At 50.1% G+C, this 132,746-nt stretch overlaps 3 protein-coding genes across 3 annotated transcripts; all 3 read left to right on the top strand.

Annotated features, from left to right (window-relative positions):
- Positions 1-11,959: 11,959 nt before the first annotated feature.
- Positions 11,960-29,256, top strand: SLC35F6 (solute carrier family 35 member F6). The gene is made up of 6 exons (XM_024552550.3): positions 11,960-12,173; positions 20,677-20,749; positions 21,489-21,660; positions 21,932-22,144; positions 22,851-22,961; positions 24,079-29,256. Exons 1-6 carry the CDS (start codon positions 12,097-12,099, stop codon positions 24,546-24,548), a joined length of 1,116 nt encoding a protein of 371 aa, XP_024408318.2. The 5' UTR covers positions 11,960-12,096; the 3' UTR covers positions 24,549-29,256.
- Positions 29,257-30,925: 1,669 nt separating this feature from the next.
- On the top strand, positions 30,926-37,453 carry CENPA (centromere protein A). Its single transcript, XM_024552445.4, has 5 exons — positions 30,926-31,166; positions 34,936-35,039; positions 35,426-35,503; positions 35,809-35,958; positions 36,295-37,453. The coding sequence occupies exons 1-4, from the start codon at positions 31,073-31,075 to the stop codon at positions 35,941-35,943; spliced, it is 411 nt and encodes a 136-aa protein (XP_024408213.1). The 5' UTR covers positions 30,926-31,072; the 3' UTR covers positions 35,944-35,958; positions 36,295-37,453.
- Positions 37,454-43,485: 6,032 nt separating this feature from the next.
- On the top strand, positions 43,486-120,300 carry DPYSL5 (dihydropyrimidinase like 5). The gene is made up of 13 exons (XM_024552551.4): positions 43,486-43,612; positions 75,383-75,647; positions 98,390-98,548; positions 100,534-100,713; positions 101,339-101,407; positions 103,020-103,064; positions 104,751-104,826; positions 105,830-105,986; positions 110,115-110,256; positions 111,390-111,532; positions 112,911-113,118; positions 115,909-116,077; positions 117,896-120,300. The coding sequence occupies exons 2-13, from the start codon at positions 75,387-75,389 to the stop codon at positions 117,979-117,981; spliced, it is 1,695 nt and encodes a 564-aa protein (XP_024408319.1). The 5' UTR covers positions 43,486-43,612; positions 75,383-75,386; the 3' UTR covers positions 117,982-120,300.
- The last annotated feature ends 12,446 nt before the right edge of the window (positions 120,301-132,746 follow it).

The following is a 132,746-nucleotide window of genomic DNA, read 5'->3' as shown; positions in this document are numbered from 1 at the left end:
GGGGAAGGAGAGCAAGGAGGTGCCTGATGCCCCTCCTCCAGGGTCATCATTCACTCCGGAGAAGACTGTTCTCCCTGACGCAGTTACCCCGCCCGCCCCCTTCCCACTGAAGCCCATCTCTGCTTCAGAGAAAAGGTCATTTTGCCCAGAATCACTAAAAATTACACATTAACAGCCCTGCTGATTTCCAGCAGTTTCAAACGCTGGCTTTGGCCAAAACTTCTTTAAAAGGCCATCGTCCCTTCTTATTCCATAGAGTTTACATTTTATAATATTTAAACAGAACTGCTTTTAAGCAAAGATACGCAGTACTTTCCTCGCATGTCCCCATAAAAAGTAAAATCTGGGAACCATCGACATTGGATGACTAGGGAATGCCTTCTGAGCCCAGCAAGGCTTAGCTCTGTCTCCAAAATAGCTTGGAATTCTGCTGCCTCAAACCGGGGAACTTCTTCCTCCAAGAAGCCCTGGTGCCTCCCATCTGGACTCTGTGCCACAGGTATCAAGCCCCCTGGAGAAGGTGCTTTCTGAAGAGGAAACCCCTCTGTTCTTTGTGCACACGACAGCTACATTTTCCGAGTTCTTGTAGTGTGTGAAGGGCACAGACGGCTAAGAGAGCTACAGACGAGTTGATTCGCCAGGTCAACACTATAAGGCAGCTATGACTACCACACCCATTCCACAGATGGGACACAAGGGCTCAGAGAGGTCAGCACATCAGTTCACCATGACTCCACGGCCCATGCCTCTCAAGGCTCTCTGCTCAGCCAAGGCATCCCGGACTGACCGGGAGACTGAAACCTCACACCAGGCCTGGGCTCCCGCCAACCTCTTAAGCCGATCCACCTGCCATCCTGGTCAGGGACACCTGGCTGCATCCTTCACTGTTTGAGCCCAGAGAGCTTAGCCCATATCCTTTTTTTTTTTTTTTTGGTTATTCTTCTTCTTTGAATCACCCTACCATGCCCAAGATACTACAAATGCTACTGTGGGTTTGCTTTTTTTATGTTAAAATTTCCTCAGGCAACTCAAGTTTTTTTCATAAGTAGGATTTTTCATTTTTCACCATTAAAAGTCTGAATTTTTTATTTTTCTTAGAGATTTTATTTATTATTTTTAAAGAGAGGGGAAGGGAGGGAGAAAGAGAGGGAGAGAAACATCAATGTGTGGTTGCCTCTCACACGTCTCCTCCTGGGGACCTGGCCCACAACCCAGACTTGTACCAGGACTGGGAATCCAACCAGCAACCTTTTGATTCACAGGTTGGCACTCAATCCACTGAGCCACAGCAGCCAGGGCTAAAAGTCTGAATTTTAAACAGATTCCTGGATGCGGGGTGGGGCTCACATCCATCAGCCTGTTCTACTTTCGCACCTGTCTCATCCCCAATAGCATTTCCAGAACTTCTACCTTCGTGAAGCTCCATGAGTTTTCCTTCAAACTTGGGTTTCTTCAGACTTTGACCTTCCTAACAGAGATATCACGGAGCAGACGAAAGCTTGGTAAGGCTCTTCTATGTCTTTTCCAACGCTGTCTAGAATCAATTTATTGACCACTTCTTTCAAATCATTTATCTGCACCTCTCAGGTCGTGATTTCCATCATAGTCTTCCGGATTTGGCAGACCTGTTGCTGCCGAGCACAAGAAGTCTTCCGAATCTGATTGTTTCATTTTCCAGTAAAACCAACACAGAATAGACAAAGCAATCCCCATCAGTAGTTGTGACATCAACACAAGCTTCAGTCGCGGTCCGCCATTTTTTGAGCAGGAAGCACATTCTGTTTCAGGCAAGATCCATGCCATGGAAATTAGTCAGGCAGTTTTTGCCCTAAATATCCTCAGTAATTAGCTTGAATTTTCTAAGTGCAACTTCATGATTCTGCAGGTCAGCTAGACTGACTGCAAAAACACCACCTTTAAGACTGTCAGAGACAATTTTGGTTCCTTGAGTTCTCGTGGCTAGTGTTTTTCCAATGTTTCTTACGTTGAACATAGCTAGTGCTTTCACATCATACCGATCTTTCTTAGAAAATGAGCCAACCGCTTTCTTCTTGGCTCTCCTTTTTGCCACCTTTTGTAAGGCGCTTGTTCTTGCTGACTGCCTTGGGCTGCTCAAACCCGGTGCCTTGATTTTTGAAAGCTGAACGGGCCCCAGTCACAGCGCCTTGCCTTTAGCAGAAGGACAATACGCCATCTAGTGGCTGTGAAGTGAATCTCATATTGGCGGACCTGAGGAAGCGAGGCTGGGATCTGGAAGGCTGTTAGGTTGTCAGATGGTCCAGCTGAGGTTCAGAGAGGGAGAGTAACGGACCTAAAGGCACATAGCAAGTTAGTATCCAGTGTCCAGGACCATGATGCAGCTGGGGCAGCAAAACCGTGCTTCCCAAACTCCCCTGGTGTTCTGGGGAAGCTGCATGTCTGGAAGCAGCTCTCAATTCCAGTAATTGTGAGAGTAAAGGAAGGGCCCCTTTTGCAGGGTACGCCATCTCCCTGGCACTGCACCCTTTATTCTGTTTACCATTTTTGAATAGGCAAAGGTATGCATGGTATGAAGTCCAAAAGGTACAAAAAGAGTATGGGGTGGAAAGTAAGACTCTCACCCCAGCCTCCCCCACCCAGATGCAACGAGGGTCATCAGTTCTTACATGTCTGTCCAGAGACTGCATGTTCTAAACTGTTTTCTTATACAAACGGAAGCCTTTCCAACACAGGACACAAATTGTCTTGGAGGCCACCGTACATCAGCATGGAAAGAGCATCCTTTGGCCTTGACTGGTGTTGCTCAGTGGTTTGAGTGCTGGCCTGCGAACAAAGCGTCACCAGTTCGATTCCCAACCAGAGCACAAGTCTGGGATTCAGGCAAGGTCCCCAGTTGGGGGCATGACAGAGACAACTGATTGATGTATCTCTCACACATCTGGTTCTCTCTCCCTTCTTTCTCCCTCCCTTCTCCTATCTCTATAAACAAATAAAAATTTTTAAAAAGAGCATCCTCTGTAAAGCCACACGGTTTTCCTCATGTAGGGTATATGGAGGTCCTATCACTTATTTAACTCCTTTCCTTTTGATGGACATGTGATGCTGTAACAAACACACATGGGAAAACCTCTAGAATAGGAAGTGGAACTGCTGAGATTCTCAGTTATGATTCATTGTGGTGTCATACACCAGAAAACGCCGCATAATCAGCATGTAACTGCTTACAGCCTCATTACCTCGTGGAAAGCAAGTCTAGAGGCAGACAGCCCTGGGCCGTGACAGCCGCACACACGCTGGGGCAAGGGCTAGCGTCGATGCCGCTGCCGCCCTCCTCAGAGGTCGTGCTGTTGCAATTCCCACCACCGCTATGCAAGGTGTTTCCTCCAGCCTGGCCCACATCACATCACCCTATTTTGTTTAACATTTAACTATTGTGTAGGTGAAAACGGTATTCATTGTACTTTTAACGTTCCTTTTTCTTATAAGTAAAGTTAAATGAAGTGTTTTCTTTTCCATGGATTGTCTGGTTATAGTCGTTGTCCATTTTCCTTTTGTGTTTCTGGTCTTCTTTGTATTCAGTGCTTTAATACTTTTATTAAGATATAATTCACATATGATAAAATTTATACACATAAAGTGTACAGTTCAGTGGTTTTAGTGTATGCGCAGCCATCGCCGCAATTTCATTTTAGAATATCTGGTCTTCCCCACAAAAAGGAACACTGTACGCACGCCACCACGATTGAGCAAGCACCAATCTTCTCTCTCCATCGTTTAGCATATTCCGGGCAGCTCACATAAATGTCATCATATGCGGCGTGGTCCTTTGCGAGTGGCTTCTTTCATCTAGCATAGTGTTTTCATGTTTCATCTATGTTGTAACATGGATCAGTATTTCATTCCTTTCTGTTGTTGATTAACATTCCATTGTGTGAATACTCATGAATATTCATTTCATTTTGTTCATCCATTCAGCAGTTGATGGGCATGGCGGTCGTTCCCACTTTTTGACTATCATGAATAATGCTTCTGTAAATATTGTACGAGGTTTTAGGGGGACCTACATTTTCATTTCTCTTTGGTACTGACTCAGAGCGGAATTGCTGGGTCAGACGGTAAGTCCACAGTCAACCTTTTGAGGAACTGCCAAACTGTTTTCCAAAGTAGCTCCTCCATTTTACATGCCCCCCAGCAGTGCATGAGGGTTCCAATTCCTCCACAACCTCTTTAACACTTGTTATTTTTCACTTCTTTCAGTATAGCCGAGTGGTAGTTGTGACGTGATTTGCGCTTCCCTGATGGCACAGTGCAGCTGAGCATCTTTTCATGTGCCATTTGAATACCCCCTTTGGAGAAATGTCTGTCTGTCATACTGATTTTTAAGACCTCTTTATATGTCAAGGAAATTAGCCCTTTAACTACAACATGGGTTGCAAATATTTTTCACAGACTCTCATGTATCTCTGATTCTATGTCTTTTCCCTTTTGCAAGGTTTGGTATCATACTCGGGAAGACCTTGCCCACCGCAGAACTATTACTGTTTTTTAAAATGGCTTTCCATATTCTCTTCTATTTACAGTTTAATTTTTTTTCCAGTCAAGTCTTTTCTCAAACTGAATGATTTGGTGTGAAGTGAGAGGCAGAAATGCAAACTTCTTTCTTTCAGATAGCTGCCGTATTATCCCAATACTGTTTCAATAATCCCCACTCATTTGAAATGCTATGCTTTTATTTACTAAATTCCTACCTGTATTTGGGAGTAATTGTGAACTTGCTATCCTTTTCCACTTCCTTATCTATCTGTACCATAAAGATTGCATATTTAACTTTTTTATTCTGGAAAATTTCAAACGTGCAGAAAATTATAGAAAATAGTACAGTGAGCCTCCACATACCCAAAACTCAGCTTCAACAGCTATCATCTTTCTGCCTTTCTTGTCTCCTATTTTTGCTTTTGGTTTTTCCGTTTTGTTTTTTGGGGTTTTTTTTTTTCTTTCTTTTTCTAGAGTTGTCTTAGTCTGCTCAGGCTGCCATAACAAACTACTGGAGACTGGGTAGTTTAAAAACAGTTCTGGCCCTGGCTGGTATGGCTCAGCAGAACAAATACTGGCCTGTGAACCAGAAGGTTGCCAGTTTGATTCCCAGTCATGGCACATGCCTGGGTTGCGGGCCAGGTCCCCAGCTGAGCCGTGAAAGAGGCAACCAATCAATGTACCTCTTGCAAATCAATGTTTCTCTCCCTCTCTTTCTCCCTCCTTTCCCCTCTCTTTCAAAAAAACAAAACAAAACAAAACAAAAAAAACAGTTCTGGAGGCTGCTAAGTGCAAGGTCAAGGTGCTGGCCCATTTGTCTGCCGCAGAGAGCGCTTGCCTTGCACTGCAGGTGCTGTCTTCTCAGTCTACCCTGGCAGAGCCTTTCTTTGGTGTATGCACGTAAGGAAGAGATCACTCTCTCATCCTCTTGTTATCAGGCCGCTAATCCCATCACAAGGGCTCCACCCTCTAAACTAACATAAACCCAATTACCTTTCAAAGGCCCCACCTCCAAACACCATCACACAGGGGGTTAGGGCTTCAATAAATGAATTTTGAGGAGACATAAACATTCAGCCCATAACAAACATTTTAAAGCAAATCATTTCACCAGTAATCACTTCACTCTTCGATAGCTGAAGATTTGTTTGATGTAATCAAGAAACCTCTATCACAATGTGGTAGACAGAATAACGGCTCCCCTAAAGACATTCATGTCCTAATGCCCAAAATGTGTTACCGAAACTGGAAAAGCCGCATGTGTGCTGCCTGTCACCACCAGAGCCAACAAGCAGAGACAGGGGTTGCATCTTTAGTCTTTGTGGGCGCCTTATTCACATGGCCGGTGATCTGAGAAGGCGATGGGTTATGTACCCTAACAGACCGTCTTAAATTCCATTTTAAACGGGCCCCTTTTATAAGGAGAAGAAAAGTGTAGGTAAAGGGGTTTGGAATTCAGGGAAGAGTTAATTAGATAAAAGCTGCATCATTCTTTCATCTATGTCCTGGAAGGTGGTCTTTAATTTTGTGCTGGGCAGTGGGCATCTCACCCAGGAGCATGGTGGCTCAGGTCCCATCTTGACCGGCTTGCAGTCCTCCTGGGGCACAAAGGGGGAACTGCTTATGGTCTCCTGGAGTCTGGGTGGGTCTGACTCCAGTTCCTGGAACAATAGCTTTTTACAAGCATTGATTACTAAGCTTATTAGCTATTACCTAAACTAAAATTTTCTAACTCTTGTGTCCCCCATCATTGCCTTACGCGGCCTCTGCAAAGGGACTTTACAGGTGTGATTAAACTAAGGCTCTTGAGATGGGAGGTTATCGTGGGTTAGCCAGATGCAACCAATGTAATCACAAGGATTTTGTCTTTGGAGGCTACAGGAAACCCTGGCTGGTGTGGCTCAGTGGATTGAACACCAGGCTATAAAGCAAAGGGTCACCAGTTCGATTCCTGACTGGGTTGCAGACCAGGTTCCTGGAGGTAGGGGGCAGGTGAGGGACAACTACACATTGACGTTTCTGTCCCTCTTTCTCCCTGCCCTCCTCTCTCTCTAAAATTAAAAAGACTTTTTTTAAACACAGAGGCAGGAGGATCAGACTTAGAGAATATGCAACCAGAGAAACACAGGCCTGAGCGATGGGGGGCCAGCAGCTGGGGAACATAGGCAGCCTCTAGACGCTGGAAAAAGCCAGGAAACAGATTCCCCTGCAGGGGTGTCCAACCTTTTGGCATCTCTGGGCCACACTGGAAGAATAAGAGTTGTCTTGGGCCACCCATTAAATACATTGCGACACGTAATCACACACAAGAAAAATCTCATAATGTTTTAAGTAAATGTATGATTTTGTGTTGGGCCGCATTCACAGCCATCCCGGGCTACGTGCAGCCCGCGGGTGCAGGCGGGACACCCCAGCTGAGCCTCTAGAAGAAACACAGTCCTAATGTCAGGCTGGAGACTACATTTCAGACTTCTACCCTGCAGAACAGTTAAGATAATAAACTTGTGTCCTTTGTAAACCACTATGCTTGTGGTGTTTTGTTAGAGTGGCAACAGAAAACTAATACAACCAATACAATTAGCAAGAACTCCCTTTCCTGGGAGACCAAGTTCAATGTCTCCCAGATATTTCAAAAATATTTTATTTTTTCCAGTAGTTTGTTCACGGGTTGTATCATTTTTAATGTTATTAAGCATTTAGAGGTTCATCCAATATTTTATTACTATCCAGATTAAGCTAAATTAATACAACACCAAATATAAATAAATAAATAATAGCGTCCTCATGTCACTCACTATTGACCCTGGGCAAATCCCTTCCTTTCTGGGACAAGGCTTTCTCATCTGAGCAGCAAGAGAGTTGGATTGGATCATGTTTCCTCCAGCCAGGTCCGGGGTCCATGCCTGGGCTGCGTGGGAGCTGAGAAGACCCTGAAACTGCGCAAGAAGGCAGGGTTCTCACCCCTGCCTGCCTCAGCATCTCCAGTAGATGCCCGGTCCCTCATCTCCAATCAGAAGGGTGTTATACGTAGGGGCCTGAGGGTTCCCCAGTGTGAAACTCACCTCCAAGGGGAAAGGTGTCAATTTAGAGACTTCACAGAATCAGAGAAAGAAAATACCATGAGCTTACTAGACTCAGAGGAAGACGTTTGCCAGAGACGCACCGATTCGATGCCGCTGACATCACAGTCCACTTTCTCTGAGCCAGGACGCCAGGCTGGGTGTCAGGCCGGCGGGGCCCTCAGCCTGAGCAAATGAAATACAGGGTGCTCGATTAAATTTGAGTTTCAGATAAATAATAAATCGTTGTTTGGTATAAGTATATTCCCAAATGATATTGATATACTTGTATTAAAACAATTATTCCTTTTTATTTCTTATCTGAATCAAATTTAAGCGGGAGTCCCTTTTTTATCTGGATCTGACTTGATCCTACGCCCAGAGGACCAAGCCAAACACGGGCTTGGGATCCAGGAACCCACCCCAAGACTAATACATATTAAGAAAGAAAGACAAAGGGGAAAGTTTTAAGAATGACCTTATGAGGGCCTGAAGCTAGAAGGAGCAGGTGACTCCTAATCTAATCCTAGTCAGTCACCATAGAAACAAGCCATAAAATCCACCAGGAAGACCTGGTAAACAATATCACATTCCCTCCCCTGGTTGGGTCCTGTCAGGCCTGGTTTCATTGTCCCAACGTCTCCCCCAGGAGACAGCCAGGACCTACCCTGCCTCCCTCCCTCCCCCCTCGCCCCCCCCCCCCGCCCCCCAGGCCCTGGCTCCTCTTCCCAGCCACAGCCTCCGATGGCTGCCCGGCAGCACCCACAGTGGTGGGAGAGAGAGGCAACTGGATACCCAGTCCTGTGCCAAAGAAAAACCAGAACCAGACAGTAGTTAAAGCGGCAAAAACGATATTGCAGTAGGGGGAAAGAGACCTCAGTCTCTGCAGCGCTATCCAGAGCTCAGTCCCAAATGCGGTCCGTGCATGTATCATTTACGGCCAAATAGCATGGTGGGGAAATCACAAAAAGGAAACATCAGGTAAACATGGCTAAACTGACCCAACAGGATCCACGCTGAAGGCAGGCCGGGGCCATCAGACATCCCCGTGGGGACGGTGGAGGACGGGATAAGAAGGTGATCAGATGTGGAGGGTGAGGGGTCCCAGTTTAAGTGACTTTGCAGGGTTTTTGCTAAAACTGGACTTTATAAGCACACAGACGGGCCGAAGAGAAGGTTCATGAGCTTGACTGAAATTCTGCCAATCAGCGAATCTGTTGCCTGCCCATCACATCCTACCAGGGGAACAGGCTGCGCAGGAGGGAAATGGCCCAAGGACAAACACCAAGCACTTGTTCTAAACAAAACGGGTCTGACTGGACTGTCTCTGTCCTTCCCAGGATAAAATAACCCTCGACTAATCCAGGATGTGATTAAATTGATTGAGAAAATGTTCTGTCTTTCAGACGAGCCACAGGCCGGCAGTAAGCTTTGAATACAAATTCAGGGGTTTGCACGGATGTGTTTTATTTGACTCTGGAAATTAGAGGCTCTTTGGGGAGGAGCATACAGATTTGTTCAAACTGTCCCTGACTTTGGGAGAAAAGGCACTTACACAAGTCGTGAGGAGTGCCCTTTAACGCCCAGGCTGGGATCCTTCCTGAACCGATCCACTAGACCAGCCTTGGCCTCACAGCAACTGAACTAACTCTCCTGTGGGCACCCGCTAGCATTTCCACTTCTGTCCTCCTTCCCTGCGCTCTGTGAACAAGCTGTGAATATTACCCTTCCCATTTCACAAGCAGGAAAGTAGCGCTTTGAGTGAGGAAACCACAGTCACTTTGCTTGAAGTAACAGATCCCTTCCAGCCCAAGGCAGCCCTCTCTCTCTTCCATAGTCTCGACAACTTGCTCAGATGTCATTTCCATGAGTGAAGATTCGGTACTCTTGGGGGAACATGGAGAAATTTCCATCTCTGTCCACCACCCCACCCCTTATGCTCAGTAAGTTTCCTCCCTTTGCTGAAAATTTGCTCCCTTTCACGTAACTCCAACCTTCATGGTCTGCAGGCTCACTGCAGTCCTTAATCAGGACAGTCAGATCTGAGTGGTTAGGAAGCACCACCCGAAGAGGCTGGCCCACCTCTGACCTTCTACACTTGATCTTAGCCAAAAGGCCAGGAAGCAATCCATCTCTGACCTTCTAAAGAGACTCAGCAAGGTCTCGGGTTCGCATTGTGGGCATGTTATTTAATCCAGGAAATCACAGCTTCTAAAATTATGAGGCAAATTTGTATCCAACATATACATTAAGCTCTATCCCTGAATTTAATTAAATAATAACCCAAAGGATTTTGCAAAGCCTGAGTATGAACACACATTCTCTGCTGATCCTTCTCTACTGCTCTCAGAATTCCTGTATCCGGAGGCTGCGAGGCCTTAACCCCCTGCTCGCAGCTACTGAGGACCCTAATGTCAACCCTGATTTTCACCTATAAAGCCCAGTCTAGCCAGGCAGGCAGAGACCGGGAGTGTCACTGTAGGTCATTCCCCATGATGTCCACGTGGTGGTCTTTGCCCCACATGACCCCCTTCTCCACCTGCGCAACTCTGTTCCTCCGTCAAGCCCCTGCTTGAGTCTCCCCTGAACTCCAGTGCACAGGCGGTTGTGAGAACGGAGGCCACCATGGTCAAGCTCCCAGCACAAGCGGGCACAGATGGGGATGCGGGTTCCAACACGGCTCCAATTGTCACTGCCATGCCCTGGCCCCACCTCTCCTGAAGGATCCCATGCCTGTCCCAGCTCTTTCTGCCTCCTCCGCGTTGCTAGGTGATTACCCCTGTGCTCACCCCCTCCTCCATAAAATCCAAAACTCCTTGAGGGCTGTCTTTGGGGTCTCACATCTGGCTCTGGGCCTGGCACTTAATGGGCTACATGTATATTTCCAAACAAACCCTCCTGTCTCCTGGCTCCAGGGATAGCAGTTTGATGAATGGTCAGAACCTGGTAACAAATTAAAATTCATTTTATGATGTGGCTGTAGAGATAGACAAAGACTGTGCTACTAGTGACATCATGTCGGGCTGGTGACACCATCGATCATTAGTAATGTTTACTTCAAGATAGTGCCCTTGGCTTGGACATGGGGGAAGATGGTGCAGAGTCCCACAGAGCGTGTCACAGTGACCTATAGGAACTGCCTCCAGAAGCGATGGGGCTGTCCAGCCGGTGCGGACTGCACCAGCCCACCCAGTGCAACAGACGCTGTGCTTCATTCATCTCTACAGGCCCCAGAGTCTCAGTAATTATTTTTGGATAACTGAATTAATTCCTTTTAAATCACATGAAACTCCTGATATTGCTGAGAACAAGAAGCTCAGAAGAAACCCCCTTCTGAGTCTCCCATTTTCCCCACTGACTTGTGAGAACCGGCTCCAGAGAAGGAAAGTTCCCAGGTGGTCTGCGGGCCAGACACTCCCCAGGCCCACTCGCACCTCTGTGCCATTCCCTCCTCTGGGAACCCCCTTCCCCTGTCTATCAGGTGACCTCCTACACAAGGTCTCCCTGCAATAAAAGGGCCTCATCCATCCCTTGAGGGTTTTTCTGATTCAATATTGGTCATTTTCACAAGTTCAACCTTAGGGTAAGCAGGAAGAATTGGCAGACAGGCCCTATCTGTGCAACTTTAGTAACAAAATCTGCCGTGATGTGGAGGGAAATGTGCCCACTGGGTCTGAAGCAGCTCCTGGAAGGCCCTGGGCTCCAACCTGTGGTGTGACAGGCATGGGGTGCAGACCAGAAACCTGGAGATGAGGCCACAGTGCAGCCGGAGCCTGAAAACTGGGAGTAGGGTTGTAAAAGCCAGAGAGCTTCTGCAAACAGACCTAGGTCTTTCTGCCGCGATGGCCTCTGAGCAGCATCGGGGACTGACGAAGAAGCAGTGGACTGAAGAATCTGCGTGCCACTCCTCATCCCATCATTCACTAGCGTGATCATAAGCAAATCACTTGGCTGCTCTAAATTTCGTTTCCTTAGCTATAATATGGTCTCCCAGGGAGCAGGGACTAGCCTCCTACATGACTTTTCTGGAAGATGTGAGCAACCTCGCGGGCTGGGACCTCTAGGGACAATTCCCAGGCCTCCTGGGAGTTCCCGGGGTTCCATGTGGAGAGGAGATTCCCACGCTGGACATGAACACTTTGTACTTTGCCTGTGACATGATTCAGCTCAACCTCTCTAAACGGTTTACAAAACTCTCTAACATCCAAGATGCATCCTCATTGCATCGTCCCATCAGTTTCTTTTATAAAGGAGGAGGCCTGGCCAGTGGGAAACAGAGCGCCAGGCTCCAGCCCTGGAGAACGTGGGCACCTGGGCTGGGCGAGGTGCCCTACCCGGCGCCCTCCCGGGGCGGGGTGGGGGCGGAGCGAGCCGGCAGGGGGCGGGACCTGCGCGGGTCATGTGACGCCCGGCCCGGAAGCGCTAGCCCAGAGACCCCCGAGTGACCGGGTCAGGGGCAGTAGTTTCGAGTGATCGTGGAGGTCGCGGGGGTCCCTGCAGTGTCGCGCTCCCCTCCTCCGCCGCCATGGCCTGGACCAAGTACCAGCTGTTCCTGGCCGGGCTCATGCTCGTCACCGGCTCCATCAACACGCTCTCAGCAAAGTGAGTTCGTGCCCAGCGGGGAGAGGAGGGGGAGAGGAGGGGGCTCTGCCGGGCCTGCCGCAGCCCAAGCGGGCGCTGGCGACCCCCGCGCACCTTCACCGCCCTACGCCTCTGCTCTCCCCCTCCCAGCTTCACCCGCTCGTCCAGTTTCTCCCGTCGGTTCACTTGGTTTATGTACCATCCAAGGGGTGCGAGGCCTGTAGAACTGCGGAGCGGATTCATGCCCCCATCTGGAGGACCCGAGCCCCGGCTTTGACTCGCTGTGTGCCTGATCCTGACGAGTCACCCTATGCCTCCGCGCCTCAGTTTGCCCATCTTTAAACGGGAGACTTAGACCAGGGTTCCTCTCCAGACCCCTTCATTAGTGGCGTTGGAGGCCCTACCCTCCAGGAGCTGTGGGAGTGGTGGGTGAGGGTGGGAGGAGGCTCCCGGACTGGTGCGCGCAAGCTACAATAGGGAGGCCATGGAAGCCCAGCGATCAGTGAGCGTAGAGAGCTGCAGGGAGCGTAGAGAGCTGCGGCGGCAGAGAAGGGGCTGCCCTATCAGACCCTCACGGAGGAAGGGTTACAGCTGGAGTTTACATATGCGAGGGGGGGGTGTTGGCCGGCCGGGGACATCGAGGCAGGGAAACAGCAAGGCCAGATGACAGTAGATTGTAACTAGCACCAAATGGCCAAGCTGGATTTTATCCCATAATCAAAGAGGCTTTTGAAGGAGGGGAGTATAAGGGGACTAAATGGTAATGGGGAAAAAAAATACAATGCAATAAAGAATTACAATATACAATACAATAAAGATTAAATCAGAGAGAGAGAGAGGCTTTTGAGCAGGGGAGTGTCGTGCTAAGAGTGATATGATGAACCACCTGGTGGTCAAGGTGAAGAGGAGGTTGGTGCAGGGAAAACCACCCCAAGGCTGCTGCATGGTAGATGAGGGGAACTAGGAGGTGGGAAAGGAAGAAGCAGGTGGGAGAGACCAGGTGCAGAATGAAGCTGCAAGGCCTGACCCACAGGCTCAAGAGACAACGGTCTCTCCAGGATTTCTGTCTGAGAGAACAGAAGTGCCATTCACCCCGACAGGGAGGCAGGTGGGCCAGCGGTTCAGCCATGATGTATGAGGGCGCAGTGCTGGTGGAACAGGGAGAACGGTTCTTAGGAGGCTGGGGATTGAGGACCCAGGGCTGTCGTGAGGCTGAGGGACCAAAAGTAGCCTCTTCTCTGTAATGTGCACAGAGGGACCGGGGCCCAGGCGTCAGCCCCTTCCTCTGACAGCTGTTTGCCTCTTTCTCTGCCCCCACCTCAGAGCAGGGCCTTTCCTCCCTCTGCCCACCATCAGAGAGCCCCAGGACCCAGAGCCTGGCCTGTCTCTGAACCGATTCCAAGGCACACATGGAGAACAGTGGAGAGTGGCCTCCCAGTCAGACCTCGCTTCCGCCCAGGCCCTGCCAGGCTCCAGAGCAAAAGGGAGTCACCCTAGTCACTTTCTGGCCTCTGCTCCCTGGCTGGTCCTAACATATTCGTTTTTGAGTCTTTTGTTCCTAGCACACTCCATCAGGGGTGTGAAAAGGCCCAGAAGAGAGGTCAGGGAGAGAAGTATCCTATTCAACTCATCAGACACGTATAGGGGGCCTACAGCGTGTGAGGCCCTGTCTAGACTCAGGGAAGTGGACAAAAGTGACTAAAAAATGGTCCCTGCCTTTGAGATGCTTAGAACGTGAGGTGGAGGAGACAGATGTGTTCACACTTGGCAATGTCCTCCCTTCTGCAAAGGAAGTGGAGCTCTGGCGGGGCCCAACTTCGCTCCGTGTCAGCTGTCTGTGTCTGTCTTGTGCTGGTCTCCTGAGCCCTGCAGCCTCCTGAAGGTCACTCCTGTTGTGAGCCCTTAGCTGCACAGGAGCCTCACCCTGAGGGCCCCTGTCTCCAGTTAGGATCTGAACGAAGCAGAACAAGTCGCTGTCCATCCCTGTAGCATCAGCCAAGATCTCAGTCAAGTGCTTAGAGAGTGGCTGCCAGGGGCCCCGAGGAGAGTTGAGATTGCTAGTTAGTGCTGGGGTAAACTGTAATGACTCAGCTCCTTCCTTAAAAAGCTCCAAACCGGTCAGGTAGGAAGCTAGAGGATCCTCAGCCTCAGGGGGCCTTACCTTGAGAGGCAGGAAAGAGTCTCCCAGGTGGGGACCCAAGCTTTGATCTGTCCTGATAGCCTGATACAGGGCCTCTCGGGAGCCTCCCTACCTGAGATGGGCCCCAGAATAGGACTCTAAATTGTGTTCTAAGGCCAGACTGTGAGAAGGATGCTCTCGGAGAGAAAGAACTTGGGAAAGTGGCTGCGTACATCCTGATAGGAATTCAATATCAGTTTGAAACCACAGTCTGACCCGCAGTTTCTGGCGGGGACAAACAGACAAGAATGCAATCATAGCAAGTGCTAATGAGCTAATACACAGAGCGCTCCGTGTGCCAGGTCCTCCTCTGGCTGCCTGTCCTGTGTTAATTTAATGAATTCCAATAACGACCCTATGAGGTAGATGAACTCGTCGTCCTCGGATGAGGAAACCGGTGTGGAAAGCTGGACTTGCCCAAGTTTAACTCATCTAGAAGGAGTTTATATTTGAGCCTAAATAATCAGCTCTGTCACCCATGCTCTTAATGACCAGCATGGGATGGGGCTGGGGACTCATCTGCTCATTTCTCGAGGCATTTGGAGTTGTTAGAAACATGGAAATCACCCATTCTAACCCCCACAATTTATAGTTGAGTCTCGAGAGAAGTTTCTTTTTGTGACTCCGCTGGCTGGTATCACACAGAGCCTGGACCAGAAGCCAGGGCTCAGTGTTGTCGCCCAGTCCCGTTACTTCCCACTGCAGTACGCTGAGTCCCTCTCCCCTGGGCTTTTCTCTCACGTCTCCCCAGGCAAGGACGGACAGACAGGTGCCCACGGAAGGGGTGATCCTGTAAGTGGCACCTCCCTGCCCTTCTCTCAGAGTGCCCTCCCCCTGAGGATGGGCAGCGAGCCTCTGTCCCAGCCCAGGGCACCCTGCTTGCTTCCCCCTCTAGCCAGAGGCCATGCGAGATTCAGGTACAGAGTCTCTAGGAGCCTCTTGCGGTTCCTTGGCCTGGAAGGTGATCGTGTTTCCCTCCCCGGCTCCTTGGGAGGACGAAAGAGAGTGGATGAGGAAGTGAGTAGGAGCACGAGCTGCTTGCTGTGACCACAGGTCAGCCCTCCGCTGGAGAGGCCACTCTGCCCACTCAGCAGGTTAGGCAGTGCTGCAGGCAGATGGGCCTGCTCTGGCTGGGATAGGGGCGGGCGTCACATACCCACAGGAGGGAAACCCACCAGCAGGCTGCCCCTTTAGCCCCGTCCCTGGGTCTTGGCAGAGGGCCCCTTCCTGTGAAGTGGCTCCTTCTTTCCTTGGCTGCTTTTACCGCAGGAACTTCGGCTGATGTGGCTCCTGGAGACCAAACATTTCACCTTCCTCTGCACCGCTTCGGTCTGTCTGCCTGAACCGGTGCCTGTCCCTGGGGTTGTGCCCATTTCTGGGCCCTGCTCTCCTAAAGCCAATGGGGTTCTGCATGTAAAGAGCCAAGATCAAGTAAGGCTCAGATCTGCTCCTAAACTTCTTCAGGGTGTGAAGCTCACCCAGCCAGGGAGGGGGCATGGGGTGACTTCCCCTCCACCAGTCAGGCCCGCTGGGTCCAGGGACCCTGCCAGGAAAGTGGCAGGAGGCCTGGGACCACTGGGCCTCTATTAAGGAAGAGAGGCTAACTTTTGCCTTGGCTGCTGCCCCCACCCTTGGGTTCCATGAGCTGGCATGGGAAAATTGCTTCAAAGGGTTCCTGGGCCAGCTGGAGAAAGCTGGACATCAGGGTCAGTGCAGGAGAGTGGGAAAAGCCTGAGACCTGGAAGCTGTGGGACCAGATGAGTCACCGGGCCTCTGCAAGCCTCAGTTTCATCTGTAAAATGGGCGTGGCTTCCCACCTCTTCCCCAGACACAGGTTAAGATCTACTGAGGAAGGTTTTCTCATTGCACTTAGACAGGAGAGGGCTCGTCCTCATTTAGCACCACAAAAGCCAGGGCTGCCCTGGAGAGTGGAGCAGCCCTGCTGCAGATTCTGCTGTGGGAGAAAGGAGCTGACTCACTGGGCCTGACAGGCCGGGCACTCGAGAGGAAATGGCAGAGATTCTGCGGGGAATGGCCACACGGCCAGCAAGTCTGAGGCAGCCACATCATCCACTTCCTCCGTTTCAGTCCAACACCCCGTCCCACGTACAGATACTTTCCACTCTCAGAATGCTGAGCTTTGAGTTTGCCTGGGCAGGGATATGTATAGTGACTCACCCCGCATCAAGGGGAGCCCACCCCAGCCTGCCCTGGAGACCGTGGCTTTTGCCTAGATCCAGTATCTACAGAGAATTGGCTGGGGAGGCGGGGGACAGGCATCTGCAGAGCTGACCCCTCCCCATCTCAGCCAAGGAAGGTGAGGGCGTGGAGCTGGAGGCGGAGACTCCTGGGCACTGGCCTTTCTGGGCACCTCACAAGCCTTGTCCCTCATCCCTGTCTGGTCCCTCATCTGAGTAATAAGGAGCTGCACAACAGGGCGTGATGGCTGAGTTTCTCTTCCTCCTGCAGCACTTTGCGGCTCTGTGGACCTGCTGGGGCAGTAGCTGGAGGCCTTCCAGCCACCTCTGCCTCAGCCAGAGGGTAGGTCCCAGAGAATGGCTGCTCTCCCGGAAGCCTCCAGGCTGGAGCCGAGCCTGACTTGGCACAAGGGGCCGTGGCTGCTGCTCCAGGGAGGGAAACAGGGAGGAGGGGCAGAAAAGAACTTCGATTGACCACCTGCCATGTTCCAGGTCTTCTGTATCTTATTTTATTTATTACTTTTGACACTTCATCAGTGTTATCCCCATTTTATGGGTAAGAACACTATAACTGGTCCAGCCTATGAGGCTCAAAATCAGCTTTCCACGTAGCCTGGATATAAATTCAAGCACATGGGTTTGGGCCTGATCTGCCTGTTGTTGACTGTATGAGCCTGAACACACCTCTCTCCACCCTTCCACCCCTCACCTCGAAGTCCCCATCTGTCAGATGAGGATCCCTGAAGTGAGGCTTAAACCAGAGAACCCACATGAGGTGCTCAGCACAGGCCTGGCACAAAGTCAGTACCCAGTGAATCCTCTGTTTATCAAAACATTTTAGTGACAAGTTTTGCAAATGGCCAAGTGCTATCCCACCTTGGGGGTCATTGCTGTCATCCCCAGATGGGCTGGGACTGGATTTTGGCCCTTGTTCTGTCTGTGTCGCCCGAGGTCCCTCTGTGCCACACAATGAACTAAAGTCTGTCTCAGGGCCAGGAGAGAGGCCTGACTCCTCCCAGAGTGCCTGCTGGCCTGATCTCCTCCCTGGCCTGACCTGCTCTCTGGCCCGAAGAGAGGCTGGGGAGGGCAGACTCTCCAGATGACACCTAATCCGTCGGGCCGTACACTGGCCCCAGGTGCTCAGATACAAAAAGACTCCTTTTCCCTAGCTGGGAATGCTGCCAGCCCCACCCTGTTCAGGCAGACCTACCCCTTGGAGAAGACTGCCCTTTGGGGTAGAAGGAAGGGAGCTCAGCACCAACCCTATAGCCAGCCCCCCACACAGTGTCCCACCCTGGGAAAAGACAGGCTCAGCTTTGTCCTACTAGCAGGGGACACCTCAGACCAGGTGGGAAATTAGGACTCATCAGACATTGCCTCTGGACACTATGTAGTATCTGCCTGTTTGCTTGGAGGAATCTGGAAGTCTCGTTCATTCAACCAAAAACTGTTTGAGCTTCTGTATAGCAATGTGCCAGAAGCAGGGGCTTGAGCGATATGGAAGCTGCTGGGTGCCGAACTCACACTCTCAGGTGACGGACTGTGGAGCCAGAAAGTGACACAGATGTGAGTTGTCATTACTGGCAGCTGTGTAGGCAGTAGTTGTGGGGGGGTCTGGCAGGTGGATCTACCACTAGATCTGGGGGTCTTCTTGAGCTTGCCAATCCCTGCTCTGGAATGAGCAGGTGAGGAAGGGGCTCCATAGCTACCCACTGGCCTTATGGACTTGGCAGGACCTCCCTTACCCCTCCTGGAGGAGCCCTGGCTCCAGCCCCAGGAATCCCACCTCTCTGACCTGCTCACTTGCTCCCGGGAAGTTGGCTCTGTGCCCTTGGTGAAGTTTGCACTCTTTGCTTCTCCTGTTTGGCTCAGTTGCCTCGCCCAGGCCACCCAGGGGGCAAAAGCAAGCCTGGTTGTAAAGCAGGCCTGTGCTGAGCCACAGTTTGTCTGTGGCCCCCACCCACATCCCATGCCCTTCCTGGGGATCTAAGAGTGAGAACCTGTAGCAGATCAGGCAGCAGTGAGACCCCAGAGAGCAGTGGTTTCATTCCATAGGGAGGGCTTCCTTTCTCCATTGGTCCGGAGGCTGGTTTTAGCCTGGTCCCCTGACCAAGATTTCTCTCCGCCTTCCCAACCAGTCCTATCAGAACTCCCTGCCCTGAAGCTCTCCTTTGGGCGTCATCATTCCCAAGGACCACGACCCCTCCTAACTGCCCCTCTCACTCCACATCTCAGGGAGTGGGTGGGGGTCTCCCTCGGTGAGATAAGCCTTAGCCCTGTTTGTTGACCTCCCTGGGAAGTAGGTGTTCAGATCTCTGAGTAGATGGAGTCTCCCCTTCACAGGTCTGTGCTACCCTCTCGGTTGGCCAGGAGCTCCACCACCACTCAGCCCACCCCTCCTGCTGCCAGCATCTGGGCATCACACCCTTGTCTTGGGCCGGGGGAAAGAGCCTCCTGTTCCCCTCCCCAAACGCTGGGCACAGAGAAGCGAGGACATTTCTAGACAGGATGTTTGTCAAACCCAGACCCTAACTGCTTGGCACAACCAGTGGCCCATGCTTGGGGCTCTGTGGGGACACAAAGCAGAAGGCATCGCTGCCCTTCAGGAGCTCAGGCTTGTGCAAAGCTGACTGGAGCAGGGCTGGGCACTACAGTGTGACTGCCCTTGACAGATGTGTAAGAGGAAGAGGTCCTGACTCCTTCATTTAGAGACAGCCGCTGCCTGTTGCAGGGTGCTGCGGACGGAGCAGGTCAGTGCCCACAGGAAGCCGCCGGGGTCTGCGTAGACTGGAGTCAGCAGTGTGACACTGTTGAAATTGTATCAACTGACGAGTCAGTGGACACCGTCAAAGTCATGTCAACTGACCAGGACATCCAACATGAGGGAGGAGCCAGATCACATGCCCTGGGCCCTGGGCCTGGGCCCACCAGAGCGCTTCCAAAAGTCGGCAGCCAGGGAAGTGAAAGGTTAGGAAGGGCTGGGGCTGTTTAGCCGGGAGATGAGAAGATTCAGAAGGTGCAAAGCCTCCAGATATCTGAAGGGCTTTGAAATGAAAGCGATCAGACTAAACCACAGGGCCACAACAGAGCCCAGCAAAAATGAAGCTTAGGGGCGGAGCTTTGGCGCACAGGTGGCGGACGATGCATCCTGTTGGTGGTAGCTGTGCCGTGAAGGGTGCTGGGCCTGTGTGTGGGGAAGCGTGCCATAATCAGTTGTGCCGTCTGCCGGGGTGCTGGCAGGGAGGCCACTCCACTGGTGCCAGATACGTGCCACCTGCTTTACAGTCTGCACTAGAAAGACCCTCCAAACCCTTCAGGTTACATGAAGATGACCAGGTGGTCTGTGTCAGGCAGTCATTTCCCAGGGCCCGGGTGCCCTTGTAGACCTGTGGCTCTTGATATTTTTGTGCCATGTGGTCCCTTTGATCATCTGGTGAAGCCGAAAGTAGTGTTTTAAAAGATGCAAATATCCCTGGCTGGTGTGGCTCAGTGGATTGAGTGCCAGCCTGTGAACTGAAGGGTTGCTGGTTCGATTCCCAGTCAGGGCACATGCCTGGGTTGTGGGCCAGGTCCCCAGTAGGAGGCACATGAGAGGCAACCACACAGTGATGTTTCTCTCTAAACAAAAAATAAATAAATCTTTTTTTAATGTGCAAATAAAAGACTGCAGATTATAGAAATACAGTTATCAAAACATTAAAAAGTCAGATTTGTGATGTAGTAATATATGTGTTTATACACTTTGTAACACATAAAATTATAAGCAGTGAGTCTAATTACTGTATTTTGGAGCCATGATGAGTGTAAATGGTACTTCACAATATCTGCAACGACTCTGATGTGATAATGAGAATAGCTGTGATTTCTGTGTTACAAAGTCGCAGGCCTGCAACAGTGCATCCATCATTTGAGGGAATGCTTAATTTCAGTTAGAGGTTCATAACATTTCAGCTAAAGGTCCCCAGGCTCCCACATTCTAACCACGATCCCAGTTGAAAGCTGCTTGCCATGGAGACTGCCCCTTTGAGAGGGAACCCCACTCTGGGGCAAGTCCCCTAAGCGTGGCCTCTTGGCATCGAAAGGAGCGAGCTTGTCCACAGGCACCCGCGGCACCACGGGTTTGACCTTCTCTCTCTGTCTGCTGCAGGTGGGCAGACAACTTCATGGCCCAGGGCTGCGGCGGAAACAAGGAACACAGTTTCCAGCATCCCTTCCTCCAGGTATCTACCGAGTCCCTCCCACCTCCTGTCTCCCAGGCCTCAGGCCAGGGGCCCCAAAGGCCCTGCTGTTTCCTGACGTACAAGTGTAGTCCTCCCTTGCTCCCAGAAGAGCTACCCGCTCCTCTCTCTCCCTTCCCAGAACAGAGGCCAGAGAGTGAGTGGCCCTGGAAGGGAGCAGGGCACAGTCCTCTGTGAGAGGCCTGAGTGAGCAGTCATGCCCTGGGCTCCGTGAGGCCAGCCCGCACCACGTGTAAGTCAGGACACATTTGGAAAGCATCAACCCGCATAGCCAAACCTGCTCTCCACCCACTGGGAGCCCGGGCCCCGCCGGAACAGGGCAGGCACCACAAACAGGAAGCACCTCGCTGCTCATCTGGGAAGTGGGAGACCCACATTTCAGCCCAGCTCTGCCAGCAGCTTGCTCTGTGATCTTGAATAAGTTCTTGAGCCTCTCTGGGCCTCAGTTTCTCCATCTGGAACTTGACCTGGGGTTGACCTAGGTCGATGGTTTTCAGACGGGGCCCTACACAGCCTTAGGGTTTGTGTCAAGATGTTAAGGGGCTTCGGGACAGACCCAGGAGGCAGCCTCTGGCCTCCTGCACTCAGCAGCTTTGCTTTTGCCTGTTGTTTGTGTTAGGGTTATAGGTAAGCTCTCGTTTGAAGAAAAGCTATGTTAAAAATGTTTTGTTAAAGGTGATCCTCCTTCCAGCTCTAAACTCCTCGGGCTCTGTCCCTGCAGGCCGTGGGCATGTTCCTGGGGGAATTCTCCTGCCTAGCTGCCTTCTACCTACTCCGGTGCAGAGCTGCGAGGCACCCAGATGCCAGCGTGGATCTCCAGCAGCCCTTCAACCCCCTTCTTTTCCTGCCCCCGGCCCTTTGCGACATGACCGGGACCAGCATCATGTATGTGGGTAGGTAGCCAGGCCAGGCCAGGCACAGTAGGGCTCCGTGAGGCCCATGATCCACAGGGGCCACTGATGAAGCAGTCACCCCCACCCCAACCCCCAGCTCATCTTCACCTCACCCCTGCCTGCCCATCTCCCACAGGCGTTCACAGGTCACATTCACCCAAGATTTACCGAGCGCGGACACTGTGGGAAGCGCGTCTTCGGCCCTGAGAACACCTCGGTGCACACGGCCTCGGCCCCCGGGAGCTAATGTCCGGTGTCTGTCCTCTCCTAGCCCTGAACATGACCAGCGCCTCCAGTTTCCAGATGCTGCGCGGGGCGGTGATCATCTTCACAGGCCTGTTCTCAGTGGCCTTCCTGGGGCGGAGGCTGGTGCTGAGCCAGTGGCTGGGCATCCTCACGACCATCGCGGGGCTGGTGGTAGTGGGCCTGGCCGACCTCCTGAGCAAGCATGACGACCAGCACAAGCTCAGCGAAGTGATCACAGGTGTGGCCGGTGGTGGGAACCCCGGGGCTGCCCTTCTTGTCCTGTCCTCTCTAGGAGCCCAGCACAGAGTCAACAACAAACTTTGACAAGCTCTGCTGTTGGCCAAGCCCTGGGTGGGGGCATGCGCCTGCTCTCAGGCTGAGTGTGGGAGTGACAGGAGGCCCCGGAGGCCAGAGGAGCAGAGGGCTTGTGCTGTGAGGGACCCTCTGCACACAAACCCCTGCATTTGGGAGAGGAGAGAGACGAACATTTATCGAGCACTTCCTAAGGGGCCAGCTTGCCCCCCAGCGCTGTGTGTGTCTTCACAGTCATCCCAACCCCTGAAAGAAGGCAGCGCAGCCTGTTTTGCAATGAGGTGACTGCCCTGGTCACTCAGAGATAGGATTAAACCAGCAATGTCTGTCTCCAGGCCTGTGCTGCTCAGAAGGCCCGCTTACCCCTCTGTGCAGGCCTCTGGACCCTCTGGGGCCTCCGTCCAGAGCGCGTGACAGTGTCTGCCGTGTCCTCCTGCTGCACCGTCGGGGGCCACGAGATGGCGCGTGAGGGCAGCCATGACTGTGCGGTGCCTACAAAAGTCAGAGGCTGTTGTTGCGTCCCCATGGGAGCTGTCTCCCCTCGGCGTTGGGCCTGCCACCCTGCCAACAGCCCCGGGGCCTTGCTGTGTCCCTGCCTCCCTCACCCCGACCCGGTTGGTCCTTTCCCACAGGGGACCTGCTCATCATCATGGCCCAGGTCATCGTCGCCATCCAGATGGTGCTAGAGGAGAAGTTCGTCTACAAGCACAACGTGCACCCGCTGCGGGCTGTCGGCACTGAGGGTGCGTGAGCATGGGGGCTGGGGCTGGGCACTGGCCAGGGGGAGCACTGCAGGGGAGCACGGGGCTGAAGATGAATTAGTGGTAAGCCGCTCTCTGGAGCTGACCCACAAGAAGGGACCAAGCAGTGCGTTCGAGCGCAGACCACTTGTACTCAAGTGGTGTCTCACCTGCCAGGCATAGCTGAGTGTCCTGGGTCAGGGAGGTGGCATTTGAGCTGCAGTCTCCACAGGCAGAGTGGGAAGGAGGGAACTCCAGGCAGAGCGGAGACATGGACGCGAGTGTGGAAGCTAGTGAGGAATCCTTTGGGTGAGATGCAGCTTTGATGCCTTGGGAAATGATCGGGTCAAGGTCATATGGTGGAGAACCTGGAACATCAGGCAAGTGGATTTAGACTTTAAGTGACGGACAGGGAAGAATCATCACAGGTTTTTGAGTAGGGAAATCCCTACGAAAATTATGCTTTAAAACTATGAGACTAGCAGGGAGGATTAGAGCAGAGCTATGAAGCGTGGCCTGTGGGCGGACCAGGGAGTTGTTTGTGCCTGGGCCGCAGTGAGCTGACAGCTGTGGCAGAATGTTAATCAACTAACTCAGTGACATCTGCAAGTGTACTGTTTGTTTCTGCTCATTTCTTTTTCTACAAGACTTTCTGAATGAAGCAGTGCGTTGATTTACATTCCGGTTCAGCTCCTTGTCACAGACCAGTGACTCCGAATGAGAGAGCTGTGTTTTTCCACACTGGTGGGCACTGTAGTGGTGATAGCCAGCAATTCTCTTTTAAGCGAATAGACTAGAATGTAAAAGTATCAGAGAGCAGTGTGCATTGTAGGGGTAGCTCTGTTTTGTGAAAGCATGCGTGTGCGTATGTTCCTGTGCACACGTACACTGGTCCCACTATAAATGTACTTCTTAGTCCTGGTCCAGTCAGAAAGGTGGACTGATGTGCAGAAGGGGCAGCTAGAGCCCATTCGGCTCCAGGACCATGCCAGGTGCTAGTGGGAGGTGCTAGTGGGAGGGCCACTAGGAAGGGGTGGCAGCAGGGCCTTGCTGGCCCCCATGTGCTGGGAGTCAGGGCCAAACAGAGAGCGTGACATGCATGCTGCCTCCTCTCCCGCAGGCCTCTTTGGCTTCGTGATCCTGTCCCTGCTGCTGGTGCCCATGTACTACATCCCTGCCGGCTCCTTTAGTGGAAACCCTCGAGGGACCCTGGAGGATGCTCTGGACGCCTTCTGCCAGGTGGGCCGGCAGCCGCTCATCGCCCTGGCTCTGCTGGGCAACATCAGCAGCATCGCCTTCTTCAACTTTGCGGGCATCAGCGTCACCAAGGAGCTGAGTGCTACTACCCGCATGGTGCTGGACAGCCTGCGGACCGTCGTCATCTGGGCACTAAGCCTGGCCCTGGGCTGGGAGGCCTTCCACTCGCTGCAGATCCTCGGCTTCCTCATCCTCCTGATGGGCACGGCCCTCTACAACGGGCTGCACCGCCCGCTGCTGGCCCGCCTGTCCCGAGGCCAGCCCCCAGCAGACGAGGGGGAGCGAGAGAGACTGCTGGATGCCTCTCGGACTCCCATCAATGACGCCAGCTGAGCCTCCTGCGGGGCCTCCGCTGCCGCCTGGATGTACCTTGTTCACCCTGAGGCTGAGGCCACACGGGCTAGTGAGCCTCGAGATCCCCGTCCCCAAGGTCTCGCCCTGCCCCTCCCCACAGACCCCCAGACAGCTGCCACCACAGAAGATGATGGGCACCCAAGTCCTCCTTTGTCACCATCTCCTGCGGAAAGGTGTTACCCAGCCCCCACGGGCCTGAGTCCAGGGACTGACCCCACCAAGCTCCCCCGAGTCCTCTAGGCCCCCGTGGCTGCACTAGAGCAAAATCACAAAGTGGAATTGCAGGAACTAATAACCCCAGGGATTTCTAAATCAAGCCAAAATTGATTCTCCAAAAAAGAGAGGTCAGCGAGCAAATTCAAAGGAAAACGAAGTACCGTACTTTTTTAAACTTACAAGATACCCCTATCCCTGCCCGGAGCCCTGGAGTTCGCTGGCTCATTGCTCCCCTGCCCACGGCCTTGTCGCTCTGGGCCTTGGTGTCCTGCTCTGAAAAGCAGATGGTATCAACACTGGCTTCGGCACCTTCCAGCCCAGTTGGGCCCATTCTGTGGGCCTGTTTTTTACCAACCTGAGAAAGGAGCAGCAGCCCCTGTTTACTGGCAGCTCCTCTCTGCCCACAGTGCGTGCCTCCTCCCCAGGCTTGTTTTGGTGGCGGGTGTCCTTGCTCACGCACCTCAGGGCCTCCCTTCCGGGAGGAGATGTTAGGGGAATTCCAGGCAGCCCTTGATGGCAGCTTTTACGAACTCTGCACCTTCCACTTTAAAGGTGAGGAAACTGACGCCCAAAATTATAAGTTGTTTGGCAAGAGGGGTGTCCTGCACTGGGCTCTGGCCACATAGCCACATGATCCTGCCACAGGCTGGGACCTAGAGCACACTGGTTCTCAGCCCCACCCCCAGCAACCTGATCCTGTAGAGCACCCTCCAGGGTGATGGATTGCCCAGGATTCCACCATTCAGAGTAACTCTGGTATCCTAGGCATTATATGAAGTGCTTGACTTTCATTCTGTTGCGTAACTACCTGCACAGGTGGGTGCAGATGAGGAATCCGTGGCCCAGAGAAGGTTAAATGACTTCCTTGTGGAGCAGGTATTCAAGAAAGGTTTGCCTGACTCCCAGTCTGTAGCCCCGCCTACTGCACTGGTCTCACTGGGTCTTTGGGGGAGTTCCCTGTGGCTGGGACAGAAACGTCATGAGCTGCTGTCCTCCCAGTAATTCCCCTGCCCCCCAAGAGGGCCCTGGCACCAGGGACCCCAGGGAGCTGAGTATTCCTCATTATGTGGCAGTTTCTGGAGCCTCAGGCCATTTCCTGGGCAGCTCGTTCTTAAAACACCAAATGCCTTCCTTAGAAAAGGTTCTGGGGGAAGGGATCTCTGACAAGCAAAACCCTCAGGCTGTGTGGGAACCCAGCAGGTTATTAAAGTTTGTGGGGACAAGAGGGTCTTCCATCCCACCAGCTCCGGGCCCCGGGGGCCCCTGAGCGTCTCTGGGCCAAGGAGTGTGTCACAGGAAGGAGGAAATACAGCTGCCTTGTCCAAAGCACTGCCTTAGGGTGTTGTTTTGAGGCTCTATGTTAAAAAAGGGAAATTGGCAGTACAGACTTCTCTTTAACGAGGAAAGGAGTGCCAGGGCTGGGACAGTCCTGGGCGTCGCCTCTAGAATGTCGCTGGAAAAGCCATAATGTACCAAAGTGTGGAAATCACCCCTCATACATTATTCAGATGAAGAAAGTAACGCCCAGGGAGAGAAAAGAACTTCCCAAGGTCACACCGCCAGAGACGGCAAAGCCACATGCCCGGTTCAGCCCTTGCCCATCCCTTTGTGCCACAGGGAGCGTGGCCAGGAGCCTGTGCCTCAGCTGAGCACACCGCTCAGGGGTGTTAGGGGAGCACTGGGCCTGTATTTGAGTGCCGCCATGGGGGACTGTGTGGATTTCAACATTGAAGGTTTGGGTGGGGTGGTTATCATGGGACTTGAGGGGTGGCAGAGCATGGGGAGGGGGATCACCCCATCAGGCCGGCCACCAACTCCGGCAGATCACTTTACCTCCTGGAGCTGTGGGTCTTCACGTCTCTGAAATGGAGAAGCCAGCCCCCATCCGGCAGGGTGAGCATGGAAATTACCTAAGATTAATAAATTGCGGGGGCTTGTAAAGGTCAACACACGTGGGGTGTCCTGTAAGGCTGTGCTGTCCACCAGGGGTCTGTTGGGCACTGAGGTCCCTGCTGAGCACACGGTGTGTCAGCTTTGCTCAGAAGACATGTTTCATTTTACACACCCTCGTGTAGTAGAATACAAAATTCACAGATTACAGGATAAAATAGAAGACTTTACGCTGGCAGTAGGTACCCTTCCAACCCCCCGGGGACATGTTCACTCCATTCCTTTGTCCGGGGTGCTGTGGAGGGCGAGTTCGAGAAGCTGTGCTGTGTCGTGCCGGTCACGTGGGCAGGAGGGTGAGGACCCCCACTCTCCGGCTGAGTCTGGAGGGCTGTGGGGACATCTGTAGCTGTAGTCCTACCACTCTGAGTGGAGGGAGGAGGCCCAGAACGGCGGAAGTTTAGCGTGGAGGCCCTGAGCCCCTAAGTCAGAATCGACCAATAGACTTCTGTAAACGTTGGTTCAAACACAGTGTAATTTAAACCTTCCATATTGTAGTGAACTGACCAGGCCCTCACAGGGTGGCCCTGGGGCTTCCTGCAGGACTGCCCTCCAGGCCCTAGGATACCCCTCGGGCTCCTCTCCCCGGAATCTGCCCACAGGGCAGAAATTTAGGACCCTGCCAAGTTCTGTTTGCCTTCACTTTGTCCAAAGGTCTCTGCGTAGTTTAAGCAAACAGTCCAGGCGGTCAGAGCTCTGACCCCTGATGAGGAGGCAGAGGACTGGAGCAAAGGGTCACGTGGTAGAGGGGAAAGAAACAGGATCAGGAGTCAGAGCTGTGACCTCAGCCCCGCCTCTACCTTGACTGGGTGACCCTTGGACAAGTCATGTTCCCTCTCAAGACCTGGGCTACCCAAAAAGGCGATGTTCCCAGCATTCCTAAATGTGTTCATCTCCCAAGCCGCTTGCAGACCAGTATCACCCTTTCATGTTTGCCTTGGTTTAGAGACCGTCTGGCCTTTTGTTGACTACATCCTCCAAAGCCCAAAGTCAGCTGGGCATTCTCTCTGTAGCCACGAGAGTTCATAAATCACCCTTGTTCTTTAAGAACTCTTGTCCAAAAAAGATTTTAATGAGGAATTTCTGTCCCAGAATCCAGCAAACTTTATTGGGAACTGTTGTGCTCTTTGATGTGGATCCATCAGAGAAAACGGGAGAGACAGATGTGTAAAGTAGGAACTCCAGCACGGCCTGCCGTGCAGTCAGAGGCGTTTGCACGGGGCGCGGCGGAGGTGGTACAGGAGAGATCAGCCACCTGCCTGGAACTCCTAGAGCTCCACCGAGCTGGGTGCTGAAGGATGGGCAGGTGGTGTGGGGGGAGGGAAAGAGGAAGTATTTCAGGAGGAGGGAACAGCTTGTAAAAAGCACAGAAACGTGTGTCACAGGTGATGTATTCGAGAACTGCAGGCAAGTAGACTGGTACGCCTGGCAATAAGTGGCCCGAGTGGGGCAGGTGCCCGGACAGAGCTGTGCCTTTTGGGCTTTGCTGAGGCATTAGGACTCTGCAGACTAGGGTGCCCAGGAAAGTTTTAGGTAAGGGAGGGACATGATCCAAATTAGCTGTTTGGGAAGGTCATCCTGTGATAGGGAAACAGATTTGGCTAGCGTTAGGAAGTACTAAAGGCCAGTAAGATCACCAATAATTAATTAGGGTCTAGACTATGGACATGGTGGGGAGGATGAACAGAAGAGCCATTCAAGAAGACTGACCTTTTAGAGCCTTGCTTGGAGGACCTTCTGTTGTGTAAGGCAGTGATTTTCAACTGGTGTATGCAGAGTTTTTAAAATACGCAATGCCTGACTAGTCAGGGGCACTGACCTCTTTTCCTTTAGATTGTCACGTAAAAAAATGACAACAGCCAATACAAGAATAGCCATCCAGTGTGAACGAATCAAAATTGTGTCTTTTTTTTTGTCAGATCTGCAAATAATATGTTCACTGATGTGCCACAGAATTTTAGTAATTAGTTCACATGTGCCATGAGATGGAAGCGGTTGGAAAATTGCTGGTGTAAGGACATTATGCTGAGTGAAATATGTTCGTTCAGAGAAAAACAAATACAGTATGATCACTCTTCTATGTGAAATCTGAAAAAAAAAAAATCCCTACCCTGGCCCGGTGGCTCAGTTAGTTGGAACATCATCCCGTACACCAAAAGGTTACGGGTTCAGTTCCCAGGTGGGTGCCTATGGGAGGCAACTGATCTATGTTTCTCTTGCACGTTGATGTTTCTCTTCCCGTTTTCCTCTCTCTAAAATCAATATACAGCCCTGGCTGGTGTGGTTCAGTGGATTGAGTGCCGGCCTATGAACCTAAAGGTTGCTGGTTCGATTCCCAGTCAGGGCACATGCCTGGGTTGTGGGCCAGGTCCTCAGTAGGGGGCTCGAGAGAAGCAACCACACATTGATGTTTCTCTCCTTTTCTTTCTCCCTTCCTTCTCCTCTGTCTAAAATAAATAAATAAATAAAATCTTTAAAAACATAAAATCAATAAACATATCCTCGAGTGAGGATTTTTTTTTAATCTTTTCTTCTACCTTTCTTTCTACTTCAGTAGAGCAAGGTAGGAGCTCTATGTCTAAGGCAGAATTAATGAGTGAAGACTTGCTTTGTCTGACTCAGGGGTGCTGAGGACTGGGGCTGGCCTGGCCTCTTGTCTCTGTGTTGACCCGGGTCACTGAAAACCAATCATATTTCTGGGATTTGATTGCACCTCAAAGGGTTCAATTAAACATTCTTTCCCTTTCCTCCCTTCTCTTTATTTCTTTCCGGTTGTGAAATATACACAACATAAAACTTAGTGTTTTAACCAGTATTAATTGTATTCAGTGGCATTAAATAATGTTTACATTGTTCATAACTATCACCATGCACCTCCAGAATGTTTTCATCTTCCCAAACTGAAACTCTGTGTCCATTAAACACTAATTCCCCACTCCTTTCCCCCCCACCCCTACCACCCCCTCCCCACTCCCTGGGAACCACCATCCTACTTTCTGCCTGTGAATTTGTTGTAGGCACCTCATACAAGTGGAATCGTACAATATTTGTCTTTTAGTGGCTGCTTTATTTTGCTTAACAGAATGCTTTCAAAGTTCATCCATGTTGTAACATGTGCCAGAATTTACTGTCTTTTTAAGGCTGAATCGTAGTCCATTGTATTGTATATACTACAACCTGTTTATGTATACATCCACTTGGACTTTTCTGGCTATTATGAATAACACTGCTATAAATATTGGGGTGCAGTAACTGTTCAAGTCCCTGCTTTGAATTCTTTTCAGTATATACCCAGAAGTGGAATTGCTGGATCATAAGCTAATTCTATGTTTAATTTTTTGACCAAATGTTTTCCACTGTGTCTGCAGTGAACCCCAGGGGTTCTGCAAAATCGCTAATTTTGTAATGACATTTTTCCTGATTATAGTATACACTAACTGTAGAACATTTAGAAAATGCAAGAAAGCACAGCCTAGAAAGTAAAATCCGCTTATGCTCACTACCCAGTTGTACATTTGACCTGAATGCGGATTATCTGCAACAGGAAGGGAAGGTGACGTTTCCATGGCACGATCCTATTAATTCTATTGTAATGCTAGAGAGTGTGGCCCAAGAATAGTGCTGAGGTCTGTCTGGTCTGACCCCATCCTCAGAGCCCCAATCCTGGCTGTGCCAGGACCCTAATCATCAATAACGTACCCGCAGTTAAAGCGGCTTCTGAGTCATATTTGCAGGATCACGGGAGCGACAAGGGGTTGTCCCATTCTCTGTAGTCTCATTATCTTTAAATGCCATCACTGGGTTGATAGGGCAAAACACAAAATGTTTGAGCGAAGTGATTTGTCTAGAGAAACGCGTTCTACAATCACATCTACATCTCCGGAATTGATCTTCCCTTTCCCCGCCAGAGGGCACCAGAGGACGTAAGTCTCACAGCACAGCCACAAGAGGGCACCCGAGGACATAAGTCTCACAGCACCGCCACTAACAAGTAGAGGGCGGGAGAAATTCCCTCCTCCTTTCACTTCTCCAAGTGTCTATTGGCTGGTTGCACCGTCGATCTGCCAGGTCCCCGCTTCTTCTTCCTATCACCGCCACCGTCAGCATCTCCGCCTGTGCTCTCATTGGTCCCCCCCGCAGCCACTGGGAGTCGCAGGATTCGGGTTTTAAAAAACGCCAGCCCGACTCGGCGGGGCGGGCCGTTTGAACCCCAGTCAGTCGCACAGCTCTGCGGGCGCACGCGGCCGGGGCGCTCCTAGACCTGTCCTGGACGCCAGCCTCGGCCCCCGAACCCAGAAGGCGGGGAAGGAACCGCGGGGCCGAGACCCTCCGCGTCAGCCATGGGCCCGCGCCGCCGGAAGCGCAAGACTGAAACCCCCAGGAGACGCGCCGCTAGCCCGACCCCCGCCGCCCCACGTCCAGCCCCCTCCACAGGTAACCGGCCTCGGCCCCTGTCCCCCCGAGCCGGCCCCCCAGCAGCCTGTCTGTGAGCTGGACGCGGCCGAGTCCGCGTGCCCATTTCACAGACGAGAAAACCGAGGCTCCTTACCGAACCTGGATGAGCCCGATCTCCCGGCTCCTGGTCCGCAGGTCCGCAGGTCCCCCGGCATCCGCTCGCGGCAGGTCCCAAGTTCCAGGGCCGGGCGAAGGACGAGGGAAGGTAGTTCCGAGGAGGAGAGGGGTCTGGCCCAGACTACCCGGCTCCTAATGCTAGTTCTTGATACTACTCGCATTTATTGAGCGCGCACCCCTAACTAGGCCTTGTGTTAGATTCTGCACGCGAGTTATCTCCACTTTATATTGTGACCACTTTACAGACGAGAACCCTGAGGCGTTGACAGACCAGGTGCCTTGAAGAAGGTCGCACAGCTGGTTCTGGCGGGCACAGGCTTTCTACAAGTCGGTGTTTGTGCTTTTTTAAAATTGCAAAATTCCTGGCTGCTTTTTGTGATTATTTCAAACAACAATTCTACTGTTAGCAGATGCCCTTCCTTCTAGGTTCGTTTTGTTCTTCCTACCCTAAGGGGCTGTGTTGAGCCTTAACCCGGGCTCTCACCTCCAGCAGAGAGCTCTCACCTTGCGGCCTTTGGGAGGTGTGCGCCCAGCGGGAACGCCGGCCTGCGGGCCTCGGCGCCTGTGCTGCGTCGCGCTCTCTGCTGCCCTGCAGGGTGCCCTGCTTGGCGCAGCCAGACTTAAGTCTGCACACGCGCGTCTGGGGCCCGCCTTCTCCGTCATCCTTCCGCTCATTCAGTCCGACTACCCCTACCTCTAGTGTACTTGAACTCCTCTTGCCAAGGTCACCAGCTGCTTTTGTGTGGCCAAACCCAATAGACGTGTTTGTGTTTTTTTTCTTACTGTGCCTCTCAGAAGCCTTTGACCCAGTGCACCACTTTCTCCTTGGAACGCTCTGCCCCTCGGCTCCGTGGTACCACACACTCCGCAGTTCCGCTCAGCGTTGCTTAAGCCGGGCCACCTGTCTTCAGTAACTTGCTGGACCTCCCTGGTGTTCTTTCCCTTCGTCCCCTTCCCCAGGGGGCCTCCTCCCCTCCCGCGACTCCGGTACCACTCACACATCGACAGCTCTCACGTTGCTATTTCCAGCCCAGATACCTACAGCCAACTGCCTTCTTCCCAAGAGCTCCTGGGTACGTCACACTAAGCATACTGAAAAGGCTGAACTTCTGATGACTGCCCTCCACCTCTTCACCCCCACTTTTCCCCACTTCAGTAAATGGCACAGCTGCCCACGCAGGTGTTCAAGCCAGAAAGCTGGGAGAAGTCCCTTTCTGTCACCTCCATGTCCAATCCAAACATAAGTCCAGGCAATTCTACCTCCATATGTATCCTTAATCACCCCACTTTTTACCCCCAGCCTGGTCCAAGCCACCAGCATCCTAGCCCAGCCACCACTCCCCTTCCACGCGTGCCCCTCTCCTTACACAACAGCTGGAATGGTCTTCACAGTGTGAGCGGATCGCGCCCCCACCCTGCTTAAAACCCTTCCATGGCTTCCCATTACCCCGGCGCCTGCTGGCATTCAAGACCCAACCACCCAATGTTTAATCCCAGTCCTTTCCCACGAGCTCTCGTCAGCTGCTTTTCCTGACCCTTGTTCTCGGGTCGTGGCTTCATATCTCCCCTTTACCGCCCCCCAGGTTCTGATGTCCATTTCTCTCCAAGTCTCTGTCCCTTTTCTCTGTGGACTCAGATTTCTCTGGTTTGTTGAGTTTTGTTCCCGTCTCGTGGCGTTGGCCATCTGAAATTGTTTGGTGACCTTTTGTCCTGCTGTCTGTGTATTAGAGGCGCCCCCAGGGCCTGGGCTGCTGACTGGGGGTGAGGAGGAAGGTGGGTGCCAGTCCCCGGCTTCCTGGGCATGCGCCTCCCTCCTCCTCCTAAATGTCACCAGTCCCCTAGACAGGCCCTGCGTTTCTGGCCCACGTTGCGTGACCCAGGGAGAAAGTGTGCGCTGCCAGCTGTTTGGCCCAGGGCATCTCTGAATGGCCCCACCGGCCCCAGTTGCTCTGGCAGCGCCTCTGACCCTTTGCAATGAGTTCACTGGGTTCAGTCCCTTCTATCGAACTACTTGGTGTGGATTCTCTTTTCTTGGCTGCACCTTGAGTAACATTTCTGAAGCTGATTTTTCCCTTCCAAATGTTTTTGTGGGTTTTTTTTTTTCGTTTTTATTCTTCATTCAACTTATCGGAGGTTCTTTTATTTTTATTGGTCCTTGATTTAGTTTATGGATCAGCTCACCTGTTTTTTGTTGTACTCTTTTTTCATTAATTCCTTTTATTGAATATTTCTTTGGCTCTACCTTCTTTTGGCTTACTTAAAATATTTTTTTTCTAATCCTCACCCGAGGGTATGTTTATTGATTTTAGAGACAGGGGAAGAAAGAGAGAGAGAGATAACGATGTGAGAAACATTGATCAGTTTCCTCCCATATGCACCCTGACCCTAAGTTTCGGGATTGAACCGGAAACTTAAGTATGTGCACTGACTGGGAATTGAACCTGCAGCCTTTTGGTGCACAGGACGATGCTCCAACTAACTAAGCCACCCGGCCAGGGCTCTTTTTTTTTTTTTTTTTTTTTTTTTTTTAAGATTTTGTGTATTTATTTTTAGAGCAAGAGGAAGGGAGGGAGAAAGAGGGAGAGAAACATCCATCTGGTGTCTCTCCAACACACCCCCAGTGACCAGGAACTGAACTGACAGTTTAGGCACGTGCCCTTACCGGAATCAAACCAGCGACCTTTCGCTTTGCAGAACAATGCCCACCCAACTGAGCCGCACTGGTCAGGGCTCTTTTGGCTTAGTTTAATAATTCTCTTCCTAATACTTGGGTTGACACTTAGGTCAGATATCTTTTAATGTTCTTGTTTTCTAACAGATCTCAAGGGTACACATTTTCTTCTAGTACTATTTGGCTCTATCTCATAAGTTATGAGATGTAAAATTTTATTTTTAGTCATTTCTAAATAGGCTCCTTTCAATGACGTTTCCTCTTTAGCCCAAGAGTTAGAAATATTTTTATTTTTTGTGCTCCTGTGTTTTTAATTTCTAGTCAAAGAGTTTGACTTTTTTGATTTCTACTTTTGGGAATTTTTTTAGATTTCTTTCTTTTTATTGTTGTTGGAATTAGACGTTGGGCCCAATGGCCTGGCGTTGGTACTGAGTTATGCCACTTCTGAGGGCCCCGCCGTCGCCGCTAATGCACTCTGGCCAAATGTCTTCACCTCTTCCGGCCTAAGGATAACCAAGACGAGGGAACTGTACTAGATACTCTCTGAGATTCCTTCCAGCTCCAAAAATAAAATAAAATAGAGCCCTAAAAGCAAAATAACTGGGTTTCCAGTCGAGGCGGGAAAGATAGAAGAGGTGTACCAAGTACTGTGGAGCCCAGCCGAGGGAGGTGACCCATCAGCTTGCAAGGGCTTGGGAGTCAGGAAAGGCATTTAAGATAGTACCCTCAAACCCTCAAAGGGTCGTTATTGAGGGTCAGTAAGACCCTCAAAGGGTCATTCGGTCATTTAACAAGTACTTATTTAGCACCCCTCTGCTGTTTTCCAGTCGCTGAAGATAACCGCAGTGAATAAAATAAACAAAACCCCTGCTGTTGTGGACCATATTATGGGACAGCCAAGCTGCGGGGCTCCCCCTTCCCCACTGCACCTCACCTGTATGACCCAACTCTTTTGCTCAGGCACTTCCTTCCGTCGTCGGCGGAGACATCTGATTCTGAAGGAGATCAAAAATCTTCAGAAGACCACACACCTTTTGTTAAGGAAGACCCCTTTCAGCCGCCTGGTGAGCTGCAGGGGGCTTCCTGCCCACCCCTATGCTGCATCCTTTCTTTAAGTTTCCGAGGTATTGGGAACCCTGTCGCCTCTTGCCCAAATGGCCAAGTGACCTCTTCTCTAACTTAGTAGGGGACTCTATCTTCTAAAAGATAGGGACTGCCCAGGTACTTTCCAATTCTTTATGGAATAAATTTCCAACCCCCACCACCTTTGAAACAGTGTTCTTTGATTATGGAAATAAAACCCTCTCATCCCTGCCCTTCCCGGGGAGATCCCTTCCTCTCTCCCGGAGGCTAACTGGAGGGTCTTATCTTCCCTGGAGTCTCTTCTTTTACTCTGCTCCCCCGCCCCCATTCCCCTTCTCCTTTGCCTCCCATCTCTACTCCTTCACAGGCAAGAGAAATATGTGTTAAATTCACTCGTGGTGTAGACTTCAATTGGCAAGCCCACGCCCTGTTGGCCCTACAAGAGGTAAGGGGCCACGGTACAGTGGGGGAGGGGTGAGTATGGGAGAAGGGTGTTCTGGAATGCACTGGGTGGGCTGTGGGGCATGTCACACTGACTCCCGCCTCCTTGAAAAAAGCCCCAAGAACACCCAGGGTCTGGAGGCTGGGTCTGGTCTGGCGGTAGCAGAAACCCAGGCAGTTCAGTCTCATTCTGGGAACAGGCTTTCCTTTAGTCCTGTGAGCCCTCAGAGACTAAGTTCAGCGGGTCCCCAAGGAGAAAGTGGCCGTGCGCCCTGGCCTAGGTCAGTCTACTTCTGTTTCTGTCCCCAGGCGGCAGAAGCCTTTCTAGTGCATCTCTTTGAGGATGCCTACCTCCTGTCCCTACATGCCGGCCGTGTTACTCTCTTCCCGAAGGATGTGCAGCTGGCCAGGAGGATCCGAGGCATCGAGGAAGGGCTCGGCTGAGCTGCGCCTGCCCCGGTACACCTGTCCTGCTCACCAGAGGTGGGGTGGGCGGGCGAGCACTGGGCTTCTCATCAGTGGGGAGGGGGCAGTTTCTCTGAAGGAATGTCTCTTCTCCATCCTTAGTCCCTTGCTGACTTGCCTTCCCTTTGTTCTTGAGAAGTTTGACCTGGTTTTACCTTGAATACTTGGGACGCTATGGCTCACACCCTAAAGTAATGACCAGACAGCCCGAATTTCTGTCAGAGTTAAGCCTCCCCGTTTTGTAAGGACCAGGCGACCTCGTTTTGATTAAGAGAAGGCTTTCTTACTTTTGAAAATGCCTTGTTAGTAAATGTGACTCCTTCATTTCAGGGAAGACACCAGGGACCCCCGGCATGGAGTCCGAGCTGCCGCCTGGACTCGTTGACTCTGAGTAGAGTGCGCCTGTCGCTCTTGCAGTTGGTTGTTTTGAAAAGGAGCAGGCCGCACGGCTGTCCTCTGCAGCTGAGGACACGCAGGAGAAAACCAGCGCGGTTCCAGAGGCCTGAGACTGTTTTCAGACAGAGGGGCTCCAAGGTTGCCTTCAGTTTGTAAATTATTCATATGACTACTTAGCGATTTCGGACACATCAGATTTGCTGATATCTGCTTGTTATTTTAGATCTTCCCAGGCCATTTCAAGTCTTTACCATATGTATATTTACTTCTGTTTAACACAAAAGGGAAAAAATAAGAGAAGACCGCTTTGGTCCGCTGCGAGGAAGAGCCTGGCGCATCCAGCACACACCTCTGTTCTTCAGGTCAACTTCATCAGTGGCGGCAGCAAGGGCCTGTGCGGCCTGGGCCTGCCAACGCATTACAGCTTTTCAAAAACTCCTCTGGGGTGAAAATTGAAAATCTTTTAAGGTTTGATATTCCGATTCTTCTTAGTAAATTTCTATCAAAATCACTCAAATTCTAACTTGTGGAATTTTATTATTTGTAAGTCACAGAAGATGTAGCACAGTTTGTACTTCAGAATTTTTCATTCCTGGATTTTCAAGTGTCTTTTTAATGTATTGACAGATATTTTTATAAATTCTTTGTGGATCGATAATAAAAATATAAATAATTCTTTAATGAAAAATGTTTAAAGCAAAGTTACAGCATACATGTATGTTTTGTGCGTTAACATTAAGTTCTTTGTACACTGTTTGCAAACAGCTAAAATTTAAGCACGAGCCTCGAGGGCGTGTTTTTGTCTCCAGTGGAGTAGCATACGAGCGATGAGAACCTTGTCCTTCTCTTGTAACTGAAAGCACTTTAAGAGATTTCCACACAAATGGGGAACGCTACCCGAAGATTTTTAGATTTTGTGGGGGGTAAAGCCAATTAGCGAGGGCGGACTAGTCAACTGAACTCAGAGACAAAGTAAAGGGAAGGGCCAAGTTCTATCGCTTGATACAAGTTAACCCTTTGGGAAAACCTTGTTTGACCTCGACTTCTATTTATGCAAGAATTCAAATAAAGCTTGTCTATGAATATATTTAAAGTTCTTGTCAGAGTGTTATTAATGACAAGATTATTGTCTTTCTCTAGCTTTTTTTCCAAATTGCACTGACCAGGATGCCACAACCAACACACATCCGCGCATCTCATTCAGATGCTAGACTGGAGGCGTGTACAGTCGCATGAGGAAAGTGACTCACGTCGGGACAGTGTCACATACTGTCCTTGTATAACCATATTACATACTGTTATGTAGTGTAACAGTGTATAAGAGTTGGGCACTCACATTTTTGGATTTTTGTTTTTGTTTATCTCTACTTTCTGGGTGATCCCATCAACATTATCTTCTAACCTTTCCATTCAATTTTTATTTCTGCTTTCACATAGTTAATACAAGAACTCCCTCTTTTTTTTTTTTTTTTTTTTACTTATCTTTTATAGCATCTCAGTCAGTGTTCACTCAGAAAACAGAAACCAGTCTAGATAGTTCAAGCGGAGGAATTTAATGGAAGGGATTTGGTCACGATAAAGTCGTGGAGGGCTAGAAGAGCAAAAGGGAAGAGAGCTGCCACTCAAAACCGGGGAGCTGCCCGCACCCGAAGCCCAGCTCACGCTGCCCTGGAAGCAGGGCCCTGCCGGCACTGTGCCAGAGCCGCAGGTGCAGCCTCCCTGCTGCCACCGGGAAGCCCTTTCCTCCCCTGCTGCTGTGCGGCCAAAGGCCCCTCGAAACTTTACAAAAGAAAAATGTCTCCTTTTTCCTCCCACTTTCCCGGACCCATCAGCATTTTCCACTGGCAGGCCATGGGCCCAGGAAGGAACCCAAAGGAAAATGAATCCAACTAGATCACACACTGACCATAGTTGTGCAGGCATTGAAATTAGGTAACAACTATAAAAAAAGAACACATTGGCCCTGGCAGGTGTGGCTCTGGATTGAGAGCCGGCCTGCGAACCAAAGGATCGCCGGTTTGATTCCCAGTCAGGACACATGCCTGGGTTGTGGGCTGGGTCCCCGGTGGGGATGTGGGTCACATCAATGTTTCTCCCCCTCTTTTTCTCCCTTCTCTGTCCAAAAGTAAATAAAATCTTTTAAAGAAACCCCACTTTGGTAAACAACCTGTGTTCCCAGGGCTTTCCCTGAGGTGGATCCTCACCTCTTCCTCCTGATAACTCTGGGACGGGTCTGTGTTAGGACTCACGAGGTAACAGAATACCCACAGGGAGAAACCTGGGCCTTTCTTCCAGGCCACAGCCCCAAGTGTGACCCCTGACTATGACTGTAGCTCAGTGACTAGGGCAAGTCGTTCATTCCCTCTAAGTCCCAGCTACAGAGTCCCTTGCAGCCCCTGGGGTCCGGCAGACAGGAGGGAGAAGCTCCTCACTGAGGAACCGTGAGGATTGAACTTGGCGATGCTAGGAAAGTGCCTGGCACCCAATAAATGGCAGCCACTGTTTCGGTTAGGGTTCCATGGTCATGCCCTCAGGGAATGTGAGTAGCCACATGGCAGAGGCGGGGCTTGACCGAGGTGCAGACCCAAGTCACGGGAATGGATGCCCCAGTCCCAGGCAAGGAGCACAGCCACATAAACGGTGGTGGCATTCAAATGGCCGTCACAAGGAGCCCCAGGGCCTATTTCAGGATGGCTATGTGAGGGTGGCTCAGAGGGGAGCAGCCTTGGAGGTGAGGACTTGGTGGGGCTCAGAGATTTTAAGAGATCCTGAAAGGTGGTCACCAGCTTTGAACAAAATTGGTCACCCTCAGTTCCAAAGTGTGGGGACTAATGTACCATGACATCTCTAATTTATTCAGTGCTTTGCTGCCAAGAAGATCAAAGCACTTCAAAATAATTTCCTCTAAATTTTTCTTTGAAAGGAGTCAGTGGGGGAAAACCCTTTTCACCTTTGAGCTACATTTAACATCAGTCATCATCTTGACATTTTATAATTCCTTATGAGGACCTGGCTTCTGCACACAACCTCCGGCACTCCAGGAAGTAGACAGACAGGCGGGATTGACGTCGTCTTACAGACGGGTGCGCGGGAGCCCAGGAGCTCAGTGCCTTTCCCAAGTGAGGACTTCCCATCTCAGCTGCACGCTGGTATTTCCCACCAGGTGTCGAATTCCACACAGACCCAAGCAGGGCCAGGCCCCTGGAAGGCCTTTGAATGGAGCAGCTCAAGACAATGCCACCAGTGCCCCTGCCTGAATAATGGGGACAATGGGAGCAGCCCGGGCAGTGCTGAGCAGGGCCAGGGCTGTCCCGGCTGCAGGCTCTGGAACTCCAGCAAGTCTCAGGCTGCGAGGTGTCCTCTGTGCATTGCCGTGTTTGCTCTTGTCTCCTTCCCAGGGTGCACCCACATTCCTCCTGTGTTCCCAGTCTTCCCCTCTCCCCTTCCCCACACTCCCCCTCTTCGATCCTTCTACATGTCTGTTTATCCCCTTTGCGTTGAGCTTCTTGCTGTCCATGGGCATTCTTACTCTTCCACAAGCACGGCCTTGTCCTCAAAGCTGGGAGAATTCCCTCCCACCCTGGACCCCGCTGCCCCTCCTCTTAGCCACCCCCACCCCTTCTCTCCCCGGCAAGCTTCCCCTGGATTATCCGCAGTGGCTGTTGCTGAGCCGACAAGCAGACTTTTACCTTCACACTTTACTGCAACTGCTCACCAAGCACCCTTCTCTGTCGCCCAAGTTATAATAAATATCATACATTGGAGGGTCTGCAGCTGCAGGCATTGTACCATCTACCCTGACCATGGCCTTGAGAGATGGGTACTGTTAGCCCAGGTTATAGATGAGGCAACTGAGGCTTGCAGTTCGTGTCTGGTTCAACGTCACAACAGTCTGATTCAGAGCCAGTGCCTCTGATGCTGTGCCGTGCGCCCCCTGCCCCAACTCCCTGCTTGGGCTTTCCAGACTCTTTGGGCTCCTACCCTTTGGCACTGACTTCAATATAGAGGTTTGACTGCTGGCTCACCATTTTTTTTAATGGCTAGGTAGATGTCAGGCTCCTCAGGAATATTGGAGAACACCCTTTGTTAAAGGGCACCTCAAGGAGGAACAGGTTGAAACTGCAAAGGAAGGACCACCTGGGTGCCATGACTTGGCACAGGCTCTCGTTGAGAGTCATTCACGGTCCCCACAGTCTGTCAGCCTTCTGGAGGACTTGGAGGCAAGGGCGTGCTGGCGCAGGAAGGGCTCAGCTTGCGCCGGGCAGATCACACTACTTATAGCAGTGTGACTCTCCAGACAAGTCACTGAACCTAAGTCCCATCTCCGTATCTGTAGGAAATGGGCAATGCTTCCTGCTCTGTGGAGTGGGAAGGATTAAATGACCTGCTCTAAAAACACCTACCAGTCTTTCCTCCCTCCCCCTTTTATGGTGACCCTTCATTTGCCCGGTATTCGGAGGCTTGTGGTTAAGGCAAGTGGAACTCCAAACACATTTACTCATAAAAGCCAGTAGCCCTGAACTTCCCACCAGCCTATCTGTATATCCCTTCTCTTCCCACCACTCCCTTTCATGGACTTGATTTTCAAGCGACGGTGTTTCCTCAGCTGTCTTCCAAACACCCCTCAGCTTCTCCATCCACAGGCTTTGACTCCTTCATCCTGGAATCTCAGACCTCTGCTTAGAACCATCCATCAGATCAATACCCGGGTGAAATCCAGATTCGGCTTCTCCATTCCCTGATGATCTGCTCAGAACTGATTTCTCTCCTGCCTGAATTCTGTTCCGCCTTATGTAAACTGGTCATAGGAGCTTTATCATAGAAGTCACAACATATTGCCTTTTGTGGCTGTTACAACAGGACACTCATTTTCTTCTGTCCTTCACACTGATCAATAACCATTTGTTGTTAAGTAGATGAATAATAATAGCTACATTTGTTGAGTGCATGCTAATATGCCAGGTAGTATACTCTGCCCTTTATGTGCATTTCCTCCTGTAATTATCACAGCAAGGTTAAAAGAATTATTATGACTCCCACCTCCTGTGGGGGAGCTGCAGTTCAGAAGGATTAAGTAACTCTCCAAGGTCAAGTACCCAGAAAGTATGGCAAGGATTCCAACCTAGGGATGTGTGAACCACACTCTGTGTTCTTTCTATTTTCCAGGAAAGAGAGAATAGATTATAAATAGAATAAAGATAAAATAAACTACTGGGGACATTTACAACCTCGGGTTTGGGTGTGACTTTCATCAATGTCCCAGGTCGACAGATGACTTCGAGGCAGCTCTTTTTCTGACCGAAAGAGGTTTGCCCAAGAAAGCAAAGAAGCAAGAATCCAAACGAGGTCCACTAAATGTTGCAGAAAACATTTACTGCCACTAGAGGGCTCCCTCCCCTCAGGCAAAAAGTGCAGCAGGGAACGTGCCAGCGGACGCAGCTGCTGCGGGTAGGTGGATCTGGGACCCCTTTTGCCTCCAGGAGGTGCGATCCATTTTGCCTAAATCCCTGGGTCAGTACAGAGTTTGGCTAGCTCCTGGAGGAATCCACAGGGCAGTGCCCTACCATGAAGCAGTGGGGAAAGGAAGAGCCACTCCCTCAAGTTTCACACCCACATCCTAGGCTCCCCTGGGTTATGGGAACTGTGGGGTGGACCCTAGGCTCATCTGGGGGCTCCCTGCATAAACTAACGACTGGGTGAGGGTAGGGAGAGGGCAGAAAAGGAAACCTTCCGCCCAGCAGGTGTGGAAACTCCAGGGAGGTAATCCAGCAGTACATCCCCCCAACGTCACGTGGCCTGATCCAGGTCCTGAGCCCACCGCAAAGGGACAGCCAGGAGAGCGGCCCACGGCCACCTCACCTCCGCGGGCTCTGCGGGCCAGCGCCCGCGCAGATTTTGCTGAGAGGGGAGGGGGCGCTCTCCAGAATAGCGAAACACCATTTTGTTTGAAAACCTCCCGCAGAGGGATGCACCTTTCCGGGCTGTGCTGCTGCAGTCAGGGAACTCCCTCACCTTCACCCATTCTCTGGCCGGGCAGAGGAGGAGCTTCTGCACGAGCCCAGTGGGGCTCCCCGGGGACCCCGGGATGGGGTTGGAAGTATGGACTCAGTGCTGCATTTTAGCATCATATCAACAGCAGTGCCTTTGGGGTGACATTAAGTGAAACGAGGCAAACTACTAAACCGTATGTGTATTATTACAATTACATAAAATAGCACACGGTAAAGTCTTGAGAGGGGTTCAGGGCGTAATGATCCTCTCTCTTTAAGATTTGTTTCTTCGTTTGTTTTTTAATAAATTATGTGTACTTTTCAAACGTGAAGAAAACAGGTGAAGTAAATGTAAATTGAGTTATTACACATTTCCAGAGGCTTCACCATCCCCTGAATAAGGGGTGTCAGGACAGGCGGCTGAACCTGAGAGCTCTGGCTGGAGAAGCCCCAGCTCAGCGCCACCGAGAGTGAACTCGGGTTGAGGCCACAACAGGGGGAAGATGCAAACGTAGGTGGCCCGGAGTGGCCGTCCACTTTGTAAGTGAGAACAGTTCCCCATAATGACCGCCTCCGCCCTCTGCATCCTGGAATCCCGCGGAGTGCCCTCTTCGAAGGCGTCGGACTGGGTCGTGGCGGGAACCAGGAGGCTCCTGCCCGGCCTGCACCGCCCCGGAGAGGCGGCCGGGCATTGTTTCAGCCCCTCGGGTGGGGTTCTGCAGGAGGAGGGGAGGCGGTCCGCCTCGTAGCCCTCCTGGGGACCCATGCATCGTATCAGTTTGTCCAAGAGCCAGTGCTTTGTGAACCGTCGGGAGTCACCATGGAAACCCAAAGGAACGCGGGGAAGGTCACCAGGGGAGTCGGCGGATTCCCCGGCCGCGCCCTCTGTCCCCACTCGGACCCCAGCCCGGCAGCAGGGTCTGTCGGGAGTTGTAGTCCCAAGGCGGCGGCCTAGCGCGGCGCAGACGAGGCAGGGCGCCGCCTGTTCCCGCCTCCCCCAACCTTCTGGAGCAAAGTGGGGGAACTGGGGAGGAGCCTTCGGATCTGCGATTGGCCCGGGCGGCCTCCAGCCACCACCCACGTCCCCTCCCCCGCTCGCGGCTCGGGACTCCAGCGCCCCACGCGCCTAGGCGGCTACCGAGCGAGCGCGCGTGCAGCCGCCGCCGCCGCCCCGAGCACCCGCAGCTCCGGTGCCGCGGCGAGACCCGGGAGAGACGGACGGACGGACCCACAGACCCTCGCAGCCGCAGCATCCCGGAAGAGTGGGTGATGGCGGGACGGGCGGTGGGCTTTTTCTCCCCGGCCTGGGACGTCCATCTCACGACCTCTGTTTCTCTGAACGGTGCACAAAAGGGCAGGGATCGGTGTGCGCCTGGGGGCCGGGCAGCCGGGAACGCGGAGAGAGGATAGGATGGAGTTGTGGGCGCTATCGGGGATAAACTGGGATCCGAATCCGGTCCGCTTTGTACGCCCACAGAACGGCGTACGGTGCCTTGTTCACAGTAGGCGTTTAATGTTTGCTCGTGGGATTGCAAAGAACTAGGGTGAGTAGGCGGCACGGTTCAAAGGGTTTCACTCGTAGGACACGGTGGGCGCCGGACCTCGCTGGTCCAGGTGCAGTGAAAGGCTGGAAGGCTGGGCGGGGGCTTCCCTGGCTGCGGGCCCGTCCTGCCCGAGTCCCTAGCCCGGCGCTGTCCCCGGTCCCCACCCGTACACTCGCCCTTCGTCTGTCTCGCCTTTGGGTTGGGATTTGCCGAGCCTGGACCGGACCGGGCGGCCCGTTCCACCGTCCGGCTAACGGAGCTGACGCCCGAGGACGTCTCGCCTGCCGCCTGCAAGGCACCTGCCTGAACCACAAAGGCCGTCTGGCCCTGCCCGGCCCAGAGAAGGCTCTCGGCTTCGCTTGAGTCCACCGCGGGAGCCCTGCCCGCAGCATCGAGCTGGGCGGGCGAGACAGTGACGCCCCAGGCCTGGCTGGGGAGGGGGCAGTGGTCGGAGCTGGAGAGAAGCTGGGTGGGGAGGGGCGGAGGCGAGGCCACCGTTTGAGCCTGGATGGGGAGATGGGGCAGCTGGGTGGGACAGGTGTCTGGGTCTGGGAGGAGGGGAAGTGGAGACCAGGGTTTGAGGAGGAAAGAAAAGGGCGCGGAGGGAGGGTCGGAGGAGGGAGGGAGGGAGCGAGCTGCAGGTGGTGCGAGGCGAAGCTGGGGCTGATGGTGAATCAGGCGGCGAGGGGGGATGCTGGAGGGTGGAGACCGTCTGGGTTTAAGGAAGGTAGATGCGAGCGAGGAAGAGGCTCGAGCCGGTACAGGGGAGGGAGGTCTCCAGGGAAGGGAGGGGCAGGCAGATGGGAGGCGGGTCTCTCGGGCGAGGACACTCAGCTCTAGGCGTGGGGCCTGGAGGTCCGGGTGGCCGGCTGGGTGTAGCTCTTGGACCAGGAGACAGACGCGGAGAGACTGGACTGTCCCCCCAAGGAGCTTTGTCTCCCAGCTTGCCGCAAGCCCGTGGGGACTCAGGGTTTTGCGATAATCCTCAGCGCCACAGGCACACCCTTTAATTCGTGGAGCTGAAAGGCTAGGTCCAGTGGCAGATGCTGCCGGGGAGGCAGAACAGGGCCGTCTCCCGCCCGGGGACACCAGGAGAACAATAGCCGGCACTGGTCTCCGCCCGAGGACGACGATGACGAACGAGGGCCCCCTAGACCTCGTGTGCAATTTTCTGGTGCAGAAAATGCTCCTGGAGCAATCCCGGGGCACGTGCTCATTGTGGGGTTTGTGTTAGGCACCCAGCTCCGCGGTTAATGCCCGGGTGGGAGTCGCGCGTCCCCCCAGACTGTGCGGCCGGCAGACAGCCGCCGCTCCCGGCGTTGGTGCCTTCTGGTCACGGCCCGGGTCCCTGCCCCACGCTGCTGACCAGCCGCGGAGACGAGGCATGGCGACCAGGCGGGCGGCGACCTGGAGGTCTCCTGGGCGCCGAGGGGGCTCCCTGAGCACCCGGCTTTGTCTGAGGAGGAGGCCACATCAAAAGGCTCCTGTGCGTTCTTAGAGGGAGCAGTCGAGGCTGGTGGGGATTCTGGTAAAATGGAGAGAAACTGTCTTGGACGTTACCCGCCGAGGGTGCGGCTCCTGGTCTTAGAGCTCGCAGACGGGGGACCAGCGCTTCTCTCTGCCAGTGGCCACACCCAAGCTAGTACCTCGATCCTTTGCAGATTTTGCTTGTATTGTCTGCTGACCTAAGACAGGGACAGCTCTGTGATAGGAGGTGGCTGCGCGCCCATGGGGAAGCAGACAAACAGCAATGGAAACACAAAACAAGAATCAGCAGAGCTTGCCATGGACTCATAGATAGCTCACTCCTTGTCTAAGCTCCTTTCGGGGTAGGCTGCAGTGTCTCCCGCCTGCGAAATGACAGCCCCAAACCAGAATTCTGTTTTGCAGGTTTTCTTTGATCATTGTTTAGCTGGTGTTAAAGGCGACTCTTTAGCATAAGGTTTATAACTTCAAACTGTCATTCATTAATGTAAAAAGAGCAAGGCAAAAGCATTTTTATTCCAGAGTGGAGGAAGCTTGGCTAAATGACTGCATCATAGGACTAATCGATGTGGCTTATATTTGCCATTAAGTTATCAGATGCGTCTTCTGGCTCTCTTAACCTAGCCTGGAAAGATTGTCTTTCTTAACCAGGTTGATACATAAGATGATGGGCTGTGATGGGGCTCTTGCTCTTGCCCGTAGGGTATGGTAGCTGGCAACGTGAAGGTCTCTTGCCTGGGTTGTACTAAGTGGCCACAGGACAGCAGCCGTAAGCTGTGTCTTGCAGGTTTGAAAGGATGGTGCTTTGAGAAGGTGGCTCTCAGACTTTATAAAACCAGTCTAGAAGGATTAGCTGGAATGTTGCTCATTGTATGTTTTTAACTAAATAGATCTCCCTGTCTCCAGGGTAGGTGAAAACCAGGTATCCCAATATTAGAAAACCAGAACTCTGGCACTGAAGGTTTTTCCTGTGGAAAAGTGCCAATGGGGGGTGTGGTTTCATGTCATCACCCAAGGGAAAAAGTTTTAGGAGGGCATGTTTTCTTACTCTTTTGGAAAGAATTTTATGGGTTTGTTTAAGGGTGTATTCTATTAAGGCACTGTGAGAACATCCAACCCAATCTTTTCCTCATGGCGGGGAGTTCATAGATGAGAAATCCCCGACGACCAGCCCATTTCCATAAGGAAGATGGAGAGAAAGCAGCCTTGCCCTCCCTCCTCCTATGACGGTACCTGGGAGACAGGGCCCAGGTCGGGGAGAGGCAGGCAGCCTTTGAAAGGGCTTTATGTCCCCAGAATTCTGGGGTGCCATTCCTAATTCCCATCTCCAAGGGCCTGGAGACCGCGGCTGGGTGTGCAGAAGATGTTCACGGGACAGGAAGACCTGGCTGTTTCCAGCATGGCTTCTCCAGGATGCAGAGGTGCCCAGGGTAGTATCACTATTCTCGGTGCGCTGCACGTTGTCTCTTCTAAAACCAGTTACACAGCAAGTTTACGCACTTGGTCAAAATTAGGGTAGGGAACTGGGTATGAGCTTCATCTTGGTACCCCCACCTTTCTCTGTCCTCCTCCTGCCGTGGACCTCTGTGAATCTCCCCTCTCTACTGACAGCTCCTCTGAGCCAGGATTCAGTGCAGTCCTTCGTTAGCTCCGGGGAACTATGGGCCAAAGGCTCTCACAACTGCGGACAAATCTCTGTGGTAAATTAGGATTTAATACATATCGAGAGCCAGAGAGGCAGGTATTATTAGAAAAGAGTGTCCAAGCCCCAGTCTATCGTTCTGGTGTAAAAATTAACCAACTTCTGGTGGAATCTGATTTTGTGCATACATTTTTGTTTTCTGAGCTGTAAGAAAATATTTCGGAATAGTCTTTTAAGGCTTAGTTCGTAGGACCCTGTAGGAGAACAATAATACTCCTAGAGGAAAATCTTTGTCAGTGTCAAAGCCTGTGGGAAGAAGTTGGTGTCATATGAAATCAAATGAGAATAACAAGTAAGGTGTTGATTTTACTGCATGGCCAGTGAGTAAAGGAGAAATCACCTCAAGATTGCTTTGCCTTAAATTTTTTATGTGAAGATGAGGTTCAGCTATGATAGTATGAATCTTTAATGAACTTTAATGTTTACATATAAAAGCAGACACATCATATACTTTAACAAAAGAAATTCATGATGGAATATTACTTATGATTTGTTGTATTTCAGTTTTTAAAAGTCGTTTAATTTAAAATAACTTGACTTAACCACAACATCCCCTGAACCCCTCACGCCCTCCCACCCATCACAGCTCAGTCTGGAGCTTGTTCCTGCACCTCCTCCCACCTGGACCCCTCCTCACAATCCAGGCTCGGAGGCAACATGCATGGGAGGGGGAAGCATCGGAGCCAGACAGCCTGGGGTCCAATACCAATGCCAACTCTGCCACTCTCTGTCCGTCTGTCCGTAGGTGAGTTACTTTTCTCTCAGGGACTCAGTTTCTGTTTCTGGGCAGTGGGGATTATATGAGTTAATACATGTACGGCACCGCGGGCAGTGTCTGGCACTAAGTAAGCGCTCAGTGAAGGTTAGTTATCACCATCAGCACCAGCATCATACTTTCCCCCCAGAATGTGTGCTCACGAAAACAATAGTTGGATTCCCCATTTAATCTTTCGTCCCAAGGGGCCAGGCAGGCTGCGGTGAGTACCCACGGTGGGAACAGGGAGAATTGTTAGGACCCCTTTCCGAAGCTCCCCCTTTTGCACATAGTAGAAATAGCTCTGAGCTGAGCCTGAGCCTCTTTCAGCACAGCTGTCGGCAGCAGCTGAGAAGCTGCAGAGTTAAGAATGGTCCCGAAGTGCTCTGACCCCGGCTTTGCGTGCAGAGTTGGCCTGGTGTATCGCCCTGCCCCTGCACCATCTAAAGGAAGAGGCACCTGAGGCTGGTGAGGTGCTGTGGTCTCTGAGGCTGTTCTAATCTTGGTGTGTGGAAAAAGCGATCATTGCACATATTTGGGAATAAAGACATCTCAAGTTCTCCAACTGAGAAGTAAAACCAGGCACCACGAAATTACTTATGTAACAAACACTTGCACAGTACTTACTCTGAGCTGGGGGTTGTTCTATTTAGTTCCTGTGAGTTAAGTACTAGTATTGTCCCCATTTTGCAGGTGAAGCAACAGAGGTACAGAAATCGCCCAGCTAGAAAAGTAGCAGAGCTGAGCTTCAAACCCAGGAGTCTGCTTAGCGTCTGTGTGAGTTGGGGTTCTCCAGAGGGAAACAGAACCAGTAAGGACTGGCCTATGTGATTGTGGGGGCCAATTAGTCCAGTAGGCACAGGGCAGGCAGGGAGGCTGGAAATACTCAGGTCAGAGGTCATGCTGAGGTCTTCAGACAGAATTTCTTCTTCCCCAGGGAAACCTCAGCTTTTCTCTTAAGGCCGTTCAACTGATTGCATGAGACCCACCCATAATATCAAGGAAAATCTCCTTTTCTTCAAGACGACTGATGGTAGATGTTAATTAACCACATCTACAAAATACATTCACAGCAACACTTACAGATGAGTATTTGAATAACTGGGTACTGTAGCCTAGCCAAGTTGATACAAAAAACTAACCATCGTGAGGTCCGCTCTTTTAAACACTACCCCAAGCGAAGAACCTTACATGGTGGGTATAACAGTTACAATAAAGGTAATTTAGCAAGGAGCAATCCCATTGTGCTCCTCACCTAGTTCCAAATAGAATTTGAACTTCTTTTTTCATCCATGGAGCCTCTAGCATGAAGTAGTGCTCTGAGTATGTTTTCAATCGATAATATTGAAAGAATCAACAACTGAATGATTTGATGATATTTTACAAGATTTTCCAGTCATTGAGACCCCGGCTCCCCGTTTAAATGTAACATCATTTTTGCCCACGTGATGTACAGGTTTTGTGAATGATTAGATTTTCTTGAAAAATGGGGAGGATCTGCATTGTAGATTGAGGATCGTGTGGCTCCCCACCCCCAGCATCTGTCCATCCTCATTGGCTCAGCAAAGTTCTTGGGTCTGTCACCGCCTCGAAGCCTTGTGTGTGGAGGGTAGCAGTGCCCAGCACTGTCACACCCTCTTTCTGTCGCTTCAGTGTCCGTTTACAGGCAGCCCCTTTGTTGACTTCAAATCCGCCATGGGCTCACCCCAGTTTCTCAGGCCTTGGGCCTTTATTCCCCCTGCTTTTGTCTGGCCCTGCCCTGCCCTGCCCTTTGTCCTTCTGCCGAGCGTGAGCCACTGTTCATGGAGATGTCTCCTCTTTTCTTATTTTTACCACTTCAACCAGTTCTGTCGTTGTGAGTCGATATGTTCCTTCTGTTCGTTTTTTCATTTAATGTTCTTTTGCTCCTGTTTCCAACATCTGTGAAAGTCAACTTTAACGCAGTTCTTTGGGTTGTTTTAAATTTGCCATATTACCAATATGTGGGCAATAGGCATACATGAAACAGTGACTTTTGGGGGTGGGGTAGGTGAGGGTGTGTTTTAAAAATAGGTTTTTTAAAACTTTTTAGTGAAGTATAACATATACAGAAGGTATACAAAATCATAAATGTTTATCTTAATAAGTTTCTGAAAACTAAACATAGATGTGGTTAGCACTAGATCAAGATATAGATTCCTAATACCCAAAAGCCCCTTAAGCCCCGCCCAGTCATTACTCTTCCTCCAAGGTCACTAACCACTGTCCTGACTCCGCCCACATAGGTCCGCCCTGCCAGTTTTTGAACTTTTTACAATGGAGTCATAGAGTGGGGCACTCTTTCTTAAGTGGCTTTTTTTTTTTTTGCTCCATGTTACATTTGTTGCATTTAATTTGCTTATTTTCATTGCTATATAGCATTTCATTGTGTAAATGGACCATGATTTTTTAATTCATTATGTTGTTACGGGTATTGGGTAGTTTCCAGTTTGGGGTTATCATGAATAGTGCTATTGTAAACATTCTAATATGTGTCTTTTGGTGAACATATGTGTGTTTCTTTAAAAGAAAAAATTTTTAAAGATTTTATTTATTTATTTTTAAAAAGAAGGGAGGAAGGGAGGGAAAGAAACATCAATGTATGGTTACTGCTTGTGCATCCCCCACTGGGGACCTGGCCCACAACCCAGGCATGTGCCCTGACTGGGAATTGAACCTGCGACTCTTTGGTTCTCAGGCAAGCACTTGATCCACTGAGCCACACCAGCCAGGGCATGTGCGTTTCTTTTGGGTATGTACTTAGGAATGGAATTGCTGGTCGAGGATATGCGTATGTTGTGTTTTTAGTAGACCATGCTAAATAGTAAGACTAATGGTGAATTTTTTTTTTAAAAAAAAGACACTCTGAGGTATGCAGTACTGTGATTAAACTATTTTTAGAAACCCTCAAGGCTGGTAAAATGTGTGGCTTGTTCAGAGATTTGTTTTAAACTCATTCTTCAGCAAAAAATGGAACTCTAAGCTGTGTCTGACTCCATGGTAGCTGAAATGAACATTTTTAAATGGTTGCGCGTCAGTCTTAGTCTTGCTATAGCAATTTCCTTACTCCTTTTTCTTAAGGAGAAGATGAGAATCGGATTATATCTGCAACAAGGGTCTAAAGATCGTTCCACAGATGTTCTGTCAGCCTCAAGCAAAATGAACAAGTGATTCTTCTATTCTGTTTACTACTTTGTGTTTCTTCTGTTGGGTCAGATAGCAGTTTTGAATTGTGTGATTTCTGTGGTCTAAAAAAGGCCTCAAAGTCTCAGCTTGGAATCACAAAGTTCGTATTTCTTAATGGGAAATTCAAAATATAGCATATATCCCATTTTTTGTGGCTTTCTAAAAAGACTTAAAACAGACATGATTTTTACAACTGGATTATAATGGAAAAAAGCTCAATGGATACTGAAAAACAATACAGATGAGGCGCAAAGATGTGCAAAGGTGCGCACGACAGACCTCAGACTGCGGGTACCAGGCCTGCAGGTCTCATCCCCGTGGCTGTGACAAACTCGGCTGCGGTAGATCAAGGATGGCGAGCTTGTCATGACAATAGGCTGGCGGTTGTGAAACCTGTGCCACCAAAGGACCATGACGGGGCAGTCATGAGTTCCTAGCTTGGCTGATTTTACTTATGAGACCCATTCACAGCCCACATTGTCCCTGAGAAAGATTTTTCCTGTCACATGCCCTGACATGTTTGACATCGGCCCTTAAACAAGCTGGTGGGTGAGAGCAGATTTATCATTGCTTTAAAACCCAGATTTACGCCCAGGCCGGTGTGGCTCAGTGGGTGAATGCCTGCCTGTGAATCAAAGGGTCGCGGGTTGGATTCCCAATCAGGGCACATGCCTGGGTTGCAGGCCAGGTCCCCAGGGGTGGGCGCACCAGAGGCAACCACACATTGATGTTTTTCTCCCTCTCTTCTTCCCTGCCCCTTTGTAAAAAAAAAAAAAGACAAAACCTAGATTTACTGCTTGAACTCTGAGTCCCTTATGTACTTAAATATTTCATAACTTTTATAATATAGGACTTGATTTTATACTTTAAGATGTATCAATATAATATTCTAACATTTAATCACTTATAAAATCACCCATAGGCCATTTTGCTAATACAGCTAATGTGATGTTTGCTTTTTCTATCAAATCCTGTCCATATGCTCACATAATTTCACAGATCCACTTCCAGAAACAGCGCCAGGCTTTTGGCACCTGAGCCCCACTTACCCTGGCTCAATGCAGCTGCTGGCCAGGAGCAGGGGGGACAGGCTTGACCCTGGGGCCCATAGCTGTACCCCAGTGCCCTCCTGGGAACCTGTTTCTTGATTTGTGGGCTAAGCTAGAGGTCCATTCTTTCCATGACTGCTTCTGAAAGCTCGCCCTGTGCCCTGAGCCTGAAGCATCCTGATACAAGTTCAAAATGTCTTTGAAGCTTTATTAACAGCTTTATTGAGATACAATTTACACACCATGAAGTCACCCGTAAAATGTACAGCTCTGTGGTTTTTAGTGTATTCACACGGTTGTGCAACCACCGCCGTACTATAATTTTACAACATTTTCATCACCCAAAAGAAACCTATTTATTAATAGTCACTCCCCACATCCCTCCACCACCCTCCCTTCCCCACCCCACCTCCCAGCCCCTGGCAACAACTACTCTACTTTCTATCTCTGTAGATTTTCCTGTTCTGGACATTTCATACAGATGGAATCATATGTGGCCTTTTGTGGCAGTCGAAGCCTCATTTTTTAATCTTAAAAAAGTAATGCAGCCCTGGAGGTGTGGCTCAGTGGATTGAGTGCTGGCCTGTGAACCGAAAGGACAGTGGTTCGATTCCCAGTCACGGCAAGTGCCTGGGTTGCAGGACAGGTCCCCAGCTGAGAGCATGAGAGAGGCAACGGATTGATATATCTCTTGCACATCCCTTCCTCTCTTTCTCCCTACCTCCCCTTCTCTCTAAAAATAAATAAATAATCTTTTAAAAAAGATATACAATGTCTGCACTGTCATCCATAATATACCCTTTTTTTTGTTTTGATACAAAGTTATAAAGAATTTTGGAAATCGTATGTAGTTAAAATGTTTAAGCCCACCAGAGTACTGCAGGAAGAGGCACCCTATTTGCCCCAAGGCTCACTTCATGCCGCCCTCCTGGGACCCCAGTCTGGAAGGGCAGACTAGCTAATTCTGACAGCTTCCGCATGTCTTTATCCAGAGCAGGTAAAAATCCAAAAGTAGGATTATTTGCGTAGGAGATGAAAGGGGAAGGTGGTTAAGACTCTCTGAACATCTGCCGCTAGCCATACACCATGCTAACTAAGTACAGTGGGAAGAAAAAGGGTGGAGGGAGGCGCCGCCTTGAAGATGATGTAACTAGCATGAGAAGTGGCAGAGTATGACTGAGGTGGGGCAGGGCCGCAGGCTCAGAGTTCTGGCCATGAGGTACTCCAGAGGTCTTTCTAACCCTGACCAGTTGGCCCAGTTGGTGGGAACGTCATCCTGTATACCAAAAGGTCGCAGGTTCAGTTCCTGGTCAGGGCACATTCCTAGGTTGGAGGTTTGATCCCCTGAGTGCATATGGGAGGCAACTGATCAATGTTTCTCTCTCACATCAATCTTTCTGTGTGTGTGTGTATGTGTGTGTGTCTCAAATCAATAAACATATCCTCGGGTGAGGATTTTTAAAAATCCTGACAAGGTGTCCCGGTGGGACTGGGGGAAGAGAGTGTTCAGGCAGAGGGAGGGGTGTGAGACTGCAGGTTGAGCCAAGGATGAGTTTGCCTGATGTCAGACTGGAAAGGCTTGGGCAGCAGGGGGAGAGGGACAGACCAAAGGTGGGTAGGAGCAATGGAGCACCCCCCCCCCCATGCTCGATCTCTTCCCAGCTCTTATCCTCCTCTGTGGGCCTGTGTACTCTGGTGAGTAGGTGAGTAACAAGGCTGGGGCCTGAGAGGGTAGAAAATGAGGTGAACTTGTCTCTATCTGAGAGAATTTATACTCTAGTTCCCCTAGGCTTCCAGACCACCTTCCACAACTTTTTTTTACTGGTGAAAATCAATGAAGACAATGATAAGTTTTAAAATATATTTAGTTTAGTCTGTGTTTAACAAAATCCTGTGCATAAATGTAATGTGCTTTTTCTTTTTTAAAGCTTGTTTTAAAATAATGACTCTCATCCCCCCCTTCCTTTCCTTTTTTAAAGACTTTATTTATTTATTTTTAGAGAGGAATAGGGAGGGAGAGAGGGAGAGAAACATCAATGTGTGGTTACCTCTTGTGCATCCCCCACTGGGGACCTGGCCAGCAACCCAGGCACGTGCCCTGACTGGGAATTGAACCTACAACCCTTTGGTTTGTAGGCCGGCACTCCATCCACTGAGCCACACCAGCCAGGGCTCATTCCTCCTTTCTTTGAGAACCTTTGCTCACATCCTTCATGCTGCGAATAGCCAATAAATAGCATAGAAAATGCCATCTTTCCTCCTAATTGCAGAATCCTCTATTCTCAATTAAGATGTGTGGATATGTTTTGGGGTGTTTTTTGTTTGTTTTTAAGTATATGGTGAACTTGGAGCAATCGGTGCATATTTTATTGTATAAAAATGTATTGTAATGGGTATGGCCCACGAGAAAGATCCTATAAGTGAAGAGTCGGTCGAGAACCTGGGAGAAATAGCTCAGGGCTTCATTTCTTGTGGTTCCCAACTCCTAAGCAGTGGTCACCAAATCAAACATTTGCAAGGCCCGGTGCCCAGTGTGAATGCAGTTGTTAACACAAAGATCCCCCACATACAGGACTTCCCACTCCGGCAATCATGGACTGACATGGCAGCAGAGGTGGAGACTTGGGGGGCTCTGCAGTACTCGTTTCCAAGGCCGCCATCCAGGACTGTAGAGGCACCCGGTGGGTGCAGGACATGTGGGTTGGCCGGAGAGAAGGTAAATGCCCGTGACCAGTATGGCCCGGAACGTGAGAGTACAGTGCACAGGGGCAAAACCTGGGTGCAGACCTTGCCTTTCACACTTGCGAGTAATCTGCGTGATCCCTGTAAGTCACCCAACCATTCTGAACCCCGCTGTCCTCGTTCATTGCACTGCGCTGTAGGGATTAGAAAGAGGCTCGTGCGTGGCGGGTGAGGGGCTCAGTAAGTTCGAGTGGACTTTAAAGGATGGATAGGTCGTTTTTGCCCTAGAGGGGTGTTGCTTCCCCCACCTCCGTTTTTATATTCACTGAAAAGTGTAAACAGTGTTAAATGTATACAAAACGAAGCAAAAGTCCCCTGAAATCCCACTACTGTAAGGTAGCCACCATTCATATTTTGGTGACTGTTGGTGCATCTAATTATGTAGGCGTGTGCACATGCGCACATACACACACGAAAACATCCGTTCTGTTTTTAACTGTTGGTATATTGTCTTTCTTTTTAAAAAACTGGGTGTCTTTTCCTTTCGCTCATTTCCTCTCTTTTCTACTTCTCTCCTCCAACTCTGTGCCACCTCCTCACCCCAGGTAATCAGTGTAAACGGGTGTTTCACCCACGGTTTACTTCATCCGCATCATTGTGTACAAGATAAGTACATATACAAAGGTAGTTTTTGCCCTTATTCATTTTACCAGAATGGAATCCTATTATTACAGATGTCAAGGATATATGTATTGAATTTCCACTTTCGTAAAATCTGTCATCTCTACAATTTGTCTTTTTTGTTACACTTGGGAAGAAGCTTTAAGCCAATGGGTGTAGATCTTTTAAAAAGTTGCATAATATTCTGTGGCATGCATAATGTGATATTGTGATATAATAAAAAAGTGTATATATATATATATTTGGTCTTCATCCCCAGTTCCTGACAAAGAGCTAAAATTCTTGTAATTTCCTGATTGATTGGGGGTGAGAGGAACATCTTTTCTTATTCATAATAAGCCTTTTCAACCATTCCTGAGTTTATGCTAATAAGGTGACTCTGGGAGCATGGAAGCTGGTTGCCAAGGGAACCAACTTGGTGATTAGAGGGTTGGAACTTTCAGCCCCACATCCCACCCCTGACTCCACCTCTGGGGAGGGGAGAGGGGCTGGAGATGGGGTTAAACACCAGTGGCCATTGATTGGTCCATCGTGTCCACATAAAAACCCTCAGGGGTTCGGAGAGCTGCCAAGTTGAACTCATCAAGGTGCTGGGAGGGCAGCTCGCCCGGAGAGGGCACAGCCCCCACGGCCTTTCTCCAGGCCTGCCCTGTGCATCTCTTCCATTCGCCTGTTCCTAAGTTTTATTCAGTAACAGTAAGTAAAGTGTGTCTCTGAGCTTTGTGAGTCCTTCTAGCAGATTAGCAAACTCAAGGAAGGGGTGGTGGGAGCCTCTGATTTATCGCTGGTTGGTAGGAAGTGCAGGTGGCAACCTGGGATGTGTGACTGGTGCCTGCAGTGAGAGCAGTGGGTGGGACTGAGCCTTTAGTCTGGGAGGGTCTGCACCAACTCCAGGTGGCTAGTGTCGAAGTGCGTGAGTAGGCAAGAGTTTTCCTTTGGGTGGCACCACGGGGTTTGCATCCATTCCCCTTTGCTGGGTACTCAGTTTGTTTCCTGTGTTTGTTTTTGTTCGTTTGTTTGCTTTCCTCACCAGCGCTGCAGTGGGCCACCCCGTACACATCCCCTTATGTTCTCGTGCTTTTATTTCTAGGGGTGGAGTCCTAGGGCCGGAGTTGCTGACTCAGAGATCTTTTTAAAATTTTAATAGAGGCCTTTCCATGCTGCTTTCCAAAAGCATGTAATCCGCGTTTCCATCAGCATTGCCCCACGGCCACTCCCAACCTGCCTGCGCCCCCTCCCGCCTCCCCCAAGCCTGCCAGTGCCAGGTATCACCCTGGGAGCTTTGCCGCCCTGCTGGATGTGAAGTGGCACCTGCTTGTGGCTTCCATTTGCCTCTCTGATTGCTGGAGAGGTTGAACCTTCTCTTTACATGTGGGTACTCGTTACATTTGCTCTTCTGCGTACCACTTCTTGCTGTCCTGTACCCATCTTTCTCGTGATTATACTCTTATCAGTTTGTAAGAGCTTATAGTTATTATGTGTCTATGCTTTCCCAGGCTGTGTGTTGTTTATTGACTTATTTCTATGATATCATTTCCTTTACCAAATTTTAAAATTTCGTATGAAGTCAGAAATGTGACTTTTCCATATGGCTTCTGCGTTTCCAAATTGAGTTAAAACTTCCCTCTCCCTTGGTTGTACATGTAGTTTCCTGAGCTTTATTCTAATATTTTTATGGTTTTATGTTTTACATTGAAGTAAATTCCAGATGGGTTACAGATTTGGGTATATGCTATATAATAGGGAGCCAACTGCGTTTTCTTCCAGACCAACAGCCAGCCATGCCAGTCCCATCCATTTTCCCCGCTGAACTGGAAAATCGCTTGTTGGGTGTAGTTGAAATCTGCTTCTAAGCACCGTATCCTGCTCCACTCCCTTCTTTGTCTAATCATGTGCTGACACACACAGCTTTAATTGCAGTAATCTCATGCAGCATCTTTTAATATTCCCGAGGAAACCCTTTACCTCCTCCACAGCATTCCTTGTCGTAATTTTCTTGACTTCTCAATTTCATTATTAACCATTTCTAAATAAACCCATTAGGAATTCTAAGAGGAATCACATTAGAGCCATATATATTTTGGGAGAATGGACATTTTCTAATATGAGCTTTTCGTATGTAAGAACATATTTCTTTCATTTTGTCCAGATACTGTTTTATGTGCTTTGAGAAGTTCTATAGGAATCTGTGCCTCAGTCTGTGCGTGTGTGTGGTGAGCTGTATAGAGGTATAATGTCTATACGATACAGTTCACTCACCTTCAGTCTGCAGTTCACTGATCACTAGTGTATGTAAAGAGCTCTGCAATCATCATGCAGTTTAATTTCGTAAAATTTTTATCACCCAAAAAAGAAAACTCCAGCCTATTTGCAGTCAGTCCCGTTCCCATCCCAGGCCCTGGGCAGCCACTAAACAAAAAAAAAGACCAAAATAGAGAAAATACTTTATATTTAGATTTGCCTTTTCTGGACCGTTCTCCATGCTCTATTCTTTCTGTGGAAATGTCCTCCGGTGGTTTTCACTATTGTGAACACAACTTTTTTTTTTTCTATTTCTAGCTGGTTGGCTGCTAGTATAGGAAAAAATACATTGATTTTGTTATATTTATCTTATAATCTGTTATCTTACCAATTTTCTTAGGTTTTCTAGGCATACAATCATAATTTCTCTCTTTTTTCCATATTTATCTTGAGGATTTAATTTTCCCATCTTACTGCATTTTTCAAGGAAATTACAAACATTGTTTAATAATTGTGGTCAGAGAAGACCTCCCTGCTTTATTCCTGATTATAATGACTGTGAATTGCCATCAGAATGTAATCTATTGACAAGCAGAGAATCTCTGGAGGAGCTGGTGGAGGCCGGGAAAGTCAGAAGAAGGTTGAGAGGCAGTTAGCTTTCCATCGGTGGTTGCCATTGAATCCTGGTATGCAGTCGTTACACCTTCCCTTAATCCTTGGTAGAGCTGCACTGCAGAGTGCCTCAGCCACTTAAAATATGCGATTAAATGTTTCCTTTCTCAGGCATCATACTAGCCGTGCTTCAAGTGCTCAAGAGCCACACGTGGCTGGCGGCCGCTCTCAGGCAGCGCAGCTCCTGGAGCAGGAGTCGGCAAACCATAGCCAGGGAGTGTCTGTCCTGCCTGGGGAGCCAAGCATGACGTTTGCAATTTTAAGGGCTGACACAGCCCAGGAGTGGCCCGCAAAGCCAAAAGTGTTTACTTCCTGGTCTTTTACAGAAAAAGCTTAGAGACTCCTGGTCAAGAGTATCGTCTTGTCTGCCCTCCTGAGTCATTTGCATATACCTTCCTCCCCTTATTTCATATTGTAATGTCATCTATGTGATGGATGCTTAATATTTTTCTTTAAATAGTTTTGCCTTTTTTACTTTAATTTTTTTTTAAATTATTATCAAAAAAATTATTATCAACATCATACATGGAAACATTTGCCATGCATAAGTAAGTTACTAGAATAATAAGCAGAATGGAAGCCAAGCAATGTTATTGAATTCCAGTAACCATCGACTTTGTTCTTCCCTTTGTTAAAAAGGGGATTTAGCAAGTGCTGGGTATTAGAAAGGACACGCGTGCCAACTGAGATGTGATCACAAGTACAGAAAGCGAACGGAAGAAGGGACCGCCTTCTCGCTCCTGAGTCGGTATCATTTGTGTGTGAGTGGTGAACTTCCTCAGATCACCTGTACACATGGTCCTCAATTTGGGAACACGGGGCTGAGGTCAGAAGCCATCAGTGAGCACGAAATTGGTTTAGGCGGTGATTGGGGTTGGCGTGTTGAACTAGAGGAGCCATGTGTAGACACCTTTCTAACCATTACGCGTGAGAGGATGTGCAGGGCGTATTTGTATTCTCTTTACCGTGTAGGTCAGAGCACCAGATATCAATTTACAGCTGGGCTATGTCACTTTCACACTCCCCAGAAGTGTCAGCCCTAAGTTACAATGTAATGGCATTTCCTCAGCCTTTTATTGATGTTTGCTCTATATTAAAAGTGGCCATTAGAAAAAAATATTTCTGCTCCTTCTGCAAAACTGCAGTCAAATATATCTGTCATGTTCCTTATTTTCCTTAAAGAGTATCCAATAAATTCCTTCTAGAATCATCTACATAGGAAGCAGACCAGCTTTCTCTAAAACGTTCTGATGGAAACCTTCTTTTGAGTGTTTGTTTGGATGGAGAAGACCAGCGAATGATCTGGGGCTCGAAGGCTTTTCCTGGGGGAGAACCACAGCCTCCCTTTGTGCAACAAGAAGTTTCTCCTTCCTGAACCGCTTCTTTTTCTGCTGGGACTGCCAAGAAGCGTAGCAGTGAATTTAACTCCTGCTAACTTCCAGCTCTTCTTTTTCTGATTTCCCTGCGGCAATATGTGTCCTTGTTTTTTTTTTTTAATTATCTATTTGAGAGAGAAAGGCATCGATTTGTTGTTCCACTTGTTTATGCATTCGCATTCATCGGCTGATTCTTGTATGTGTCCTAACCAGGAATCGAACCTGCAACCTTGGTGTATCCAGACAACACTCTAACCATCTGACCTACCTGACCCGGTCTGTGTTCTTTGTTAAGACAACTTTGTTGAGGTATAATTTACATGCAATAGACACAACCATTTTCAGTGTACATTTCAGAGTTTTGACATATTTATATACCTGAGTAATCACCCCCACAATCAAAATAGAGAATATTCTCTAGAAATTTCCCTGGGCCTCTTCCTATTCAACCCCCCCTCACCCCAACCAGTGATCTATCACTATAGGTCAATATTTTTCTACCAGGGGTGAATTTGTCCCTCAGGGACAATACGGCAGTGTCTGGGGACATTTTTGGTTGTCACAACTGAGTCGGATCTACTGGCATAAGGATGTTTAGTAAGAATACTGCGAAACATCCTTAAAGAATACTTAAACGCACAGGAGAAGTCCCATACAGCAAAGAATGAACAAGCCGAAAATTTCAGTTACGCCGAGACTGAGAAACTGCTGGCCCATGGCCCAAACCCAGCCTTCGCTGCCTGTGTTTGTACAGCCCCTAAGCTACAATTGGTTTCAACAGGTAGTCCTCTGTGACTGGCTTCCAGCCTAAGTCAGTGCTTTTACTGCTGGATAGTATTCCATTGTGTGGGTTTGCCACATTCTGTTTGTCCATTCACCAGCTGATGGGCTTTCGGGTTGTTCCCACTTTTTGGCTGTTAGAAATGATGCTGTTACCAGCATTCATGCATAAGTTTTTTTGAGGACATGTTTTTATTTTCTGCAGTGTATACTTAAGAGTGGAATTTCTGGTCATATGGTAATTCTGTAGCTTTTTGCGGGACTGCCACAGTGTGTTCTAAAGGGGTTGTATTTTGGGGCTTTTCCACTAGCAGTGTATGAGGGTTCCAGTTTTTCTCCACATCTTTATCAGCACTTACTGTCTGTCTTTTCTAGTACAGCCATCCCAGTGGGTGTGAAACGATGGTACCCAGAGTTTTGACTTGCATCTCTCTGACTGCCAATGACGTTGAGCATCTTTTCCTGTGCTATTGGCCATCCGTATATCTTTGGAGAAATGTTTGTTCAGATCCTTTACCCATTTTTAAATTGGGTTTAGCCATTCTGAAGATCATATTTCATATTTCTAATGGACAGTGATATTTTATTATGGTTTTAATTTGCATTTCCCTGATAACAGTGATACTGAATATCTTTTCATGTCCTTATTCACCATTTTAAGTATATTTTATTGATTATCCTATTACAGGTGTCCCATTTTTTCGTTCCCTTTATTCCCCTCCACCCTGAACCACCCTCTCTCCAGCATTCCCCCCCCTCCTTAGTTCATGCCCATGGGTCATACATATAAGTTCTTTGGCTTCTCCATTTCCTATACTATTCTTAACCACCCCCTGTTTATTTTGTACCTACCAATTATGCTTCTTATTCTCTGTGCCTTTTCCCCCATTCTCTCCCCTTCCCCACTGATAACCCTCCCTGTGATCTCCATTTCTGTGATTCTGTTCCTGTTCTAGTTGTTTACTCAGTTTGTTTTTGTTTTTGTTTTTTAGGTTCAGTTGTTGACAGTTGTGAGTTTATTGTCATTTTACTGTTCATAGTTTTGATCTTCTTTTTCTTAATTAGGTCCCTTTAACATTTCAGGTAATAATAGCTTAGTTGACGATGAACTCCTTTACCTTGTCTGGGAACCACTTTATCTGCCCTTCCATTCTAAATGGATAGAGTAATCTAAGTTGTAGGTCCCTGCTTTTCATGACTTCGAGTACTTCTTTCCAGCCCCTTCTTGCCTGCAAGGTTTCTTTTGAGAAGTCAGCTGACAGTCTTATGGGAACTCCTTTGTAGGTAACTCTCTGCATTTCTCTTGCTGCTTTTAAGATTCTCTCCTTTTCTTTAACCTTTGGCATTTTAATTATGATGTGTCTTGGTGTGGTCCTCTTTGGGTCGAACTTGTTTGGGACTCTCTGTGCTTCCTGGACTTGTATGTCTATTTCCTTCACCAAATTAGAAAAGTTTTCTTTCATTATTTTTTCAAATATGGTTTCAATGTCCTGTTCTTCCTCTTTTCCTTCTGGCATACCTAATGTTGATACATTCGGAGATGTCCCAGAGGCTCCTTATACTGTCCTCGTTTTTTTTTTTTTTTTTAAATTCTTTTTTCTCCTTGCTATTGTGGTAGAATGCTTATTTCTTCCTTACGTTCCAAATCATTGATTTGAATTTGGCATCATCCACTACAGGTTGCCTGTAGATTTTTCTTTATTTCACTTAGTGTTACCTTCATTTCTTCCTGGGTCTTTTTTTTTTTAGAAGATTTTTTTTTGACCCCCTACTGGGGACCTGACCTGGCCCACAACCCAGGCATGTGCCCTGACTGGGAATCAAACTGGCGACCCTTTGGTTCGCGGGGCAGCACTGAGTCCACTGAGCCATACCAGCCAGGGCCTTCCTGGGTCTTTTTTATGCTGTTGCCATACTCAGTGAGTTCATTGAGCATCCCAATCACAAGTGTTTTGAACTCTGCATCTGATATGTTGGTTATCTCCAATTCGTTTATTTCTTTTTCTGGGGTTTTGTTCTGTTCTTCCATTTGGGCCATATTCTTTGCCTCCTCAACTTGGCAGCCTCCTTGTGTTTGTCTCTGTGTATTAGGTAGAGCTGCTTTGACTCTCTGTCTTCATAGTCTATTGTAGAAAAAGGCACCTGTAAATTGTGTGGGTGGAGCCTTAGCTAATCGCCAGGGTGGGGCAACCCCCTTCACTGCTTTGTGGCTCTGTGTGGGGGGGGGGGCTCCGAGGGGGGACAGTGCTGCTGCCTGGCTTCTGGAGGTTTGCCCAGCACTCGCCCTTTTTCCCATCACTTCCCTTACTCCCCGTATGCTGCTGGTGCCCTTCCAGCTGTTGCCCTGGTGCTGAATCCCAGAAGGGGTGTGTCTTCATATATTGTAAGTCCAAGCTGGCCCTTTAAGTGGAGTATCCTGAAAATCTGGTCTTGTCTTCCACCACCCCAGCCCCCATTGGTTTTTACAGCTAGACGTTCTGGGGATTTATCTTCCTGGTGCCGGAGCCCTGGGCTGTGTGGTCTGCCCCGGGGCTGGAATCTCTTGCTCCCAAGGTGTCCCTCCCGATTTTTATCCACCACATGTGGATGTGGGACCACTGCCACTGCCTCTCCTCACCACATCATGTCTCCGCACCTCTCCTCCTCTCCTCCTCTCTGTCCTGCCTACCCGTCTGGATGAATGTGGCTTCTTTAAATCCTTGGTCATCAGACTTCTATACAAGTCGCTTTTCTGACTGTCCTGGGTGTTATTTGCTTTGAGGTCTAGTTGTAATTCTTTCTGTGCTTGCGCAAGGAGATAAAGTGTGTTTACCTACACCTGCGTCTTGACCTGAGTGTGTTTTTGTAAGCTGCCTCCTTCTGCCAATTCTCAGCAAAGCAACGGGTCGTGATGAACTGTCATGGAATCAGGCAGATTGGGAAAGGCTAGGACTGGAATGGGTTAGCTGAGGGGACAACTAGTCACAGACACTGCAGGAGTTCATTCCCCTGGACAAAACAACCAGTGACCTCAGAGACCACAGCTGGCAGCGAACCCAGACAGGCATTTGGCAGAAAATGGGCAGGTGGATCATAGTGACGGGAGTGTGGGCACAGGTGGTGAGAGGGGGCAGTTGATGTCAGGAGAGTGTGCTGATGGTGGGGGGGGAAGCTCAGACCCAGATGGGCAGGCCTCGACCTCCCAGAGAAGGCGATAGGCAACAAGGGAGGGCGTGCCAGTCTACCAAGAATGTGACGCAAAGTGGGCCCTTCACCAGCTGGGGCTTGGGCACAGGGGATCGGGTACTGATGTGGCATGTGGGGCCTGAGCCTCAGCCGCAGGAGAGTTGGAGCACAGCCAGGGCTTGTCCAGCCCCAGGTGTCCTGACCCAGACTCTCAGCATGTTGGACTCCAGTCTTAGACTTGCCTTCCGGGATCTGTCCTCGGCCTGCGCTGGGGATGGGGAGGACGCTGCCAGGGACTCGGAGCCACGGGAATCTGGCCAGCCCTTCTGGGAAGCAGAAGGGAATAAATTGTATTTATGAAAGTAATTAGGTGTCTGTCCTCAGTTCCAACTGCAGCTAGCAGGAGCAGGTGAAGAGGAAATGCTGGCATTGGGGCTGAATTAGGTGGGCAGGCGGGCAGGCTTCCCATTACTCCCCTTTATGTGTTCAAGAGGTGGAGGCTTCATCTCCTTTGTTGGCAGTTCCTCGGCAGGTGCTCCACAGCCCAGCCAGGGTTCTGAGGAAAGGCTCATTACCTCTTTTTATTTAAGTGAATGACGGTATCTCCTTTTTTTTTTTTTTTTTTGCCAGAAAAAGCCTTTGAACCCTAAACAATCAATTGCTCCATTTTTCTGACTGTTCATTCAAGAAAAGCAGCAGCCAGGTGGGCTGAGTTAAAGGGGCTGTTCTGCTCTGATTTTGCAGCCACTTGAGAAGATGCTGCCTTGTCTGGTGCCCTGGTGAACAGAATGGAGGAAGGGGGCCATCGCTGTTGCCTGTGGAGGTGGCCCTGTCATTTGCTCTCCTCACTGAAGATGGTGTCCCTGGTGTGCTGGCTTGCTCCCAGGGTGCGGGTGCGGTGTCTTTCACTGAGGTGGGGGACACTGGAAGAGGAGCCATGTGGAGCCAGAGCATGATTAAGCTTAGTTTTATGTGTGATGAGGTTGAAGGACCAGTGAGACATCAGAGCAGAGAGACCCCGCAGGCCAGCAGATGTACAGATTAATGGTGGAGATGCTGACTTGCTAGGGAGCTGCCTGCCCTGGCGCAAGCTTTCAGCGCCCCTCCACTGCTGCTGCCCCTTCGCCAGAACCGTGGTTGATTCCACAGCTGGTTTATTATAAGAATATTTTTTAAAGATTTTATTTATTTACTATTAGAGAGAGGGGAAGCGAGGGAGAAAGAGAGGGAGAGAAACATCAATGTGTGAGAGATACATCGATCGGTTGCCTCTTCCATGCCCCCATATGGGGACCTGGCCCGCAACCCAGAGAGGTGCCATGACTGGGAGTCAAACCAGCAGCCTTTCAGTGTGCAGGCCGGCACTCAATCCACTGAGCCACACCAGCCGGGGCTATAAGAATATTTTTACAATTAAATAGTACAGAGAGATTGAGTCTTGCTGTGATTCTTTTTCTGAGGCACCTGCAGTTAATAACTTCCCCGATGTTTTATGCAAAAAGCTCATTTATATTTCAGTGAGTTTCATAGATGTATGTGGATATATATAAATACACAAGAAGACACCCGTACCGTGGGTCCTGTTCTGTAAGCTACTTTCTTCACTTTCTGCTGGGTCATGGTTAGTCTCCCACGTCAGTACTCAGAGGTCTACACAGTCCTTTTCAATGGCTGCATGGCCCCCTGTTATACCATTTTTATTCAAACAGTCCTCATCTTGACAGACCTAAGCCTGTTCTCAAAATACATCTGCTATTACAAACAACAATGCAGCAAAATACCCACATAATACATTTTTAGGCAACGGTCCAATTATTTCCTTAGGAGCAATCTTGGATGTGAATACACATTTTAAGTTTTCACACAGATTTTCAGATTTCCTTCTGGGAGTTTCAGCTCCCGCTAACAGTGGGTGAGAGTGCCTGCGGCCTGGACATTGTCCCCTTCCTCTGTGCTGTTATGATAGGGGAGAAATGTCACCTCATTGTTTCCATCCGAATTTCTTTGATCATCAATATAGATGAACCTCTCTTCGTTTGCTTATTAGCGGTTAATGCCCTCCCCACCCCAACCCCGTGGGGTGCCTGTTCGTATCCTCTGCCTGTTTTTTATGTTGAAATATTTATTTGTCTTTCTCTTAAGATTTATAAGTGCTCTTGCACATTACAGACATCAATCCCCGATTATATGTTAAACATGTCATAACCCATTTTTACTTGTCTTTATTAAAAGTAGCTTGCTGTGTCTTGTGTTATATCACAGTTTTTCATTGTTATGTACTTATATCATAATCAATTCTATCTTTTATGATTTCTGGCTTTGGATTATGCTAAGAAAAGCTTACCCCATCCAGAATTTATAAACCTGTCTTTCTAGGTTTTCTTTCAGAACTTTATGTTTTACCTAAAAGGCAAACCTAACGAGGTCACGTCTTTGCCAGCCATCCCAGACCAGCAAGCCTCCGCAGCAGCTGGTCCACACGCTCAGCATGTCCGGCCAGGCTTTGGCTGATTTTGCCCCCTACTGTCCACCCTCATCCATCCAATACACCAGCCATCCCGAAGGCTCGAGCTTGGTCCCAGCGCCGGCTTCCGTCTAGCCCGCCCTCCTTTGGGTCTGCCCTCACTGCCTGCTGAACTCCTAAGCATCCCTCAAGACTCCACTCACAGGCCCTCCCTCTGAGAAGCCGTCCTCCATCCCAGCCAGAGAGAAGTGCTTCCCCGGACCTGACACAGCCCTTGCCTTTACTCCCATTGAAACCTGGGTGTCGTGTTTCTTCCCGTTTCGAGCTTGTGAGCTCCTGGGGCTGGGTACAGCTCCTGGCACTTAGTATAGTTCCATGTGGCAGGTGCCGAGCCTGCTTCTGTGATCCTTGCATCCAAGCAATGTGCTAACAGCGTAGAGGCTTGGAGACCAAGTAGAAGTACCCAGGTAATAGTGATGTCGTAGTTCACACAGATGACAGGGGCCTGACCGCAGGCTTTGCTAAGGAACAGAGTTGGTAGGCGGAATGGACAGTGCCTGAGGGAGCTTGTTTGAAGCGTCTCCTGAATGTTTAACACATGAGCCAAAACGTTAGCCCATCCGCATGGTTCAGGCCTTCTGATTCTGAAAATTCCCCCTACTTCTGTTCCTTTCCATAAAGTTGTATGACTTGGGTAGTCATCACCTCCATCTGTCTAGTGGAAATAGCGTATCACCTCCCAGGGCCGTTGTGCTGTGGTTTCAATTAAATGGCACGTGTTAAGGGCCTTCGCAGCCCCTGACACCTACCTGGTAGCACTGTGCACATGTTCTCCGGCCACCTCCTTACCATGGGTGATGGGGTCAGTGACCGCCTTCTGACTGATCTGAAGAATTCCTGGAGAGAGAAGCTGAAACCAGTTTTATTACTGGTTCCCCCAGACCACAGGCGTCCCTGACAGCTGGTCTCCATCTGCCCACACCTGTCTCCGCTCTGCCCCATTTGCCCACGCCGCCATTCTTACTGTCGTCCCCAGTCTGTTTTCCTCCACAAAAGTTCCAGTGTTCAGTCCTTTCCCAGCTCTGCTCCTGCCTCTTCCATCCTATGGCCCCTGCTAATTCACCCCCTGCATCCTCATACCTGGGTTACCGTAGTCACTGTTCCCTGCACCCCCTTTCCCTGCATGCAGTCAACCTGGGCCAGGCAAAGAAGCAGGAAAACCAGCCCCGATTCATCCCCCAGCTCTCGCTCTGAATTCTCCAGGCTGTCCCACGCCTTCCAGTTCACATTGAGAAGCCTGAGCCTCTGGCTCTGCACTCCTTGACTTCACACCTTGGCTCTCCAAGCTGCTTCCTCATCTCAGTCTTACCTCTCAGCCCCAGGGCTATATATATATTTAGTCTGCCTGCCGTTCCCAACCCATACTCACTTGCTTCTGCCTCCAGTCTTTTTCCCCCCAGGAAGGCTTGCTTGCTTTGCTTGCTTGCCCCAGGCTTTGCACAAAACACCCTCCCAGCCAGTACAGAGCTCCCGAGAAGCCTTCCTTCCCATCACTAATAGCCTGTTACTGTGGCCCATACACACACAGTGTTTTCACACCACTGTCTCATTTGATCAGTCCTCCTTCCTTCCTTCCTTCAGGTAGAATTTAAGGAGTCCCTTCTGAGTGCCAGGCCCTTAGAAGGATAAAAGAAGGCCTAGGCTTTGCTCTCAAGGAATTCCAGTCTAATAGGTACGAATCCCAACCCAGTTTCTTCAGCCACAACATGGGGATAATAATGTCTAATTACCTCATAAGGCTGTTACAAGGTTTATATGAAATGCTGCATGATCCTGGCACCTGAAGAGCTTGACAACAAGGATGTGCTGATGGTGCCCACCTCGCAGCTGAGAAGACGGGCTTGGAGCAGTTGTGGGCCCGCCCGCAGTCACACAGCTCAAGGGCCAAGGCCAAGTGTGGTGCTCGAGGCCCTGCCCTACCATGGCGCCCTCCATTTCCTGCCCATGCTCCCCTTGCATCCTCGCATTCCCACCCTCCCCCGTCCACTGCTCTCTGAAACAGGCCTCTGAACTGCAGACACTGCCAGGCTAGTGACATCACTGCTCCAGGCGGGGGCACAAGGTCATTTTCACCTACAGTCCTTTCTCTCAGTCTCCTTTGAGTGTCCCCTTGGCACGGTGTGGCCGTCTCACCCATGTGACTTCGTCTCTGGCAAGGAAATGAGCAAGCCCACAGGGGCTCACCTGCCTGGCTGCCCATCTCCTCAAAGCCGGTTCCATTACTCACATATTTCCACAGGCACCCATGAGATCTGCTGCTTAGGCTCCAGGAATTCTGGATTGGGGTAAAAATGCCTGTTCAGCTCAGTGACAGAGGAGAGTCAGGTCCCTGAGAAGGCAGCTAGGCGGCAGAAGGGGCGCAGAAGGCAGGATGTCACTGGTGGGAAGCGTCATCGGTGTAAAGTCAATGACAGCTAAAAGCATTGCATGTGGGAGAGAAAACTAGAAGCACGTTTTAAGTGCAAGCTGAACTCTCTGGGAGCTCTGCGAAGGGGTCTTACCTCACATAGCAAAAGTCTGTGCCCTTCTGAAATCTGTTTGTGTCAAAATGAGGAAGAAGACTGGGCTTTCCTAAAGCCCAGTCCTTTTTGGAAATCTTCCAGAAGGTGGCAGATGGAGGCAAGACTTCCCAAAAGTTTTCATCTTGCTTCAATTTTTTTTTCAAACAATATAAATGTATGTGCATGGTTTAAAATTGCCATATTTATTTTTCATTATAAAACCAATATAATCTTATAGAAAAAGTGTGGAAAACTAGAGGGGAAAATTACCTATAATCCCCTAACACAAAGCTTGTTTGTTTTCATCCGCTCTGGTTTTTGTGTGCATATTTTTACGTGGCTGTAATAATAGTTAGCATTTCATTTGTTTACTAGTTTCTTAGTAAACTAGAAGAAAAAAACATTTTTTTAGTTTACTAGTTGGCAGTTCTGGTTTTTTTTAATTTTAAAATGTTTTATGAGATGCATACAGGAAAGTGCAGAAAATATACATAGAGTGCAAAGAATACTTTACAGCACACACCTGTGTCCTCCCCGCCAGGTAAGAGACTAAAGAGAGTATATGCAGCTTTCAAGAAGCTTCCCCCCTCCGGTGTCCTCTCCAAAGTCAGCCCCTCGGTGCCCCCCGCAGAGGTGACCGTACCCCAATTTACCTTATAATCATTTCCTTGGTTTTCTTCATGTTCTACCACTCGGCCTGGCCACTACGACTCACTGTTGCCTGGTTTTGAATGTCAGGTGAATGGCGTCATACCATAGTTACTATTTTGTGTCTTCTTTCCCTCCATCGTTTGCATGACGTCGTAGGTGACTGTAGTTCATACTCATTTTCAGTTTAACAGAAAAAAAATAGAAGTTTTGTTTTTCTGTTCAATTTCTTCCCCAAATCTAGACTTTATCGGGTGGCCGGGGTTCGTGATACTTTCCCAGCTGGGAAAACGCATTGTTTCCCCTGCTGTGACTTCCCCCACCCTGCACCTGAAGATGCAGGTCCCACCCCCATCGCGGCAGTGGGTGCTGGCCCCTCCACCCTGTGGCTGGCATTCTAGGAAACCCCCTCTGGGCCTCTGGACGCCCTTGAGCCGCAGCTGCCACCCTGACAAGGGAGGTGATGGAATTCCTTCTGGGGCCTGGAGACAGCTGCGGGACCATGGAGAGCACAGCAGGCTGAGGAATCTGCCTGAGGGTCAGCTGGGGGGAGGGGCAGCTGGTGGTGACTGTACTGGTCGCCAAAGGCCTGGTATTCTCTGGCTCCAGCCTCAGTCAGGAATTCTGGTTGGCGCTGTGTGCCTCCCTCCACCCTGCAGCACCTGGGCTTGCGGGAGGAGGAATGAGCTTGTACTTCCTGCTATTCAGAGTGCTGGGCCCCTGTGAACCTCAAGTGCAATGGCTCCCAACCCCATTGAATGAGTGGGCACCTCAAGGAGCTAGGTTGCTGCCCCAGTGCCAAGGTCTGCGTGGGTGGGCCATGTCAACACACAGAGAAGTCTGCCCGCACACTTGCCCGCACCCTCGCTTTGTCTACCGACAGCTGCCCTGCTTCTCTCATCACTAATCTGGGTGAACAAGTGGCCTGCAGCTCTGCTCCTTACCACCCTCTCCTGGCTAATCCTCTGGAATTCCGCTTCGCCCCTGCACATGGGTGGTGGTTGCTCATCCAGCCCAGGCCCACTGGGCCAGGCCAGGTCAGCTGAAGCCGCGGGATTAAAACCTCTTACTTGGTCTTAGCCTGTTAAGAACTCACTCCCCCTGGACTTACATACACCTGCCCAGACCCCAGGCCCGCTTCTGGGCTTCACTTGTGGCAGCTCTTTTGTCCTAAGCTTGTTTCCACACTTTCTCAGGAGCAAGCCCTTGTTCACCGCGTTGACACCCATCCCATGGACAGACCGGGGCACGCTTGCCTCTGTTCCTCTAACTGCCCTGAGTGGGCGGCCCTGGGGCTGGGCTCTCTCCTGGACTCTTGCACTTTCCCAACCTATCTGGTCACATTCTACCTTCACTGCTGTGCGGTGACAAAGGTGGTGGCCGTATTCCAGACTCAGGTGTTTTATGATCTTGTACACGTGACCCCGGATTACAAGCACCTTGGGCCACCCCTCATCCTGCCCAGCCCTGGGTGAATGTGTCTCAGGGTGGGTGTAACATTGGCCACAGGCCGTCTGCCCTCCATGTGCTACCCCGCCAGCCTGAGCGGCCCTTCTTCCTGTCCAGGTCCCTCATCGCAGGTCCCCACTAGTCCATGGAGACACCTGAGCCCCAGGTGAGAGATGGACCTTCCCCAGTTTCTCTCCCTGCGGCTGGCTGGCTTCTACGTGCAGAATACCTCAAAATGTTTTGCACAAAACTCCCAGGTGGCCAAAATCAGGCCCACCACTTCCACCAGTCCTGCTGGACACTGACGCCGGCCTGAGTTGGCGAGGAGCCCAGCGGAGCCCCGGATTCCTGGGCGCGGGGTGGAGATGGTGCAGTTGGTTTGGGACAGTCTGGGTGTGCTGCCTGCGGGACACCCCCGTGGCATGGACGGTCCAGTGGGCACTTGGATAATGTCGAATGCCCACTCCCCCGCACGAAGAGCATTATGAGAGGAGGTTCTCAGGGGCCTGCCTACTTCGGAAAGCAGAGGACTCGGTGGTGAAGAAATCGGTCAGGGCAGGTGAAGAGTCACAGCTGGTGGTCCTGGGACAGTGACAGCCATGATCTCGTCTTCTGTTTCTTAACTCGTCACCTAACTGTTATTAGGCATTAGTTCACACAAACGGACCAGGGAAGTAGTTCCCTCTGAGGAGGGGCATGTGGAATGGGACGAAGCGGGTACGGGGGCTTCAACAGTGATGGCAATGGTGAGTTCATAGGTGTGTGGCGTTATTCTTTGGGCCTCACATGTATATCATAAATATCATTAAATCTCAAGAGTTGATGAAGCCGGTTAAGAATTAATTATAAAATTATCCTGTGCCTTAATATTCTGATTGTCTAGAGCTTTACTATTAAGAAAGCAATTTATTATTTTTTAAATCAAATGTATGAACTTAAAGCTTGGCCATTCCCCACGCCCCTCAGACTCCCCACTTTGGCCTTTGTGCTCTGTCGAACTCCCGCTTGCTCTCAGTTTTCAGCTCAGAGAGGCTCCTTGCCGGAGTCGCCCCAGGACACTGCAGGGGTAGGTGCCTGCCAGCCCCTTTAGGGACGGCTGGCCCCTCATTCTTTCCTAGGTGCCGGTCAGAAGAAGAAACACAGCTGCCTGTTTTCATTTTCTTTGCCAGACCACGTTGCCCTTCGCTCCTGTAGCAAATGTTATCCGCCTGGAGCAAGAGAAAAGCCGCTCCACTCAGTGCGTCCCCAGTGCCCTCAGCTGGCTCCTCCGCCCTCCACTCGCTGCCCGGGCTGCCATCACAAATGGCTTAAATGCCACAGGTCCTTCTTGTCACCGGGCAGTTGTGTAACCCTCATCTCCCATGTTCCTTGATACCACGGTTACCATTTGTCTGTAAAATCACACACTTTCCTGTGGATTCTGCCAAAAGGAAACGTGAGTCTTAAACCAGTGCCTGTTAAGAGGAAATGTATGTCTTAATTCAATCCCTATCAGACTGACGTTAAGGTCTTTTTGCAAGAAGTGTCACCTTTGTGCCATCCTGGCCTCCTGTGTCTGTGCCGAGCCCCCAGGTCCCCCAGCGTCCTCCAGCTGAGCTGCTGGCAGGACAGACTGCGTGGGCTCTCCTTGTCTCGCACCTCCCTGCAGGCACAGGGGAACTGTGGAAGGTGATGACAGAAGCAGGCAGCTCCAAATCACAGTGTCGGGCTTGTCGTTTCTTTGGCAGGGCTAACACTGTGCGCCTTCTAGGAGTGTTACGGGGAGGGGCGGGGCATGCATTTCATGACCCACAAGCAGCAGCAGCCATCACCTTCACTCCCCTCAGCAGGAAGCCCCTGGTGCCATTCCACAGCGGAGCTGCTCAACAGCAGCCAAAAGGCGGGAGGGTGAGCGGTGCGGGGAGTTTTCTGGTATCCAGCAAAAGTAGTTGGATAGCAATAACTGTTACTCTTTTAAACATAAAGAGACGTTCTCATGAAAGACTGCAGTCCCGAGTTACAGTGTTATCCCTCAACCCCCGCTCCCCCAGAAGTCCCTGTTCTCCCAGCCTGCACATCACCTAACTCCTCACTGGCTCAGGAACATAAGGGACCCGTACCACAGGAGCAGGAAATCAGGGGATGCGAGATGTGTACATTCGGATAAATCTTGACATGTCAGATGTAGCCACCGTCCTGCTATGGAAGATGTCATTGCTTCCCTGAATAAATTTAAAAATTTTTAAGATCCCTATATTTGCAGCATAGCACCACCCCATTAGTCCTAGAGTGGTTCCCTTTGGTTCAAGGTCATTATTATTGGTCAAGTCCAACAGACGGAAAGGTAGACTTGAAGCTCCATGGCTCTAGAATTCCATATCTCTGACTTATTTTTTTCTAACAGCATTTAACTATCTGGCACATTTTTTTTTTTCTGCCTGGGAGGACAGACATATGGTTTGAATTCTTTCATTTGCGTAGACAAAATAGCCGGATGATCAAAGTTTTTGATTAAACAAGTAGGAATGTGCGATACAGCCAGAAGTCTTCACAGGAGGTGACATTTATTTGAGGGCCCAGTTGTTACTTCATGATGATTTGATTATACTGCTTATTGCTGCCTAATGTGGTGTCTTAGTCAGCTTGAGCTGCTGTCGTAGCACCAAAGACAGTATGGCCTGGAGAACAGAAACTCATTCTTCCCAGTTCCGAAGGCTCGGCAGTCCAAGACCAAGGCGCCAGCCAGTTCAGTTCCTGGCGAGAACGTTCTTGCTTGTTTGCAAACAGTCCTCTTTTCTCTTCATCCTCGTATGGTGGGGAGAGAGATCACATGTCTCTTCCTGTGAGGGCACTAATCCCAGTTATGAGGGCCCCACCCTTGTGACCTAAATACCCCCTAAAGGCCCATCTCCAAATAGCATCACACTGGGATTAGAGCTTCAACATACAAATGTGAGGGGAACAGAAACATTCACTCCATGGCATGAAGTCAGCCAGCGGGCCAGATACTGGCTCACCGGCTAACTCACGCTTTGGAATAAAATGGGTGACTTGAAGCATCATAAATCAGTGAAGCTGACACTGATCCCCTCTAGACCATGACCACTGACTAGAATACTCTCTGAATGTGCTGTCCCACCCGGAGCAGAGGGACACCGTCACAGCCAGTGGCTGGTGCAGGGCTCAAGGGCGTGTATTTTAACAGTTGTGCTCAGGTTCTTTCCCTCTGGGGGGACTCGCCTCCGGGGTCCATCCAGGGTGTCTCCCCGACCTCCTCACTCTGTTACATTCACACTCTGGGACACACACAGATAGCAAAGGGGCTGTGGCAAAGGATGTCGATAACATCTTTGTTTAGTTTAGCAAAGACTAGCAGAGAAAGCTGTAGGGATGACGTGCTAATGAGATGCCTGGGGGGGGCAGGGCGGAGTGAGAAGCAAATGAATGTCGGCTGTCAGCTGTTGACAGCAAGGGGCTCAAATAGCAGAAAGTTCTTCCTCACAGGTCTGAAGGCTGGGAGTCTGAGTCAGGTCCCAGGCCAGTCCGTTTCTGATGAGTACTCTTTTCCTGGCTGGTAGATGGCCATCCTGTCTTCTCCTGGTGTCCTCACGGGGTCTTCTGGACATAGGCATGGTGCAGGGGTAGGAGGAGGGAGGGAGAGAGAGCACCCTGATGTCTCTTAGTAAGAGGACACTAATCCTATCTGATCAGGGCCCCACCCTTATGACCTCATTCAACCTTAAAAACTTCCTTCGAGGCCCCAGCTCCTAACACAGCCACCCTGGAAATTTGGAAGGACACAAACGTTCAGTCTGTAATAGTTCCAAAGACAACTGTCTGACTTTCAGTCCCTACTCTGATACAAAGCGTTGTGTGACTTTGAGGAAGTTCTCTAGCTTTTAAAAATATGGATTCTGGGAAGCCACTCTGGACCATATATCTGAATTTCTGGGGGTGGGCTTGAGCATAGCTCCTTTTCAAAAGCTCCTTAGATGAGCTTACTAATGTGCAACCAGCTGAGATAGCAGACTTTTTGAGGCAAATACAGGAGGGGGATCTGAAGCAGAATCCATCTGAAGAATGATGTGATTAAGCAGCCATGGGGCTTGGAGAATTTGGCTGTCTGAGACACACCCAGGACCCCCTGATATCTTCAGGGCCACTGGTGTAGGGGACATCGGCCATACAAACCATCTGGGTTTGACGCAGCTACTCAGTAGCCATAAATCCCTTACTTAGCAGCTTCAGCTCTCTCACCTGTAAAACGCCAGTCCCCAGGCTTTCTCTGGAACAAATCGAGATAATAGATACAAAAAGGCTTTAGAACCACACGGCATTCCAGGAAAGTAAACACTGATGTTTCTTTGGGCCCCAGCTTCACCCTGACTGCCCCTGTGTCGTGGCTCCCAGTAAGTCCCACTGTGAGGTCACCAACCCTAACTGGCTGCAGGACCATTGTCCTCCGGCTGTGGAGAAGCTTCCTCCTCATCCCTACTCAGTCCATAGAGTTTGGGCTCTGATGGGAGGAGGCGGGACCATGGTGGCCGTGAAAAGGGACTTCGACCTTGACCAGCGTCCCCCTCTGCCCTTCTGTAGGAACATGCTTGCCAATTCAGCCAGCGTGCGGATCCTCATCAAGGGAGGCAAGGTGGTGAACGACGACTGCACCCACGAGGCGGACGTCTACATTGAGAATGGCATCATCCAGCAGGTGGGCCGTGAGCTCATGATCCCCGGAGGGGCCAAGGTGATCGACGCCACCGGGAAACTGGTGATCCCTGGTGGCATCGACACCAGCACCCACTTCCACCAGACCTTCATGAACGCCACCTGCGTGGACGACTTCTACCACGGGACCAAGGTAACGCTCCCCTTTGCCGTGGGGGCCTGCCACTTCGGCTTCTTCTGTTTCTGGGGCTGCTCCAGACCAGACCCGGGTGAACCAGCCACCCCCACTGCATTGCTAAGAGGAAGAGGGTGCTCTCGGGGGGGCCACTGTGGCAACTAAAATTGGAAATTCCAGGCTAGATGTCATGGATTTCCATGGTTACAGAAAAGGGTGCATTGAGGCCTATTTTGCGGAACACATTGCTTATCTATGCTCCCAGGCTGGGAACTGACTTTCTATATTTTTATGTTACGTAATACAGACCTAGAGGAAGAAGTGAATTAGCCGGTGTTTTTTATTGTCCGTGAGTGTGGTGAGGGCTGGGAGTTGGTCTGATGGGCTTCTTTATGAAAAGCAAAATCAACTCCCTAAAGACTGTGAAAAATACGCATGTTTCTTCTAGAAGATTTTAGTGGCAGAAATGATGAAACAGACATGGCTATTGTAACTATCTTCTATTATCTCTCTTAGCTTGTTTGCTATTTTTAAAAACAGCTCGAAACATGCCGGTAGTGGGTCCTCTTTCAGAGGGAATTATCATGGACGATTTTGAAGTTATTGAGCTGAGCCTCAGCCACTGCATGCTCCTGAATACGAACCGCAGAAATTCAGACCTGTGAAACAAATGGATCGGGATGACATTACATTTTGCAAAAGGAGCTTCAAGAGGGTTCTTTTACCTTGCCACTGTGCTCCAGAACCTCTGTCACTGCTGTCCCCTCTTCACATTGTAATTATCTCTCACATACCAGCCTGTCCCTGGGTACCAGAGGATGGGCTTCTTGAAGGCATATTCTTTTACTTTCCCAGAGCCTTGCAATGACCTGGAACCAGAGTGGGTACCCAGTAAGTGTTTGCTGAGTGAATGAGTGAGGGGTGCTTACCCATGTGGGCCTCCTCTGCACCCAGCTATGCAGCAGAGTCACAGGTGAAGATTTTTTTAATGCAGAACTGAATCAGAATCTCAAGGGCCACCAGCCTCTGGCCCTGGCAGCAGCATATGTCCTGTCTGATTTACAAAGGACTCGGCCTGTAATATTTCCCGAGCGAGAAGGACCCACCGGCTCCTGGTCCCACAGCTGCAGGCTTGTGCCCTTTGTTAGCCCACAGCCTCAAATCCCCAATGGCCCTGCACCCTAAAATCCCACCCCTGTTCTGCCTGGAGTTCTCGGGGAGCCCTTTTCCATGCTTAGGGCACCCCCCCCCCCAGGATTCATCTTCCTGGGGGCGTGTGCTCCTGCTGATAGCAGCCTCCGACCCGGGCCCCTACACTGACCCCTGAAGAGCCTGGCCGGGGCTGCCGGGACAGGCAGGGACTGGTCTCAGGGTCACAGCTCTATGGGCCAGCCCACCTCAGTCAGATGGCCCTTAACATCTCCCTGAGGATATGCCCCCTTCCCAATCCAGGAGCAACAGACCAAGCCCTGGAAGGCTGTGCTGAGGCAACGGTGCTCCTAATTCTCTGGCATCTGGGGCCACACCTGCCCTCTGTAGCTGAGCATGGGGAAGAGAGGTGGTAGGCAGACCCTCCCTATTTTCTCCTCCAAGAATGCCCCTGGGCCCTGCAGGTGACACTTCACTGATGAAATGCAGAGCCCCGCCCTCGTACCCTGGCAGGGTCCTCTTGCAGTCGGTCCCTTCTGAAGTGAGGGAGCATATCTGGTCCACCATCCCATGCACTGGAGCCGGGCCAGGCGGGTGTTGTTTGTGGTTATGGCTGTTACTTTTATTACAGTGTAGCATAAGTACCAAGAAGGGCACAGACATTAAGTATACAGCATGGTCACAACGGAGCCCACCTTGTGAGCAGCTCACAAATCGAGAAACCAAACCCGGCCAGCACCAGAAGTCCCTCCTTGCGCCTCCTCCGGTCACCGCTCCTCACCAAAGATGAGCACTGTCCTGGCTTCTAATGCCACAGTTTGTTTGCTTTTAAATAACAGCCTCATTGAAATATAATTCACATACCATGCACTTTACTATTTAAAGTGTAGAAGTCAATGATCTTTAACATATTCTCCATGAATTGGTTTTGACTGTTTATGTAACTGAAATCAGGCAGTACGTACTCCGCGTTGGCTTCTTTTGCTCAGCGTTGCTTCCGTGAAATTCCCCCATGCTGTCGTGTATCATGTATTTTCGTTGCTATATAGAGCTCCACTGTGTGGAATATCACGTAGAGCACTTCCTCGTTCTGCTACCAACGGGCATCTGGTAGTCGCTAGTGTGAGGCTCTTGCGAACACCGTTGCTGTGAGCGCCCTCATACATGTCTTTTGGCAGGCGTGTTTCTGCCCATGTTTCTGCCGGGCATGTTCCCAGGAGTGGAATTGCTAGGGCATAGGTAACATGTGTTCAGCTTTAGGAGATACTGCTCAATCACGTCCCAAACCAATGGTAGCAGTGTATACTCCCAGCAGTCGTGGAAGAGAGGTCACAGCATTTATCATCAGCGTGATGTTGGTGACCACACCCGTCCATGTGGGGTCCCTTCTGTAGCATGCGCAGGCCTTGCACCAAAATTTGTAGCTTGGCCCTGGCCAGGTAGCTCCGTTGGTTAGAGCATCACCAAGGTTGTGGGTTTGCTCTCCAGGTGGGGCCATACACGAAGCAACCAATGAATGCATAAGTAAGTGGAACAACAAACCAATGTTTCTCTCTCCCTTCCTCTCTCTAAAATCAATTTTTTTTAAAAAAAATGTAGCTTTCTGGTTATTTTCCCCACTTGGGAGACCTTTAGTTCGAGGCTGGATGCCACATTGTCACTAACTACTCTGTCTGCCAGTCTCTCGGAAGGCAGGCTGGCCTTCTTTGTCTTATTTTCTACACTGTCATCTGCCAGGACCTCATTAGCCAGCAGTGACAGCTTTTCCCCTGAGAGCCTTTAGCTCTTTATAGCCAATGAAGGCCTCTGCACATGCATCTCTGTGCAAGGTGGTGGGCAACTCTTGATCTTTCCCAGGCCTCTCATCCATGGAAGCAGCTGCCTCGGCAAAACACAGAAAAGCCCCTGCGCGATTAAAGGCCCCAGTTCTCCCAGTGCCTGCAGGCTTAGGCTACCTCAGGCACCCCACCCCCCACCCATGCCAGGCCCGAGTTTTGGGGAATGTAGGGGCCCCGTCACCCAGCCACCCTGGCTGCTAGTGTCACCTAAACAGATCCGTCGGTCATATCCATCCCCTAAGTATGAATGCACCTTGCCCTTGTCCCCCTGCTCATATCGAGTTCCGTTCCATAGCACAGCCGTGATCCTGTCCTCCCGGACCCCTTCGGCAGACCCCACCCAGAGTAGTCCTGCCTGGGGCCTCCCATCCTCCCGAGAACTGGCTTCCTGCCCCGGAACCCCCTCCCTTCCAGGATTTCCCCTCCACACAGGTGCTCCTACTGCTGGATATTTTGGGTTCCTCTTTCCTCTGGTTCCTGACAATCTCCTGGGGAGAGAAAACGCTCTGCTGTTGCAACAGTGCTCCCGGGACGTGTGGATTTAATTATTTACACGGCCTGGGGCTCTCGCACACAGGCTGCACCCTGATAAATTGCCACTGACCTACTTAGGACCTTCTAAGAAAGGTAGCAGTGGAATCACTTGAAGCACCTGGGTTCATAATGGAATAATAATCCCAAGGAAACGCTCACCCGAGTGATTAGCCTAGAGAAAAAGAGAGATCAAGTTGCATCTTTTTGTTCCTGTCTGACAGATCCGTGGGACCTTGAACTCTGCACCCCCTAAGCTCTTGCGGGCTTGTCAGTTTGGCAGCAACAGCCAGGGCTGGGAAAACAAGACCATTGAAAGCCTGGCTTTTCCGAGAGCATCTGGGTCTCCATTGTGCTGGGTCTAAAGGGATTTCTCTAGCACTCCCTTAACAAACGCTTTGCCTGCCTTCGCCTCTCACCTCTGTAAGAGGCTGTGGCAGGCTCTGCCTGGCTCCCCTGGCTCTGTGGCTCCTACTCACAGCTGGTCACTTGATCCTCCTCCCACACCCCGCATCCTCCCCAAGGCCCAGTACCTGGGTTTCCGCGCGTGCCAGGACCACCTGCTTGTTAATATTGCAGGCTCTACTGAAGATAGAGGTTATCTCCTGTGGAGGGGCAAGGGGACGAGGGGAGGAGAGAGAACCGGTAACACCAGCTGGGTTAATAAAGGTCTAGGATTGCAGGTGGGTCATGGGGTCTTTTATTGTTATTCTGCTTAACTTGCAAGTTGTATTTATTCCTTAGTGTACAGCTAACATTACATAATAAAGACTGTTAGTGCACCCCACCAATGGCTCTCCTTGGCCGGGTGGGGACATCAGAATCTGGCTTTTTCAACTACAGGCACAGCCCCTTCACTAAGAGGTTGATAGCAGGGGTAGGTGTGGACGATGGGAACAAGCTTCCTAGATACCTTTCCTGCCTTCTGCTCCCCCAAAAGTATATTAATAACCACTGTCTAGGCCAATGGTTTTCAACCCTTGGCAGCAAATTACATTAGAACTTCTTGGGGAAATTTTTATTTAAATGATACTAGTGTCCGGGCCCTACCTCAGCCCAACGAAATCTAGGTCTCTAGGTCTGCCTCTCCCCCATCAGTAGTTTTTTATTTTTTAATTTATTGATTTTAAAGAGAAAAACATCGATTTGTTCTACTTATGCATTCCTTGGTTGGTTCTTGTATGTGCCCTGAGGACCGAACCTACAACCTTGGCATCTTGCAATGATGCCCTAACCAACTGAGCTACCTGGCCAGGGCCCCCATCAGTGTTTTTTTTAAAGCATCTTTGATGATTCTAACACTGGCAGGCACATTATTAAGGAGCTTACTCAGCTATTTTGAATGGCACATTGTCCTGCCTATTACTTCTGTCACCCGACTGATCCCCACCTTACATGCCAGGGCTGACCTCTGAGTCCTTTTTGAAAGCGTGGGCCTGCCTTGCCCTTGCCAGTCTCATTCATTTGCTTCTCTCCTATTTGCATCCCAGGGTCCCATCATCGGGCTCCCAAGCCCCACCCTGTACTTGCTTAGTTTCCCTGTCCCTGTGCTCTGCTCTACTGTCTGTACCCCCTAGAAACCATCAGTGAGAGAGAAGTTGGCTGCGGCAGAGGTGTCATCAAACGGAAGTCTGGCTGGGTCTCTGGCCCAGAGACTCCCTCTTGCCTGTGCCAGAGCCGCCTGGTCACAGAGACAACCTCCCATCAACTCAAAGGCAGTAGCAGCAGGACGTCTATTCCTGTAGGCAACCTGCAGTGGGAGCCAGACTCAAAGCAGGAGGGTGCTCAGCCAGCATGCGCCTGCCCTGGCGATGTCTGGTGGCCTAAGTAGGCTAGGGTGTCCCGGTCGCATCCCAGCTCCCAGGGAGGGCTGCTCACACGCCTTCCCTCCCCCTGTGGAGTGCTGAGATATGACAGGCTAGGACATAAACAATTGCCTACCTGCCAACCTCCTCACCAAGGTCCCCGTTTATCCACTGGGCAGACTGTGCTCTTTGCCTTTGAAATTTGCTGTCTTGGAATTAAATCTTTAAATGCTCCTCACTCCCTTTCTTTTTGCTGGACTCCAGTATTCTGTCCATTTCTGTTTAATTCTGACTGGAATATCTTTTTAGTCTTTCGTAAAGCTCTGCAATAACATTTTCTGCTTATTGGGATCCAGACTCACAGAATCTTGCTCATGAATTGATGTTCCCAAGTTCACATATGTCTGTAAAAAGCTGGAAGGGACCATGGAAATCTAGTCCGACCTTCCCGTTGACAGGAGGATGAGTAAGTTGCCCCAAACTCCACAGGGAGTGGGACCAGAATGCAAGTTTCTTGGTCTGAGGCCCTTTTCACCACACCACTCAGGGGCTCCTGAAACCCCAGAGCTGGACAGTCCCTGCTTTCAGACAGTCTGTGACTTCTTGGTGGGCATCACACAAATAGTTTCCTTGACACCGTGGCGCTGAACTTGCCTGGACCAGAGGAAAGCATCTCGGAACTGACATGCGTCGGCCGACAGCGCCATGAGCTCTGCCTCCTCCAGACGATGCTTTATAAAGCACCGCTCCCCCCTGGGGGAGTGACACAGATGTCAGTGCCCTCGAGCTGACGGTTTTTACCCTTTACAGACGGGCGTTGTGAAGATTAATGGGGTGATGCATGAAAAACTCTGCGCGGGGTGCCTGGCACAGAGGACGCATGCGGTAAATGTTGGGCTCCAGGCTGCAGCAACCGGCTTCTCCCCAGGCCCAGCCTCGGCTGCCTGTCTCCCAGCCTCATAGGTTACTTGATTCACCCACTTGGACTTTGCAGCGGAATTATTCTGCTGTCTGTCTAGTGCCCATGCTGCCTGTGTCCCTGGGCCAGCTGCTGCCCCATGGTGTCCATTCTTCCCACTGACCTGCTGCCCTTCTGGTCTGGCTGTGCTGGTTGGGTCTGTCTTCTCTGAGTCAGCCACAGTCACAGTAGAACTCCGGGAGAGCTTCGTGAGGTGACTGCCCCTCCCCAGCCACCTGGGAGGACATCCTTTCCCCTACCTCTTCCAGTGGCACCTCACACCCGCACAGGGGCTGTGTTAGTTTTCTCCTATTTTGTAACAAATTACCACGAATTTAGCAATTTAAAACAATACCCATTTATGAGCTCACAGTTCTGTAGGTCTGAAGTCGGGCCACGGAGCGACTGGGTTCTCCACCCAGGGTCTCACAAAGACGCAGCCACGGTGCCAGCGGGGCCGCGTTCTCATCCAGAGTGCAGGGCCCTCCGCTAAGTTCACGTGGTTGGAGCGGAATTCAGTCTCCTGCAGTTCAAGGACTCAAGTCCCCGATTCCTTGCTGGCTGTCGGTTAAGGTCTCAGCTCCCAGAGGCTGTTGGCCTCCATCGCCACGTGGCCCCTCCACCTTCAAAGCCAGCGACACAGACTCTCTCACTGTGAGTCCCTCTCGCGCTTCAAACCTCTCTGACTTAGAATCTTTCTACAGACAGAACCTTCCCCTTTAAGAGCTCACCTGATTAGCCCACTGAGATAATCTCCCTTTCTTTAAGCCAACTGTGCCATATAACATAACCTAATCACGGGTGTGCTATCCCCTGTATACACAGGGTTCCCCCCACTCTGAATTCGAGGGGACTGTGCGGGGTCTGGGTCACGGGGAGTCATCTGCCTACCTCACCGTGGTCACATGCTGAAACGCGGTCATCCCGTAGACATTTTGCCCCGGTACATCTCTCTCTTAAACCTTGTTAAGATCCCACATTTACCTTTTCTTTTCCATCAAATGTCACCTTGACCATCCTTCACAGCATCCTGTGCCTCGTGTCGTGCCCCTGCTTGTGAACCTGAAATGGCTCCCTGTGGACTGAGACATCAACTTTGGATGTCTGGGTCTTCACCCTGGGCCACGCTCCATCTGACCTTGTGTCCCCACCTAAGCCTCCTTCCCAGCTGCTCCCCAGCATGTGCCCTCCTCAGGGTGAGGGTTTTCTCATGGACACTCCCACCCCTCCCCCATGAACGTCCTGCTCCCTGTTGCCATCCCTGCCCCCCCCCACAAACCCTTCCTTCCAGGCCTGCCCCACCCCTGCCACATTCTTCCACCAGCTCGTTCAAATCCAGACTCCCCTTTCTTCTCGCCGACTGAAATAAGTTGTCTTGGGGCTTTCATGTTGTGTCCTGTATGAAGTTTATCTCTCAGCTAGACTGGAGACTCTCGGAGGGGCAGAGACCAAACATTTTTTTTTAAGATTTTATTTATTTATTTTAAGAGAAAGAAGAGGAGGGAGGGAGAAAGAGAGAAACATCGATGTATGAGAGACACATCAATCGGTTGCCTCTCACACGCCCTCAACTGGGGACCCAGCCTGCAACCCAGGCATGTGCACTGACTGGGAATCGAACTGGCGACCTTTCACTTCTCAGGCCAGCACTCAATCCACTGAGCCACACCAGCCAGGATGAAAAGGCCACAATTTATATTTAACTCATGACTCACCACAGGATTCACACAGCTCTAAACATATAGTAGACATTCCAGAAATAGAGGAATGTCAGCATAGCATGTCGTTATGAACACAGAGTTGAGGAGACAGGAGGAATTTGAATTTCAGTTCCACATTTACTAGCTGTGTGATTTGGGCGAGTTCATCTCTCTGTCCCTCAATGGCCTTCTCTGAAAAATGGAGATTACATTAGTATTTTGTGAACACGAATGACTATTTGTGAAGAACTTAAAATAGTCTTGGGTGCTTACGAAGCATGATACGAGTGCTTGTTAAGCAAATAAATCGATCGTGCTGCTCGAGGACTGACCCCTGGAAAACCGTTCGCGCAGTTTCCTCGCGTGTATGTGTATTAAACTGCTGAGCGTCCGATAGGAACTAAGACAACAGGGTTCTGTTTCGACTCCCAGGGCTGCCTGTGTGCGCTGTAGAGTCCAGGTGGACCTGATAGGGATGACGGTGACTTCTAGTTAACTTTCTTTCTTCGAAGCAGAAATAGCCAGTCCCGAACTCTGCAGGCATCGGAGCTCTTTAAAGATGTGCTGCTTCAAACCAGTTAACTTGCTTATTAACAAGACCTCGCAGGCAACCTTTATTCCGCACCTGCATGGATTGGCAGGCCAAAACGCAGGCCGGGTCGACCCTTCTTAGAACAAATGGAAGACAGGAGATCTATCGTTTCTTACAGATTTTCACATGTAGTATTGGAAAAAATCTCCTATGGAGTCCAAGCAGCTCCTCCATTCTTACAAAAAGAGTATTTGCAAAGAATTACCTACAGAGAGACTATTGCATTTCTAAAACCTTTGGTTGAAGAATAGAGATAAACGCACCCTCTGTGGTGGAGCCCAGGCATCTTGGAAACCTTTCATACTGCATACAAGAAGTTCTGCTTTCATCCTCTCATCCTTTGGGGTTTAAAAAAAGAAAAAAGACGGGAAACACATTATGTACTGTGCGTGTACTTCAGTGATGCATATAGCATACGAATGATATTTGTTCCGTTTTTTCTTTTCCTTAAAGCTTGCACATTTTTTTTAGCATTTCAAGAAATATTTGAGTATGGCATTATCGAAAGCTTCAGAAGTCTCAGTCTGCAATATCTCTTCCCCAGACCTCACTGAGCTTTGCCATATTCCTGTATTGAACGTAAGGGCCTTGGAGTGGTTCCGTAACAGCTAGAGATGTGGGCACATACCGTATTTTACCCCCTGGCGGTTCCTGCTTTCTTGCTCTCCCAGGTCGTCACTGCAGCCTGCCATGTTTCCTCCCCCTTGTGATCCTTTTCTCTTTCTAGTTAATTAAAAATTAGCTGTAGGGTCCTTAATTAGTGACTATATGAATGTAAAACTATGGGCCAACTCTAGCGAGAATTTTCTCATTAGCCAGTATTTATCTCACATTACACACACATTCACATACTCACACTAGCACATACTTATACTCACACATTTGCACGCTCACACTCACTAATACACAGAATTTTAGAGCTGGAAGAAGTAACCATTAGAGATTAATGAGTCCATTCCCCTAATCCATTAATAACTTTCCTGCTTAGATTTAAACTCTCCACGGTATTCTTAATTAATATTTAAAAATAGAATTAAACTTGATGTATGTTAGGAAACTCTATTCTTGGGAAGACTATATATAGAATGAAGAAGTGATTAATCTAGGAAGCCACCTTTAAAAAAAAAAACTGTTACTTTTTTTATTCAACAACTAGATTGAGTTATAATTGACATACAATAAGCTGTTCGTTTTTAAAGTGTATAATTTGATCCGTTTTGACATGTATATACTGGGAAGCCATCACCATTATTATAATAAGCGTACCCGTCACCCCCAAAACTTTCTTTGTCTCCCTCGTGACCCTCCCCCACCCCAGGTAGCCACTGGTCTGTTTTCTGTCACCAGATTGGTTTGTATATCCTCACTTTTTAAAAAAGATCTTATTTATTTATTTTTAGAAAGAGGGGAAGGGAGAGAGAAGAGAGGGAGAGAAACACCAGTGTGTAGTTGCCTCTCCCACACCCCCTACTGGGGACCAGGCCCACAACCCAGGCATGTGCCCCAACTGGGAATCGAACCAGTGACCCCTTGCTTCGCAGGTCGACACTCAATCCACTGAGCCACACCAGCCAAGGCTATTTTCTCACATCTTTATATAAATGGAGTAATACAGTATGTATTCCTTGTTTGGTCTGCGTTCTTTCACTCAGCGTTATTAAGTTGTGGCTAAAACAGATGAAGCTGCTCTGAATATCTGTGTATAAGAGATTATGTATACTTACGCTTACATCTCCCTTGCATAATTACCTGGACGTGGAATGACTAGGGCATCTAAAATGTGTATGTTTAGCTTTTAAGGACATTGTCAAACTAGTTTCCAAAGCTATTGTGACATTTTATATTCCTTCCAGGCTCCACATCTTTGCCAACATTTGTTATGGTCAGTCTTTTTAACTTTAGCTGTGCTCACAGGTGTGTGTGGTGGTGTCGTGTGGTTTTAACCTACATTTCCCTAACGGCTAATGTCCTATGTGCCCTCTATGTACCTGTGGTGAAGTATTCACATTTTTTAAAAATTTTTATTGTTATTCAATTACAGTTGTATGCCTTTTCTCCCCATCCCTCCACCCCACCCCAGCTGAACCCACCTCCCTCCCCCACCTCCACCCTCCCCCTTGGTTTTGTCCATGTGTCCTTTATAGTAGTTCCTGTAATCCCCTCTTCGCACTGTCCCCCCCAACCCCCAGCTATTGTTAGATTGTTCTTAACTTCAATGTCTCTGGTTATATTTTGTTTGCTTTTTTTCTTCTATTGATTATGTTCCAGTTAAAGGTGAGATCATATGGTATTTGACCCTCACCGCCTGGCTTATTTCACTTAGCATAATGCTCTCCAGTTTCATCCATGCTGTTGCAAAGGGTATAAGCTCCTTCTTTCTCTCTGCTGCGTAGAATTCCATTGTGTAAATATACCATAGTTTTTGGATCCACTCGTTTGCTGATGGGCACTTTGGTTGCTTCCAGTACTTGGCTATTGTAAATTGTGCTGCTATGAACATTGGGGTGCACAGGTTCTTTTGGATTGGTGTTTCAGGGTTCTTAGGGTATAATCCCAGCAGCGGAATTGCTGGGTATTCACATTTTTAAAACTGTGTTTGCTAATGTTTTGAGTTGTTGGTCTTGTTTTTATTGGGTTGTCAGAGTTGTTTATTCTAGTTACAAGTCATTTGTTGGGCATGTTTTGCAAATAGTTCTACCAGTCTGGGTTGGTTTTTTTTTTCTTAACAGTGTCTTTTGAAGAGCAGCCGTTTTTGATTTTCAAGTTCAATTTGTTGATTTTTCTTGATTTTTTTAATAGTTCATTTTTTGCACTGTCATCAGGAAGTTTTTGTGACATCCAAGATCACTAAGAATTTTTTGTTTTCTTGTAGAAGTTTGATGACCATAGCTCTTACATTTAGGTCTATTTTAAGCTAGTTTTTGTATGTGGGATGTGGGAAAGTTCAGGTTTTTTGCGTTTGGCTCCCCAATCGTTCCAGCACCATTTGCTGGAAAGATTATCCCTCATCAAAAATCAGTTGGCCATATAATACATATGGGTCTACTTCTGGATTCTCTTTTCTGTTCTTTTGATCTATTTGTCCGTCTTTACACCAGTACTACACTGTCTCAATTATAGCTTTACAGTAAGAGTTGAAAGCAGGTATTGTAGGTTCTGCAACTTTGTTCTTCTTTCTCAAAGTTGTTTTGACTCTTCTATGCCCTTGCAAGCAAACTCTTTTAGTGCAGGCTGTAAACCAAAAGCGTAGGAGAACCGTGAACTGAGCGTATTAACCAAGCACTTGACAAAAAAGGAACTTGACTAGGTGTTGGCGTCCAGATGAGGTCCACAAACACGTCGCCCTCCGGGACGTGGAGCTGCTTGTTGGTGTAGGTGCATTGTCCTCCCCTGACCCGAGTCCTTGTGCATGGTGAGTTGTGGTGACGTCTCAGGGAAGCATACTGTTCCCTCTTTGCCTCCCACTTAAAGGCAGTGGCGAACAGGGGTGGACTGGGGATCCTAAGAGGACTGGATTAGGGTAAAACTTTCATGGACTGAAGCTCTCACCACGGAGCCATTGCCACCCTCTCCTCTCCCTCTGCCAGGTTTCCATTCTTCTTAGTGCCCTGTGCTACCACCGGGCCTCGGCTGTGGCTTCTCCTGTCTGCTTTGGCGCCCTGGCTCTCACTTTGCCAGGCTTACGACACTCTGGGACACATGTTTGGGAGAGCGCTCCAGCTTTGAATTTCTAAGCCCTAGACTGAGGGGCCCACCAAAGAGGATGTTTTTCCTGTTTGTTGAGCTCCTGAGGAGCTCCAGGATCCCAGACCCCCCAAGTGGCACCTGGCTGGGCAGGGCTTTCCAAGCGACCTGCACTTGAACTTCCATCCCTGCCCCTACTATAGGGTTGCTGAGCTTCCTGCCTGGACCCCAGGCCCACTTACCTATTTTGATCTTTAAAGTCCCCTCAGGCAGGTCTTAGTATCCTTCCTTTCCAGGGAGTCCGGGAAGCTGAGTCTCCAGGAAGTGAAATGGCTTGCCAGGCTAGTAAGTGCAGGGACAGGTCTGCCTGGCCCCCTTTCAGTCCAGCCCCCCGTCCCCCCAAGCCAGTATGCAGGGAGGACTCAGGGCAGCCTCTCTCAGTAGTCTGATGGCACTGTTGTCACTTAGCTTTGGGACCAAAATGAGGACTCTTGGAGGGAAGAAGACCAAGTGGGGTTACATGTGGTTTATTTCTGGATTGTTGAGCAGTCCCTCCCGTCTGGCATCTGTGGGCAGCCTAGACTGTTCTTCATAAGGGTGGCCATGGCCTGCTGGCCTCTCAACTTTCCCACTTTGGGACTCTAAGGGGCTTTGCTAAGGAGGATGCGTGACAAAGGGCCCCTCTGTGTGGCTCTATTTTAGAATGCTTTCCCCGGGCCCCTGGGCTTCTCAGAAGCTGGCAGCCACGTTCTCTCTGCCACATAACTCCCTTTGAGGATCATCTCCAGTCTCCATGGTAACCGCAAGTCGGGAGACAGCCGGCTCTGTACTGTGGCTTTGTATTAAACACAATGAATTTAAATTGGATGCTCAGCAGTGAAGATATTCATTCTGGATTAGAGAGAAGCCTGGAGCTCCTCATTTCATAATTTTCGATGTTGGCACAATTCTCAGTTTTAGCCCTGTAATTCGAGCCCAAGCCACACCTACCCCTCTGTTTCTGAACTACAGTGAGGCCCAATTTCACTTTGGCAGAGGAATCTTGGAGCCAGAAGCCCGCCCCCCCCCCCCCGCCCCCCATCAGGCCAGGGCTGTGAGCTCTAGAAGCGACAGCATAATGTATAGGAAAGCTGGGGGCTCTAGAGTCTGATGGGCCCTCACTCATTCTGGCCGTCCGATTTCCTCCCAGCCTGTGCTCTTATCTGTAAAATAAGAAGAGTGACCTGCACCCCACGGGATCATATTTTTATTGTGATAAAATACACATAAAATTTACCATTTTCCTCATTTTTAAGTGTACAGTTCAGTGGCATCAGGTACATTCACAGTGCTGTCACCAGTAATCCATCTCCAGAACTTTTTCGTTTCTCCAGCTGAAATGCCTCACCTATTAAACACTGATTTCCCACTCCCGCCTTCCCCCAGCCCCTGGGTTCCGCGCGTAAGTGGCATCATATAATGTTTGTCCCTTTGTGACTGGCTTATTTCATTCAGCATAATGCCCTCAAGGCCCATCCATGCTGTAGCATGTTCCCGAGTTTCCTCCCTTTTTAAGGCTGAGTGATATTCCACCGTACGGAGACGCCACACTGCTTAGCCACTGATGGCCACGTGGGTTGCTTCCACCTTTTGACTGTGTTGAATATGCCTCTGTGGACGTGGGGGTGCCAGTGTCCGAGCCCTTGCTTGCAGTGACGGTCACTCCGAGGATCATTGGATAATGGATGTTAAGAACCTTGCGTAGAGTGGGCCATAAGGAAATATGACTTTCTCTCCGGAAAGTGACTTCGGTGCAGGAGCTAACTGCCACCGTGGTCCCGTGGTTTCCGTGAGAGTGGTGTCACTTTGTGCTACCAGGCTGCTTCTGTATCCCTGGGACACGCTAATCGGCCGTGTCTGGGAGTGAACACAACTCATTCCAGAGTTTAAAGGCAACGTCTTTTAAGTACGGAAATGTGCATGAAGTCTCACAATGAAAACCATGCCTGTTTTCACATTCATCCCACCGGTTGGTAATCATGTATTCCGAGTTGCAACATGAGAAAGGTTAGGGCCAACGCTTATACATCCTTATCAGTTGTCTATTTTCAGTGCACCCTCTGGGAGACCCCGAAGCTGCTGCGGTGGGATCCCCTCAGGCAGTGAGATTCCGGGATTAGTTACTGTTTCAGCAGTATCAGATCTGTCCTCCGTGTTACAGAAGAGTAGGGGATTTGAACAAAAATACCTAGATCCAGTCTCGGCTCACCTCCAAAACCTGAGGTGATGACCCGTGCCCCACGTGATGTTTGTGGTGATGAGGTGAGGGAAGTGCTCCGCTCTGCCAATGACCCACGCCTGGAAACTGCGCGCTTTCAGGGAGAAAGGGACCAGGCCCTTGGGCTGGTTTGCAGCTCTCCGGGAGATTCCCTCTGGTCCAGTTTCGTCCAAAAGTGTCTATGGTGGGGGTGACTCCCTGCTGCCTTGGCCCCTCCTGCGGTGACGTCCTGGATCCCAGGAACCACCTTCCCCTGTAGATCCTTGGAAATTAGCCTTTCCAGGCTGGGCCAGTGGTTCTGCCGCCCACACCACTGCATGAGCAGCCTGGAGAGAGCCAGCCCCCCTTTGTATTTAGGAATTTGTGGCAGAGGGAAGGGGGGCAGAAGCTCTCGTGACACCTCCTTGGGACCCCTGCAGGACCCAGCCACTCCCTGCAGCATAGCAGTCAGGCCCGCTCTGTATTGATGAGGCTGAAGGGAGGAAGGGACATGGGGATTTCATGTGAAGTTCAGACCTTCCTCTCTTCTCAGTGCTCAGTGGTGGCTGGCAATGTGGTATGCGCCCAGGGACTAGCTGTCCGACAGGAGCCAGGCAGGCTTAAATCAAGGCTTCCTGAGCACGTGTGCTCACTGTCCCTGAGACCCCAAAGCTGCCCGGGGTTATTCATTCACCTATAGGGAGGGGACCTTGTGTTTCCTGGGAGGGCCTGCACCTTGACTCTAGAACAGCTCACCTTTCCTGGGAGCCAGTGAGTCAGGACTTCTTGCCTTGGTGGGAAGGTTTGCTTGGCTTCCATAACCCCATCCCAGCCTGGCCTTCCTCCTACCTCTTGGCTGTTTCTTCCCAGTCTCCTTCCTGGTTTTATGTTTCTTAACCCTCCCTATATGGCTGCCTCTCAGTGTCCTATCCCAATTCACCTTCTCCTTTTAGCTACCTCTGTACTAAATCTGGTACCGATGACTCCCACATTTACAGCTACAGCCTAGACACCTCTGTCACCTCTCCCAAGCTCAACACATCCACCAGAACCCCACTCCTCTCCCAGACAACCCTCCTTCCGGCAATGGCACCCCATCCTCCCGAGCCAGTGCTCACGTGCCCAGGACCACAGGACTCCTCAGCGGTAGAGCCAAAACTTGAATCCAGGTCTCCAGGCTCCAGAGTTCAGGCTTTTCCCACCCGAGCATCCTGCTTCCCCATTCGCCATCAGAGAATCGAACCGCATTTCTAACTAACTTAAAAATGCAAATGTCAAACTCTGGGCCTGCCCTGGGACCCCTCCCCATTTGTTGGCTACGTTGGAACTCGCCTGGACCCCTTTGCCAGCACCCCTGACCCAGTGGTTCCCACGCTTTCAGCCTGGGTTCTCTGCCCCTGCTCCTGGCTTTGCAGAACTGGACCTTTACAACGGCATGTTCCTGTTGACTCCATATCCCTCTCTTTCACGGTTTTCCCAAGCCTCTTCTTAGCTCAGACCAATACCCCTGATTTCTCCCAAACCTTTCCTGTGGGATATTGGCATTATTTCCTGTTTTGCTAAGAAGTCTGGGACCGAGGAACTGAGCACCTTCATTTCTCCTGGGTGTCACCTCTGATCACCTCTTCCCTTATTTGCCCCCCTCCGGATAGATGGGAGGAAGTGTCCCTCTCAGCCTAATAGATTTGAATATCAACCCTCAGATTCCTTGTTGAGTAATAGAGATAATAATGGGCCATTTACAGGGCTGTTGTGAAAATCAAACAGGCACAGAAGTGCTCAGTGGATGTTCGTTGTAATTAGAGATTTCATCTCCACCCCAGTGTCCCTCCGGCAGCTCTGTCTGAAGATGTCTAAGAATCTTCTTCCCTCCTAAATTTGATTGTTCCTCTCCTAATACTATTTTTTCAGCCACACGGCGTAAAACCTCCCCCGCTTTTTACATCACCTGCTCTCCTGTCATCAAACCTTGCTTCTTCCCAGGAGCAGGTTTCACGCATGTCCTGCCATCCTGTCCCTGGACGTCAGGCCTGTCACCTCGGCACTGCAGCTGAGCTTGTGTGCCGCAGCCACAGTCACCTTCCCAAGTCTGATTTTCATGGTTTACTTTGCCAAGAAGCCTGCTGGGACTGCAGACGTGTCCAAGGGTAGGGTTGTGGCGGAGTCCTTCCCAACCCCATGCTCCCTGAGCTCCCTCATCACACTCAACTTGTGTTGACGGTTACTTCCATCGACACAAGTGGCCTAGCTGTGCCACCCAGAGGGAGTCCAGGGTCAACAAGGCTCACACAGTGTGGTCCCAACCAGACCTATGTCAGCCAGAACCACACAGTCTGTTCTCGGTCCTCCAGCTGTGCCCCAGCTTCCCCACGCCGTCTGCAGGCCCAGTGTGTTCCGTCAGCCCACTGTGTAGCTCTCAGCCCGCCCATCCTAAGGCGCCCTTCCCTTCCTCTGCAACTTTGAACTTGATGCTGCCACTGTCATTGAGGAACATTACCTGGTGAGGCCACGGACTCTTTTTCATTTTGAAGTCATTTCCATTAAAAGTGAACTGTTTTCTTGTCCTGTTTGCTAACTGGGCTCTTAAGATCCCTCAAGGTGCTTACCTTTCTCATGTCATCTGGAGCATCCCGTACACATAGCAAACAGCACATTCGTGCTACCAGAAATGATGCTTATTTATTAACTGTGTTATCATAGTATTGTAAATCACTGCTGTTTATTGGGCTCCTCCTGTGTGCAGGGACTTGCTAGGTGCTTTACATGCATTATCTCCTTTAATCCTCATAGTAACCCCAGGAGGGATGTGTCCTCATCCCATTTTACAGGTCAGGAAATGAGGTCCAAAGGGATTCAGTAGCTGGCCCACAGTCTTACAGTGAGTAAGGGCTGGAGCTGGTATTTAAACCTTCACCTGCCTGCCATAAAGTCTGGTTCTCGTCACTGCGCTATTTGCCTTTAACTATATAATGTGCCTTTAAATGATAGGGAGAGTAAGTGTGGGAAAATGTCCCTTTCCCAAAGCATAGTGTGGACTGAGTGTTGCCTGTTTCCTCTGTAGAAAGTTCAAAGAATGAAGTGTGAGTTTTAGAAACGGTGATGCTTGGAGTGAGAGCATCACTCGGTCAGGTCCAAGCCCTAATGATATACCAGAGGCTGCGCACCCCAGGGGTGGAAAGTAAAAGTTTAGGGTGCAATGAATTGCACATGTACATTCAGAGAAGACCAGTCAGCTGCAGGACGAGCTCAACAGATTGCAAGTGAGGGGCCAAGAAAACCCTGGAGAAACGTGTGTCCCCAGAGGGACAGAGAGGATGGCCCCAGGGAACGGATCACTTGGATGCCCTGAGAAAAGGGGGGCGGGGAGTTCGGTGTGTTTTGTTTATTTGTTTGTTTTTCAAAGAAAAGGGGCATTTGATAGAAGGCGGTGGGAGACTCCAGAAAAGGATGAGGCTGTGGTCAGCACTGAGGCAGTGTGGAAGGGAATTGTCAGGGAAAGTGTCCTGGCCCCCACCCCCCACCCAGGAGCTGGCTGAGTTGTCGGCAAAGACCAGTGTAAGCCTGTTAAGAGCCCAGTCTCCCCAGAACAGGCCAGTGTAGCTGATAAAAATGAGGGACTCCTTGTTAAAAGATTATTATTAAGAATTTCAAGACGGCAACAGCAGGGCACTAAGCATGGAGCCCTTCTTAATGCAGAGCCTGTGGGACTGCCTGGGCCGCCAGCCCATGAAGCTGGCCCTGCCTGGGGGCTTGTGTTTCTGGGGGGCAGGGGGGGTGCTATCTACTGAGTGCCCGGCTTGGTTCCAAGTACCACACATGCATCTTCTCACTTGGTGAAGTGTTCAGGTCCTCCTTTTGGAGAATTTTTCATGTCCCAAGGTATGGTGGAGCTTAAAAGCTTGCTTTCATAAAATAATAATAATATTATTAAAATAAAATAAAATAAATAAATTTTAATTTTTTTTAAAAAGAGCTGGCCTTCCAGAGGGTCAGTAAGCAGCCGACAGATCCCTGCCGAGAAGGGAGAGAAGCCACCCCGCCGTTCGTTTTTGTTCTCTTGTAATTTGGGAGTGTGCAGTAAAAGAAGGAGGGTCGTTTTCATATGAAAAGAAAAGGAAGTGGTTCAGCAACTCCCGGAGAAGCAGATCCATCTGAACAAATGATGGCTTTCCCTCCTGCATTCAGAGATGCAGAAATGTTTGCGTTGCACTTAGTTTGCAAAGCACACCCACGTACTTGTCTATTCTCAGTGCGCTAGTGTCCCTCTTTAGGGACCAAGTTGCCCTCAGTCTATTCATCTGCAATAGGTGGTAGCAGACCCTGCTTCTCTAATTCCAGTCACCGTGCCTGGCAGTAAGGGTCACGAACTCGGAAATGATTCCATATCTGGAGGAGTGTTCATACAATGAATTAAAATAGTTGACATAAGTCTACATAAGTAAATGGACAATACGATACCATTTGCATACATTTTGAAAAAGATTTTATTTATTTATTTTTAGAGAGAGGGGAAGGCGGGGAGAAAGAGAGGGAGAGTAACATCAATCAGTTGCCTCTTACAGGCCCACAACCCAGAACCTGGCCTGCAACCCAGGCATGTGCCCTGACTGGGAATCGAACTGGCCACCTTCCAGTTTGTGGGATGATGCCCAACCCACTGAGCTACACCAGTCAGGGTTCTATACATTTTTTAAACTTATAAAACAAATATAGTCAAAGCATAAAAACATGGATGGGGGAAATTTTTATCAACCTCAGGGAAGAAGCATGGGAATAGGAAGGAGGGATTCAGTTATATTGGGAATAGTTCATTTCATTTTTTAGATAAAAAGGCATGGAGAGTAAATACAGCAAAAATGTTAATCTCTTATATTTGACCTAGTGGGTTCATGGGTATGTGTTGTATTATTTTCTATACTTCTACTGTATGGTTGAAATGTTTCATAACATTAAAAGTAAAGTATTTTAAATGCAGAACTAAATTTTAAAGGGTTTTAGCTTCCTCCAAATTTATTTTAAAATATATATTATGAAAGTATTCTATTAAATAAATTTCAGAAAATTATAAAAAATAAATTGCTCAGAATCTCATCACCCCAAAACGGCCATCGTTGATGTTTTGGTATATTTCCTTCCACTCTTTGTTCTTTGTGCTTTGTGGGGGTGTGTGTGTTTAAACATTTTTGTTCTTTGTAGGGGGGTGTGTTTAAACATAGTTCTTCGTGGGAGTGTGTGTGTTCAAACACAGGTCCAAAGCATCTTGGATACACATGTCTAGAGTTCTAGGAAGTCTAGGGTTCTGCCTTTTCCACTCGTTATAACATCACCCCTTTTCCACGGCACAATAAGCGCAGCCGCCACAAACATCGTTTCTATTGACTCCATTGCAGCTCTTCCACAGCTTGCTTAACCAGCACCATTTTGCATAAAAACAGTTGCGAACACTCAGCAGTCACAGATTCGTAAACATAATCCTTTTGGAAGCCTGAGGAACGGGAGTAGGTCGTGCTTGCTGGTGCTTTCCTCAGGGCTGTTCTGTGGGGGTGACAGTAAAGAGGTCTGTCACATCTGTGCTATCACGTTCCCGAGGAGACGGAGCCTGTCGCATTTGTCCCGTGGGCAGGAGCCGTACATATTTAAAACGCCAGCTCTGCGTCGCTCCTGCCTGCGAGGAAACACGTGCTCCAACCTGCAGCTGGGGGAGTGTTTGCTGACTCCATTCAACTCTTATTTTGAGGCCTGCGTGACAGCAGAGAGAATTAATCCAGATATTTATGAGCCCCCTCCCAGCTTGTCGGTGCTGCCTCACCCATCCCGTCCTATCCTCTCCGGGCCCCTGAGAGGTGAGGTGCAGAGCAGGCACGCAGCAGTAAGTGGGAAAGTCAGGACCACCCTCCGATGCTCCCGACTCCTCCCAGAACCCCTTCCATGACCATCCTGACACCCAGGCAAGAGGGGCCGTGTCCGCCCAGAGCCCACTATCCCACTTCTAGACCACACTCTGGGTCCCCGGAATCCCCGGGAAGGCCTGAGCTCTTCCAGGGCCTGAGTCCGTCCTCCTCGGGGCCAGACCACCAGCGTGTGCCCACCTGGGCTCAAGGGCAGCATTTGCTGAGGGGGGGGGGGGAGCAGAGCTTAGACCTGGGGGCTGCAGGATGAATCCTGGGCCAGGGGACGTGGGCTGGGGGCAGGTGCAGAGGCCATAGGCCAACTTCCCCTACAGTGTAGCTCAGGACTGCAGGGTCTCCGAGAAGTCTAAGTTCAGGCCTGGCCTCGTGGTCGTCGCGACAGCACGCTCGCCTGAGTAAGAGGCTGGACTGTACTCTGTGTAAGCCAGATCTGTAACGTAACGATTTAGGGAGTTGGTACGTGGACCTCCTTTTCTACTCTTGCTCTGGGACCCACAGATTTTAAGAGCAGTCTTACTACACTCCTGTTTCCGGGTGCCCTTTTTTCTAAGGCTACTGTCTTACTGGGTTGGGGGGTAGGGGGTGCTAAGGAAAGCAATCTCGAACCACAGGAAAATGAAACAACTTAGTGTTTAAAATCCCAATATATGAGACACCCCCGTGTCCGTGTGTAAAAGCCAGAAACGTATTTCAGGACAAAATACGTAGAGTACAACCACCTGCTATGGGGATGAATCAGCCCAGCACAATCCAGCCAAGTCAGAAATAGAAGCCAGCTAGTAAAGCTACAATCTGCTGCTCTCCCGGTTCCCTCCATTTCTCTGCCGACCTCATCAACAGTTCCTCCACAGGTGCCGCAGGACTGCACCCTCTGGTGGCCACTTTAGGCTATGCAGGAAGTCAGACCCCTGGGTTTCCCAGGACAACCTGGCCTACCGGAATCAGCCTGGAAAATCAACTTTGCAAGAATTCTCATTTTAACTGTTTTTTGGCCACTGAACTAATTTTCTTTTTGGTCCCTATTCCCCAGCAATATTTCTGATTTGCGATCAAGGACTTAAGTGAATAGAGGAGCATGAAATCATTAAGACTATTTCATTTCTCTCCGACAGAACACAGACAAACAGCTAAGTTCTGAGTGATTAAACACACACGTTAGGACAGGACTTTACCCAGTCCACTTTGTGAGTGATGCTCACTTGACTTCCACAACTCTCCGAGAAGGAAGCTATTCCCATCATGTAGGTACAGAATCCGCCTCTCAGAGAGGGCAAGGTACCTGGCTGAGGACACCAAGCTGGGAGGGGGCAGAGTGGGGACTGGAACCTGGATCTGACTCCCAGTCACTGTAAGGACCAGAACAGAAGGACTTTTACTCACCAGGAAAAAGAGAGGCACCTCATATTATCAGAGCCCTCCCAAAGTCTCAGATGATGAGGTGCTGTCTCAATTAGTTTAATGTTAATGAAGTTTTGTTTGAGAATAAATAGCACATGAGCCCAGAACAACAGCCTTTGGTCGGTACTGGTTTTGGAAACTCGTGGAACTCGCCTGATCAATTTTGGTTTTAAACAAAAGTGTGGGGGCAGGAAGTGGGGAGGAGATCTTTAATACAGATTTAGTAATTATTCCTGGAGGTGTGCTTTCTGATCACAAGTGAGGCTTTTTAAAGGTTTCCTTTCTAAGTGGTATGTTGTGGAGATTATGAGTAGGACAGTTTTTCACTGATAAACTCAAACGGATGGAAGAGAAGTTAATGAGCTCGGAAAACTAAAGACAAGGAGCCTGCTGCTGAAGATGCATGTGAGAACTTTGACTAGAATCATTTCATGACATGTGAGAGCATAAAACAGAACAATACTTCCAAACTGAACTTTTATTTACTATGGTTTAAATGTTTATGTGCAACTAAATTAATAAATATTATAAGGAAACATTTGATCATTTGTATTATATCATCATCATATATCATATTATATCACACATAGATATTTGATTGTCATCTGTGTATTCAAATTGGCCCAGAAATGTGTGCAGGGGTCTTCTCATTGGGAAGTAGGGGGGGCCTGAGGCTGGGGCAGCACACGAAGTAGTTTTCCCAAAGCACCGAGCCGCAACCCAAGATGAGGAAGAAGCGTGTTTGTGTGCTGGACCCACAGTAACAATGGCCACACACTGGCCCCTGCACCTTCAGACAGTGCACAGTTTCCCAAACATTGCTGCCTTTCGGCCTCACAGCCTCTTGGGAGGTAGCGTCCGTGGATGTCCTGAATATCCACCTGAGGACCCCATGCCTCCCCATGTCAGACTCGGGCACGGGAAGAAAGGTGACAAGACTGCTTTTCCCGTCTTCCTCAGGCAGCGCTCGTTGGAGGGACCACCATGGTCATCGGCCATGTCCTGCCTGACAAGGAGACCTCCCTCGTGGATGCCTACGAGAAGTGCCGGGGTCTGGCCGACCCCAAGGTCTGCTGTGACTACGCCCTCCACGTGGGAATCACCTGGTGGGCACCGAAGGTAACGCTGGAATCCCAAAAGATGAACAAATATTCTTTAGGCAGAGGGGCCATTTGGTGGGAGCCAGCTGGGGTGTAGTGCTCTCCCGCAAGTGTGGGACATGCCTCCCACCACCCTCCTAACTCCCCCAAATGCCAAAAGATGAAGCACTGGTGGCTCGGTAAGGCAGTGGGCGGGCCTGTCCTGCTTGATTTACAGAGCCAGGTTTCCAGCAGACACAGGGCCTAAGATGGGAGGCCTCAGGAGCACACTGGCTCCTTGCCCCAACCCCAAGGCTTTCAGCGTCCCCTGGCGCCTGACATTAGGTGCCCCTGACACCTGCTGCGTATGCTGCTGAGGACTGGACTCAGGCAGGGGCAGGCTCCAAGGGCCATGTTGTTTTCATGACAGTACTGAGCTGAGGTCTCAGAATGGGGCGCCCTGGCCTAGCTCAGTGCTGCCTGGTATGAATGGGCTGGGTAGTTCTTTCCCGCTGGGGCCCCACTCCCTCTCCGAGGGCCCTGAGGCTGCTCCTGGTGTGTGGCCGTGGCTGGCTCCCCCTCAGCCCATTCTCAGTCCAGCCTGTGCCCCAGGCTGCCCCAGGCCCAGCATCCATTCCTGCCTCCCCACATTCCCACCTTTTGCTCTTCCTGAAAACAGTTTTGCTCTTCCTGAAAACAGATATACAGGCACCTAGCTTTTGCTTTCTTCCTGGAGTTTGGCAGCTTATTACCCCAGGGAAGCAACCTGCATATTTGTTCTTTCATCAATTATTCATGAATCACTTCGTCCCAGGACTTGGGTGGGTGCCCTGAAGTCATAAAAAGAAACAAACATGAAGAAATTTTTCGAAGTCCTTCAGCGGTGGACCCTGGTTTGAAGGGCCTGACTCCCTTCGGAGGCGGTAGTTAGAAGCGTCACCCTACTTCTGTCCTTGGGTGTGGGATCCACCGGGTCTCTTCCACTATTCCCGGCCTGGGACTTGTGAAAGGCCTCGGTGCCCCCAAGCCTCACACCACGAACACCCCCCACTCTCGGTACCAGAATAAAGGTGCAGAGCACGCTGAGTGTCTTTCAGATGGGGGGTTGTCCATTTCGGACAGCGTCCTGGATGGGTGGCCCCTACACCCAAGGCTTTCTCCATCCTCTCTCCCAGTGTTGGCCTGCAATGCAGGGCCCAGTCCGATTCTCAGCAACCCTGAGGTCAGGCCAGCTGTCTGCAGAGGTCGTGGGGACTTTCACGCATCTAGGATTTTATATTTGTTTTTCTAATCAATTTTTTTCTAACTATAGATTTTAAAATGAGAAAAGAAAGGAAACCCATAATCTGATCACCCCAACACAATCACTATTTGTTATTTAGCTTATTTCCTTCCAGTCTTTTTTTCACGCATGCTTTTTACCTGGTAACTCTTTTGCATAAGTGGGAGCATTTTCTACGTGGCTGCACGGTCTTCATGACCCTCCCAATGGCCACCTAACATTCTGTCCAGTAGATGAACCTCAACTTCCTTCCTCTCAACAGGCCAATGCCGCTTCCATTTTTTCCTAATATAAATAATGTTAGGATGACTCTCCCTACTACATAGCTCACATACTCACGTTCCTGAGATTTTCCCCAGGGTCTCCGAATTTCTAGCATTACTGTGCCTTCTTTGTGATACCATTTTATAGGGTCAGGGGAATAGGCCATAGGAGTAAAAGTTGTGAGTAAGGCTGATGTGGAGTCGGAAACACAGGACAAGCATGTATGGTAGGAGAAACCATAGAACGTGCCTAGAAGGTAACAGTACAGTTCCTGTACTTGGGTCATGCTTGACAGTTTTCAAATTACATCTTCATACCCTTGCTCCCGGGACCTCCGAGCAGCCTGGGAGCTGGGAGGAAAGTGAGATGCTATGAGGTTGCGGGCGGTGGTCACACGGTAACCCCCCTGGAGGAGCCGCATCTGCCAGTCAGCCCCTGGAACGTATGTGCTCACGTGGCCTTGGCGTGTTGCTCTCCAGGTGAAAGCAGAAATGGAGACACTGGTGAGAGAGAAGGGTGTCAACTCCTTCCAGATGTTCATGACCTACAAGGACTTGTATATGCTTCGGGACAGTGAGCTGTACCAGGTGTTTCACGCCTGCAAAGACATCGGGGCGATCGCTCGAGTCCACGCCGAAAACGGAGAGCTGGTGGCCGAGGCAAGGCGGTGGGGAATGCTGGGGGGGTGGGGGGCGGGGGCTGGGGCGCCGGTGTGCTCAGGTCGATTCCTGACCACCCATTTCTACCCCACAATGTTCAGACAAAACCGGTTGTAGAAGTTCACACCCCAGATGACAAATCTTTGCCAGGAAATTGCAACTTTCCTACTGTCTGTAAAAAATGAGTCTCTCTTTATAGTCCAGAAGGGTTTCTAAGTCTTAAATGATGTCTTTATTCTAATGCTCTATTTAAATTCCATTATAGCAAAGGAATTTAAAGCAGCTCTAAGAAATATTTTAATGAGATTTCCAGCAGGGAAACGCTGACTTCCAGATCAATAAAAAATGCTTGTCTTTGGTGCCCTGGACCTGTTCTCTAGTTAGGGAGCTGTCTTTTCAAAAGGAAAAGGCATTACTGATTATGATGAAGTGAGACTCGGGAGAGGCTTCCCGAAGGGGAGCCCGGTGCTCGTTCGGCCCCCTTTAGAAGATGAGCGTTGCAGAAGTGGGGCACAGCAAGCCTGTTCGAGGGGGCTGTGCCTGGCGTATGTTACTGCCCCTGGGGTTCGGCACTTTCTGATGTGTCTGTGCGTCTCTCAGTGTGCCCTCTTTTGCTGTTATCCAGGGCGCTAAGGAGGCGCTGGATCTGGGTATCACCGGCCCGGAGGGCATTGAGATCAGCCGCCCAGAAGAGGTGAGGAAGGCCCCTGTGTGTCCTTTGTCAGCTCTTTCCGGGGATTCACGGGATCTTCAGGGTGGAAGAGACGCCGATAAGAGACGTCGGTTGTGCCGCATCACTTTCTCCGTGGGGGAAGGTCCCGCGGGGAAGCTTCTTGGGGAGCAGCTTCCTCCAGGCTGAGGCTGACTTGGCCTCATTTGAATCGGGTTGCAAGTATCCGAGGGAGACGATGCGAGCCTCCCAGGGGTGGCTATACCCAAAATTGAATTGGGAGAGAAAAGACAGACTGAAAGGTGTGTCTTTTCGGACATTAGAAGAAATTTCAGGCTATAAGCCAGTGACTCAGCATTTGGGGGATCAGATCCCTTTGGGATCCGAGGAAAACTTTGGACCCTGCCCACTGAAACCAGAGGTTCCCGCTCCGTCCCCCTCGGTACCTTATTACTCGCTGAAATGCCCATTGAGAGCCCTGCTCTGCTTCTGGCCTCTGGTTTCATCCTTGCATAGTTTTGCAGGACATCTATACAACCCCCCCAGGGCCCCCCGATAAAGAAATCTGCTCCTCATGAGACAGATAATGCCTTCCTGCCCTGTGACCCTGGCCATTTGTGAGGGGAAAGCTGTTTTGCATTTCTTTAAAGCTCGTTGGCTGTCCACGGTTGGCTGTCCATGAGGGGTCCATGGGGAGGCCGGGAGGGGTGAGGAGCTGGAGACAGCCTGTGATGGTATTTCCATCAGACAGGAACCAAGTCAGCCCATAGTGGGTCAGCCTGGGGGGAGGGTCCCCCCTTACTCCTCCCCTGGTCTGCCCCTGTCTGTCAGAGTCCTTGAATATTTTGACACCTAAGAATTGGTCAAAAAAGATGCACCCGATTCAACAAAGTTAATACTGCTCCTGTGAGCGCCAGAGTGGGTGGGCGCTGGGCACGGGTGGACTTGTTCAGTTACCCGAGGGGAAGAGCAGAGCTGTGGTGGTAGCAGTAGCAGAAACTACCATCGGCACCGTCTGTTGGTTCAAGGCGAGGGTCCTGGGTCTACAGCTGGGGTGATTTTGCCCCCAGGAGCCATTTGACAATGTCCAGAGATATTTTTGATTATCTCAACTGAGGGGCGGGGTGCTCCTGGCATCTAGTAGGTGGAGGCAAAGGATGCTGCTAAAGATCTCACCGTGCCCAGAGAGCTCCCCACCACAAAGAATTGTCCAGCCCAAAATGTCAATAGTTCTGAGGTTTAGAAACCCTGACCTAGACTGATTTCCAGCTTGAGATCAATCAGTGTTGCTCCTTTGCTACAGTGCTGAGGTGGCTGTGAAGAATACACCAGAAAATGGGGAGGGATGTAACTCCAGGTTTTCATTGGCTTTGGTTTCCACTTTAGTTAAGCCCCGAGTAGACCCAGCAAAGCTGTGCCTGGCACACCAAGCCCTAGGATTCTCTCCGGGTGAGCAGAGGTGGTTGGAGCTTGGTGCCCCAGCCCAGGGCTTGCGCCCAATCTAGCCTGGTGGGTGCCGTTGGCCCCTCTGGCTCTGTGCCAGACATTCCAGCTAGGAGGCAGGTCTCAGCCATGTGTGGGCTTTCTTAGAAGAGATGGCGATGCTTGTTTTCTTCCTGTCCTTTGTTTCTAACAGGTGGAAGCTGAGGCCACTCACCGAGTTATCACCGTTGCAAACAGGGTGAGTAGACCCCACCCCTCCACCCACCGCTCACCCTAAGTCTATCTTCGAATCTGGGGTCAGAAACCAACCTGTCCAGTGGAGTCCCATTCTGTCCTGGGTGCCAGCATCATTGCTCAAGAGGAAAAGGATCCCCGGAAGGGAGGGTGAGGGGGGCCGGGGGGTGCAGCACAGAGCCACGCTGCGCCCAGGATTTGCTGCTTGTAGAGGAACAGGTAGACACTGTGCTTCGAGAGCCATACTTTAAACCTATGCCTATGGGCCATTCATAGTTTTCCGCTGGTGCAGTTCAGGGTAAAGCCCCTCAGGGTCGGGGCGCTGATGCATGTGGGGGTGGCACCCAGCAAGAGATGCGGGGACTTTACCCAATACCTTCGATCACAGGCAAGGCACTCAATAGCTCTGTTATACTGCTTTATTACCTAAAATTTGAATGATGGTACCAGTCCTCACAAAGGAGTCATGAGAGGAAAAGCACTATAAACAGCGGAGCACTGTGCAAAGGTCATTTCTCTTTCTGACATCACTGGTGTGATCTGCTCAGATAATCTGAGTTCCCAAGACACTGGCCTTGTACGTGTGGTCCCTGTACGTGAAGCAAAGCATCGCTTGTTACAGACAGGAACATAGAAATACAAGTTCTGGGGCCCATGCAGCCCACTGAATCCGGAACTCGGGGTGATGCCCAGCCATCTGTGTTTTAACAAGCCTGCTGACGGTTCCTGCTGGAGAGTCGCTCCCCTGGAAAGACCCGGGCTCCCTGGAAGGATGTAAACAGGAGGGTGTGCTGTTAGGAATCCCCGGGGGAAACAGCGAGATTGGAAATCCAGCTGGTCTCAACTACAAACTGGTGCCAAGGACGTCAAACGTCAGGCCTGCTCCTAAACTCTGTCCGAATGTGATAAGCAAGGAAGGCCTCAGAATGACATTTGGGAAACACAGTCTCCCACCAGCAGTTGATACATCTGGGGGCTGGATGAGGACACTATTTTACTGTCGTTGTGTCAACGACTTCCCGATAGAAAATGACCCCCAAACAAGGGCGGTTCTGAGCAACGAAAGGGCAGCTCCTCACCTTTTCTCTCCAGCGCGTGTCCAGAGAAGCTGAGCTGTGGGCCGTGGTCACACAGCTCAGTGGAGGAAAAGCTACGAAATATCCAGGGCGTCTCTGTGTAAGACCAGCCCTGCCTGGCGTAGACTCTGAACCCTGAACCCTCCGTGTTTCGTTTGCTCCAGGGCGTGTTCCGCCCCGACACAGCAGCCCTCAGCAGCAGCGCTGTCGTTTTTGATACAGAATATAATACAACCATCTCTGAGCCGCCACATTCAAGACTATGAAATTAAGATAGTCCCTTGTTCTAAGTTATTTTTAAAAAAAACCCTTTCATTGGTTGGTAGAAAATGTGAGGTTCAGCTCCCGACATCTTGCCCCTCATTCATTCCCCTGTTGGGCCCTGGTGCTGGGAGTGGCTTGCCCCTCCTTGCTTCACGAGCTTCTCCACTTCTCCTGCGGCTTGTGTGGTGGCAGCCAGGGCTGCACTCCCAGCGTAAGATTGGCACCCTGAGGGCAGGGCTCGGCGGTGCAGGGGGAGGTGCCTGGGCCCAGTGGATTTGGCTGCGCGCTGTGGGTGCCTGTTAGGTTTGTGGGGTGATGCTCTCTCCTTCCCGCCGTGTTTCTGTGTTTAGACTCACTGTCCCATCTACCTGGTCAATGTGTCCAGCATCTCGGCCGGCGACGTCATTGCAGCTGCTAAGATGCAAGGTGAGTCCCTGAGCTGGGATGGACAGGGCACATGGGGTGGGGTTGGAGCTCTGAGGCCTGGCCCCGGCACCTGCTCTCCCTCTTCTCCACCCGTCCTCCCCAGCAGCGCCCTGCGCTAGCCTGGGTTCAGGATCAGGGTTCCCCTGCACATTTGTATGCACAGCAGCTTCTCGGAAGTGTCTGTCACCTCTTCTGGGCCTGGCAAAATTTTTGAAGTTTTCAGTTGACTCATTCATTGGTATCTTTTCAGCCTTTTGGATTTTACTAGTGGTTGCCTCGGTAACCAACATGAAATCCTGGACCAGTTCCAATAGACATTTCAGGGGATGCCTGGGACACCCCTAGAGAAATAGCAGTGTGCAGACCCAACTTCCCTTACAGCCCCCTGTGCGCAAGCCCGGCACCTGAAGGGACTCCTGCTGCAGAGCACCAGGAAGCACCCGAAGGCTTTGTACTTGTTCATAGTGCCAGCCTGGCTCCCATGAGTGCCAGTGAGGGCCCGGAAACGGGGGAGACAAAGGCATGGTCGTAAACCTGAGGCTGTACATCAGGAGCAAGGGCTTCTAGCCTTTCCACCGCTCTGCCTCCTGGCGATCCCACCTTCGTCTCCCTGCCCTCGAGCCCCTGCTACGGACTCGTCCCCCAGCATTTCTCCCAAAGGGGCTCACAGCACCTGCCTGTTCAGGAAATGGTCCTGAATGCCCCTTGGCCCGGCATCCACAGCCCACTGCACCCTGCAGCACCCATGCCCAGCCACCTGAGGTGCTGTCGGTGCTGCCCCACCTCAGTGGCTTTGCCTTTCCGTTCCCCTCACTTGGAGTCAGTGTCAGGCTAGGGAGCACCCCGGCCTTGAACCCAGCTGTGCTCTCAAAGACCCAAGTGAGCTTAGGCAAGTCCCTTGCTCTGACTTCACCTCTGTCACCTGTCGAATGAGACACCCAGACCAAAGATCCCTCAGGTCACTGGCTTCCTTGTGACGGCTTGGCCCTTCTCCTCCTTCCAGGGAAGGTTGTGCTGGCCGAGACCACCACTGCGCACGCCACGCTGACAGGCTTACACTACTACCACCAGGACTGGTCCCACGCAGCCGCCTACGTCACAGTGCCTCCCCTGAGACTGGACACCAACACCTCAACCTACCTCATGAGCCTGCTGGCCAAGTAAGCCATCCACGCAGGACCCCACAGCCCCGTAGCCCATCATTAACTCTGGTGCACGCCCTTCCAGGAAACCTGTGAGCAGCGGTTGTCCAGCATTTCAGAGGACACTGGTGTCTCACACTGAAGACTGCTGGGAAACTGCAGGACGTGGCCTCGGACTTATCCTAGAATAGACGTGGGCCTTTCCTTCTCTGATTCTTGACCTCTCCCTCCTCGCACTGTTTCCCGTGCGGTTTTCTCTCCCGTGTGTGTGCCTCTCCTGTGTGCCTCTCCTGTGCTGCTCCTGTCCTCTTCCCACTTCCCCTCTTTCTCCTGCCCTTTCTCCCTCCATCCCTCCCACTCTCTCTCCAGTTCTCCTTTTGTCCGACTTCCCTTATTCTGACGCTGCTCTTCCCCACTGGATCCCAATCTGCAGGGAATGGCCTGGTAAACAGCCTGAGACACAAATGTGAAAAGATTTTGTTCTGTCCCAATCACTGCTCACAACTTCTCTCTCAGCTCTGGGGACATTTGGGGCAGAGGCCACTGCCTTCTCTGCCCTTTTGCTTATTAAATTCCAGTTCAGTTCAGAAGTCAGTCTCTTCCCCTTCCCCACAACTCCAGCCCAGGACTGGGGCAGGGGGAGAGACTGGGATTAAATGGGGTGGGGTGATTCTTCTCTACACCCAAGCTCCCATCTGTAGTCCTACATTAGTTGTCGTTGCTTCTCAGACTAAAAGTGACTGCCCTTTGGGGCCCTCTTGGTGCAGGGCACATGCCCAGCCTGGGCTCTCTTGTGCCGTCCTCACACAGTCCCCAGATGTAGGAGGTAGATCCCAGCTTGACCTCGTTTTCCAGCTTCCAGAACTAGCAGTGTCCCTGTGAACAAGGACCCCGCCCAGCAGTTTAAGCCTGGCCACCTCCCCCTGGTGTCTGGGGCTCAGAGGAAACTCACCCAGCCATGCCACTCCCTACAGAGGAGGGGAGGTTGTCCCCAGGCCACCGATCTCCTTACCCAGGGCGCAGAGGCAGGCCCCCAGTCCAGCTCCCATGCATATGCCCACTGCTGTCACCTCTGCTCCACAGGTAAACCTCTTGAAAATGTCCCCCACTTGACCTCAGGGTAGACTGGTGGGGGGAGGGCAGGCAAGCACCACTGGGCCGTGAAAAGAAGAAGGAAAGAAAGACTACAGGACTTACATTCTGCCAACACCTCAGTCTCCCTCCGTCTTCTGCTCTTATAGACCGGGGGTCGGGTGCTGATAAACTTCTTTTGGGCTGATGGGGGGCAGGGGGGGGCAATCAAGGGAAGTGACCAGCCCCACTGAAGGTGGCTGTCTTAAATAACGGAGCCCTTATTTTATCCACGTTCTTAGTTTTCAGTCCTGGGGGCCAACAGCCAGGCGACTCCCACTCAGCATCCTGCTGTGGGGCGTGGGGGCCGGGTGACAGCAGCCCCTGGAGGTGGCACAGTGGCAGTGACCCTCTCCTGTCCCGTAGTTTTGCTCTGGGACCGAGCACCAGCATCTCTTAAGCAGATTTCAGTAAATTAAGAGAGTAAGAGAGGATGAAGAGAGAAATAAACGCTCGCTCAGCTGTCACTTTTAAAAATGCTTTTTGTTGGGAGAAACCATCATTGTCAACACCACGAAAGCAAACAAGTATCAAGGCTCTGCTGTAACACTTCGGGCTCGGTTCTAAGGTTAAAGAATCTTTTAAAATATCTCTGCCTGCCGCAGGCAAGTGTGCCGAAAGAATAAAGACGGAGTGAGAGCTGCAGCCCACCCAGATCCCAGTTCCCCGGGCGCGCACGTGCGGACAGGCGGGGGAAGGGACTGGTCAGTGAGGAGGTGAAGTTTTGTATCCAGCCTGTTTTGTCAGATTTATTAAGTTATTTAAATGCATTCCATCCACTTAAACAGAATTGCAGCTTCACGTGAACTGTGATGAGAATAGTTCGAGTCCCTTTTCTAATCGGTGCATGTGGTAAATGTGAGCAATTTTATAGAACTTGGAGCGCGGTTTTAATATTTTAATTATTTATAGGAATTTATGAGTGCTGTAATTTTGTTTTCATGACACATTTTTGGTGATAGTTGATATTATACAAGACACTTGATAGAAAGCCCAGACGCCAGTTACACTCCTGTGAGAAAATGTGAGCTGCTTCTTAATGAGCTACTTTATTGATTTGTTTTTAAAGATCTTATTTTTTTATTTTTAGACAGAGGGGAAAGGAGAGAGAAAGAGAGGAAGAGAAACATCAATGTGTGGTTGTCTCTCATGCGCCCCCCCACCAGGGACTTGGCCCTCAACCCAGGCGTGTGCCCTGACGGCGAATCGAACCAGCGACCCTTTGGTTCACAGCCCACTGTGAACCAAAATCCACTGAGCCACCCCAGCCAGGGCATAATGAGCTACTTTAGAATGTGACGTCTTAGGATGGGTCAGGGTACAAAATACCTCTAGAGGCAAGGATTCGTCCTCTATTTAAGATCTGACTTCTTCAGGGGACCAGATTATTTTCATTGGAACATGTAACATTTTACTTAACAAAGCCGGTCATGTTTTAAACTTGAAAGAGTGGGGGTGGGTGTTTCATATGGCCCAGATTCAGGGAGAACTCAGAGGCCCTCCTGATGTGCGACCACCCCATTCACACCTGCCTGGGAGCACCCTGAAAAGATTGGGGGGTGCTCAATAAGACTTGTCGGTTAAGGAGTGGGAGTTGAGCCAGCTGCCCAGGGGGTCAGGGACCCTCAGCCCGTGACACTGATGGGTGCCTCTCCTGATCAGAGCCCTGTGCCAGGTATCTGGAGGACTCCCAAGGACAAAGTGAAACCCTAAAGATCCCACGCATCTCTGGTCAGTTCTGCAGGCCTGGGGAAGGTGGGGAGCTCTCGAGGACCCTAGGAAAAACCCTCTGCCCGATGGAAGAACCCTTCCCGCAGGCTCCAAGAGGGCCTAAGCAGCATCTTTGGCCCAGGGAGATACCAGCCCATGCCGCAGGAAGAGCTGAGTCATCTCACTGCGGATTTGGCCAACAATATCAGTCATTTAGCAAGAGCTGTGACCGATGAGCCAGGCCAGGCCCCAGGGGAGAAAGCCCTCCATGCGGTCTGACCCAGGACATCTGAGAGCCTTAAGATACGCCTCTTCACCAAGGGAAATAATGTCCTCTGTTCCCAGAGTCCCCTTCCTAAGCGAGCATCTTAGAAGGCCCACATGCACAAGGCTTTGGTGCCTCCCACAAGCAAAACTAGACTCCGAGGTCCCCAGTGTGTGGTCCAAGCAGTTGTACCACAGGACCCCCGTGCTCCATTAAGGCCCCACCCTGCCCCCCTGAGCTGGCCTGGCCTGGGTGACATAGACATTCTCTCTCTGCCCCCCTCCTTAGGCAGAGGGCTTGCCACCAAGCACCCCCTCTCACCATCCTCGCTGCCCCAAGTCTGTAGTTAGCTCATGAGCCCCACAGGGGCCTGGCCATGCCTTGGCCACCCGCCGCCTGGCATGGAGGCCAGCCTCAGGAAACTTCTGGGGATCATGGTCACGGATGGCAGTGACAGTGACCCAGCTGACTTGCACACATTGCCGGCTTATAAGGCAGACTTTTCTGTCTTGTCCCTCATTTCCGCTTCTGGGCTGTTAGAGTCCCCACATCCTAGGAAGGCTATGGCTTAGAGTTATTTGCAAACTGAACATTGAACTTGCGTGTTTTACCAAGCACGCGCTTGTTGCCAGCAGGGACTGGCAGGGGTTGAGGGCGGTGATGAGAGGGAGTCTTCACATGGTTTCATGGCAGTAAAACTACCTCCACCCTGGACTCTAGCTAAACTCTTAAGCTCAGTTTTTCTCTACCCACTATCCTAACTCTTAAAAGTCACCATCCCGAAGCCTCTCGATGTCTCCTGCAACACTGATGGTCTGTCTGCGCCACACTCGGCACCTATTTCCACTCTGCAGATGGGGAAACTGAGGTCCTCACAGTTTAAGTCACTCATTAGAGGTCGTACAGCTACTAAGTAGCAGAGCCGAGACTGAAATCAGCTTTGCCTGGTTCTTAAGCACAGACTTTTTTCCTGTACGTGTGGCTTCCCTCTGGGACCCTGGCCTCTTCCCTTCACTGGTTATGCCCTTCTGTCTACCCAGCGATACTCTGAACATCGTGGCGTCAGACCACCGGCCTTTCACCACCAAGCAGAAAGCTATGGGCAAGGAGGACTTCACCAAGATCCCACATGGAGTGAGTGGCGTGCAGGACCGCATGAGCGTCATCTGGGAGAGAGGCGTGGTACGTTCCTGAGACCCCTCCCACACCGGCCCAGGCAGGAGTCTCGCCCTGAAGGGGTGGGGGGGGTCCACACAGCTGTTTCGCTCAAAAACAGAACTGAGAAGATTTCTTTTCCTGATCAGAAAGATAATAAGGCCTAGTATAAAATTTTCCCATAATTCCATACCCAGAAATTAAACTTAATATTTTAATTTGTTTCTTTCTAGTTCTATGACGTACTGTATTTTAATAGCTGGGTTAATCCCTTTTTTCCATACAACATATTTTGAGTGTCTTCCTCTATCAGTGAAAATTCTTTAAAAACATCTTTTTTACGGTTAAACAATATTTTCTCCAGTGGAAGTACCGTACTCCAGTTAACCCTCTCCTAAGGTTTAGAGCTTTCAGCTCTGTCGAATTTTCGCCCCTAAAAGTGATGCTGCAGAGAATCTCTCTGTTCACGAGCACGTGTCAGCTCTTCTGATTACTTCCTGAGGACAGATTCCTAGAAGTGGATTTCTGGGCCAAGGGATATGGACATTTTTAAGGCTCTTGATATATTTTGTTGAGTTACTTTTCAATAAAGACAGGGACTGGGACTTCATTAGAATCCCACCTGTGCTGGCCGTGAAGAATATGCATTGCTGGTCTTAACCCATCATAGACGAGGTGCAGCACAGAGTATGAGCCCAAGGAGGTTCGATGTCCTCAACTACGCCACCAGCTCAGGGAGGACCCAGGAGATGGCTCCAGAATCCTCTTTGAAGAGAGTTCACCATGCTGTCAGGGGTGGGTGAGTGGGCAATAAGATGCTTTTCCAGAGCACAGAATATATGTCCCTCTGGGGGTGAGGGAGGCTCTGTCCTCCATAGAGGGCACATGGGTGGAGCTGGTTTTACATTCAGGAGGTAGATTTCTACCAGGTAGGCAGCCTTGTGGAACAAGAGCCCACACATGTGGTTGCTGCGTGAAGGAGAAAGAAGTAAGCAAGTGCCTGGAAGCAGGCCAAGCAGGCTGGCTCATCTGAAAGGGCACCCACGGTGTGTCCACCTCAGCACCATTGTTCTGACCACCTGAAAGGCCATGGTCCAGAGCCAAGGGTGACGCGGGGGAGGCACACACAGGGCCTGGTTGACGCTCCTGCCATATTTCAGGTTGGAGGAAAGATGGATGAGAACCGTTTTGTGGCCGTCACCAGTTCCAATGCCGCCAAGATTCTCAACCTGTATCCACGCAAGGGCCGCATCATCCCGGGAGCCGATGCCGACGTGGTGGTGTGGGACCCAGAAGCCACCAAGTAAAACCTGCTGCTGGGCTCCCGGGCTGGGGGACTTGTGGTATTAAGGCACTTGTGTCACAGGACTCCAAAAGCATATCATCTTTGCACTGCTGCCAGCCTAGAGAAGTATGGCTCTGAGGTGTATTCAATTTAACACACAACAGTGAACCGCTCCTTCTGCGCTGCGTGTGACAGTGTTTCAAAGCCGCTTCTCGTCATTACCTCATTTGACCCGATGCACGAGCCTGGGAAGCACTCAAACCTGGAGTTCTTATTCTCATTTTACTAGTTTTAAAAATATTTTATTTACTTATTTTTAGAGAGAAGGAAAGGGAGGGTGAAAGAGAGGGAGAGAAACATCAATGTGTGGTTGCCTGGGGACCTGGCCCGCAACCCCGGCATGTGCCCTGACTGGGAATCGAACCAGTTACCCTTTGCTTCGCAGGCTGGCACTCAATCCACTGAGCCACACCAGCCAAAGCTAGAGCATCATTTTTACTTGGAGATTTGGGCAGAGGAAATGAGAATCATTTTTTAATATTAAATTTCATTCAGTCAACAAATACAAAGGTGGATAGAAGTTGGTTGATAATAATAAATAATACAATAATCAATAATAATACAAGAATACACTTTTGCATACTGACAGCTGTAAGCCCACCTTTGCCCACCCCTGTGTGTGGTAAGTGCTGTTGTTACAGGTACTTTTCTAGGTGCACATTTAGCAGCGAATAAGATAGACAAAAATGGCTGGGACACTAACGTTGCATTGCGGAGAAAGTTCACCCTGGGCACCACCAGGATCCCCACACTGTCCCCTCCACTAGGGCCCCTGAGGAGCCCCACTGTGCACCCTGACCCCAGGGGCTGGTCCCTGTCTCTGTTGGAGGCCTGCCTGTTAGAGCAAAGACCTCCCAGAGTTCTTTCCTCAGTGTATTAGTTTGCCAGGGCTGCTTTAAAAACCGCCTGTGGGGCTTAAACAACAGAAATCTGTGTTCTCGCAGCTCGCAGGGTAGGAGCCTGAGACCAAGGTGTCAGCAGGGTTGATCTTACTCCGACGCCTCTTCCTGACGTGTAGGGGGCTGTCTTCCCCTTTTCACACGTGTCTCCTCTGCATGTGCCCTCCTGGTGTCTCAATTTGCTCTTCTTAGAAGGACACCAGTCAGATTGGACCAGGGTCTACCCAAATGATCTCTTTTTACTGTAGTTAGCTTTAATTAAAGGCCCTAACTCCAAATACTGTTACATTCTAAGATACTAGGTGTTAGGACTTCAACATATAAATTTGGGGGTACAAAATTCAGCTCACAACCACCAGCCTTTGGGGATCATTCCTTCCCTCGGAGCATCTTCCCTCTTCTCAGAGCTTTCTCTCTTGCCACCACCTCCCCACCAGGACCATCTCAGCCAGCACCCAGGTGCAGGGAGGAGACTTCAACCTGTACGAGAACATGCGCTGCCATGGCGTGCCGCTGGTCACCATCAGCCGGGGGCGAGTCGTGTATGAGAATGGTGTCTTCATGTGTGCCGAGGGCACCGGCAAATTCTGTCCCCTGCGGTCCTTCCCAGACACTGTCTACAAGAAGCTGGTCCAGAGAGAAAAGGTAAGGTGAGGGGCAGGGAGGAAGATGTGTGAGCAGAGGTGGAAGCCCCTGTCGGGGACATCTCTCACGATTGCTCTAAGTCCCAGAGATGTTCTCACTCTCTTTTCCCACCAAATCCCGTTGCCTAGAGTGGACGCTCTGGGAACGAGAACTAGTAGGAAAGAAGCACCTGGGACAAAGTAAAACATATTGGGAAGGTCCCCACTTCCCCTGGAGCTGAGCTAATACTGTGAGCTGTTCACGACTGTCCCACATGTGGTCTCTGGGAAGATTCTTGCCGTCCACCAGGGCAAGGGGTCCCTGTCATGGCCTGGAGTTGCCCTTTCTCTGAAACCTCCCCGCTCCCTTCTGATTGCAGTAGGCTGGGTGGGCTTTGTGAGTCTGAGCCCCCCAACACGGAATGGTCAGGCCAGGTCTGGAGTAGTTCACATCTCCAGGTTTGCACCCAGTCCTGGGATTCCATAAGCCCCCATTGTATGCCATCCTCCGGGTAGGCACCCTCACCCAGAAGAAGGCTGGCTCTTCCCCCATTGCCTGGGGGTTGATGTCCAGCGTTATCGCTGAGCGCTGCCCTAGAGAATCAGGCCTGGATCCTCACGGACAGCTCCGGATGCTGCAGCCTGCAGTCCAGTCATCAGAAAAGAGCAAGTCTCACAAAGAGGCAGCTGACAGCACCCTGCTCTTTGTGAGACTTGCTCTTTCTCTGGCCTAAAGCTATATTACTGGGGCTTCAGATGCCGTCTGTTTCCAGATGCCGTCTAAACAGGTGAATGTCCCTAGGAACATCACATGAGGGCCAAGAAGTCCCGCGCCTCACTGGCTGTGGCAGCTCTTTCCTGCCCAGGCCCAGGTGCCACTGCTGCAGGCACGGCATGCCTAAGAGATATCAATCCTTTAGAGACACTTTTTAAAATGTTCTCACCCAGCGTCTCCTGTGTCGTGTTTATTTGTCCCTTTTGCCCTGGACATCCCGGTCCTCTATATGCAACAGGTGTTTAACCTGTCTTCTGGAGGTAGTGGCAGTGATGGTTTCTGGGGGAATTGGGGAAACGCCACAGTCTGGCCTTGTCAGCCACTGCTCTTCTGTCCAGGAAGGGAGACCCAGGAAATAGTGTATGTTTTCACCAGAGGCCCTAAGTAGCAGCCCAGGGGCCACGGTTTCTGGGCCGCTTCCAGATGATCTCTCAACCCCGACCCGCTCCCCACACCGCGATCACTCACAGATCAGCATCAGCTTCCCATTCTTGGGTCCCGTTCTCTCCACTCATGACCGGCTCCGGCTCCCAGCAGGGCACCAGAGATATAAAGGACCGTGGCTGAAAATAGAATCAGCTGCCATGTCACTGAGCCCTAGAAATCTGCGGCATAATATCTAAGGAATGGACTGCGTAAGAGCTGTCTCTGGTTTGGCATACTTGCCAGCGAGTGGTCACGTGACCTCTCTTCACCGAAATTTTCTTATTATCTTAGTTCTCTAATCCTTCTTGCAGAAGCCAAGCTCCTTTTCTGAGTCCCTCCGGCTTCCTAATTTGTGCCACTCCGGTTCCCTCCTGGAGCCAGCCACCCAGAGGCTATCAGGAGTAGCTCCTCCCAACTCTACCCTACCCTTTTTCTGAACACCCTTGCTCCTGCTGGCCCATGAGCCCCAGCCCTGGGGTGACCCCAGGACCAGAGGAGGGACGTTTCCATGAAGTGGGGTGGCGGGCAGGTTGGCAGTCATTCTCTCTCTCGGCCCCCTCACCCCGACTTCCTTTCACCCTGATCCTGGTCCTCAGTGGAACCCCTGCCACAGGTTCATTCACAAGAACCCCAGCTTGACTCCACCCACCAGCCCAGCCCTCCTTCGGGGTGAGGGGAATGCTGGTGACAGGTAACGCCAGCTTCTGCTGTCCGTCTGAGTAGTGACCGGGCAAGCAGGGCAGGAGTCCCGAGTTCCTGAAGGCACAAGAAGGAAACAGGAGTGTGTCTGTGACCGCTGAGGTCCTGAGTCACAGGCTCAGGGGCCCTGAGATGCTGCCATTGCTGGGGTCCCTCCACTCTTGACAAAGTAAGGGCACGTCAAACTGATATTTGAACAGCAGTCATCTAAAGTGTAAAAGTAAACAGGTCACATTAACACCAAAAGGTCAGCTCTGCCGGCAGTCAGTAGGATTCTCCTGGGGCCTCTGCTCCTGCCCCTCCCTGGGACCCGGGCCTCTCAAGTGGAAGCCCAAGTGCAGCCTGGCAAAGGCCAAAAGAGCTCCAACCAACCATGGCATTCTGGGGCCTGGGCAGCCTGTTCACAGAATGTGGGCGCTTAGCTCCACGGCCTGCGTGAGCACACAGTGAGCCGGTGTTGCTCCTGGGGGACTCCCATCTATAGGTCAGCTGTAGGCAGCCTCTGTCCCCGCAAAGCCATGGGATCACAGTGAAAGGCAGGACCTCTTGTAGCCAGGCCAGTGAGGGGGACGACGTGGCTGCACAGGAGGGCTGCTCTGGAAGGCTGAATACCTCAGAAGTCTGCCTGAAGCCCGGAAAGGGCTCCACCAGTGTTGCGGGGGCCCAGGGGGCATCTCCTCTGGGCACGCACGCACTCGGGCACACACGCACAGGCGCTACTTAGGAGGTAGAGGAAAAGAACTCTCTGCCCCTTGTGCTCACGGTATAGGAAGCCTCTGTCACAGTAACTTGGGTCCTGCGCTGCATGGCAGCCCCTGGAGTCCTGCCAGCCCCGGGTGTGGCTCTGGTGGTGAGGGTGGCAGCTGGGCTCTGATGGTGTCTTTTCCCCTTTCCTCCTCCACCCTTCCCCAGACCTTAAAGGTTAAGGGAGTGGACCGCACTCCCTACCTGGGTGATGTCGCTGTGGTTGTGCATCCTGGGAAGAAAGAGATGGGAACGCCTCTCGCAGATACTCCTACCCGGCCCGTTACCCGACACGGGGGCATGAGGGACCTTCATGAATCCAGCTTCAGCCTCTCTGGTAAGAGCCAGGGCCACTTGGGCTGCTGGTGGCAGGAGGGCCGGAGGGCGGGAGGCCCAGCCAGGCAGTGGGATTTGTGCTGCTTTTCCTCTTGTCTTCTTCCTTCCTCCCCTGTCGCGTGGCCAGTGATGAGTACGAGGCCCACTATTAAATACACACAAATATTGCGGTGCAGGAGGGCTCCCCGGTCCTGCGCACCACTGTAACAGGCCATGGGCTGCAGGAGAATCTCCGCATGATTTCTGTTTTGGTCCCTTGAAGCATCTGGAGGGCCATGCACACAGATGGCAGCCCAGAGAAGATCTGAGATCAGGAAGGGTAACCCTCTCTGTGCCTCATGGGACTGTACCCCCATCCCCCCTCTCCTTATCCCAGCCCCTCACCAGCCTCTCTGAAAGACCTGGTACTTCCCTTATTCCCTTTCCTCCCTCACCCTTTTTGCTAGGACGTGTATTATGTGTAATACAGTGTGTAATACATGGGATGTGACTGCCCAGGAAAGTTCCTGTCAACAACTCGAATCCCAGGCATTCTGCAGTAATTAAGGGGGGGTGAGGGGCAGGGGTCACTGCCACATAAATGGTAACCTTCAGTGGAGAACAAGCTGCAATGGAGAAAGTGCTGCAGGCACTTTGACGGAAACAGACAGCACTAGGAAGGGGCGGGGCCTGACCTCCCTGAATGGCCTTCAGGACTGGCCCAGATGCAGCCCCAGCATCCGTCTGCTCTGCCAGTGCTGTCCTGGGCGAACCAGCAACACAGCAGGAATGAAATCCGAAATCCAGCAGGGGGCTTGGCGGTTCCCTGGGGGCGGGGCGCGGTGGGTGGTGTGGCATGGGACCTGCATACAAACCCTCCTTACCTGAGAGACAGAGGACTAACCCCAGGGCTCCCGGCTGAGCCCCCTGTGTGGCCAGCTGTGTGCTCAGGGCAGCTCCCCATGGTTCCTGTTTGAGGACCCAATAGCCTGTGGTGAGGGGTCCTCTTCAACACTCCTCTTCCTCTCGTTACCAAGATAACTGCTCCCCAACCCTGAGGGGCACTCCCACTCCCACCAGCGACTGGACACAAGTGCCGGCAGTCAGAAAGGGATCCATGGTGTGGAGTGCCCGTGGGCACTCGGCCTTGCCAATTCAGGAGGTGTGGATTCCCCTGGCTGCCTGGGCATGGCACCCAGAGCCGAGGGCCCCGCTGGCCATTGGCTGCTTCTGCTCCCAACCCAGGTCTCGGGGCAGAGCAAAGACTGGGCAGAACTCTCAGGCTCGGCCAACATTCGGCAGCCTCCTGCCTTCCCTCTGCCCCAAACCTTGTCTGTTCTGGATGGGACAGGCTGACGGCTGTCCCACTGTGCTCCCTGGGGAACCAGGCCTCCTCTTCTAAATAAGTCTTGGAATTTCAAGATGTGGGGACCTTTGGAGTGTGCTTCTTTGGTTTTCCAAAACAATGGGACCTCCCTTCTTTCTCTCTTATTCACTGAGGCATATAGACAAAGGCCCAATTGCTAACAGGCCAATCCATAGTCTGAATTCCTGGCAAGAGACCGGGTGTCCAAGTTTGGTAGCAGTGAAGATGGCATTATAGGGCAGTTAATCATGGAGGATCTAAATCAGGAAGACCTGGGTTCAAATCCAGACTCTGCTGCTCATACACTGTAGCATTGGGCAAGTTACTCAACCTCTCCAAGCCTGTTGTTTCCTTATCTGTAAAATGGGGTGAAGTTGTCATGAGAATTGAAGTAGACCGCACACATGGAGGAGGCCCTGCCTCTGTGACCCAGGCGGGAGCTGCCCAGCTCACCCTCTGCTTCCTTCCCTACAGGTTCTCAGATTGATGACCATGTTCCAAAGCGAGCTTCGGCTCGAATCCTTGCTCCCCCTGGAGGCAGGTCGAGCGGCATTTGGTAAAGGCACCAACCAGCCCCCACAAGTGAGGATGCACCGCTGCCACCAGCCCGCACACCCTCCAGCCGCAGCTGCAGGGACGGGAGAGGCTGGGCTGGGCAGCTCACCACCTGAGGGGCCACAGGACCCGGGAGCCCTCCCCACGTCTGACACGCGATTCACTGTGCTTCGAGCCGACCCTAACAGGCACTTTGAGATGTGTTCCTCCTGCTGCAGTCCTTCCCTGCCCTGCCTCGTGGGGCCCAGGGAGCCCACACTATGCACAGAGCCCAACGCATAGAGCCCGGCCCAGCCCCTCCTCTCACCCCTGCCCCCACGCGCTGGCTTCAGGAAGGCCCAGGCTGCAGTGCCCTGCCCCTGGCTGACCCGCCAGTTGTCCGGAGCACTTTAGCAGATGTGCTTTAAAAGGACTCCCTTCCCCATCCTTGTAGGCCCCGGGGTCACCTTTCACACGCTAGACAGGCGTTGGCTGCCCAGCCGTGCCCAGAATGCCCCGTTTTCCCCGACTCGACTCCAGCCCTGTGTGGATGGGGATGGGACACCTGGGTGTGGGTGTGGTTGGGACACTCTGCGCCCTTTGCCAGCTTCTTCCTCCTCCCACCCCGCCCTCCGTGAGTCGCGCCCAGAAGAGCTAGCTGGGCGGGGTGCCAGGCTGGTGCCGGGCGCGTGTACATGATTTGTTTTGCACGTTTGGTTTGCGCCGTGATTTGGTTCAACTTGTTTGTGCATCCCGTGAGAAATAACGGTGCTTTGTGTCGCTAGCATAGCATAGAAACAGGAATAGATGTGGACCTTAGGAGACGCTGCACTCGACACCAACCAGACAGCCTAGAGCACAGGTCGGGGAGGGTACTGGACTTTCAGGCCCTTCTTCTCCCCGAAGGAGTCTTCCAGGCTGCACAGGCTCTGTCCCAGGCCCTATTCCCACCCCTCCCCCTCCTGGTCTAGTTCCCTACATTCTGACAGGGTGCCCAGGATGCTGGCCCTGGGGACCTTTGGGGCAAGGAGACCTTTGCCTGTCTCTGGCCCTGATCACTCCCAGCAGTAATGCCCCCAATCACCTAGCTTCCTGTAAACTCCCCCTACTGGACAGAGAGGCCTGGCTGCTCCTCCTGTGTGATTGGCAAGCTGCCTGGTGCCTGCTAAGAGAAGGGGAGCAGGGCTAGGGGGAGAGGGCCAGCCTGTGCCCAGGAAGGAGACCAGGCCAGCAGGACCCGACTGTAAAACCCACACTGCTGCGCAGGGGCTCCAGTCTCAGGTGCTCAGTACCTTGCCCTCACCTGCTGTGGCTGCCACCTCCTCCCACAGCCAGTGAGGCCCTCCCTGCCTCCAAAGCTCCATGGAAACACTAGGGGCTGGGTGAACTCCACCCACCCTGAGTGAACTGGGAAGTGACCCGGCTGCCCGCCCTTGTGAAGCCTTGTCCTCGCCTCGGGGAAGTGATTTCACGTTGCACGTTCCATTTAGCACCCCAGGTGGCACGTGGCTCATGGGCTCTTGGGCTAATGGTCGTGCCCTGTACATTTTTATTGTGCTTTTCACGTTTTCAAAGCACTTCCATATAGGAGCTCTCCATTGCTTCTCACAGCACGGCATGTATCATTCTCCCCATTTCAAAGATGAGGCCCAGGAAGGTTAGGCCTTCTGACCCCAGAAGTGTCTGTGACTACCCTTGGGAGCTTGGCTGTCTGCCCCAGCTGTGGAAAGGAAGAGTGGGATGATGTCCTTTGTAGGTCCTACCAAGAGTGTAACCAGTTAGAAGACTTCCTGCCCTGGTAGGCATTTTGCTTTGTTTTGCACAGATAGGTAGAATTTTGTCGTAAACAAACTAATGCATCGTCACTGTGTGAGCCAGAACTAGTTCCATGCTGGGGGTTTGCCCTGTGGGTTGAGCTGCCTCCACACCCTCACTTGTTGCTTCACGCTCATCTTCCTCACTTCGGGGCTGAGATGACAGAGACTGTAACCCAGGGAGCAGAGGCAGCAGAGGCACTCATGGAGGGTGGCAGCCATGGGGACAGACTTTGGGGTCTGGGCCTGGGAAACCATGACGCTGACCCCTTGGTACAGCACACGTCATCTTTCTCTCTTTCAGCCCTTGCTGGGTCATGGGCCTTGGGCAGATGCCAAAGAGCCGAGCAGTGGTGGTAGCCCACCGGCAGAGCATCCCTGCTTGGGCTAGGAAAGCTTTACCTCCTCCGAGTGCCTCCGCCTGAGTGATGCACAGCCTGGGCTCTGGGAGACCATGCCTGGGAGTGGTCCACCATAGCCTTCCACTTCATCCACCCTGATCCTTACATAGACCCCGCCCTTGCCCAGGAGCTTCTAGATGAAAATCAGAGGGAGGTTTGAGGAACCAAATAAACGGTCAGCCCCCACCACCCGCTCCTTGCCCCTGTGCAGAGCCCCAGGCAGCTCTGCCACCAGCTCCGCTGGCTCCTCCCTGCTTGGAATGAAAGGGTCTCTGGTTGCACTGAATGCAGCTCTCAAACTGGTCTTGTACTTGCTGAATAAATACTGTCGTTCTTGCCTTAGCTGCTCTCTAGGTTTGTGGGGTTAAGTTACAGAAAATTGTGCTACTGTGTGTGCGTGTGTGTGTAGTGCTAGGAGTCCACAGTAGGTCTCTGTCCAGCCAATGCCATGACGAGGGCTTTTCCAATACCGACCCAGAAACCACAGAACCATGCAGAAACCCAGCCCCTCCAGCTGCCCAGGCGGCAGGCACAGCCTGGGGTCGGGACGGAGCCTCCAGCCCCCAGCACCCAAGTGACTTCTTCACTCCTCTGTAAAAGTCATGGTGCTAAGATTGTGTGAACCCCAAGACAACACACGGTCCTGTGCTTTGGCCCCCCATTTGAGGCAAAAAACAAAACAGCCCGACACATCGTGTTCTGGTGCAGGTTTGTATTAAACTGTAGCTACTTCTCACTCGGTCTCGGTTGTGTTTCTTCAAAGAGGAGGGGGTTTGGCGGAGACCTCTTCTGCAGTAGCTGGGGTGATGCTGAAGTTGCTAAGAAGACTCAGCTTCAGTTTTTCACGCCCATGTTGGCAGCTTCCTGGGAGGCCTGAGCAGGGTCTGCAGGTTTAAAGAAAAAAAGAAAAAGTTGAGAGATGGGAGCCTTGGTGGCCCAAAAGCTTGCAGTCAGTTCTGTCACCTGGTGGGAACAATGCCAAGGTTTGTGGTACCACGTTTCCCAGAACAAGGCTGCTGAGTTATCTGAAACGGACAGTTAGGGGAGAGAATGTCACCTGTTCTCACAGCTTCCATTTTGGAAACTCTCTAACCACAGTGGGACCCTTAGGTACTGGGACTATGGCCTTGCAAAAATCACATGACAAAAGACGGTCCCAAGGTCAGTGTGTCAATCTTCAGGCTGTTCTCGGACTTCCCCAGAACCTCACCATTGGATTGGCCCACGGTACCTGCAAACCCCACCCACCTGCATCAAGACTCTGCCCTCTCCCAGTCTCAGCCAGAAGTTGAGAAGAATGAGCTGCTCGAACAATTTTATACTAAGGACTGAGTGAAATTGTTGCTTCCAGTGCTGTAGACTCACTTGCTCCAGAAGACAAAACCCTAGTGAGGGGGTTTTAGGCGGTGTGGGGAAATGGTTGGGGCGGGGAAACTTTCCCAGCTCTCAGCAAAGCTGTGAGCCTCCTGCAAGTAAGGCAGGCTGAGGCCAAAGAAATACCCGGAGCCCTGCTGTTAGGGCGAAGCACTGGGTTGTAACTAAATGAGCTGTGTGCACAGGCCCTGCTGGGGTTCCTGAGCCAGATGGAAGCACTGGTACCTGGTCTGCAGGATGCCGAGTCCCTGGGATGGTACTGAGCCAAAGCATCTGTGTTACTGTTTCCCCGTAACGTGGAGGCACGCTAGAATTTGATTAACTGCCAAAAACCCATTGTGTTCGGATGAAAAATGCCGTGAGCACACATTTGGCAGGCCACGTAGCACAGTCGCAGGTGGATTATAAAGAAAAAAGGTACCCTGGAACACACTTAATGCCTTTGTATGTACGTAGTAGTAGAGAAAGAAAGATCACAGACAGTAGAATAAGGCTTGATCAAGTCTGAGAATCTGCATGTTGGGAAACCCGAACCCACCAGCTGCTAGGCAACCATCACCCTTCACTTCTTCACCCAGAATTACAGGTTGGTTTTCACATACAGGTCCAACCCAACACTAAGAAGTGCCTTGTAGCTGGGGAAGGAGGCAGAGTCTGGAGACACCCAGGTAGGAAGAAGAACATCATGCTACACAGGGAGGGCAGACTTATAGTCCTAGGTTAATAAAAGGCTGTTTGACAGTGTTGCTAATAACACATTTGAAGAACTCTTAGTACTTTTCCAGTAAAACATTAAAAGATCTAACATTTTGTTGACACTTGATACAGTCTTAGGATGGAAGTTGGGTTTTTTGCTTTCTTCCCCTTATGTATTTACAAACCACACATTTAGACCTAGAGGAAGCTTCTGGTTTGCCCAGGACACTTCTGGTTTAAGTCTATTGCCCTAGAACAATTATTAATAGGGCCACCTTTCACTTTCGACTATGTCCTGGTTTGGATAATAAATTTCATGGTCACCTTATGGGCACCTATATATTCATTAGACTGTTAACATGCCTGCCCAGGAGTTAAAATTTTCCATCACTGAAAGATGAGGGGCGGTGGGAGGTGGGAGGTGGGGAAAGTGGGTCCTCTGGAGTGGGTGGGGACAAGGGTTTCCTGTGACCAGCCCTGAGTCTCCGCACAGCTCTCGGAGGCTTCATGAGGTCTCGGGGCTGTGCCTGCAGCGGAGCAGTGAAGGCCTGGGAGCACGTTGCCGAGCTTTTCAGTTTAGCTTATAGACCTTACTATTCCATTAAAATGACTGCCAAGTTTTGTCGTTTCTTTTTAAGGGGACTTTGCCCCCACTTATAAACTTAAACACCTTACCTTTTAAACAATATTTAAAATTCTTTTTCCTTTTTTAGTATCTTTCCTGAATACGAAATAATTTTTACCAATCTAATAAATTAAGCTTATAAATACAGTGAGCTTAGGCGTTTGTTGGATGTCTCACTGCTGAGCATAAACTTAGTAAGATTCCAACTTAAAGTCGTAAGTCTTAAGTTACACATTTAAAATTAGTCATGAGGCAGTCTAATAAGCCAAAATTTCTTTAACAAGTATATAAAATACCAAATATGTGCAGATCCTCTCTCTCTTTTTAATTTTTAAAATTGATTTTTAGGGAGAGAGGAAAGAGGGCAGAGAGAGAAAGAGAAACATTAATTTGTTGGTCCACTTATTGATGCATTATTTGGTTGAGTCTCGTTTGTGCCCTGACCAGGGATCGAACCCACAACCTTTTGGTGTAAAGGACAATGCTCTAACTAACTGAGCCACCCAGCCAGAGCCAGATTCTCTCTTACTACAAACATGTTAACACTGTGGTTTTGGTTCTTTAAAGTCTTTATTTTCTCGATTCTGTACTTTCTGCCAGGTGTTAGTCCTCATGGGCTTTGGCTCTGAGTCTCATCCTGGTGGCGAGTCTGCTCCTACAGGGTGCAGGGAGGAGCTGCTGACTAGCTCCACTCACGTGGCTCAACCCTCCAAACTTAGGTCCCAGAGTCTTACTGTACCACTGTCTGGTCCACTCACAATAACTGCATGGTTCTTGATGCAAGACTTATATATAAGTTCTAGCCAAGTGGATTCTGCCTCCTTTAAAGTGTTTTGAATAAATTAAATCCTTTGCATTTTAAGGTTTCCTTAAATTTTATTTTAATTCTGTCCTTGTATAGTTTTGTTTTAAATAGACTTTTTTAGAAACAATTTTGACTTTACAGAAAAATTGAAAAGATAATACTGAGAGTTCCAACACACCCTCTGCAGTCCGCAGCTCCCCCTGTGATTAACATCTGACGTCAACGTGGTGCCTTCGTTGCAACTGATGAACCAGTATTGATATGATCTTGTGAACTGAAATTCACACTGCATTCCGATGCCCTCAGCTTTACCGAATGTCCTTTTTCTGCTCCAGAACCCCACCCAGAACACCTCATCCAGTCAGCGGGTCTCCTCGGGCTCCCTTTGGCCTTGACAGTTCTCAGACTTGCCTTGTTTTTGATGACCATGAGAGTTTTGAGCAATATTAGTCAGGTATTTGGTAGAATGTTCCTCTCTTGGAATTTGACTGCAGTTTCTCTCAAAATAAATGAAGAAAATTAAGCTGGTTGGTATCAATGGGTTTTTAGGAGGAAGGCCCCAGAAGCGTTCTTTTTATCACATTACGTTTATGGTACGTACTTGTAGGGAACCGGTTTGTTTTAAATCTGGCAAATGTGACTCAGCCTATGTATGGAGACCCTACAGGAGCGAAGTGGCGGGCAGGAGCCACACCCTCAAACTGGGCTTTCCCGTGGGAATCAGGCCCAGAAAATGCATCCAGACTGTTTTGACTTGCTCTTGCTAAGACTCCCTCGCCCTGGTCTGAAACAGTACATGTTTATTGCCTGTCTTCAAGGTACTTTCCAAAGCCTGTGTGCATTTCCCAAGGATGGAGCTAATCAGCTTGCCACCTTTTCCTTCTGCATTTGTTATTTTCATTTCTTTGATTGTACCTAAAATGTAGACAACAATATTCTATGTAATAGATAATAAATCCTTCTTTGATGTAAGACCTGAGAAAAACAATAAAAGCCTGTCCAGGCAAGAGTCAGGGCGCTCTCCCCTCGAGAGAGTGGCCGCAGGACTCTCAGCTTCAGAGAGTCCCGTCCCGTCCCTTTCTCTCCACAGGCCTGCTGTAGGCTGTGCATCTGTCTCGTCTTCAGCCACAACACGGAGTCTGCCACAGTACTCATAATAGCAACATGATTTGTCACCATTGATGTTGACTTTGATCACCTGGGTAAAGTCTGGGATAGCTTTTTAAATTTACATTATTCCCTTTTGTGAGCCATACGGTTCTCTTATTATAATATGCAATTTCCTTGAGCAACTAAATATATATATATATATAATACTATGCATTGTACTAAATTTTGTGGCTATGTGCTAAATGACTCCCCCAGTTAGAAACTTTTTCAAATTCAGTATCAGCTGTGAAATATTTCATTTTTGAATGAGAGATCGAGAAGATACCAGTATCTTAGAATGCCACAAGGTTAAGAGATACTCACATAAGCACAGGCTCTTAAGGTTTTATCTAAAATGCTCTTTACACATGGGTCAAAATTAGGCGTCTTTACACACACACTTTTTATTTCCACTCTGTAACACCAATCTCTTCATTAAATGTTTTCAGCTTTACACAAATATACTCAAGCTGTCGTGCTGGCTTTCCGGCTTGAATCACACAAATGTGTCAACTATTTTCCTCGAAATGCAAATTCTTCCCATATTTACTATTAACAGTAAACAATCATTTTGGAGACCCTGGGCTTCCTGAACACTATTTTTGTTTCTACAGACGAACGACATGTTCTGTGAATTACAGCTCTCTGAGCCCCTTTGGGGGAAAACAAATTCTTCTATAAATCAAATATCGCCTCCTGATGAAACACAGTCACTTACAGTTATGCATATTTAAATGTCAACATCTACTCAGTGCCTCTTGCTTTATTAGATTCTTGGGTCTGAACTAGCCTCTGAAGTTCTGCAGTCTAGGCTTCCCTTGCGGTCAGTTGCTCCCTTTTGATCAATTCCAAAGATGCCACGTTTCCAGATATTGGAGCAGGTCTGGACACAACTTTTGGTTGTCAAAACCAGGTCGGCGGGTGCTACAGAACCTGGTGGGCAGAGGCCAGGGATGTTGCTAAAACACCCTATGATGCAGAGGAGAGCCTCCCCACAACACACACACAATAAAAATTGTCCAATCAAAATGTCAATGCCTACCTTACGTGGCAAAGCTTTTTGAACTAAAACCACCCAAGGGTGGCACCGAACAACAGCATCCCGGGTGGCAGGAGGGAGCCACAGAAGATGCCTGGAGAGTGGGACATCAGTAGGTCTCACCACATGTGCTTTCGTGCCTCGTCTGCCCACGCATTGCCACTGTCGTCGGGCCCCATGTTGTGCCACTTCTGCTGCAACTATGTTAAAATGTTGCCCAGAACAAAAAGGCCACAGGTGCAGAATTTAAAGTTATCGTATTTTTCAGACTATAAGACGCACTGGACCATAAGACTCACCTAGGTTTTATAAGAGGAAAATAGGGGAGAGAAAAAAGCCCCGCTCCACTGCCGTCTCCCCATCCCCACTCCCGAGAGCCAGGTAAGCTACATTCGGACTATAAGACGCACCCCCATTTCCTCCCAAATTTGGGGGTTGCATCTCATAGTCTGAAAAATACGGTAAGTTTTGCCATTTACTGAGAGTCTGCATGCAGGTCGGAAGAAAGCCTCACCAAGTGGCAACTTGATGACTGTCAAGTCTCAATCCTTAACAATCAAAAGGACAGGCTTTCTTATTCCCATGGGTGTAAATGAAGACCCTTTCCAGTAATTGGGTCAAGGTCAGTAGAGGAAGGGGCTTTTTAAAACCCAGGAAGCGGAAAGAAGAAAACCTCTGGACACTCAGCTGGGGAAGGAGAGTGGATGTTATGGTTATAAGCAAAATTCAAAAAGTCTGTTTGAAAGAGTAACAAAATATCCATCTGTAAAGAACCACAGTGTTTGTCCAGTAAAATACTACAGATGTATCTTTTTTTCTCAATTCAAATGCTTTACTTTGAGTGTAACAGGTATACCATAAAATGCTTACGGCACTTTCCCATACTGCACGTAAGGAGTTTGGAAGTCTCGGCTCCATCCTAACAACAAGCAAAGAACTGAACAGGCTGAAAAATCACCAGTGACTCTTGGATCCGTGAGAGAGGGGAGGACAAAGGGCAAATCGCTGCCCTTCAGATTGGACAGAGAGACAGGCAAATACAGTTGGAGGGATCATACTTCCTGATTTTAAAAAGCAACAGTAATCAAAACAGCACTGTGTGGTACTGGCGTGAGGATGGACATACGGAGCAACCAAATAGAACTGAAAGTCATTTTTTAAAAATGTGTCTGTGGTCAACTCATTTTTGACCAAGATGCCAAGATGACCTAATGGGTAAAAATAGTTTTCAACAAATGGTGTTTGAACATCTAGACATCTACATGCAAAAGAATAAAATTGGAACTTTACCTCACACACATATAAAAATTAACTCAAAACAGATCAGAGACTTACATGTGAGAGCTAAAACTTTAAAACTCTTCGAAAAAAACAGAGGTAAATCTTTATGACCTTGGATTTGGCAATGAATTCATAGATATGATGGGAAAAACATGAGCAACAGAAGAAAAACTAGATCAATTTGGCTTCATCAGAATTTAAAACATTTTGTGCTTCAAAGGACACTATCGAGAAAGACAACCCACAAAATGGGAGAAAATATTTGCAAATCATAGATCAGATAAGGAATTTGTATCTGGAATATATAAACAACTCTTATGACTCAATATTAAAAAGATAAATAACTCAATTTAAAATGGGCAAAACATCTGAATAGGCATTTCTCCAAAGAAGATTTACAAATGGCCAATAAGCCGGTGAAAGAAGTTCAACATCATCAGTCATTAGGAAGATGCAAATCAAAACCACAATGAGATTTCACTTCACAACCACAGGATGGTAATAATCAAAAAGACAGATAAGAACACGTGCTAGGAAGGACGTGGAAAATTGGAACCCTCCTGCACTGCTGGTGGGAATGTAAAATGGTGTAGGCAACTGCAAGGCCTGGGAACAGCTGGAAAGGTAGAGGATCTTGGGAAAGGGAAGCCCTAAGCAATGCCCTCCTTCGGAGAGCCAGTGCCTTCAGTTCCCGGGCGGCCAGAGCAGCAGCTGTAAACTGAAAATTCCAGGAAGGTGTGCACGCCCCTGCCTGTCTCCAGACTGGCCTCTTCTACCCTGTCTCTTCCTTATTTGGCCTCGCTTTGCTACTAGAAGTCTTGGGTGGCTGAGATGGCCCCTGACCTCAGGCCCTGACTGTACTACCCATAAAGGCCTCCAGATGGCGCTTTAAGCTCATCAGTGGCTACTTCTCTGACCCTAAAACTTTCCCGTGAACAGGTTTAGGCCCAAGAAAAGCAGGTAGGTTACCGTGTTCTCAATCCCAGCTCCCCAGCGCGGTTCAGGATCCAGTCAGCCTTGAGTGTGGACGAGGGGCAATAGCAGCCTTTCTTGTACCAACAGAACCCCTGGGGAAGTTGTCCCCTGCGAGGCCCATCTCAGGATTGTCACATTTAGCAAATAAAAATACAAGATGCTCCCTGGCAGGTGTGGCTAGGTGAACTGAGTGCCGGCTTGCAAGGCAGGGGGTCGCTAGTTTGGTTCCCGTGGGGGTTGGTTTGGTTCCTGGTCGGGGCGTTGACGCATGCCTGGGTTGTGGGCCAGGTTCCCCGGTGCAGGGGCACGCAGGAGGCAACCACACATTGATGTTTCTCTCCCTCTCTTTCTTGCTCCTTTTCCCTCTAAAAACAAATTTAAAAAAATAAAATCTTAAAAATAGGATGCTCTGTTAAATATGAATTTTAGATAACAAATAATTTTTAGTATTTTTAGTGTAGATGTGTCTCAAATAGTGTCTGTGTCATACTTATACTACAAAAATTATTTGTGCCCTGGTGGGGTAGCTCAGTTGGCTAGAGCATCCCACCACACCAAGATTGCAGGTTTGATCCCCAGTCAGGGCACATACAAGAATCAACACATGAATGCATAAATAACAGGAATAACGAATCGATGTTTCTCTCGTTCTCTCTCCCCTTCTCTCTCTCTTCCTCTCTCAATTTTAAAAAATAAAAATTATTTGTTAATTATTTCAATGTAAATTTAACTCAGCATCTTAATTTATCTGGGGACTCTAGTTTAGGTTTACTTAGAAGTTTTCCGCCTTCCATTTAATGTGCGCTGATAGAATTTCTGTCAGGCGTGCGTTAGACAGTGCATGAATGAATCGAGAAAAGCCCCTGCATTTAGACTAGTTTGGGGGAAAGACATACTGACAAACACTCACAGTACAGGAAGTGCAGACAGCATGGGATAAGGGAAGACGTTTGGCTTTCGTTTCAAACCCTTCTTCTGATGTTCACTAGCTGTGTGATCTTAGGCAAGCGAGTTAACCTCTTGGGGCCTCTGCTTCTAATTGTGAAAATGGAAATGATGGCAACCTCAGGAGGTGACCAGGGAGGTTATAGGCAATGGTGTGCATTTCATGCCTGGCTGTAGTGGGAGCTGAATGAATGCTAGTTTCCCCTTTATAAATAAGAAATATTGTGGGAGAGAGACAATTAAAATTGCCATGGGAGCAATGAACTTCACCTGCTTTGGGAAGACATATACACAGAATGTAACACTTCACTTTTAAAATAAGAATACTAGCCGATACTGTTTACTGAATGCCCGCAACATGCCAAGTGTTGTCCTAAGCACCTGATGAACATGATCCCATTCAATCCTTGTATTAACTCTCTGAGGTTTTACTATTATTATCCTCACTTTACAGATGCAGAAACTGAGTTAAATAGTATGCCACCAGCCGAGTGAGTATCAGAGTTAGTATTTCATCTCAAGTTCATGCAGCTCCCTAACCCATGCTCCTAACTTCTGTCTGATGCTGCCTTTGCATGAGTTGGCCTTGACATCTGAGTTGGTGGTCACTGGGAAGAGGCACTGTTTGTGTCCACTGAGCAGCCGGAGCAGCTGGTGCTGATGCAAAGCCTGAGAGGGGTGAAAGAGAAGGGTCCTGGGACCCTGAGGCCACCTCGAACTCATCCAAGTTAATCCAGGCCCTTACCACCCACCTCACCATCACCGTGGGTGTCTTCCACAAAAAGCAGGATAGCTTCTCACAATCTAAGCCACTCGCAAGAGGTGCTGTTCATTCTGAATACAGTAGGTCATTAATGTTCACAGGAGGTTTGTCTTAAGACCTTTGCAAATTCCAAATTTGCATATTTCTTCCTATATAGTGAAGCAGAGTGTACCTGAGAAGGAAAATCAAGTGACCTCTTAATCCTAATGAGAGTTTCGGTTATTACTGAGAGTTACCATTTACTGGGTATTGGCTGCGTACGAGACACGGCTGGGCGTTTTTCATATATTATCGCATTTAACCATCACAGAACACAAGAAAAGCCAAGGCCCAAGGTCACATAACCAGGAAGTATTGGACCCAACGCTAGCCTGGCTCCAGCAGGGTGGAGGCTTAGATTCACTCTCTAGATAAGGGCTCACTTTTTGCAAGTCGTGTGATGAAAATGCATTCCTCAGTAAAATCACATACGGCTTACGCAAGTGCTTGTAAACTTTAAAACCAAGTCAAGGGCTTCCTGTGTGTAGGAATCAGTCCTCTCTGAGTGCCCTGTTCCACTTTCAGCCACTTTCAGATGAATAAAGATGAACACTGTCATTAACAGTTACCAGCATCACGCCTCTGCCCTGCCTCCCGCTCACACCCAGGCAGGACTGCCCTGTGGGTTCTGATCTAAAATCTAAACCCCCACCAGCCAGAGTTAACCCACTTTCTTCTACTCCATCCACCACCTGGCCTCCCCAGTCACCCTGGGAAAAGTACAGAAAGGTCAGATCGTTTTTAACTTGCTTGGCTGTTTTCAGTCCCACGTGAGGTGCTGAGTAAGATAGTCTTTGAGTGCGAGGACCTCTGGCGGGGAGAGATGTGAACAGCATGATAACACCAGGTGGTGGGAACCATGATAAAGAATGTATCTGGTGCCAAAAACAGCGTGTTAACTCTCTGGAGGAGGTCCATGACGGTGTCACCGAGGAGATGACTCTAAGGCTGGTTTTGGAGGATGAATAGGAGCTTTCCCAATGAAGAGAAAGGATAGACTCCAAGCAGGGTGAACCCGGCCAGGCAGGCTCAGCCACGAAACAGAACTGCTTGCTCGGCCACTGCGAGGGCTTGCCCTGGGTGGCTGACATATATGCGGAGAGGTAATGAGGTTGGGGCATAAAAGGAATGGAAGGCGACGTGGAAATGGTTAGCAAGGGCCGGATTACAACAGAGCTTGCCCACCATGTGAAGGAGTCTTACCCTTTAAGCCAGTGTTCCTCAAGCTTTCCACTAAAGTGTCCCCCAAAGCAGTAAGCAGTACAGGCACGGAGGTATCTGAGTTCAAACTTTCTTTACAAGCCTTGCCTTTGAAATCATGTGATTCTTGCATTCTTCATAAAACGAAACTTGAGGAAGATGTAACTATTCCATTGCTCCTCCATTCTGTTTCTTCACAGGCCCCCCACCCCCACCCCCCAGCCATACTCAGAAGTCACTTGAGCCAGTCTGAGAAGGGCAGCCATGGGACTGAAGCAGGGGAGTGATGTGATAAGATTTATCTTTTGGAAAGGGCCTTCTAGCAAAAATGTTGAGGATGGGCCGAATATAGGAGAGACGGGAGGCAGCCAGAGCAGGTGGGAGGCTCTGCCGTAATCCAGGCAAGAGATGGTGCAGGTGATGGAGATAAAGAAGCAGGAAAGATCTGAGAGACATTTAAAGGTGGAATAGAAGTGCTGGAAAACTGTTCTGTTACAGGGAGTTGGCGAGAAGACGCGGGTTAGGATCTCCCTCAAGTTTTTCTTGGATAGTGATATCATTACAAGTAATAAGAAAGATAAGAAAAGTAGGCTTTGAGGGGAAGGGTAAGTGAGTTTATGCCCGCTGAGTTTGAGGTTTCTGAGGGACATAGGGTTGGGCAAATCTAGGGGGCAATTACATATACAGGTCTGACAGTTGTAAGGACTGATTGGAATACACATACAGATCCAGAGTCAAGCTAGTAGATGGGACCACAGATGGAGTATGGATGAAGAGAATAGAGAATAAACTGAGATGGGAACCCTGGGAACCATCATTGCTTAAGGGAAGATTTAGGGAGCAAGAGAAAATGGAAAAAAAGAATGTCAAGAAGTCAGGAGGACCCATGGCTCCCTGGGGAGTGGCCAATTCCAGGGCTGGGGCAGGGAGGGAACAAGATGAGCCTGAGACATCTTGTGCCAGGAAGCAAGGCAATGTGCAAAGAATGATGGGACAAATCCAAAGGACCCAGGAGCTTGAAGTTTCTTTCACTGGCCAAATCTGTGACAAATTGAGCATCAAAACAAGTAATCATAGGGAAGGATTATAACCAACGGGGCGGGGGGGTGGAATCCATGTCAAGACTGAAATAAATAAATGGCCGTGAGTCCAAGCTCTAAACCAGGACCTGGGAGCAGCGTGCCTGGCTGGGTTTGAGAACGGCTGTGAACTAGTAACTGCTGTGAACTAGTAACTGCTTTTACCTTCTTTGAAATTATGATGTCTGTAACAATGATCCTGTCTGTGCCACTAGAATATGCTAGATGTGCATGGGGCAAATGATGTCTCTTTACTTCCCAAGCCTTCAGATCAACGGGACTGGTACCAAGGAGCTGGACCTGATGAGCCCTGTCCACACTGGGACCTGAGTTAGATAATGAGATCCTGGACTTCCAGTTGATGCTATTATGGAACGAGACTTGGGGTGTCTTGAGGGAGGGGATGAGTGTATTTTGCACCAGGGGATGAGTGGGTGTGAATTGGTGTCATCGGATTGCAGAGTATGGCAGATTCTATTTTCCAAAGATGACTTCAACAATATCTCCCATCCACATGCTCGTATGTGGCGTGGATATTCCTCCCGTTGAGAGGTGGGGTCTATGTTCCCTCCTCTTGATATCAGTCTTTTATGGTTTTTCTCAACC

Source organism: Desmodus rotundus, chromosome 5 (assembly GCF_022682495.2).
Source record: "Desmodus rotundus isolate HL8 chromosome 5, HLdesRot8A.1, whole genome shotgun sequence".
Classification (NCBI taxonomy): domain Eukaryota; kingdom Metazoa; phylum Chordata; class Mammalia; order Chiroptera; family Phyllostomidae; genus Desmodus; species Desmodus rotundus.
Note: the sequence above shows the minus strand (reverse complement) of the source record. Positions and strands in the feature narration are given on the sequence as shown.

Bases quoted from the DNA above. Each gene is read 5' to 3' on its own strand.
- DPYSL5 (XM_024552551.4), top strand. From the start codon at position 75,387: ATGCTTGCCAATTCAGCCAGCGTGCGGATCCTCATCAAGGGAGGCAAG. The intron at 104,827-105,829 runs GTGAGTCCCTGA...TCCTCCTTCCAG, and splicing joins TGCAGCTGCTAAGATGCAAG to GGAAGGTTGTGCTGGCCGAG. The intron at 116,078-117,895 runs GTAAGAGCCAGG...CCTTCCCTACAG, and splicing joins ATCCAGCTTCAGCCTCTCTG to GTTCTCAGATTGATGACCAT.
- CENPA (XM_024552445.4), top strand. From the start codon at position 31,073: ATGGGCCCGCGCCGCCGGAAGCGCAAGACTGAAACCCCCAGGAGACGC. The intron at 31,167-34,935 runs GTAACCGGCCTC...TCTTTTGCTCAG, and splicing joins ACGTCCAGCCCCCTCCACAG to GCACTTCCTTCCGTCGTCGG. The intron at 35,504-35,808 runs GTAAGGGGCCAC...TTCTGTCCCCAG, and splicing joins CCCTGTTGGCCCTACAAGAG to GCGGCAGAAGCCTTTCTAGT.
- SLC35F6 (XM_024552550.3), top strand. From the start codon at position 12,097: ATGGCCTGGACCAAGTACCAGCTGTTCCTGGCCGGGCTCATGCTCGTC. The intron at 20,750-21,488 runs GTATCTACCGAG...CTGTCCCTGCAG, and splicing joins TCCAGCATCCCTTCCTCCAG to GCCGTGGGCATGTTCCTGGG. The intron at 22,962-24,078 runs GTGCGTGAGCAT...CCTCTCCCGCAG, and splicing joins GCGGGCTGTCGGCACTGAGG to GCCTCTTTGGCTTCGTGATC.